Source organism: Tachypleus tridentatus, chromosome 6 (genome assembly GCF_004210375.1).
Source record: "Tachypleus tridentatus isolate NWPU-2018 chromosome 6, ASM421037v1, whole genome shotgun sequence".
In the NCBI taxonomy this organism is placed as follows: Eukaryota; Metazoa; Arthropoda; class Merostomata; order Xiphosura; family Limulidae; genus Tachypleus; species Tachypleus tridentatus.
Genome location: NC_134830.1, coordinates 6,387,173 through 6,491,785, shown reverse-complemented (window position 1 = coordinate 6,491,785; position 104,613 = coordinate 6,387,173). Strand labels below are relative to the sequence as shown.

The 104,613-nt window shown below is 35.2% G+C and overlaps 2 protein-coding genes and 1 long non-coding RNA gene across 5 annotated transcripts; 1 reads left to right on the top strand and 2 right to left on the bottom strand.

Annotated features, from left to right (window-relative positions):
* Positions 1 to 18,089: 18,089 nt before the first annotated feature.
* On the bottom strand, positions 18,090 to 20,147 carry LOC143251888 (uncharacterized). The gene is made up of 2 exons (XR_013028691.1): positions 19,928 to 20,147; positions 18,090 to 18,272 (listed from the first exon to the last, which is right to left on the bottom strand). It is a non-coding gene; the product is annotated as an uncharacterized LOC143251888 (long non-coding RNA).
* A 2,512-nt stretch (positions 20,148 to 22,659) lies between these two features.
* On the bottom strand, positions 22,660 to 68,252 carry LOC143251887 (transcription factor HES-4-A-like). Of its 3 annotated transcripts, none has more exons than XM_076503219.1 (3): positions 27,665 to 28,873; positions 27,331 to 27,426; positions 22,660 to 26,706 (listed from the first exon to the last, which is right to left on the bottom strand). In XM_076503219.1, the coding sequence occupies exons 1-3, from the start codon at positions 27,707 to 27,709 to the stop codon at positions 26,050 to 26,052; spliced, it is 798 nt and encodes a 265-aa protein (XP_076359334.1). In that variant the 5' UTR covers positions 27,710 to 28,873; the 3' UTR covers positions 22,660 to 26,049. The 3 variants fall into 3 exon arrangements, with proteins under 3 accessions (XP_076359334.1, XP_076359335.1, XP_076359336.1); XM_076503220.1 differs by lacking the exon at positions 27,665 to 28,873 and adding an exon at positions 67,235 to 67,380 and having other exon boundaries at positions 25,429 to 26,706; XM_076503221.1 differs by lacking the exon at positions 27,665 to 28,873 and adding an exon at positions 68,120 to 68,252 and having other exon boundaries at positions 25,430 to 26,706.
* Positions 68,253 to 68,337: 85 nt separating this feature from the next.
* Positions 68,338 to 76,960, top strand: LOC143251886 (uncharacterized). Its single transcript, XM_076503217.1, has 4 exons — positions 68,338 to 68,566; positions 69,083 to 69,178; positions 71,647 to 71,734; positions 73,855 to 76,960. The coding sequence occupies exons 1-4, from the start codon at positions 68,498 to 68,500 to the stop codon at positions 75,054 to 75,056; spliced, it is 1,455 nt and encodes a 484-aa protein (XP_076359332.1). The 5' UTR covers positions 68,338 to 68,497; the 3' UTR covers positions 75,057 to 76,960.
* The last annotated feature ends 27,653 nt before the right edge of the window (positions 76,961 to 104,613 follow it).

Genomic DNA, 104,613 nt, shown 5'->3' with positions numbered 1-104,613 from the left:
AAAACGGGAAGGGGGGGGATGGCGATCAGGCTGTTTGAGTATTTAGTAATTTAGAAGTAGAACGTGGATAACAACAACGACACTCGTGGGATAAGTTTACAGTTTGTATTAGTTCCGGATGTCTATTGCCCTTCCAGTTAACACACTGTCTTTGTTGGGAGCAGTGAAACTAATCGGCTTTTTTAAGTGACAGAACAGCATGTAAATATTTACAGAAACTGTAAACTAACGTTCGCATTAAATGATGTATCTTACAATAGCGTATGCTTTGTTTGTTTTTGAATTTCGCGCAAAGGGTCGCGGGTTCGAATCCCCGTCGCATCAAATATCTCGCCCTTTCAGCCGTGAGGGCGTTATAAATGTTACAGTCAATTCTACTATTCGTTGGTAAAAGAGTTGGCGCTGAGTGGTGATGACTAGCTGCCGTCCCTCTAGTCTTACAGTACTAAATTAGGGACGGCTAGCGCAAATAGCCCTCATGTAGCTTTGCACGAAATTCAAAAACAAACAAACAATCAAAATAATGCGTGTGTTTTCCTAGGGTTGATTTAATTTTTTTGTTTAGTTAGTATTTCATTTTAGTGATGTCGCTTTTTCTAATCCATACATGTTGTGTACGGTAAAATGAATCAAGACGATAGAATATAAATGTAATAAGAACTTTCCTTTCAAAGTTAAAACCCATCACATAGTATCATTGCTCTGCCACTAGGGGTTATTTGCTCTCTTCTTGTGGAATATAAGTATAAAAACCAACGAGAGTCAGATTTATTGGCCACTTCCTGAAAGGGTTTGTTGCCTAATGTTTGATTGTTTTTTAATTTCGCGCAAAGCTACACGAAGGCTATCTGCGCTAGCCGTCCCTAATTTAGCAGAGAAAGACCATAGGGATAGCATCTAGTCCTCACCGCCCACCTTCAACTCTTGAGCCACCTTTTTACCAACAGATTGGCTGTTACTTTGTAACGCCCCATGGCGGAAAGCACGAGCATGTTTGGTGTGACGGGGATTCAAACTCGACCCTCAGATTATGAGTAGAGCGCCCTAACCACCTGCACAGTTCATAATTTGCTCATAAAATAGTGATCGTACTAAATAAGTTGATTCCAAGGTCAAAGAGAAGTGAAGTTATCCAATAAAATAGCGTGTTTTAAAAAAATATAAACATAATAAACATAAAAATCAACATTTTTTGATATTCATAAACGGAAAATACGAAGCCCTAAATCTGTGAGAACTGTCATCACCTGAGTCAAGGAATTATATTACCAGAAGTTTTCCACACATTTATTGTAATTAAAGATTTAAATATCCGTCGGAATAATAAATTATTTATTTTTAGTTTTAGATTTTCCCAAAGAGAGGAATAAAGATTCTGCTGACAAAATTCATAGAAAATGGGTCACTGGGAGAGGAGTCCCCTTCGCTATGTTGATCCTGACTTATCTTTCTTACCCAGGAAATCAGAACAGGTTATCGCAGAATTTCTTTGATCAAAAGCTGTCGTTTCACAGTGTTTTGTGCTTTTTTCTTATAACAAAGCCACTTTGGGCTATCTGCTGAGCCCACCGAGAGGAATCAAACCCCTGATTTTAGCGTTGTAAATCCGTAGACTTACCGCTGTAGCAGCGGGAGGCAACGTTTCGCAACTAACGTTATTAAACACGAAGCTACACAATGGACTGTTTGAGTGGTGTCAAGAGTATCAAAACCCGGTTTTTACCGTTATAAGTCGTGAGACTTAGTGATGAATCACGGGGAAGAAGACAATAACGTGCGAGTAAAGCAAATCTGTCATCATTTGTTAACTGGTTCTGGTTACCTCACAACTTGTTCTGGTTAACTCATAACTGGTTATAATTAACTCATAACCGGCTCTGGCTAACTCGTAACTGGTTCTGGTTAAATCATAACCGGTTCTAATTAACTCGTAACTGGTTCTGGGGATAACTTATAATTGGTTCTGTTTTCTTCATAACTGGTTCTAATTATTAACTCGTAACTGGTTCTGGTTACCTCAAAACATGTTCTGGTTAACCCGTAACTGGTTCTGGTTAACTCATAACTGTTTCTATGGGGATTTTTCCCCATGTTTTATAACTTGCTCGAAGTAAGAAAAGTTCAAATGTTAATTTTGTGCATCAACGTACAAATACTATTTTTAGAATTCTGAGAAATTAAAACACGTTTGAACAATTCAGTATACTACCAATGTTTCTACTATAACAGTATCAAGTTAATAAACTAGGTTATTCTTTTTGAAGGTTAAACTTTCAAGTATGTTTGTTTGTTCTAGTTATGGCAAAAAAACTAGGCTATGGGCTGACTATGCATGCCCATGCTTAATTTTGAGCTAATAGGCTAGAATAGCATTTCTCAATATGTGGTTCATAAAACGGTTTCATAATAAGTGGAAAGAAAGCATAACACTATGTAACACAAATTTTCTTCCTGGATAGAATGTGTTATTTCTTAATTGCTTGTGTTGTAAAAGTACATTATACTCTTCAAACTTTGCTTTTGTGAGCTGGATAATGAAATTTAGAAATTAATCTATTTTCTAAGTAAAGCGGGCAAATTTGCACATTTTCATTTACATAAGGTCTGAATAAAACAACATATGAATCAAGATTTACAGGTATTTATACTAAAGTTATACAAAAATGTTTAGAATTGAGTAGTTTTTCGATATTTGCGACTCAGTGATGTCGAGAAACCCACTTGTAGAGAAATATATATGCAAAAACGGCTCGTTTGGGTTGAGAAAATATTTTGCATAGAAGAGCGAACAACGTTTCGACATCACTGTTATAGTACATCCACGGTCCTGAAATGTAGAGCGGAGTCTTTGCGGAAATGGACTGCAAACCATGAACCTTCGGATTTACGATAAGAGCATAGCATTGTTTGTAAGCAAGGGATTTTTGCTTTGACAGTATTTAAATCTCTGTGCATGCGTATTATCAGCCTGAAGTTTTCCAAGAAAGTGGCTGTATGAATTGTTTGTTTGTTTGTAACTAAGCACAAAGCTGCACAATGGGCTATTTGTACTCTGACCACAAAGGGCGGCTATAAAGAGAATAAATAAAGCTACTTACCAAGGTAAGAAACATGATGCTTTATCATTATCATTTCTCAAAGCGACTCCTCGTGCTGAGTTCTGGAACTTTGTTTGAGTTAACTTTCTTACACCACTAGTATTCGAATCTCCTTTTATAAAGGAAGACTTTAATATATTAACTATCTTATACAAAAGCATGAGATAATAGTTACATAATCTATTTATTTTATCCAGTTTAAGGTTTGTTCTTCAAAGGTGAAAAGTGAATGTAGCTGGCTGTCAAGGAAACCATTTCTAAGTGGTCTTATCGTGAAACGTTCTACATAAAATAACCTAATAGTGTATGGTTTCTATACTAACGTTTCATAAACAAAACCAAAAATAAAAACTCGTGATCTCAGCTCTGAAACTACTTGTGTTTAATAAGAATGATCGTCAAATCTCACTATTAGATGAACACCGAAAGAGAATGTTGTAAACGTTGTGGACTAGAAGCCTATATTCTTGTCTGAGTCCAAAATTAGTCGTGACTAACGATGATAGCCTCTGAATAGCTTTGCGCGAATATTTGAAACAAACAAACAAATCTTTATTTATGGACTTTGTGGATTTAGTTACTATACAGTAATTTTAATTTCTTTCTGTAAAAGGCTTAGATTAATAAGTCAAAGCTTATGAATTAAAACAAAAACACTTGTTGATAGTCGAGGTAAAATATTTAATACAAATATTAATACTCATGTTAAAATATTTAATACAAATATTAGTACTCATGTTAAAATATTTAATACAAATATTAATACTCATGTTAAAATATTTAATACAAATATTAGTACTCATGTTAAAATATTTAATACAAATATTAGTACTCATGTTAAAATATTTAATACAAATATTAGTACTCATGTTAAAATATTTAATACAAATATTAATACTCATGTTAAAATATTTAATACAAATATTAGTACTCATGTTAAAATATTTAATACAAATATTAGTACTCATGTTAATAAAATACTTAATACAAATATTTTTACTCATGTTAAAATATTTAATACAAATATTAGTAACTCATGTTAAAATATTTAATAGAAATATTAGTACTCATGTTAAAATATTTAATACAAATATTTGGTACTCATGTTAAAATATTTAATACAAATATTAGTACTCATGTTAAAATATTTAATACAAATATTTTACCTCATGTTAAAATATTTAATACAAATATTAGTACTCATGTTAAAATATTTAATACAAATATTAGTACTCATGTTAAAACATTTAATACAAATATTAGTACTCATGTTAAAATATTTAATACGAATATTAATATTCATGTTAAAATATTTAATACAAATATTAGTACTCATGTTAAAATATTTAATACAAATATTAGCACTCATGTTAAAATAGTTAATACAAATATTAGTACTCATGTTAAAGTATTTAATACAAATATTGGTACTCATGTTAAAATATTTAATACAAATATTAGTACTCATGTTAAAATATTTAATACAAATATTTTTACTCATGTTAAAATATTTAATACAAATATTAGTACTCATGTTAAAATATTTAATAAAAATATTAGTACTCATGTTAAAGTATTTAATACAAATATTTTTACTCATGTTAAAGTATTTAATACAAATATCGGTACTCATGTTAAAATATTTAATACAAATATTAGCACTCATGTTAAAATAGTTACTACAAATATTAGTACTCATGTTAAAGTATTTAATACAAATATTGGTACTCATGTTAAAATATTTAATACAAATATTAGTACTCATGTTAAAATATTTAATACAAATATTAGTACTCATGTTAAAATATTTAATAGAAATATTAGTACTCATGTTAAAGTATTTAATACAAATATTGGTACTCATGTTAAAATATTTAATACAAATATTAGTACTCATGTTAAAATACTTAATACAAATATTTTTACTCATGTTAAAATATTTAATACAAATATTAGTACTCATGTTAAAATATTTAATACAAATATTAGTACTCATGCTCCCTCAGTAAAAAGCAAATGATTTGATTTACAACATAAAGCAGACGATACAGAGAAACAATCTGTTTTACTTCAATTCACTTATTTAAGGCCTAAGGAAACGACATTCAATTTACATCTGTTTAAGGTCTGGTATGAGGCCTGATGTTTAAGATACTCGACTCGGAATCTGAGAGTCGCGAGTTCGAATTCCCGTCACTGAGACACCCTCATGTAGCTTTTCGCAAAGCTAAAAACAAACAAACAACACTCGAAAATCGAGGTCTAAATCCTGGCGGTTAACAGAATAGTTATTTTGTAGACATTAATTGGTCAGAAAGGGACGTTTAATCAGTTCTGAAAACGAAACTCCTCGAATTGATCTTTCTCAGCCAGGTGTAAGTTTACTCTGTAACATCATACATGAACAGTCAGCCAGGTGTAAGTTTACTCTGTAACATCATACATGAACAGTCAGCCAGGTGTATGTTTACTTTGTAACATCATACATGAACAGTCAGCCAGGTGTAAGTTTACTCTGTAACATCATACATGAACAGTCAGCCAGGTGTAAGTTTACTTTGTAACATCATACATGACCAGTCAGCCAGGTGTAAGTTTACTCTGTAACATCATACACGAACAAGATTTGATTGTTATCAAACTTTCAAACTGTGCAAACAGTATATAAATGGTTTGTTTTAAATTTTGCGCAAAGATACACAATGGTTGTTTACTATAGCTGTCCATAACTTAACAGTAATAGTCAACACCATCCAACATTCTTTTACTAACTTATTGTGGGATTAAACGTAACATTAGAAGGTTTGCACTGCTGAAAGGGCGAACATGTGTGTGTGTGTGTATTTTTTGTCTTATAGCAAAGCTACTCGAGGGCTATCTGCGCTAGCCGTCCCTAATTTTGCAGTGTAAGACTAGATGAAAGGCAGCTAGTCATCATCACCCACCGCCAACTTTTGAGCCACTCTTTTCCCAACGAATAGTGGGATTGGGCGTCACATATTCACGGCTGAAAAGGCGAACATGTTTGGTGTGACGGGGATTCGAACCTGCCACCCTCGGATTACGAGTCGAGTGTCTTAACATCATACATGAACAGAATCTAATTGTCATTAAACTCTAAACTAATTGTCATTAAGTGGCCATGCCGGGCCACTCGAGTGTTGTTACATCTCAGCTCATATCAGCTATACAACTATGTTTTAAAATAGAAAATGTCAGTTGTAGGGGTATTTCACGAGCAAGAGATTATTTAATCTGTTTTTTATGCTCGTAGTTAAACTCAAAGCTAAGCAATGGGCTATCTGTGCTTTGCCACCATGGGTATCGAACCCAGATTTCTAGCTTTATAAGTCCCGCTAACGTACCGTTCTTTTATTAGAGAGGGGGGTAAAAAGTTAGATATGTCAATGAAAAAAGTGAACTATGTGCTGACGTATAAATTGTGCAGAGTGAAAAGATACGGTCAATAGAGAGAGAAACATTTGAATAAACCCATAACGTGAAAACACGTGGTCTGTTTCCACCGCCCCTAGTGGCTCAGCGGTTAGGCTCTAGGCTTATAACGCTTAAAACTGGGTTTCCATACCCGTGGTAGGCATACCACAGATAGCCTTGGGCTTAATAGCAAACAAACAACAACTGTTCCTACTGTCCTTGGAGCGAGTGAAAACACGCTCAAACACAGATACAGAAATGATGTAGACATTTTGTGTAATACTTACGAGACAATCCGTAACTCAAAAGGCCCAATCACTGACTTATTCATTAACTGCTAGAGAGATAGGTACAGATGAGTGAACAGATAAACATACATATTTTTGGATATATTTGAATCATCGTCACATATACTATTTTTTGTTTCATGAAATCGCATGTTCCATTCCAACTACAGAGGTATCGCCCGCTAAACACACGAAACACGTTTTATCGATTTGTAATAAACACGTGTCGGCAAGCTAAAAAGGTGAACAAAAAAAAATAAACTGGGTTGACGATAGGCCCCAGACGTCGCTGTCGTCTGTCTTGCAAGGTCAAAAGTTGGCGGGTTTACCAAGGGATGTTTCAAGGGCGCGATAAGAGGTTTAGCTGACGTGGGACGGGTCGATTGAGAATAAATAACCAAGTCACGTCCAGGAAAAACTTTTCATATAGTCAGTAAATACAGATGAAGAAAAATCCACGAAGCTCACCATTGAAGCGAACAGACAGCGCATAGAATATAACATTCTTTCCAACCCACTCACGTCCAGCGGATTAAAGGGAACCTTTGAAATAAAGAAGTGAACAAAAGTATGGAATTTGAAAGTGGAGAAGAGGTTACCAGCATCTGCAGCTTATAGGAATGAGACAAGAAATTTCCACTACGATAGGACGTTTTCTGTTGAGTCGTATTAAAAAGAGTTCAAATTGACGCGTCCGTCTTTTTTTTACCGCGTTAGTGTTCTCGTGCTTTTCAACGCTAGGGGGAGTAGTTTGGACTGCAGATGTTCTTTTGTCTGTATGCTGGCCGTGGTTTCCAAAGTGAACTCTGACAACGCCACGAAGACTTCATGGACCTTTTACACCACGTAACTATAGAGTCTGATGGGCGTTTATCAAATGTTGTTTGAATCAAAACTTACGTACGGTTGTGCCCAAAATCTGAGAAGAAAGGCTTAAGCAGTGTTGCCCATCTATTCTGAAGAGGTTAAGGCATTATAAACAATAACATTGTACATAGGGACCTGAAGTGCCTAATAAACTTAAGAACTGTCGACAGGGGGAGACATACAATTTAATTTGTTTAAACTAAACGGTGGTTGTACTATGGTGTTAAATATGCTGTACTATGGTGTTAAGTTTGTTTGTTTGCTTTGAATTTCGTGCAAAACTACACGAGGGCTATCTGCGCTAGTCGTTCCTAATGTAGCAGTGTAAGACTAGAGGGAAAACAGCTAGTCGTCACCAACCACAACCAGCTATTGGGGTACTCTTTTACCAACGAATAGTGGGATTGACTGTCACATATAACTCCCTAACAGCTGAAACGTTGAGCATGTTTCATGTGACGGGAGGTGCTAAGGTAGAAACATACAATTTAATTTGTTTGAACTGAACTGTGGCTGTACTACGGTATTAAGTTAGTGAAATCAATCGACCAGAATCATGACTACAGTTACAGGAAAATAAATGTAGGGGGCAGTGTAAAACTAGAATGTAGAAATATGGATTTAAAATTTCCCCAAAGTGGAATGAATATAACTATGAACCAAATATAAATATTATTATATTAGTATTGATCAATATATGTATATTATGAACATTTTTAAGAATCACAGTATAGTTCTGTGAGTAGAATCACAAAGAAAGGTGAACAGTTTTTATGTCCACTTTCAGCTACAACAAGCAGGCATCATAACTTGTTTACCAAAACATGCGATAAACGCTCTCCATAAAACCCAAGGCTGAACCTCCCCTTGTCATCCCTTATGAATTTCTCACCTCCAATAGCCCGTGATGCGAAAGAGAAAAAAAGGTGTTCCTTAATGGGTCACTTACTACGAACAACGTACCAATGATTTAAGACGGTAGGTCCAGTGTTACAAGAAAAAGCAAACAGCTTGCAGCGACATCTCTTAGTAAAAAACATGTTCGAAATAAGCATTTCGTCCAATAAGTCTAGGTCACATTGTTACGCTTGTCGCGATCGATGAATGTTCTGTTTTAGTTTCGTAACTTGTTTCTCAGCAGGAAATAACCCCAAGAATACAAAACTTACTTGTATTATCTTATCGACTCCCTTCCATAAAGTGAATGTCCTTCTTGTAAGACGTACTGAAGAAAAACGTGACCTTTATATGCCTTTCAAAGTTTTTTTATAGACGAACTCAACAACTTCCATTTAAATATATAGTTTTATACATGACATAAAACAAGCATCGGCAGACCTCTGCATGACTGCAAATAAACAAACAAAATTAATTCCTCTTGTGGAATTATTAAGTGTCTAATTCTAGGTTTGATACCGCTACAGACAAAATTGTTTTCAGTACATAATTAAGGAACTTAGGCGTTTCTTTCTTGTTGCCTTTAATCTGCCAGGGCTACATCGAAGTACGGATTGTAATATCCCAGTTCCACTTATCTGCATATCCTATATCATAATGCCAGTTCTCGTGTTTCTTAGATGTGTCGAGGTACGGATTGTAATATCCCAGTTCCACTTATCTGTATATCCTATATCATAATGCCAGTTCTCGTGTTTCCTTGAAGTCTTATATCGTGTATTATATTCCACTGCTTATCTAACTTTTTATATTTCTTTGTTAAATTTCGCGCAAAGCTATTCGGGATCGAACTTCCCTAATTCAAAAGTCAACACCATCCACTGCCAACTGTTGGACTACTTTTTAGAAAGAAAAGTAGAAATTGACCGTCATCTTATAACACTCCCATGGCTGGAAGAGATTCAAAGCTGGGACCTTGAAATTGCGAAACGATGTCCTAACCATCATCTCATATGAAGGCTAAAAGCTAATTTCACTAACAAATTTATTCAAATTTGTTATCATCGAATAAACCAGGAAATTTGGTTTTATAAAATATCTATTTGCATACCCCACACCCCATAAAATTCCCCACAAAAATATGAATATGTGGTCTCATAAATGAATTCTTAAAACTCGGGAGAACTCATAAATCAATTTTTCTGTGTAGTCAGTTCAATATTTAGTTTCTTTTACAACAAAATTACAACAACGTTATTATTAAACTGATATAATTTCAGTTTCAGTTGATAAAATAATTATGTTCATTTATCTATGTATACTTTACTACTTTTTTCTTTTTAAATATAGTACATATGAGTTATTCTTAATGGTATATGTTATTATATTTCCTCACCCGTTTGTTTATCCGCCTGCTTTCTCCTATACGAAATCATAATTTAGATATCGAAGCGTGGTTGGTATGCTTGTTTATGAGAAGTATTTATTCTTGAATGAGTGAAAAAAAATTCTGTCTGGCTTCTTTGTACACTTTTCTCTTTTGTTAGTTTGCGGTGACGTTAAGACGCGTTCCCGTTATCCATTGTTGCATATTAACGCCACCTGTCTGTTCCACAAACTACTTGTTGTTTACTCGCATGGAAACACTTTTGTGCCTGGCTCCTGCAAACGACATAAAGAAAAGTGACGGTTGCCTCTTTTTTCTAGCGCCCCCTACCCTTTCATTTTAACATGAGATTTTGCTTAAATGAATAAACTCTTTTATCATTTTCTAAGAAAGCCGCATGTTTGACCTGGTGCTAAACTAGCGAATAGGGGGTGAAGGTCCGACCACACTCTCAGATATTTCCAGGGCAAGTTTGTTTATATGGGCATGTAACCCCTCAACTTCCATCTTATGTTGTTGTTATTCCTTTTTTATGTGATTCAACGACGTAATAAATATTGTAAAAAATCGTACAACAGTATTATATTTATGATTTCGCAATAAAACATTACCCCTGGGCTGAACACCGGGTGGGGTGACACTTTGTTTGTCACTCATTCGTTGATTTCATTTCAGAATAACATTTTCAATTTTTTATTTCGAGAATTGAAATAAGTTTACATATGAAATAAGTTAGCGAAGACAGAACAACCATTTTGTACTTACATAAACTAATGAGTTTGAATTTGATCATGGTTGTCACGGGACAATAAGTCTTACGTTATGCGAACAAGAAATGGATCCACTAATTAAAAAAGGACTAAGTTATCACGCCTAACGGTGGATCTAAAGGGCCATCTTTCGTGCCCCGTTACCACCAAAATAATAATAAATCGTAATCGATGTTGAGAAAACCCACTTGTAGAGAAACAAAGATAAACAAACTCAAACTTAAAGAAGTCTTACTTACACAACAACTCAAGCCCAAAATAAACCAATACAAAGGAACACCTTTATACCTATAATAAAAATAATATAATAAATAATAATAATAAAATAAATAATATAAAATTATATATTCAAACATCTAAGCACGCCCTCTAAATCCCGACATTCAGTTACACATCCCCTTTCAAACATGTGGTCAGCTTCCGATCAATTACCTCTTTCTTTCTTTGTGAACCTGACGATGACCGAAGAAGGTCGAAACGTTGTTTGCTCCTTTACGTAAAAAATTTTCTCAACCCAAACCAGCCGTTTCTACAAATATTATAATAATAAATTGTGTTCGGCGTTTTGAGGTCGTAGGTGAGGTTTGAGGGTGGTGGTAAAATGTCATTGTTTAGTTAGAATATAGCAACCTAAGAGTTCGCTGTCAGTACCTTTGGTCAACTGTCTTCCCTCAAGTCTATCAGTTCATAATTAGAGGCAACTAGCGCAGATAGCCCTCCTGTGGCTTTACGCAAAGTTTCAAATCAAACATACAATTCATTTGGCATCCTAGGCTTACTAGATAAAAAAGTAAAATCAGGTGCAACCATCAGTAATTAAAACTCACCTTTATCTTACCCTTACTTCCCCCAGTCTTCCCATGTAATAATGGTACACTGGAATAATAGTTGGAGGATTACGTACAAAAACAAACAAAAAGTATTCTTATTAGGCTTAACTATTTGTTTTATTTTGCATGTATGCTATTGTTTTGCTCTATTTCTCTCAAGGTAACGCTCTGATTATTATCATTTGTTTGTGTGAAAGCTCAATTCAGATAGATTTATAACTACAAATTGTTTATCCAGGCCTAAATCTAATAAAAGTGTTCGACAGCACTGTAAACACATAAATACAGAAAGAAAAATAACTCTAAACAACCTCAGGGACTCAAACGAAGAAAGCATATGAAAAAAGCCAATAATATTAATACAAATTCTACATAATAATATGTTGCTGATCTCGGGTTTTATAAATAAAATTAGGGCAAACAAAAACAAAATGTAAAATAGTATGATTATATCCTACTATTTGATTTTTCCAACACATCTACTAGCGCAGGGATGGGCAACTCCATGGTCACTGGTCACATGTGGCCAGTTCGAGTTTAGGAATCAACTTTTTCCATCGTTTATTTTTTAACGCAGATTTGGTAAAGAGATGTCAGTGACACTGCACAGTTGATACATTGGGTTTTATATGTAACGTCAGATCCTCAGGTGAGGGAATAATTGCTTGACCTTTATAGATTACAAGAGATCGAACGTATGGAAAAAAATAACATGTTTGAAAATTTTCTTGAAATGTCAAAAAAATCAATTTAGATTTTAAAAAAATTGGTTTTCGTTACAACAGATGGCGCTCCCGCGAAATTAGGAATTGTTTCTCTGTCGAAGCAGCTCTTAATTGAAAATAATGTGAAGTCCACGCTGCCATCTTTCTATTGTATTTTGCATCAGGAAAATTCATGTGTTCAGATGTCTAAAAATGATGAATTGAAAAATTTGATGGACATTGTTGTAAAAATTGTGAATTATATTAGAAGTGGAAACTCTCTCATCCATCGTCAGTTCGTTGAGTATTTGAATAAAAGCAGTGACTGTACTTTTTATGATCTTACTGATTTTGTAAATGTAAGATGGTTAAGTAGAGGAAAAGTCTTAGAACGATTCACTTTCTTATTTCCTCAAATAAAAAAAGTATTTTGTTGAAAAGATTGAAAATTTCCCTGAAATTGAAACTTTGTCATGACTGTGATTTGCACGTTCTGTGTGACATGATGGTTCACTTGAATAATTTGAATACGAAGCTTCAGTGAAGAGGTAAAATAATAAGCGAACAATCACAGTCTATTCATGAATTTCAGTTAAAGCTAAACCTCCTTGTGGAACAATTAGAGAAAAATAACTTGACACATTTTGCAAAGTTGAATAGTTTTCTAGAAAATAATAAGGACGATGATTTCTCTGATGCTAAAGATGATCTCTATGTAAACTGGATCAAAAATCTATTTCAAAAATTTGAATCACGTTTCTCCGTATTTAGAAATTTGAAATTGATATTTGATTTTTACATGATCCATTTCAATTTGACTTAGGAAGTTTCAGTAAGGAAATTATATTTTTATTGTCTTTGGATAAGTGTGGATTTAAAGACGAGATGCTTACCCTGCAGATTGTAGAACACATACAAGCTAAACAAACAAATATGTTCTATCAGAGAGATGTGGCTGACTATTCTGATAAATAAGAGTCTTCCAAATTTAAAAATAGCAATTTGAAAATTATCTTCCATGTTTGGATCCACATGAGTGTGTGAGTCAACATTTTCTTCGCTAGATTTTCTTAAGGCTAGATACAGATCTCTGCTTACCGACATAAATTTAGAGGCAGAGTTAAGATGTTCACTGAGCAAAGATATGAAGCCAAATTTCATGAAACTTGTTGATGAAAACCCACATCTATTTTTACATTGAAGATCAGTTGAAATACAATTGTTTTGATAAAACTAACATCTTTCCTTTTTTTGAATAGTGTGGCCAACGTTGTTTTCATTAGCTACAGTTGTAACGACTACGAAAAATAAGTTGCCCACCCCTGGTGTAAACTGTGAGAAGTGTTAGTTGGATCTATACAAAATAAAATATGTATAAAAAACAAAAGAAATGAAATATTGTATTTTTAAAACATGGAAACAAATTAGTTGTCACAACTCCTGACATTAAATGAAGACAGGGAGTTGAAAAGTAGCTGATACTAATTAGTGAATAATACACTTTTCTTAATATATGTCTGCTATAAACGTTTATTTAAGGCACATCCTGAGGCGATGTATATTATATTTCATTTCATTTGGTTTTAAACGCAAAATTACATAGTGATTTGAAATTTACCCATCGCAAGTATCGAAACCCCAATTTTTAAATAATAAGCCCTTTACTTTACAGTTAAACTATCGAGGGGCTAGTTGACTGGTGAAAAAGACATATATATGAAATAAATTAAAATATATGTGTAAATTATATACACAGTATGTGTGTGTGTGTGTTTTTGTTATATAGCAAAGCTACATCGGGCTATCTGCTGAGCCCACCGAAGGGAATCGAACCCCTGATTTTAGCATTGTAAATCCGTAGACTTACGGCTGTAATATCGAGGGGCTGTGTACACAGTAAGCTACAGATGTTTATTTCTCATGTAACACTCTATCTGTAATAGCGAGGTGCTGTATACACAGAAAGTTACAAAGATTTATTTCTTATGTAACACTCTATCTGTAATAGCGAGGGGCTGTATACACAGTAAATTACAGATGTTTATTTCTCATTTAACACTCTATCTGTAATAGCGAGGGGCTGTATACACAGTAAGCTACAGATGTTTATTTCTCATGTAACACTCTATCTGTAATAGCGAGGGGCTGTATACACAGTAAGCTACAGATGTTTATTTCTCATGTAACACTCTATCTGTAATAGCGAGGGGCTGTATAAACAGTAAGTTACAAAGGTTTATTTCTGATGTAACACTCTATCTGTAATAGCGAGGGGCTGTATAAACAGTAAGTTACAAAGGTTTATTTCTGATGTAACACTCTATCTGTAATATCTGTATACACAGTAAGTTACAGATGTTTATTTCTATTTGGAACTTTTTATTTGTACCACAGATAAGAACTCTTCCCTTGCTCAAAGTTATGGCCAGTTGGGTTAAGGCGTTCAACTCGTAATCTGAGGATCGCGGGTTCAAATCCCTATCGCATCAAAACATGCTCGCCCTTTCAGTCGTGAGGGCGTTATAACGTGATGGTCAATCCCACTATTCGTTGATAAAAAAGTAGCCCAAGAGTCGACGATGGGTGTTGATGATTAGCTGCCTTCCCTCTAGTCTTACATTGCTAAATTAAAGACAGCTAACGCAGATAGCCCTCGAGTAGCTTTGCGCGAAGTTAAAAACAAACAAACAAACTCTTGTTAAATTAATGTATAAACAAAGTAAACTTTAATACTGTTCCGAGTTCTGAAAATCTTATACTGTCGTCAGCAAAAGATTAGATTGTGGGATATAAAACGATTAACTAAAACCTTTACAGCAGGTTTTAATTAATTAATGAATTAAATTATTACAAAAACATTAGATAGTATTCTTTTTACCTGTGTCAAAGGACAGTTTATAATACAGTGGACAATGACAGTGTCACTGACTGCAACGAACCTCTTAATTTACAACGACCTAACTGCCTGACAATTTCGAAAATCTTATTTAAATTACAGTTTATGTAGATAATAAACACGTGTGCATTAATTAAATGTGTGTGGAGTGATTTTTATTCATATGACACAAAACATTCTTGATGAAAATGTAGCCCTTTACTGGCACAGAAGTGGAACGCCCAATGTTTAGTTTTACAACAGATAAAAAGTGAGTTTTAATCAGAGCTCATTCCAAACAAAGATTCGTAGTTCCAAAGAGTATTCGAACTTGATAGGCCTAACTCGTTTTGTTTCAAACATGCGCGATTTAACGCGTTCTAAAACAAAATTGAGTATTCTGGAAGCTCTGAGTCCTAAAGTACCTAGCAGTTTACTATAAAGTGTCAGTTACTGATGTAGAAGTTACCAATAGTTATAACTAGAATTATAACTAGGTTGCAGTTGTTAAGTAATGTATCAACACCTGTACTCACGAAAACTACGTTCTGTTATCGTATTTCCACGTGTCTCTCTTTACATAAATCAAAATGACAGAAAAGAAAAAGCAATTTGAAGCCTCGAATTTGAGCTGGCAGTAAGTGGGCGGACAGTCTAAAAAACTGATTAAGCTACTAGCATGTTGTAAGACTTAGACAATAAGGGGCGCTGCCGACTTGAATATAGAAATACTTAGCGTGTAGGAAAGAAACCATCAGCTTTTGTGTGTAAACTGATAGCATCTTGTTGTAAGATCACGAGTTTGCTCTGTCGTTTTAATGTGAGACTGCCCTCGTAAGAAATACACTCAAAACCAAAACCACGGGATGTGGCTCTTCCTAATTTGTCTGCTGTTGTTGTTACTGGGAGAATATTACTCAATGCACATTAAGACTGTGGCTGAGACATTCTGTACACGAAAAGTACAAGGTGTGGTTAACCATCAGCATCTTCGACATTTGACGGTGAATGTAGATTAGGTTTAGGTTTGGAAATCCTATGCTCTATTTCCAGTGAATGACCCTAAAGTCTTAAATGGTCATTTGTTTTCATGTTGTTGTTTTTTTAAGAAACATTCACATACACAACTGCAGTCTGCTACGTTGATGTACAAGTATATCTGCACAATATATCATTGTAATCCTATATTAATAATATCTAAGTATAAATGTCAACATTACCACAGCCACAGTTCTGACGTCACGATTACGTTTCGAATAAAACTAACCAGGTTCTGCGCATTCTCAGTTATCTTAATATCAATTGTTTGCTTTATGTTAAACGCGGAGCTACAAAATAGGGTGTCTGTTCTAAACCCAGCACGGATGTCGAACCCAATTTTTAACATTAAGTCCGCAAACACACCTTTGGGTCTGTTCTAATTTATCTTTTATCCTAGTAGGACAGCGGTGATTGAAGGACTTACAATGGTAAAATTCAGAGTTCGATTTCCCTCAGTAGACACGGCAGATAGCGTAATGTGGCTTTGTTCTAATTTATCTTAACGGGTATGTTTGAGTGAGGCTTTTGCAAAAGTAAATGTATAATAAAGTACAATAAAGTAAAAGGTTGTGGGGCATTCTCTCTCTCTCCCCTCCCCCGAAACTATTTTATTCGGTGAAGCTAAATGATGCAAGTTTATACATTTTCTGGAACAATATGATGCTGAATTTTAACTGGATCCAGTCAGTCAACCAACCATAGTGTGTCAATTTAACCAAAATGTGACTTGTTTTACGTAATGTGTGTGAGTGTGAGAATAGGGCCGGTTACGCGAGTGTTTGTATCGCTGTTTTTTAAACTGTGTTAATCTGATACTGTCTGTGATTCACTCTAGTTGGAATACGACAGTAGGTGACTGTTATTACAGAGTGTTTTGCCATTTCTATTTTATCGCCATATTCAAATTTTATGAGAATAATGTTCAAAGGTAACAACTTTATGAGAGATGAATACAAACACTCAATAACAACAAAATATTATCCTTAAATTATCAGAGATCATTTTTCAGCTAAACGAACCATTGGTGTGCGTAAATTTTACGTGTTATAAACTACATATTACAGACACAAATTCTGATAATAGCTACGTGTAATCTTACTTCTGTTTTGCGTATAGCGCCATCTAAGCAATCCGTACTACGAGCTTCGTCTGGCGTAAAATTGTTATTGGCGAGTATTGTTTGTTTGTTCGTTTTCGAATTTCGCGCAAAGCTACTCGAGGGCTATCTGTGCTAGCCGTCCCTAATTTAGCAGTGTAATACTAGACGGAAGGCAGCTAGTCATCACCACCCACCGCCAACTCTTGGGCTACTCTTTTACCAACGAATAGTGGGATTGACTGCCACATTATAACGCCCCCACGCCTAAAAGAGCGAGCGTGTTTGGTGCAACGGGGATTCGAACCCGTGATCCTCAGATTACAAGTCGAACACCTTAACCCACCTGACCATGCCGGACCTGCAAGTATTGTCTTCGTATGTGCATGTTTGTATAAGTCTACAACTTACATAAGAATTTACGCACCTTTTTTTAATACGTCGCGCCAAACATACTCGTCCTTTCAGCCGTGAGGACGTTATAATGTTACGGTTAATCCCACTATTCGTTGGTAAAAGAGTAGCCCAAGAGTTGGCGGTGGGTGGTGATGACTAGCTGCCTTCCCTCTAGTCTTACACTGCTAAATTAGGGACGGCTAGGACAGGTAGCCCTCGATTAGCGTTGTGCGAAATTCTAAAAACAAACAAACAAACCTTTTTTTAAATTATATTTTGATTTTTTTTATCAGATTGTCGACAATCTTTATTTGGCGTACATGATATAAATAAGAGAGTTTTATTGGTAACATTTGCACTTTCCAAATAATATTTATAAGTTAATAATTAAAAAAAAAAAAGAAAATTACGTAAAACACTTTATTCGTGACGTCATTACAATAATATGAATATAGAAACTTTCCGATATACAAGTCCTTACTTTCAGTTCCCGTCCTCCCCGATTTGTAAGCGGTGAGTTTATAAATTTAAAACGCTACAATCCAAGGGTTGGTTCCTTCCCTTGCCGGTAGACGGAGCGCAGGTGCATCTATGAAACAAAACAAACAAAATATTTATTTTATCATATTCACTGTTGTGAAAGTAAATTTCTTGAATGCCCTGAAAATATGGACCATAAGAGTCCAAAGTGAAATTTTCGTTATAAGGATTGTAGTTTATTTTGCTATTTTACACGGAATAAATCAAATTTCAGTTTGGCTTTCAAAAGATGAAACCAGGTTCATCTACTTTCAAATACGTCACACATTTCTTAATGGATATATTTTGTAGTACGGATCTTAAAATATCGGCCCGGCATGGCCAGGTGGTTAAAGCATTCGACTCGTAATCTGAGAGTCGCGGGTTCGAATCACCGTCACACCAAAGATGCTCGCCCTTTCAGCCGTGGGGGTGTTATAATGTGACAGTCATTTCCATTATTCGTTGGTAAAAAAAGTAGCTCAAGAGTTGGCGGTGGGTGGTGATTACTAGTTGCTTTACACTGCTAAATTAAGGATGGCTAGCGCAGATAGCCTTTGTGCAGCTTTGCGCAAAATTCAAAATAAGCAAAACCAAAACTAAAATGTCTATTTCGTGGTCCTATTTCTAACGTATATACTTCGTCATATAGTTCTCAAAACTTCCGTGATATAACATATTTTATACTAAATATGTTATTCTGTGGACGATTTTCAGTTAACCTATCATTGTTATTTCGTTGTGTTACGTATTCCTTACGTCAAACATTAAAAACTGTGTTATTAATTCAAGAATGAAAGCTTTAAGACGACTTAATGAATAGGCTTAATTTTTAAGCTATGTACTTATTTATTAAGGCAGAAAATATGTGTAGGTTATTTAGCGTCCCAAAGACATCAAGTCACATACTCTTCAGACGGCCAATGGGATCTCTCATAACAATGATGGTTCGCCTATCATATCACTTCTTATTTGATGGAGTTACGTAATTAGACAACTATGATTTGTTGGCAAACCTGAAAAATATTAAAAGATGTCTGTTTCATTTAGAACGAATTAAAACCATACCCGAATCAATTCTAGATTAGATTAGCCTTAAGGATTTCGCTAAAGTTCAAAATTGTGCACTTCTTGATTTTTTTCCAATAAAAGAAATAAATACGGTTGATTAGACAGTTCGAAGAGATGAAAATTCGGAAGACTTTAAACATTCAATCAATTTAGAGGTAGTCCATTAGAGATAGAATAACTTACTCCACATCGGGTAAAACACATTAATTGTGTGCTTACTGGAATATTGCGAACTTAGATCGGTTTCGTTGATTAAAACAAGCAATAATCATAACATTTGAAGGAGCTTAGAAAATAAATTATTCTCTTCTCTTCTCTTCCACGCTGTTCTGGTTTATTTAGACTTACCGTTAAAAAAAAAAAAAAGTAATTATTTCTTTTGCCTTTTTTCCTGTAACTCGATAACTTTAACCCTAAAAGACCGACGGGACTAGATCACATTTTTCACTATTTAAGCAGCCGATTTACTTGTGAGTCCCTCACACGTGAAAAGCATATAGAAACGTCGCAGCTAACCCTACTCACAGTGATTTGATGAAGTTTGTTACCGAGTCTTTTATTATGAGTTTTGTAAGAGATTAAAAAATCATCACATTACTAAATATAACGTAACATAGAAGTATGTAATATAAGGATATAAATAAAATATAGAACCTGTTTTAATGTAGTTCCATATCGTAGTAGCTCGAGAACATGAAGATATATATTATTCCCAGCGGTTCAGCGATAGGTTTGTTAGCTTATAACACTCAAAACTGGGTTTCGATGTCCGTGTTGGGCAGAGCACAGATAGCCTTTGTGTAGCTTTGTTCTGCGGCCACAGAGAGTTGGAACTTCTTTGTGAAAGTCAAATAATGTTGTAATTTGGACTTTAAATATTACTTAGTGTTTACAATACGCATATATTGTATATATATATTCTTCATGAGAGAAAAGAAAGATACCACTATTAATTCATATTGTTGTTATTAATAAGACATAGGTACAATTTTAATTATATAGTGTTGTTCTGATGAGAAATTAACACAAACCTAAACACATATTGTTGTTATTAATAAGAAATAGGTACAGTCTTAATCATATAGTGTTGTTCTGATAAGAAATTAACACAACCCTAAACACATATCGTTGTTATTAAAAAGAAATAGGTACAATTTTAATCATATAGTGTTGTTCTGATAAGAAATTAACACAACCCTAAACACATATTGTTGTTATTAAAAAGAAATAGGTACAATTTTAATCATATAGTGTTGTTCTGATAAGAAATTAACACAATCCTAAACACAAATTGTTGTTATTAATAAGAAATAGGTACAATTTTAATCATATAGTGTTGTTCTGATAAGAAATTAGCACAACCCTACACACAAATTGTTGTTATTAAAAAGAAATAGGTAAAATTTTAATCATATAGTGTTGTTCTGATAAGAAATTAACACAACCCTAAACACAAATTGTTGTTATTAATAAGAAAGAGGTACAATCTTAATCATATAGTGTTGTTCTGATAAGAAATTAACACAACCCTAAACACATATTGTTGTTATTAAAAAGGAATAGGTACAATCTTAATCATATACTGTTGTTCTGATGAGAAATTAACACAATCCTAAACACATATTGTTGTTATTAATAAGAAATAGGTACAATCTTAATCATATAGTATTGTTCTGATAAGAAATTAACACAACCCTAAACACAAATTGTTGTTATTAATAAGAAAGAGGTACAATCTTAATCATATAGTGTTGTTCTGATAAGAAATTAACACAACCCTAAACACATATTGTTGTTATTAAAAAGGAATAGGTACAATCTTAATCATATACTGTTGTTCTGATGAGAAATTAACACAATCCTAAACACAAATTGTTGTTATTAATAAGAAATAGGTACAATTTTAATCATATAGTGTTGTTCTGATAAGAAATTAACACAACCCTAAACACATATTGTTGTCATTAATAAGAAATAGGTACAATCTTAATCATATAATGTTGTTCTGATAAGAAATTAACACAACCCTAAACACAATTGTTGTTATTAATAAGAAATAGGTACAATTTTAATCATATAGTGTTGTTCTGATAAGAAATTAACACAACCCTAAACACATATTGTTGCTATTAATAAGATATAGGTACAATTTTAATCATATAGTGTTGTTCTGATAAGAAATTAACACAACCCTAAACACAAATTGTTGTTATTAATAAGAAATAGGTACAATTTTAATCATATAGTGTTGTTCTGATAAGAAATTAACACAACCCTAAACACAAATTGTTGTTATTAAAAAGAAATAGGTACAATTTTAATTATATAGTGATGTTCTGATAAGAAATTAACACAACCCTAAACACAATTGTTGTTATTAATAAGAAACACTAAACACATGTAACTGCTTTGATAAGAAACAGGTGCCACATTAAGCATACTCTGTTGCTCTGATAAGGAATAGATACAATCCTAACACGTTGTTTTTTCATGTGAAACAGGTACCTACCACACTAAACACATGTTGTTGCTCTTGATAAGAGATGGCTACCAGGCTAAACACATATTGTTGCTCTTGGTAAAAAGGAACTTCTACCCTAAATACATATCGTTGCTCGTGGTAAGAAAGAACAACCACCCTGAATACTTATCTTTGCACACGTTCACTACTAGTAGTTATAGAAAACACAGTTTATTTCATAGCCTGTTTCTACTTTTCAGTAATAGATACCAAAACAAATATTAAAGTAAAAATCTACGTTCTCTTTGAGTAATGCGAGTTTTGTGTACGTAAAAACATATGTAGCTTTTATTCTTGTAACTTTCAAGCAGTTATTTTATACACAGAGCATTGTTTACGTTCAGACTGTTATATTATACACAGAGCATTATTTTCGTGAAAATATTGAAGCCGAAACAAAGTGGTTTCCCTAGTTTCACTGTCAATAATTCGCTTTCACAAGAAAGTGAAGTTTGTTGTCTACCGCTGCAGTAAATTTTAAACATTTTGAAAAACACAGAGGGCGCACGTGAAAACGTATATTTTGCCATCTAACGAATAAGATCAGAATTACTTCATTTACTTATTTTTATTCTTCAAAATATTATACACTCTCCTCAGATGGACGGACGGACTAACTGTCAGAAAAGTAACCGCTATTGTTTGTTGTTAAACATAAAGCTACACACATGGCTCTTTGCAATCTACTCTTCACGGGTATCGAAACTCCATTTCTAGCTGTATGTATTAAACTATGTCGTTTAACTGTTAGAATTTTATTAACATCTATGCTGGTATTTTTTTAGAAATTACTTTAATGATATAACGTAAAAATTGAACATGATAGATTAAAAAATAGAAAATTTTGATTTCTTCAAACCTTATCTTTATATTCCATGACGTTTTTATTTTTTATTATACTAATTGTCTCCGTACAACCACTCTTGTCTTTGTATAAAATATCCTACATAAATATGCCAGTCATTCCATTATGAATAATCGATACAAATAATTATATTATCCATCTCACATTCTGTACTTATGGAGAAAAACACACACACACGCATGCACAAAGTGGTTTAATATTAAACAATTCAAGGAATGACATTCCTTTAAGAAAAATTTTTATTTTTGTATACTTATTTCTGAGCGTAGTCGATTATCATGACTGAAAAAAACATAAACTCATTAGTACGATAAATTATATTGTCGTTTGTTTACGATTAATATCAAAATAGCAAATACTAGTTAGATATGTTGTTAGCAGATGGCGCGACAGCAGCAATAGCGTCAGACTTGTGCTTTGGGTTCGTGCAAAGCAACCGGTTTGTAGTTTGGTGCAAAGCCACACGATTAGCTTATCTGTGCTCTGCCCTCCACGAGTATCGAAACCCGGTTTCTGGCGATGCGCAAAGCAATAAGAGACACCTGCGTAATTGCAGAAAGAAAGGATTTGATAAAAGTGAAAAATAAAAACCTTGAAAGAGAAATCAAAACCCTGATAGTAAATATATTAAACACCATAATAGTCATAACCATTCTCTAAAATTATATTTTGTTTTAATATAATGGCAATCAAAAGTATTTAAAACAGTAGGAAATATCTTCTTTGAAAGAAATCATGACAAACTATTTACATCCAACTAAATTATAACTTGTTTGAAATAGGTTTGCACTAACATAACCAGTTAATACTATACCCTTCAACAGGTGCATTCTAACCTGTGGCTCGCGGAATTTTCTGAAGGCTTATAACGCCAAAGTTCAATTTTCGACACCTACAGTGAACAGAGTTTTGTGCTTAAGAACCAAACTAAATAACCAAAGATCGTTCTTTAACGGTAACGAAAGTGAATAGGCTAACAATAGACTAAACTGAATGAAGAATGTGAACATGGTGAAACCAAACGTTCGTGCTTTCAAATGCTGACGTATTTTCTTTTTAATGATTGGTTAAAAACAGAAATAATGAACAGTGAACAGACACAGTAGTTTCAAGAAATAAATTATTCCAGTGTCAAAAAATCGACTGCGTGAATAATTAAATATTTTTAGTCTTTAATATATATTTTTTATCTCTAGGACTTTTGAAAGGTAACAACTACAGCTACGTACGACATTTTGTACCCTATCAGTGATTGCTACGTGGAGGAAGACGTGTGGATTGATTTTGGCCAATCCTAAATCGAGTACAACGACTAAAACACCAAAACAGACAGACAGTTACTCCTACGGATCATTTGATACTCTGGAAAGGATTGTGAACTTAGAACCTTTCTCAATTATCTTTTTCTCTTAAGCTGTTAAGTAATTACATATACGTTGTTGTAAGAACGCTTTATAACTTTTTAGTCAGTCTAAGAACATTAAACTGAAAATACAAATATTAAATAAAGACAAAAAAAGAGTGAAAACTCTCTAGTTAAATCAAATATCACAATATTTATAATAATAATCCACGAATTACTGGAAGAATTGCGTAAATGTACCTTATCACGGCCTTGTTGTTAGCGTGCCGGACCATGTATCTGAGGGTTTCAGGTTCGAGTACCGTCACCTCAAAATTATGCTTTATGTTTGGAGCTTTAGGTACCTTATAGTCAAATACCAATACTTGTCTAGTCGCCCAAGTGTTACTGCTATTTATCTTACCTTTAACCTATCAATTCATTATTAGGAACGGTCAGCACATATAACCCTCGAATGGCTTAGCCCTAATATGTGAAAGATGCAAAGTGTGACATCTGAATCTTCAAAACTTCTGACCTAACACTATCTTTCACACGACCTTAATGAAGACGTTAACTTAGGTAGTGGTTGACTTTCTCACAGTTTACTGACTTTGCTCTTACCGCTCGCGCTTTTTCAAGATGTTTATTTCATAAGAAGCCGTGTAGTGTTACAGAAAAAAAAACAAATCACATTACGAGAAATGTGTTAAATATACCAATGCTGTGTCTGTTTCGTTTAAATAAGCCTTGGTTTGCAGATACAGATTACCGAGAACAATCTCTTATGCCTCATCATTGGATTAAAGCGCCATCTACAAAGTGTATTTTGAATTATCAAATTTTATTTAGAAATTCCCTCCCAGTTTGAAATTTTCATTTAGGCTTAATTCTCAAAGTGAATCTCACTAATAACCATCAGTTGTTGGTAAAACTATCTTAAATTCTTAGGCGTTTATCCAAAGTCTTGTGTAGCAATTCATTGAAAAATTAAACAGATATGATTTTACAAAAAAACAAAGTTTTATAGATGTTTATCTTTAAATTTATTGTATATGTAAGAAAGACCAGTCTAGCACAGAACCAGTTGTGAAGAAAACTGTGTGGACGTCTTATAGACAATTATTTGAGCGATTATCCAAAAATGTAAGTTGTGTCTAGGCCTAATAATGCCTTTTAACTGTAACGAATTCAAAAGTATCCGACAAACAATGTCGGATGTTTTTGAATTCTATCTTACGTTTCGGATTATGTCTTTTTCAAGGGTCTCTGACTATCGCAAGTTACAAATCTGATTTTAAATCATAGTAATTAAAAACTCATTATTCCTCAGACTGTAATCTTTATAAACTGATAATAAAAAACAGAGATCCGTGTCATTGATACATGATACGAATGAGGGTCAAAATAAGTCACCAGAGAGACAGTTTCCATTTACCAGTGGCCATAACAACAGGCATAGTTGGGTATACTGAATGGACAACTACAATTATAAATAGTATTTTCCTGAAACGTTTTATACGTTCTTAACACCGTCTTCACGTAAGAGTGTGTATTGTCTTATAGCAAAGCCACATCCAGCTATCTGCTGAGTCCACCGAGAGGAATCAAACCCCTGATTCTAGTGTTGTAAACCTGTAGACTTACCGCTGTAATCAAAATTAAAAGATAATTCATGTGTTCTCGTATGGTTTCTCTGTCATATAGTTGTTGCTCAATGACTCAACAGACAAACAAATGCTTTTAATATTCAGTATATTCCAAGGCACTAACCTGAGATCCAAATGACAGTATTCAAAACATATGTACAATTAGAACAATTATTTTTGTGAAATAATAAGTTATATAGTCCTTGATGCCTTAAGTACAATACTATCTGTACAGTAATCACAGTCGTCAAAACTAACTTGTTAGCCAAGTCATAACAATAATTTGTTCATTGTTTTTATACACGATATAAGCACATTATATTACACGTCACTTTCTAAATAATTTGCTAATTTGCACTGAAAGTCCGTTAATGTCTCCACATAAAGATGGCGTCCATATTACCATGGTCTCCACACACAACCATTTTCCTGCTTTTCTAGCTGGTGGTAAGATGGGGTTGGAGAAATGGGCTCAAAAACCGGCTTAGAAGTGGTAAAATGAGTAGCAGTCAATAAGCTGTTTACTGGACTAGGACTTGATTCTGTCCTGTCGCTGGCAGCAGGACTCAGAATTCCAGACGATCCCAGAACATTAACTGGACTGGGTGGTAATAATGTCGAAAGAGGTGGATGGGTGGACACCATACTTAGATATTGATGACTGGTTTCGTTTTCTCCAGGAAGAATATAGGCTATTTCACCGCTGGGTAGTCGTGTTGGCAGAACATGGACGGCATTCAAGACCTTGTTGGTAGAGGCGTGGACACCAACAGGATGCGTGGACGGAAGACCATTACAGTGTTCAGTACTAAGACTGGACAAACAGTCGGCCAAATGACTGGCGAGGCGCTGACGGACGGAGAGGTCGACTCCATCTATTTTACTGAAGTAGCGCGTGACCTCCTTCGCACACTCGTTGAAACCAGCTCTGAACTTTGACATCACTAAAGGGTCGCCTACGGTACAAGTTGCCGTCTGTTGACGCTGTAAATTCTGGAGATGTTTTACAGTCATTTCTAGAATGTCAGCCTTCTCCAACTTGGAGTGACGAGCATTCTGAAAGAAAAGGAGAAACTCTATAAATGACAATGGAAAACACTGCATATATTTATCTCGCAAATGTACTTCTAAACTGTGTGGGTCCGTTTCATAAACCTTTATCATGCATTACTGTTAAATAGTCAAATTTTCTACCACCGTACAGTCTCCCACCTCCAAACCAAGACTTAATATACATTATCGTTACAAGTTAAATCGTCTCCCAAGCAAAGCCACCTCCCCTCCCTTCATCTTCAACCGACTAACAACACAATGGACATCCTTGACCAGAGAAACACCTGGTTTAAAATTTCACGAAACGTTTCTCAAACTCACACAGATCAGTTCCGCTAAAGCTGTTCACATCCTGCCTTCACACACACGCTCAAACTCCGCACGTGCACTTCGTGAACGCACATATAATACTTTCTTCCCTCATGAAAGAAACTTGTTACTTCAAACTTTTTTTTTTTATTTTAATATAAGTATAATGTTAAATCCTAAGCCTAAACTGACTGGTACGACTACTATGTATGGTGAAATTATTTTGGAAAATTAAAACAATTTATTTAGGCCTTGACAGTTTTGTTTACAGTTTGAATACTTGATATTATAATTTGTATGTTTGTAATTAACACTTACATCTTTTTTCAAAGCGTCAAGAATCAATTTCTTCAGTTCTCCCAGACTTTCATTTATACGAGCTCGACGTCTTCTCTCCATGATAGGTTTGGTACTCTGAAAGCAAATAACACGTTTATTAGAATTATGTTACTGAAAATTATGAGACCCTACAACTGTTAGGAAAGTCACAGTACAGAAACTATTTTGTCTGTCTGTTATTTAAGAAATAGAATTCGCAAGTCATTTACTAAATCGGTGTATTTCCGAGAGCGAATACCAATACACCACGATTAAAAAATACACAGCTGTAAATATTACAAGTTCTGACATTTTAATTTAAAATTGTTCTTACCCTTCGATTTTCAGTCGTTTTCATTGAAGGCTTATCGGAAGGCATTGTCTTCACAGAAATCCTTTCTTTGCTATGAGTTTGATCAACAGTATCAGAATTCGGAAAGATAATACACTAACTAGCACGCTGGCACTTGGCCAAAACAGAACAGACTCTGTGGTCACAGAGCTGAGGAACGTGACTGGCACAAACCGAACACAAGCACGTGGCACTTGAAACTGTGGGAAAGTACCGTGGAAGCTAGGTTTTATGGCTGCCCAGGGGTCAATAGAGCGTGTTGTAGCGGCTGGCATGAGATACGAAGGGGCGACACTTTCCCACGCTGATCTGCGCCAATCACAGTACAGGCACGCGGGTTTGTTGATAGGTGCGATTGCAATGGCTCGCGACACGTGATCGCTGACGAACATTCCGACACATTCCTCTAATCTTTTTCCCCCATCGTTCAATTTAGGCAAATCCCCCATCTCCCACCCCTTATACTTGTAAATTTGAGTGCCAAGCTAGACAGCTGCCAGGGCGGCTGCAGTGCACGTGCCACGGCTTTTTATCAGTAAGCAGTGGAACGCGCCTGAGTGTGGGAAAACTCCGCCTTCCGCTAGCTTGAAACAGACATTCTGTATGTAAACAGCATGCCGATATGGTAGAAGCAACCGGTTCTGACAAAAATTCAATACGCATGCCTTCCACGTGGGCTGTTGTCTGGAGGGCACACCCAAAACTATATCCATGCGTCACTTAGCAACGGTTTGGTGACTAATTTTCCCAAAGCAACTAAAATTTTTATTCTGATCAAATGTTCGAACGTAAACATATATGTAGCTTTATCTATAACAGATACCGACCATTAACTGTGGCAAATATATCGTATTCAGTTTGGACTGTTACTGTAACAATGATCGTCTCTTGTCTACAATTTCATTAGCAAACTGAGGTTCAAATAAAGAGTTTAAAACAAAAATATTGTGGCAATAAACACCAACCAACTAATATTCTTATATAAATACCAACTAACTACCTCTTTCTTATATAAACACCAACTAACTAACTACCTCTTTCTTATATAAACACCAACAACTAACTACCTCTTTCTTATATAAACACCAACTAACTACCTCTTTCTTATATAAACACCAACTAACTACCACTTTCTTATATAAACACCAACTAACTACCTCTTTCTTATATAAACACCAACTAACTACCACTTTCTTATATAAATAAATCTCTTATCCTATGATTACTGATATTTGGAAATAAGTAAAGCCGATAATGAGATTTATTTATTAACGAATTAGAAACATCAAATATCCAGTACATAAGTGTATTTATAAGCAGAAAAATTAACGTCTACCTTTTAATCTCCTATTATATATATATGAGTAATATTATTAAATAAACCTGGATTTGCAATTCGAAAAATAATGATGGTTCCGGGCGATTTTCTGGAAACCTGAAACTGGATGTATGCATGGTAATTCAAAGAAGTATCCCGTATATTCCGGTATAACAGCGTATCCTAGGTTTCACCTCCCCAAAACACTGCCAGCATTTAGACAGAAAAATGCAGAAAAAATTGCCATAAGTGATGAATCGAAGCTTTTAAATCGTTGTAAGTTTATCGTTTATGACTTTGCTTACACCAGTATATAAAACTAATTAAATGTTTATTTCTGATCTATGTAGGCAGCTTTCTTAAATTAATAGATATTATTCAATTGCCCCTCAAAAATGTGATATAAGTATAGTAATGCGGTATTTAAAAAGCCTATATATAAGTATGGGGGTCTGAAGGCATGCACCCTTCCCCCTAGGAAATTAATATGCTATTAGAACTTACAGTTACTATTTAAGTACAAAATGTAAAAGTTGGGGTACCATAGGTTTTGATGCCTCCCAGATGTCTAGAATTACAATTTTTCTCTCTATATATAAGTATGAACGTGTATGTGTATGTATGGAAAACCAATTAACAGTCGATAGCTAGGAAACCAACAGTCTTAAGTGGTGGGGAGGGTGGGGGGGGAAGAAGTTACTGACATTTCAGCCCCTGTTGTAACCGTGGGAACGTAGTGGCAGCCGTTGTGCGATGGTTGACCTCGTCTCGCCCTGCTGCACGCTAGTAATCGGCTGCGCTCGCGCGCACACGTGCCGTTATTGTCTGCGGCACACTTGGCGCGCGGCTGTGACCCGCATTCCACCACTGTATGACTTGATAGCTGTAATGACCCTATTCAAACCGGCAAAGACAAGGTGAACTTTCCCACGGTCCTCATTCCTTTAGTATTAAACGTTCAGCGCCATCTACTCTTTTCCGCTTACGTTCATCTCCCACACAGCACTCCCCGCCTACACCAGATATCCGCTAACTGATTAATGTTATTTGAATGAAAGAACTTAGATAATCATAATGTTCATTAATTCTATAGTTTTAACTGAAGCGTAATCTTTGCTGCGAACTACAACATGATTGATTATATAAACTATATAAAACTATCTAGCACGAAGGTAGTTTTGTTTTTCTATATATAACATTTTTATTACAAATATAATTTTAATCAGCTATGACGATATGTTCAAACATAAACAGCGTGTGAGTTTGTTTGTTTTTTAAATTTCACGCAAAGCTACACGTCTCCAATTTTGCAGTGTAAGACATGATAACGCCCCCACGGCTGAAAAGGCAAGCATGTTTGGTGCGACAGAGATTCGAACCTGCGCCCCTCAGATTACGAGTTGAACGCCTTAACCCATCTGGCCATGTCGAGCCTCAATGTACGAGTAAAACTTATTGCTGTTTGTAAATAGATTTGATTTGTTTTTTGTCAAACACAATGCCACACTGGTTATCTGTGTTCTGGTTACCACCCGATATTTCAGCATAGTAAGACTACGAACTTAACTGTTGAATCACAATAGAGTTCCAGGTAGGTATCGGATATTATTAATAAATAAAAACATTTAATATTTTGAGATACGGATTAACATCGTGTACTCACATGTGAATAATATTTTAACATATAATGTTAGTGTGTTTTTCATTTAACAAGGCCATCTCGGGCTATCTGCTGAGTCCATGGACGGGAATCGAACCCCTGATTTTAGCGTTGTAAGTCCGTAGACTTGCCGCTGTACTAGCGTGGGATTTTAACACGTGGAACGGTGTAAAATGACTAAGGCAGTTCAATGACAAAATGGGTACAGGATAACAGCTGCGAAAATGGCTCGTTATAAAACCTAAAACAGACTCAATCCAGGATTTTGCTGTTTTATCGAATCTGTCTATCTTGGTTTGCGACACAAGAAAATCGCACGTGCTTTATGAACTTCATTCAAGTCTACTTGAACGGAACCACAAACACACCAGCATCTGAATCAATTAGCATAATTCAACAGAATGATAGACTCCAATTACACAAATAGCCAAGGATGGCCAGGTGGTTAGGGCGCTCGACTCATAATCTGAGGTTTGCGGGTTGGAATCCCCGTCACAACAAACATGCTCGACCTTTCAGCCGTGGGGGCGTTATAATTTTACGATCAATCCCAGTATTCTTTGGTAAAAGAGTGGCCTAAGAGTTGGCGGTAGGTGGTGATGACTAGTTACCCTTGCTCTAGTCTTTCACTACTAAATTAGAGATAATTAGTGCAGTTAGCCCTCGTGTAGCTTTGTACGAAATTTAAAAAAACAAACGAATATGACACTAGCAGCTGACAGCACTAAAAATGCCCTCCAATAATTCAGCAGAAAATATGAAGACTTATAACCATAAAAAACCAGGTTTTAATACTCGTTGTGGGCATAGCACAGGTAGCCCACTGTGTTGCTTTGCAATTAACAACAAATAGTAAAACGTTTACGACGCCCTAAGTATTCCATGTTAACGTGGGCGTTATTGTACAAAACTCAGTGAAGGTAATTCTGTTAAAATTGGTTTGCACGTTGATTAAATCTCACTTGTAAACGAAGAAACTAGAGTAATAATATTAATAAAAACGTACGTGTGTATAAAGTGTACTCGTATTCCTAGCTTCACGAATTTCTAGTTTTACTACTGGAATATTTACAATAACACAATATCTACACCCAGATGGAACAACTAACGTCTCTTGTCAATTTCGCTTTGACCTTATTATAACGTGACCAAATCTATCCAATAGTCTTCTAACACGTCAGCTTAACCTGTCTATGCAAGTGACTTTACTATTAATAATTATATCAAACAGCATGAGTTTGTGCTAAAGAAACACTTAATAAAAAGCTATTAAGTGATTGCAAAATGTGTCTAACACTTCTTACCCACGCTATTAAAAATGGCGCCAACACTAGAACTGACAGATATGAACAATTAGTGAATAGTACTTGAAAATAAATAAACAAAAAGTTGGATGATGAAGAAGGAACTGAATCAGTTGATACTTTGACTGTCGCTCCACGTGTTATGAAGATCGTTAAAAGTTGGGAACGTTATTACAGGACGACATTAATAAAATACATCCAGAACTTGTAACCATTAGTTCGAAACTATTATCTAATTATGTGTTCGATTCTCGTGACTTCAACGAACAGCCTCAACACAGAAAGTTCATTCATGTACACTTTCTACATTGGGGGTTTATCTGAATAGTTATTATATGTATTAATTTTCAGCCCTATACTATATACATATATATAACCATGTACTGACTGGGTTTCAAGGAAGAGAACTCATGAATATACATATATATATATAATATATATATACACAGTAAAATAACACTGAGAATGTTACAGTTAGTATGTTACATTTAAAATAACACTGATAGTGCTATAGGTAGTGCTAATGTTCGTATCATATATGTAAAATAATACCGGTAGTGCTAAAGTTGATATGATAAATGTAAAATAACACTGATAGTACTAAAGTTCGTATGATACATGTAAAATAACACTCATAGTGTTACAGTCGGTATGTTACATCTAATATTACACTGATAGTTCTATTGGTGGCATTATAGTTTGTATGATACATGTAAAATAAACTTCAGATTACTGTCGGTAGTGTCCAAGTTGTTATCATATATCTAAACCAGCAACGGTAGTGTTACAGTTGGCATGCTGCATCTAAAATAACACAGATAGTGCTATAGGTAATATTAAAGTTGGTATCTTACATGTAAAATAACAATTACAGTGCTGTAGGTAGTGTTAACGTTGGTATCATATATCTAAAATAGCACCGGTAGTGCTAAAGTTGGTGTTATATATGTAAAATAGCAATGATAGTGTTGTAGGTTGTACTAAAATTGGTAACATACATGTAAAATAATGCTGATAGTGTTATAGGTAGTGATAAAGTTGGTATAATACATGTAAAAACACACTGATAGTGCTGTAGGCAGTCTTAAAGTGGGTATGATACATGTAAAATAACACTCATAGTGTTACAGTTTGTATGTTACTTTTAAAATAACACTGATAGTGTATAAGTAGTGCGAAAGATCGAAGTATACATTTAAAATAACACTGATAGTACGTAGTGCTAACGTTGGTATGATACATGTAAAATAACACTGATAGTGCTATAGGTAAGGCTAAAATGGTATGATACATGTAAATAACACCGGTAGTGCTAAAGTTGATATGATAAATGTAAATGAAAACTGATAGTTCTAACGTTCCTATCATACATGTAAAATAACACTTAGAGTACTGTACGTAGTGCTAAAGGTGGTATTTCCTCTAAAATAACATTGGAAGTGCTAAAGTTGATGTGATACATGTAAAATAACACTGATAGTACTAACGTTGGTATAATACATGTAAAATAACACTCAATAACATATAAACCAGAGATATAATATGACTAAACTAGTGAAGATAGACATATAAACCAGAGATATTATTTGACTAAACTAATGAAGGTAGACATGTAAACCAGAGATATTATATGACTAAACCAATTAAGGTCCATATTTAAACGAGAGATGTTAGATGAGTAAACTAACTAAGGTAGACATCTAAACCAGAGATGTTAGATGAGTAAACTAATTAAGGTAAACATTTAAACCAGAGATGTTAGATGAGTAAACTAATTAAGGTAGACATTTAAACCAGAGATGTTAGATGAGTAAACTAATTAAGGTAGACATTTCAACCAGAGATGTTAGATGAGTAAACTAACTAAGGTAGTCATTTAAACCAGAGATGTTTAATAAGTAAACTAACTAAGGTAGACATTTAAACCTGAGATGTTAGATGAGTAAACTAACTAAGGTAGACATTTAAACCAGAGATGTTAGATGAGTAAACTAATTAAGGTAGACATTTAAACGAGAGATGTTAGATGAGTAAACTAACTAAGGTAGACATTTAAACCTGATATGTTAGATGAGTAAACTAACTAAGGTAGACATTTAAACCAGAGATGTTAGACGAGTAAATTAACTAAGGTTGACATTTAATCCAGAGATGTTAGATGACTAAACTAACTAAGGTAGACATTTAAACCTGAGATGTTAGATGAGTAAACTAACTGAGGTAGACATGTAAACCAGAGATGTTAGATGAGTAAACTAATTAAGGTAGACATTTAAACCAGAGATGTTAGATGAGTAAACTAATTAAGGTAGACAGTTAAACCAGAGATGTTAGATGAGTAAACTAATTAAGGTAGACATTTAAACCAGAGATGTTAGATGAGTAAACTAACTAAGGTAGACATTTAAACCAGAGATGTTAGATGAGTAAACTAATTAAAGTAGACATTTAAACCAGAGATGTTAGATGAGTAAACTAATTAAGGTAGACATTTAAACCAGAGATGTTAGATGAGTAAACTAACTAAGGTAGACATTTAAACCAGAAATGTTAGATGAGTAAACTAATTAAGGTAGACATTTAAACGAGAGATGTTAGATGAGTAAACTAACTAAGGTAGACATTTAAACCTGAGATGTTAGATGAGTAAACTAACTAAGGTAGACATTTAAACCAGAGATGTTAGATGAGTAAACTAACTAAGGTAGACATTTAAACCAGAGATGTTAGATGAGTAAACTAACTAAGGTAGACATTTAAACCAGAGATGTTAGATGAGTAAACTAATTAAGGTAGACATTTAAACCAGAGATGTTAGATGACTAAACTAATTGAAGTATACATTTAAACTACAGATGTTAGATGACTAAACTAACTAAGGTATACATTTAAACCAGAGGTGTTAGATGACTAAACTAACTAAGGTATACATTTAAACCTGAGATGTTAGATGACGAAACTAATTGAAGTAGACATTTAAACTACAGATGTTAGATGACTAAACTAACTAAGGTAGACATTTAAACCAGAGGTGTTAGATGACTAAACTAACTAAGGTATACATTTAAACCAGAGGTGTTAGATGACTAAACTAACTAAGGTATACATTTAAACCTGAGATGTTAGATGACGAAACTAACTAAGGTAGACATTTAAACCTGAGATGTCAGATGACGAAACTAATTAAGGTAGACATTTAAACGAGAGATGTTAGATGACGAAACTAATTAAGGTAGACATTTAAACCTGAGATGTTAGATGACGAAACTAACTAAGGTAGACATTTAAACCTGAGATGTTAGATGACGAAACTAATTAAGGTAGACATTTAAACGAGAGATGTTAGATGACGAAACTAATTAAGGTAGACATTTAAACGAGAGATGTTAGATGACGAAACTAATTAAGGTAGACATTTAAACCTGAGATGTTAGATGACGAAACTAACTAAGGTAGACATTTAAACCTGAGATGTTAGATGACGAAACTAATTAAGGTAGACATTTAAACGAGAGATGTTAGATGACGAAACTAACTAAGGTAGACATTTAAACCTGAGATGTTAGATGACGAAACTAATTAAGGTAGACATTTAAACGAGAGATGTTAGATGACGAAACTAATTAAGGTAGATATCCATAACAGAGACGTTATGTTAGAAATGGTTGTTGATAAGTCTTGAGTGATGTTATCCTTAAATAATAAAACATGATAATTAAGAAATGGTTGTAGCAGAAAGAGAAAACAATAAGTCACTTTTTATTGTATCTAATGAATTTACTTTAATATTAATAACTTTATATAATTTATATTCAGTTCTTTAGACTATATTATTTATTCTACACTTAGGCCTATTTTAAATGAATTCAACAGTGAAGTATTTAATCACCGAACTTCGCCTGACCTTGTCTAGAACCTTCAACATGTCTAAACATGTTCTTTGTCAGGTGTCCCTAACGTGTCACGTGACAGGATAATATGTTTCTCCTTGTAACTTCCTCTATCTAGTGTAGGACTATTAATCATTTAGCCTTTTGCTATCCCATGAAACACCGCTTTATAAATCAAAACTGAAACCTTTCAATACTTTACAATAACATTTGTCTTTACTAATGTTTCCTCGAATAAAACAGACACGAACGATCGTTCAATAATCAAACTGTAATGGAAAGATTAAGTTCAGCAAGGGCCCGGCATGGGCAAGCGTGTAAACGGGTGCGACTCGTAGTCTGAGGGTCGCGGGTTCGTATCCCCGTCGCGCCAAACATGCTCGCCCTCCCAGCTGTGGGAGCGTTATAATGTGACGGTCAATCCCACTATTCGTTGGTAAAAGAGTAGCCCAAGAGTTGGCGGTGGTTGGTGATGACTAGCTGCCTTCCCTCTAGTCTTACACTGCTAAATTAGGGACGGCTAGCACAGATAGCCTCGAGTAGCTTTGTGCGAAATTCAACAACAATCGAACAATACGGCCTCCCGCTAGTACAGCGGTATGCCTAAGGATTTACAATGCTAAAATCAGCGGTTCGATTCACTCGGTGGGTTTAGCAGACGCCCAGTGTGGTTTTGCTATAAGAAAATACCACCACCATCGAACAATATGTGTTCGGTTTTGATCTCGCCAATCAGCCCCACTCACACACACGCGCTGTTTTAAAATAATTGAAGTAAAACCGAGCATGTCATCACGTCGATGTGTGACATCTAAAACACACAGAAACATGAATAAAATACCCCAAATATTTTAACAAAGAACTGTAGTAATACTGTTATGTTTAGTTGATGTCGAGTGTAAAACATCACAACGACCTACAGGTACCAAAATCCGAATTATTACGTCGTAAACTCGCACATTTACAACTAAATTCCTGTTGTGCGTTATGCAGCGGTTTGGTTTGGCTGTTGTTAAGCATAAAACTATACAATAGAATATCTGTGCCCTGCACATCACAGGTATCGAGACCCGAATTATAACGTCATAAACGTGCATACTTATCACTGAACCATTAGGGAAGAGAGGGACGTCATGCAGCAGCTTCCCCAAATCGAGCTTTACATTCTGTTTGCAGTTCTTTAAAAGTCGCTTTCGTTGTTTTCAGCATTGGTGGTTGTTTCACTCACATAACCTGTCTCTACTCCCATCGTGTATACTGGTGTTGTTTCACTCACATAACCTGTCCCTACTCCCTCCTGTATACTGGTGTTGTTTCACTCACATAACCTGTCCCTACTCCCTCCTGTATACTGGTGTTGTTTCACTCACATAGCCTGTCCCTACTCCCTCCTATATACTGGTGTTGTTTCACTCATATAACCTGTCCCTACTCCCTCCTGTATACTGGTGTTGTTTCACTCATATAACCTGTCCCTACTCCCTCCTGTATACTGGTGTTGTTTCACTCACATAACCTGTCCCTACTCCTGTATACTGGTATTGTTTCACTCACATAACCTGTCCCTACTCCCTCCTGTATACTGGTGTTGCTTTCACTCACATAACCTGTCCCTACTCCCTCCTATATACTGGTGTTGTTTCACTCACATAACCTGTTCCTACTCCCTCCTGTATACTGGTGTTGTTTCACTCACATAACCTGTCCCTACTCCTGTATACTGGTGTTGTTTCACTCACATAACCTGTCCCTACTCCCTCCTGTATACTGGTGTTGTTTCACTCACATAACCTGTCCCTACTCCCTCCTATATACTGGTGTTGTTTCACTCACATAACCTGTTCCTACTCCTCCTGTATACTGGTGTTGTTTCACTCACATAACCTGTCCCTACTCCTGTATACTGGTGTTGTTTCACTCACATAACCTGTCTCTACTCCCATCGTGTATACTGGTGTTGTTTCACTCACATAACCTGTCCCTACTCCTGTATACTGGTGTTGTTTCACTCACATAACCTGTCCCTACTCCCTCCTGTATACTGGTGTTGCTTTCACTCACATAACCTGTCCCTACTCCCTCCTATATACTGGTGTTGTTTCACTCACATAACCTGTTCCTACTCCCTCCTGTATACTGGTGTTGTTTCACTCACATAACCTGTCCCTACTCCTGTATACTGGTGTTGTTTCACTCACATAACCTGTCCCTACTCCCTCCTGTATACTGGTGTTGTTTCACTCACATAACCTGTCCTACTTCCTCCTGTATACTGGTGTTGTTTCACCACATAACCTGTCCCTACTCCTCCTCCTTTTACTGGTGTTGCTTTCACTCACATAACCTGTCCCCACTCCTCCTGTATACTGGTGTTGTTTCACTCACATAACCTGTCCCTACTCCCTCCTGTATACTGGTGTTGTTTCACTCACATAACCTGTCCCTACTCCTCCTATATACTGGTGTTGTTTCACCTCACATAACCTGTTCCTACTCCTCCCTGTATACTGGTGTTGTTTCACCCACATAACCTGTCCCTTTACTCCTGTATACTGGTGTTGTTTCACCCACATAACCTGTCTCTACTCCTCCTGTATATACTGGTGTTGTTTCACTCACATAACCTGTCCTACTCCTGTATACTGGTGTTGTTTCACTCACATAACCTGTCCCTACTCCCTCCTGTATACTGGTGTTGTTTCACTCACATAACCTGTCCCTACTCCTGTATACTGGTGTTGTTTCACTCACATAACCTGTCCCTACTCCCTCCTGTATACTGGTGTTGCTTTCACTCACATAACCTGTCCCTACTCCCTCCTATATACTGGTGTTGTTTCACTCACATAACCTGTCCCCACTCCCTCCTGTATACTGGTGTTGTTTCACTCACATAACCTGTCCCTACTCCTGTATACTGGTGTTGTTTCACTCACATAACCTGTCCCTACTCCCTCCTGTATACTGGTGTTGTTTCACTCACATAACCTGTCCCTACTTCCTCCTGTATACTGGTGTTGTTTCACTCACATAACCTGTCCCTACTCCCTCCTTTTTACTGGTGTTGCTTTCACTCACATAACCTGTCCCCACTCCCTCCTGTATACTGGTGTTGTTTCACTCACATAACCTGTCCCTACTTCCTCCTGTATACTGGTGTTGTTTCACTCACATAACTTGTCCCTACTCCCTCGTGTATACTGGTGAAATATTTTTCTCTTCTTTTTAAGTTTCGATGTTAATGTTATAATTTGTTTCTGAATTTGAACTCATGCAACTTTCATGTCTTCCTCTTCCATATTTTTATCTCATACTTTTGTATATTTGTAAGTCAGGTGATGTCCGAGGGCTAGTGTACCCGTGCTGTGAACCCAAAGAACGTTCGCCACTTTGTGGTGTTAGTTGCACGATAAGAATGATAATAAAATTCCAATGTTCGATCAGACAAGAGCAGACCAAGAGTTGGCGGTGAATGCTTTTGTGTAGTTGCTTTCCATCTTGTTCAAATTCAGGAACAGCTACGCGTAGATCTGCGCGAAATTCTGAAACAAATAAATAACTCATTTGTAACTTTCCACCGTCAACGATTTTGACTAGCTGGGGTACCCTTATGTTGGACGGAAGTTATCTAAATTCATGACTAATGAAACGTTGTTTCCTTTATGTACAATTGAAAAAAAAACACCCATAAAACAGGAAAACACAAACTGTGAAACCATAAATGTTAATCTAGCACCTCATGGACTTAAGGAAACTTGATAGCAAATATGGTGAGCATCCATCCACACCCTGTGCAGTATTTACATGGACATACAACAGACTCTACTATTATAATTGTATAGATGGCGTCAGTGGATTAGATCTACGTGTGGTGTATTCATGACGTCATATACGTACCCTGGAAATGGAGAAAAATAAGTTCTCCGTGAAGGAAACGGAGGCAAAACTTGAAAATCGTGACCCCTTTGCTAATCTACGTGCATACAGAATAAAAATGTTGCAAAGCTGGGGGTTGTACATCACGTAATAAAAATGTTTTTCCATTATCATTCAAGCAAATTTGCATTATAGTATGATTTTACGTTTCTTTCTGTCTTCAAAACGTTAAAAATTTGTGGGGAACCTCTTCAATTTATATATAATTTTAGCTGTTAATATTATCCCTAAAAATGAAAGTTATATAGCGAATTTCCAAAAGAGAAGAGATACGGCATTTCGACTTGTCCAGATATAAATTTGTGTTTTCTTTTATCAAAGTCACATTGGATTATCTGCTGAGTCTAGGTATAAAACGTAGTAGTTTATTGATATTCTTGATCAAACTACTATCTTTTTATGCAAAAGGAACCAACAAAAACGGACTCCACAGCGTGTTGAATTTGCAAGTCTACACGATATGTGGAACGTATACAAACAAGGGTTAAATTATAACCCTAACAGGATAGCTTCTAAACGTAAAGCACTAACTTTTCCAGGGTCCCCCATTAGAAGTTACTCTTTCTGGTGTAATTAAATTACACACACATGCTTCTTACCTTGCGGATAAGTCTAACTCTAAACCTAAAAGTAAAAGAAAACAAATTGTTCAAGGGTTAAGGTTTTATCCTAATTCAATTTAATTTAAAATTAATAATAACGCTTATTGTTTAAATTTGCAACACGTAAATTGCGAATCTAGTCATTACTGTGTTTTTGTTTTTCTTATAGCGAAGCCACATCGGGCTATCTGCTGAGCCCACAGAGGAGAATCGAACCGCTGATATTAGTGTTATAAATCCGTAGACTTACCGCTGTACTAGCGGAGAACTAGTCACTACTATTTATATAAACATTGATATATTATAATACTAATTATTATATAAGAACAATTCCAAAACGATGCATTTTGATGGGGTCAAAACGATATCATTATATAATAGACCATAAACAAAGCACAAAGTTCAGACAGTTGTAATATTGTTTGTTTTCGAAGTTCGCGCAAAGCTACACGAGCGCTACCTATGTTAACCGTCCCTAATTTAGCAGTGTAAGACTAGAGGGAAGGCACCTTGTCATCACCCACCGCCAACTCTTCGGCTACTCGGTTTACCACCACAATGAATAACCTGCATTCTGTTTACCACCACAATGGATAACCTGCATTCTGTTTACCACCACAATGGATAACCTGCATTCTGTTTACCAACACAATGGATTACCTGCATTCTGTTTACTACCACAATGGATAACCTGCATTCTGTTTACCACCACAATGGATTACCTGCATTCTGTTTACCAACACAATGGATTACCTGCATTCTGTTTACTACCACAATGGATAACCTGCATTCTGTTTACCACCACAATGGATAACCTGCATTCTGTTTACCACCACAATGGATAACCTGCATTCTGTTTACCACAGAGAATGAAATGCTTTTTTTTTTACCGTTTAAAGCTTGTAAACATACCATTGATGGGCTTTTTCTGTGTTTTGCTAACCGCAATTAACGAAACCCGAATTATAGCATTACAAGCCTTTAGCCTTACAGCTCGGCCACTTGAGGTTGATAATAGACGTAACTGCAGACACTGTTCCATCCAAGATGATTAATCTATAAATATTGATTTGAATGTTTAGCTCATTAAGAAATGGGGACATTGTTAATTACTTACAGAAGCACAAAGCAGTTAATTTAAAATTGAATTTTATTATACACCGCTCCCTGTAAACATTGTTAAGTAATAAATTTTAGCAGTAAAGCAGCGCCCCCTGACGAGTTAGTATAATATCTCATCTTTTCTTTTTTTTTGCTTATCTCTTGTAATTTGATTGTTCAGTGAACCTTGCAGTAAAGTTTTGAACGTCAACTTAGAGCCTTAGTTACATGAGTAGGACCAGTATGGCCAAATGATTAAGGCATTCGACTCACAATCTGATGGTCGTAGGCTCGAATCAACAACACATCAAACATGTTCGCCCTTTCATCTGTGGGGATGTTATAAAGTTACTGTCGATTCCACTGTTCCTTGTTAAAAGAGTAGCCCAAGAGTTGGCGGTGGGTGGTGATGACAAGCTGCCTTCCCTCTAGTCGTATACTGCTAAATTAAAACAAAAAATTTTGAGTACGCGAGTGTTAGTTTGCGCCACTTTTAAAATCATGTTGTTAGTGTTACAGGTTATACATGTACAGTACAAAATCAGACTAAGTTATTGTTATGACGGTACCATTAATTGTACTTAGTTTCTCATGTCCTTCACTTGTCACATGTAACTCATTGTAATATAAGTGTATGACGAAATAATCCTAAACTTTCAATTTTCTTAAACTGCAGTTTATCATTGCTTATCATTTGTGGTTTACCTTTGTATCTGAACTTGTTGAAGGAGAGTGAAGTTCATTAAGTCGATCTGTATGGGTGTCTGTTTGTTGCAAAGCCAAAGTAGGCCACCTGCTGTGTATACCGCTGGAACCGAACCCCGGATTTTAACGTTGTAAGTTCGTAAACTTTCTGCTTTCCCACCGCGGTTCGACTCAGTGTCATTTAGTAAATTCGCAAACAAAAAGGGCCTTCTATTTCTCCTTCATCCAAATAAATAATTATTAATAATTAATTAATTAATATTATACAAATTTTACATTCGAACACTAATATAACTGGACTGAACCCGGGAATTGTAGAGATTAAATAGAAACCAGACGGTCAAGACGTTCGACTCGTAACGTGAGGGTCGCGGGTTCGAATCCCCGTTGCACCAAACATGCTCGCCTTTTCAGCCATGGGGTGTTAGTATGTTACGGTCAATCCCACTATATGTCGATAAAAGATTAGCCCAAGAATTGGCGGTGGGAGGTAGTGACTAGCTTCTTTCCCTCTAGTCTTACACTGCTAAATTAGGGACGGCTAGCACAGATAGCCGTCGAAGAGCTTTGCGCGAAATTCAAAAACAAACAAAAAATTAAATATCTGAATTCGTCAATAATAACTCATTATTATAATATGCAGTATATTATAGTATCCATCACAGTAAAGGGTGTTACTTTACGATATTATAGTACCCATCATAGTAAAGGGTGTTACTTTACGATATTATAGTATCCATTACAGTAAAGGGTGTTACTTTACGATATTATAGTATCCACCACAGTAAAGGGTGTTACTTTACGATATTATAGTATCCACCACAGTAAAGGGTGTTACTTTACGATATTATAGTATCCACCACAGTAAAGGGTGTTACTTTACGATATTATAGTATCCACTACAGTAAAGGGTGTTACTTTACGATATTATAGTATCCACCACAGTAAAGGGTGTTACTTTACGATATTATAGTATCCACCACAGTAAAGGGTGTTACTTTACGCTATTATAGTATCCATCACAGTAAAGGGTGTTACTTTACGATATTATAGTATCCACCACAGTAAAGGGTGTTACTTTACGATATTATAGTATCCACCACAGTAAAGGGTGTTACTTTACGATATTATAGTATCCACCACAGTAAAGGGTGTTACTTTACGATATTATAGTATCCACTACAGTAAAGGGTGTTACTTTACGATATTATAGTACACACCACAGTAAAGGGTGTTACTTTAAGATATTATAGTATCCACCACAGTAAAGGGTTAAAGGATTAAAGTGTTAAAGTACATATTTTTTATGAAAGGATTAAGGTGTTATAATATATAAAACAAGACAAAAACATAAAAATTATAAAAGTAGATAAAGGTAACGCTATAGTCATAATGAACACGAATCAATACATCCAAAAAATGAAGAACATCCTATCAGACACGAACAAATTTAAACCAATACACACAAATCCAACAAAGACACACGAAACGCAACTAAACAAAATACTACTAAAAATGAAAAAAGCCAACACAATTTCACAAACACTTTATTCCTACCTACGCAAGACCGACTCACGCACACCAAAAATGTACGGCATCCCTAAACCTCATAAACCAGATTGTTCATTACGACCAATAATGTCCACATATGAATCGTTTAATTACAATCTTGGTAAATACATAGCATGGGCAATCTCCAAATATGTAACATCAGCCAGCTCATTCATCAAAGACAATTTAAATTTCAAATCTAACCTTAATTAACTTAATCATAAAGCCTTAATGGCCAGTTTCGATGTTATATCCCTCTTTACAGAAGTCCCAACCGCTGAAGCCTGCAAGATATAGAACTTAGAACTCTATATCCGAAACCCTAACCCAACTATAGACATTCCCAGGAACCAATTAGCAACCCTCATAGAATTCACCACGATAAAGACAAACTTCATGTTCAACAACCACAACTATATACAAACAAATGGCCTAAACATGGGCAACCCGGTATCACCAGTTCTAGCCAATATTTTTATGACACAAGTTGAAACACAAGCAAGTAACACAGCATTACATCCACCACTATACTGGTACAGCTATGTAGATGACACGGTTGCGGGATTCAAATCTACAGAACACATACTTAATTTTTTCAATTACATTAACTCTATACATCCCAACATTAACTTCACATGTGAACAGGAAGAAAGCAATCAAATATCATTTCTTAACCTCAAAATTACAAGAACCGACACACAATTCAAAACAGAAATCCACCGAAAAATCACCCATACTGGACTATACATTCCTTGGGACTCAGCACATGAAACAAAACAAAAACTCAACATACTAAGAAATCAAATAAACACAGCCATAAAACTATGCTCACCAGATAAAATTAACGATGAATTAGACAAAATAAAACAATGCTCCATCAACATCAATAAGTTTCCTCCACAAACCGTAGAAAACATTAAGGTGTTATAATGTCCCATCTTCCCTGTAAAATGATTAAGGTGTTATAATACCACATCCTCCATGTAAAATTATTAAGGTGTTATAATACCACATCCTCTATGTAAAAGGATTAAGGTGTTATAATGTTCCATTTTCCCTGTAAAATGATTAAGGTGTTATAATACCAAATCCTCTATGTAAAATGATTAAGGTGTTATAATAGCACATCCTTTTTGTAAAATGATTAAGGTGTTATAATACCACATCCTCTATGTAAAATTATTAAGGTGTTATAATACCACATCCTCTATGTAAAATTATTAAGGTGTTATAATACCACATCCTCTATGTAAAAGGATTACGGTGTTATAATGTTCCATCTTCCCTGTAAAATGATTAAGGTGCTATAATACCACATTCTCTCTGTAAAATGATTAAGGTGTTATAATACCACATCCTCTATGTAAAATTATTAAGGTGTTATAATACCACATCCTCTATGTAAAATTATTAAGGTGTTATAATACCACATCTTTTCTGTAAAATGATTAAGATGCTATAATACCACAACTTCTATGTAAAAGAATTAAGGTGTTATAATACCACATCCTCTATGTAAAATGATTAAGGTGTTATAATACCACATCCTTTTTGTAAAAGTCTTAAGGTTTTATAATACCACATCCTTTTTGTAAAATGATTAAGGTGTTATAATACCACATCCTCTGTGTAAAAGGATTAAGGTGTTATAATGTCCCATCTTCCCTGTAAAATGATTAAGGTGTTATAACTGTTTACAAATGGTGTTAGCTGTGAAAAATTCTACATATGATAAATTAAGTTTAGTCAGTTCACTTACAAGGCAGCGACGGTCATTCTATAACTCATGTGTCTAAGTGACATTAGGTCAAGAATTTAACGGCTAGTTACAGATTCATCAGTAAAGCCATGTTTGCCCCTTTCAATTCGTCTGCCAGTTAGAAGTGTTTGAATCCAAGAACAAATATATGGGCTTGTCTCAGACGCCCTCTTCCAACTTCCTTTACTTGTGCTAACCCATTCAAGTTTCATTTGTTCTTGATATAAAGGGACTGGTCGTTGTGTCCAGAAGTTGCATGGTTGACCAAACAAGGGGCCAAACGAGGGCGTGTAGAATCAAAGAGTGGAAAATAGAATTACAATAGCTTCTAAGGTCACAGAGCGTGTGGCCAAACTCTTTTGAGGACTGGTTCGTTGGATAAATAGGTTTAAAGAAAAGGTCGAAGTTAAACTCGACACGAGAATTCATCGTCATTGTTGATTTCGATCTTTCACACAACTTACTATACTGTATTGTATTTTGAATGCTTGCTGTGGAATCTTAAGGCAAGGGAAGATAAATTCCAAGCTTTGGGTTGTCTTAATATCTATTTATAGAAGGCAAGTGTCCATGCTGTATGTGAGACGGTCCTTTTCCACACGGTTATAAGTCGACACATTTTCAAGCCATTTCGTTTCATATCGTCGTTTTCCATTTAAGAAATCACAAAGAGCTATTCTGCTTATAGGAAGCCTTGTAATTTACGACCTAAAGTTACTTAAAAGAGAAACAGGTGGATGTAGTCGGACCTGGGAGACTGACGAGTTTTATTGATGTCGCTACTAGAGCTGGGTGCAGAAATACAGTAGTAAAAGGAAAAATTCCAAAGGAAATTCTGTTCCACTTACAGGTCCCAGTTATCTCTGATCAAACCAGTGAACTGTCACAAACCAGACCAGTTTACACTGTCGGTGTTGTCTTGTGTGTAAATATGTTTACCAGTGAACTGTCACAAACCAGACCAGTTTACACTGTCGGTGTTGTCTTGTGTGTAAATATGTTTACCTGTCATCGTCACGACTCTTTCTATCTTTATTTTCGGCTGGAAAAAAATAATTATACTTCTTACTACGAACACCTTTCTAAAATAATAAAATAGCATTTTACTTAAATTTCAATATTTTTTAGAAAATATGACCATAACTTTCACATTACACCTTCGACTGGCGGCTGGTATTATAATTACGTGACCAGTATTATACAACTGTCGTTATATGAGGAAGTTCGATCTTAACTTCATCTTTTTAATACTAAGTACCCCTAGCGGTTTAACTGTAAATCTGGATGCTTGTAAAGAATTTAGATACTCGTTGAGGTACAGCGCAGATAGTTTATTCTGTAGCTTTATGTCTAACAACAAACAAACCTAATACTGCAGTGCCGTCACACAACTAACATGAACCTATGTATATATACTGCTTTTCTCTCTAATCGTATAATTTTCTGTTTTTAATATGACGAAGTATCTTCTTCTAGAGCAATGTAATTGCTCTGGAGATCGAACCCTGAATCTAATTATTCAGTATTATTGCTGGCTCACCAGCAAACATTTTATGAGTCGTTTAGGCTATTGATAAAATCGTTATTTAAAAACGACATCTGACGTTTGTCATCAAAAAATAATATTTTACAAAAAGCATGCTGTGAGATTACAAATATTCATCTGAAAACTCTCTTTAGTTTAATTAGTGATGCTGTTTTCTTATGAAACACTTGAAAATCCTAAGCCTTAGCGATAGTCCATACTAAACTAGAGGTCTCTTTGTTTTACTTATTTTAGTTTGTTCTGTATGTTTAAGCCTTTTTTATCTGGTCAAGTACTTCCTAACCTAAATGGAAAAACGAATGTGTGTGGTTCTCTTATAGCAAAGCCACATCGGGCTATCTACCGAGTTCACCGAGGAGAATCGAACCCCCTGTTTTTAGCATTGTAAATCCGTAGACTTACCGCTGTATAAGCGATTGAAATAAAAAAAAACGAACCCAATGATGAACAGTAATGATTATTAGAAACTTTATCAGTACATCTCTACATGTAGAAGACAATCCGAACAGAAATAAATTAGATCTCCAGCACATCTTTCTAATTTATTCTTCAAGTAGCTTAGCGGTAACACTTGAGAACTTACCACACTAAAATCCGGAGGTCGAGTTCTTTCAGTTTACAGTTTAGCTCGTGCTAACAGGCAAACAAACTTCTTAAATTGAAAAACAAAATTCAGGAGGGCAATAAAATTACGTTCTATGTTTGAAGTTAAAAAACATTTTATTTTTACTGACATTAAAGAAATTTTTTTTATTATTCACTGACATTAAAGATCATTTGTTTTATTTTTTACTGACATTAAAGTAAGATATTTTATTAGAAATGTAATCAAATGAAATGAAAAGAAACTAAGTTAAAAGAGCTAGAAATGAATTTCATTGAAAGAGGTGTGAAAGCCAGAACCATGGTTACAAGGTCGTTGTTAATGCCAATGTTAGAATGTTCTAAATGTCCTGTTTTTAGTTGTTTTTTTTAAATATGTTTAAGCAAAGAGAAGTTCGAGATTTTACCATTTAAATACTAATGTGTCCACTTCTGTTTCAGTTGATATTAGTTAAGTTGCTAAGTTTTATTATTTTTCTATATTATTAGCGTACAGGACATTTCAGCAAATACCGATGCTGGTAGCAGTATTCTGTAAAGTATCCTGGGGATGTGTTATTCCCTCCTCCAGGAAATACCGATGCTGGTAGCAGTATTCTGTAAAGTATCCTGGGGATATGTTATTCCCTCCTCCAGGAAATACCGATGCTGGTAGCAGTATTCTGTAAAGTATCCTGGGGATGTGTTATTTCCTCCTCCAGGAAATACCGATGCTGGTAGCAGTATTCTGTAAAGTATCCTGGGGATATGTTATTCCCTCCTCCAAGAAATACCGATGCTGGTAGCAGTATTCTGTAAAGTATCCTGGGGATATGTTATTCCCTCCTCCAAGAAATACCGATGCTGGTAGCAGTATTCTGTAAAGTATCATAGAGATGTGTTATTCCCTGCTCCAGGAAATACCGATGCTGGTAGCAGTATTCCGTGAAGTATCCTGGGGATATGTTATTCCCTCCTCCATCTTTTATTTTTTGAAGACTCAAGCAGAAGTTTTATTTGTAAGAGGAGGCGGAGCGTCTTTTATGGGTACCTTTAATAGCGAAATAGCGCTATAATCAGCGAGATAAGCCAACATTAATTGTTTATATTTTGTTACATAAAGAACTTCCGTCAGCTTAAGGAATCATGGGAGGAGCCTAGTAGCGACATCTGTCGGGATGTTAGAAACGCCTGCTGGAAAAACTATTTTATTTAAGACCAACTACACTGTGAACATAATACAATTATTCAACTATCCCATAATTCTCTCTATAAAAAGAAACAACAAAAACATAGGAAGAACAATGGATGAAAATGTCAGTTAGGGATAAAACATTCTTAAAAGTGACACATATTTAAACCTTACCAAAAATCTCTTCCAGATACTTTTCCATGTTTAAATTGTTCAATGACCCCTTTTCATATTAGTAATCTAAACTTATGTATCCTCTACCGTAAATTACAGTGATCTCAAAACTTTGATGAATTATTATGATTACTGGTTAAAGTTGATAATTAATCTTAACAGTTTAACAACACACCGAAATTAGTTTTATTCCACTGAACAGATTTTCTGCTTCTGATATCTTCTTCTAGCTCAGATGTGTAACAAAAATAAGCAACAGTTCAACAAGCTGTTCCATTCTACCTCATTTTGTTTTTAAATAAGATTGTACGTCATTCTTATAAATGTTTTCGGTAACAAAGCATCCACCAGGGGACTTGTAAGGTTTTGGAAATGAATCTCTGAGTATGAATGGCTGGGTTTTTCCACCAGTCTAGTGGCATTAACTTGAAAACTATTTCCCAATTTGATACGACTTATTCAAGTTTGTGAGATATAATCTCTTGTTCAATTTCTTTTAGTTTTCTTTCGAATGACTAAATACGAAAAAAAGTCGCCTTCACACGTTTTCGAACACTGCAAATCAAATAAACACAACATAACCATAGAAAACACCCAAATACTAAATAAAGAAACAAACATAAAATTAATAAAGGCTTACTTATACAACAATTCAAGCCCGAAATAAACCAGTACAAAGAAACACCTTTATACCTATATTAATAAATATAATCAAACATCTAAGCACGCCCTCTACATTCCTACACTCAATTACACAACTTCCTTCAAATATGTGGTCAGCTATGGGTTACTTACCTCTTTCTTTCTTTGTGAACCTGATGATGACCGAAGAAGGTCGAAACGTTGCTCGCTCCTCTACATAGTGCTTTCTCTATCCATACCAGCCGTTTTTACATATATACGATTATTGGTTTGTTAATTCAAGTTTAATATAAAATCTAAAGCTATTTGTTCAGTGTTCTGATTATGAAATATTAAGATTAGTACTGCTGTCATTCACTGGGGACAACACGCTATATTTTATGATAAAATCTGTTAAATACGGGCTTGGATAAAAATGGAGAAATACTTGGTAATTTCTGCATTTTATGTATTAATACGGAATTGGTCACTATAAGTAGACAGAATTAACACGACCTGAAGTTGACCAAAGAAGAAGTATTTCTGCGGACTAACAACCCTAGAAACCGGGTTTCGATATCAGTGGTGGGCAGAACACAGATAACCAGCCCCTCTTGCAGCTGTGTGCTTAATGCTAAACAAACAAAAGTTTGTATTTGATAACAAACAATATAACTGTTGAAGTGACATTGGCGATCGAAATCTGGTTCAAAACTTAGTTTTACGAACTGACCACAGATGCTCAGTAACATGGTAACTGTGGTAGTCAAACAAGCTATTCTTTATGTTCTTGGAACCAATCTTTAACGATTCGGATAGCATGATGTAGCTTCCTGAAATATACAATCTATGATTCAAATAATCATTTGTTATCTTTCATTGAGGTTAAAGGTCCTAAACTATTACAACAAAGCGCAGCCTACATCAACACAAAACTTACACAAATATTAACTGATAGCACAAGACGTTAAGAGTTGTTATTACAGATCAAAACCTCAACCAATATTAACTGATAGACAAGACGTCAAGAGTTGTTATTACAGATCAAAACCTCAACCAATATTAACTGATGGCACAAAACGTTAAGAGTTGTTATTACAGATCAAAACCTCAACCAATATTAACTGATAGCACAAGACGTTAAGAGTTGTTATTACAGATCAAAGCCTCAACCAATATTAACTGACAACACAAGACGTTAAGGGTTGTTATTACAGATCAAAACCTCAACCAATATTAACTGATGGCACAAGACGTTAAGAGTTGTTATTACAGATCAAAGCCACAACCAATATTAACTGATAGCACAAGACGTTAAGAGTTGTTATTACAGATCAAGCCTCAACCAATATTAACTGACAACACAAGACATTAAGAGTTGTTATTACAGATCAAAGCCTCAACCAATATTAACTAATGACATAAGACATTCAGGGTTGTAATTTCCTATGAGTTGTCACCACTTAATTAAAACGTGTAAAAGATCTTTGATCTGATCAAGCCACATTGATCTTTGTTCCAATGTTTATCTACACATTGATGTTTGTTCCAATGTTTATATACACATTGATCTTTATTTCAATGCTTATCTACACATTGATGTTTGTTCCAATGTTTATATACACATTGATCTTTGTTCCAATGTTTATCTACACAATGAGCTTTGTTTCAATGTTTATCAACACAACGATCTTTGTTCCAATGTTTATCTACACATTGATCTTTGTTCCAATGTTTTTCTACACATTGATCTTTGTTTCAATGTTTATCTACACATTGATGTTTGTTCCAATGTTTATATACACATTGATCTTTGTTCCAATGTTTATCTACACAATGAGCTTTGTTTCAATGTTTATCAACACAATGATCTTTGTTCCAATGTTTATCTACACATTGATCTTTGTTCCAATGTTTATCTATACATTGATCTTTGTTTCAATGTTTATCTACACATTGATCTTTGTTTCAATGTTTATCTACACATTCATCTTTGTTTCAATGTTTATCTACACATTAATCTTTGTTCCAATGTTTATCTACACATTGATCTTTGTTCCAATGTTTAGCTACACATTGATCTTTGTTCCAATGTTTAGCTACACATTGATCTTTGTTCCAATGTTTATCTACACATTGATCTTTATTTCAATGCTTATCTACACATTGATCTTTGTTTCAATGTTTATCTACACATTGATCTTTGTTTCAATGTTTATCTACACAATGGTCTTTGTTCCAATGTTTATCTACACATTGATCTTTGTTTCAATGTTTATCTACACATTGGTCTTTGTTCCAATGTTTATCTACACATTGATCTTTGTTCTAATGTTTATCTACATTTCGCTCATTCTTTTCCCATACTCTTGATGTTGGTGTTACTAGAAGGATATGATGAGCAGACCTACTAGGGCTAGTTACTAGAAGGATATGATGAGCAGACCTACTAGGGCTAGTTACTTTTAGTGTTATTAGAAACCTATGACTTGAAAACCTACTTACAAATACACTCTTCAGTCTAACGTTAAGTTATACTATTCAATCAAGTGTTAAGTTATACTATTCAATCTAACGTTAACTTTTATAATTTTGACATTAGCCGAATATTATAAAGGTACAGACTCTCAATAGCTTTCTACAACCTGTTCTAAAACTTCTAAACACGTGATTTACGATACAGCCTTAAGTTTCTACAACATGTTCAAATCTTCTAACCACATGCTTTACTGATACAGCTTTAAGTTTCTACAACCTGTTCAAATATTCTAACCACATGATTTAGTGATACAGCTTTAAGTTTCTACAACATGTTCAAATCTTCTAACCACATAATTTAGTGATACAGCTTTAAGTTTCTACAACATGTCCAAATCTTGTAAACACGTGATTTACTGATACAGCTTTAAGTTTAATGAAATGATTTAACCATATGGTTACCTTTCCCATCAAATATCATGTGTATGTGACGTCGTTAGTTTCAGTGTCCTTAATCAAGTGTGAGTCACTCACAATACCTTCAGTATTGTAATTAGTAAATGTATTAACTACTGTCCGCCAGAGTGTATTTGAAATAAGGAATTAATGATTTCATTACTGTTTTGTAAAGTGGGTCATGCTTAACTGTGTTGTAGCGCAATCCATAAAACGTTAAACACGTGCACTACACCAGTTTATAACGACACCAGCCAGTAACTGAGTTGTAATCAGTGAATACGTTTAAGTACCAAAATGTATTAATCTCTAAAATACGAATTTCTCTTTGTCAACATAAAACATGTAAGTATATCCTCCTAGAATAAATGTGGAAATGAATATTTACATGTTATTTATTATTCTGACCACACGAAGACTTGAAATTTGATCTGACCGAAGAAGTTTGGGACAATCATTTGTCATTATGACACAACGTTCATTTATGCGTATATGTGTGTATGTTTTTCTCATTATTATTAAATTGTCTAGTCAAGAAAGAACGTTCAAAGGATATATCCAATGAATGAGCGTTCCTTAACGTCTTCGAATACGGCCGTTCTTCTTTTTATCGCTTTCACATCGTCATAAGCATTAGAAGCAAAGAGAACTGCACTAAATTTATGAGAGGGGAGGTTAAGAGAGTGACAACCACCACGTGCAATTCCGGTTCACGGTGTTATGGAATACATTTGATAGGAGGACACATTTGAAGGAATCCTCTGACCTCTCAATCTCCCCTAGCGAGACCACACAGTTTAGCTCAAGTTACGAGACATTTCTAGTAAAGCCGGTACACTTGTAACAAGTTCAGCTGAGTTTGTGCTAGACTTGGAAATATAGAATTGACACACACATACCCAAACATGATAAAGGATGAGGCCAATACTGCCATCCAAATTCACGTGTCCATTCTGTCATACATAGAGAGCAGAACTGCTTACCTGTGGTGATGTAGGTGGACAAGGAAAAATAATAGAAAAATACTGTTAACCTGCACGTTTTCCTGCATCAACACATGTCCAGAAAAGTCAGTTTCAAATAGGCATAAAACAAAGTAACATATTTATCTAACAAATAAACCCACTCTGTTTGATCATTACACGGAATATGGGTAAAAATATCAATAATAAAAGTGACTCCACACTGGTTGAGATTCCGGTCGTAATGGGACGGGAACTTAATAGTTATTAAGTTGACACTGTCTTCTGTGATCCAGTTTTAAAATAGACTGTACAATCTACTGTGATCCAGTTTTAGAATAGACTGTACTATCTACTGTGATCCAGTTTTAGAATAGACTGTACAATCTACTGTGATCCAGTTTTAGAATAGACTGTACAATCTACTGTCATCCAGTTTCAGAATAGACTGTACTACCTACTGTCATCCAGTTTCAGAATAGACTTACAATCTGTTGTGATCCAGTTTCAGAATAGGCTGTACTATTTACTGTCATCCAGTTTCAGAATAGGCTGTACAATATATTATGATCCACTTTCAGAATAGGCTGCGCTATGTATTATTACACAGTTTTGAAATAGACTGTACAATCTATTGTGATCCAGTTTCAGAATAGGCTGTACAATCTATTATGATCCAGTTTTAGAATAGGGTGTACTACCTATTGGAATCCAGTTTCAAAATAGGCTGTGCTGTGTATTATCACACAGTTTTAAAATAGACTGTACAATCTATTGTGATCCAGTTTCAGAATAAGCTGTACCCTCTATTGGGATCCAGTTTCAGAATAGGTTGTACTATTTATTGTGATCCAGTTTCAGAACAGGTTGTCGTACCTACTGTACCTATATTCAGTTTAATCAACGCTGCCCACGCACCTTTCGGTGCTGTGTTATTGTTTTCACACTTTAAGTTTTGTACACTTCCGTTAGATAAATTAAGGTTCAGCTTTGCCCCCCGCCTCGTGAGAATCTGATAAAATGGCGCTACTGACTTGGCTGTATTTCTACCAAATCATTTGAAAAAAATATTACCCAACGATGGAATACGTTACAACAGTATGTTATGTGTTGAATAAAACTATATGATTATTGCTTCTATTACACATTAAATATATAAAGTTTTAGAATTCATAATTCGTTATTAAATGTCCGTTATCGGATGTTAAGTTTTATTTTACTGGCCAAACTAAATAATATATAATAATAATAATAACACATAATAATAATGATACATAATAATTATAACACATAATAATAATAATAATACATAATAATAATAATAAAACATGAGAATAATACATAATAATAATGATACATAATAATTATAACACATAATAATACTAATAATACATAATAATAATAATAAAACATAAGAATAACACATAATAATAATAATAACACATAGTAATAATAATAACACATAATAATAATAATAATAATAATAATAATAATAATAATAATAATAATAATAATAATAATAATAATAATAATAATAACACATAATAATAATAATAATAATAATAATAATAATAATAATAATAACACATAATAATAATAATAATAACACATACTAATAATAATAATAATAATAATAATAATAATAATAACACATAATAATAATAATAATAATAACACATAATAATAATAAACTATAATGATAATATACATATTTTTTACTAATTATTCTTATATTTTCAAATAACCAAATCTCCTATCATGATCGATGAGTCTTATAAAACACCATCTGCTGGGAGTGTTTTACCGGCCTCAAAGAAACAGGAATACTTGTGGACAACTTCCGCTCTGATAGTTGAAGACCATAATATATATATATATTTCTTTTTGTTAACTGTTAGTGAACTAGAAGTTCAAAGATGGAATATAGTGTTTAAAATCATGAAATACAATAATGTCAATATTACATTCTGGTCACAGTAAGCAGTGATCATGAAAATTTTAATGGAATATTAGTTTCAGGATGAAATGTAACAATGACTGATCTCTTGCTATTATTTATCAAAGATTATACTTGTTTAACTTTAACTTTATTATATATTCATGCTGCAATTACAAAATTAGTGCCGTCTGGTGAAAGATTATATTTTTAATTACTTTAGCACAACTTGTATTTTAATCACAATTTGTGAGTTGATTTACGTGCCGATAACCGTACGCTTGTCACGGTAAGTCGAATGGTATACGAAACGCACTTGCAACTAAGCTAGTGAGTGGTACGGGGGATCTAGTTAAGGGGATGTTGATTTGTCGACTCCACGTGTGCACGAGAACTGAGCAAGTGACGTTTCTTGTGCCAAGTAAAACTTATGAGAGGAATCGACATACAAGGAAGTCTTTGTTGTAAAGAGAGTGGGAGAGAGTCTTATTGCAAATTCAGTGAGGACTCGAAGCCTGAAAAGACCTAACCTTGCATTAAACTAAACCAGTTATTAAAAAGAATTTGGATTATATGTTTTGTTAGGATAAAACGAAATAAATCGAGGTATCTGTTAGAAACGTGTCGTCCTCAAGATCTGTGCCAATTATCATTTCCTAAAGTGGAGTAGACAAGACGGATGACGTCAGTAAATGATACCGAATGACGTAATTATTGTTCCTAACCACCACGTCTTATTTATATACCTTCTTGATCAGGTACAGGACTGTTTTCTGTGTTTGCAAAATATGAAGCGACAATCGTACCAAGACATGATAGAAAGACGTGTTTAATACCACAGAAAACAATACGAGTAGGCTAACCCAAGTAAAAGTGGCACTGTTAATAATGCAAAGTAGGGGTAAAATGGCACTGCTAATAACACAAAGTAGGGGTAAAATGGCACTGCTAATAACATAAAGTAGGGGTAAAATGGCACTGCTAATAATACAAAGTAGGGGTAAAATGACACTGCTAATAACACAAAGTAGGGGTAAAATGGCACTGCTAATAACACAAAGTAGGGGTAAAATGGCACTGCTAATAATACAAAGTAGGGGTAAAATGGCACTGTTAATAATACAAAGTAGGGGTAAAATGGCACTGCTAATAACACAAAGTAGAGGTAAAATGGCACTGCTAATAACACAAAGTAAGGGTAAAATGGCACTGCTAATAATACAAAGTAGGGGTAAAATGACACTGCTAATAACACAAAGTAGGGGTAAAATGGCACTGCTAATAACACAAAGTAGGGGTAAAATGGCACTGCTAATAACACAAAGTAGGGGTAAAATGGCACTGTTAATAATACAAAGTAGGGGTAAAATGGCACTGCTAATAGCACAAAGTAGGGGTAAAATGGCACTGCTAATAATACAAAGTAAGGGTAAAATGGCACTGCTAATAACACAAAGTAGGGGTAAAATGGCACTGCTAATAATACAAAGTAGGGGTAAAATGACACTGCTAATAACACAAAGTAGGGGTAAAATGGCACTGCTAATAACACAAAGTAGGGGTAAAATGGCACTGCTAATAATACAAAGTAGAGGTAAAATGACACTGCTAATAATACAAAGTAGGGGTAAAATGGCACTGCTAATAATACAAAGTAGGGGTAAAATGACACTGCTAATAATACAAAGTAGGGGTAAAATGGCACTGCTAATAATACAAAGTAGGGGTAAAATGACACTGCTAATAACACAAAGTAGGGGTAAAATGGCACTGCTAATAACATAAAGTAGGGGTAAAGTGACACTGCTAATAACACAAAGTAGGGGTAAAATGGCACTGCTAATAACATAAAGTAGGGGTAAAATGGCACTGCTAATAATACAAAGTAGGGGTTAAAAAGTCATTGCTAATAACACAAAGTAGGGGTAAAATGGCACTGCTAATAACACAAAGTAGGGGTAAAATGGCACTGCTAATAACACAAAGTAGGGGTAAAATGGCACTGTTAATAATACAAAGTAGGGGTAAAATGGCACTGCTAATAGCACAAAGTAGGGGTAAAATGGCACTGCTAATAATACAAAGTAAGGGTAAAATGGCACTGCTAATAACACAAAGTAGGGGTAAAATGGCACTGCTAATAATACAAAGTAGGGGTAAAATGACACTGCTAATAACACAAAGTAGGGGTAAAATGGCACTGCTAATAACACAAAGTAGGGGTAAAATGGCACTGCTAATAATACAAAGTAGGGGTAAAATGACACTGCTAATAATACAAAGTAGGGGTAAAATGGCACTGCTAATAATACAAAGTAGGGGTAAAATGACACTGCTAATAACACAAAGTAGGGGCAAAATGACACTGCTAATAACACAATGTAGGGGTAAAATGGCACTGTTAATAATACAAAGTAGGGGTAAAATGGCACTGCTAATAATACAAAGTAGGGGTAAAATGGCACTGCTAATAATACAAAGTAGGGGTAAAATGACACTGCTAATAACACAAAGTAGGGGTAAAATGGCACTGTTAATAACACAAAGTAGGAGTAAAATGGCACTGCTAATAACACAAAGTAGGGGTAAAATGGCACTGCTAATAATACAAAGTAGGGTTAAAAATGGCACTGCTAATAATACAAAGTAGGGTTAAAAATGGCACTGCTACTAATACAAAGTAGGAGTAAAATGACACTTGTAATAACACAAAGTAGGGGTAAAATGGCACTGCTAATAACACAAAGTAGGGGTAAAATGGCACTGCTAATAATACAAAGTAGGAGTAAAAATGGCACTGTTAATAATACAAAGTAGGAGTAAAATGGCACTGTTAATAATACAAAGTAGGAGTAAAATGGCACTGCTAATAACACAAAGTAGAGGCAGAAGTGGCACTGGTAATAATACTAAGTAAGGGTAAAAGTGGCACTGGTAATAATGCTGAGTAAGGGTAAATATGGCACTGTTAATAATACTAAGTAGGAGTAAACATGACACTGTTATTAACACCAAATAGGGGTAAATATCATTCCCACTCTAAAGAATAAACAAACAGGTACATTTTATGTTTGTAATTTGTTTCACCTTGTGGCTGAATGTTACTCTTAGTTACTGAACTCGAACTCTAAATCTCAGTGTTAGCGAATGATTTTTCCCCCTTTTTTCAGCTGAAATTGGACATTTGCAAAAAAAAACAAAAAAAAAACATGTTGCCCTTACGTTCACCACTGGTAAATCTACACATTATTTGTCTATCTAGCTTGTAAACTATATCAAAAACAACACATCCAGTTCATAAGATGACAAGCATTAGTAACTTCCCAAAATATATATATATTCATTTCCAAGGATGATTAATATATATTTCAGTAAAAATTCTTACAACATTTACTTACTTTATTTTAAAAGTTATAAATCCAGTTTCCAGCATAACAAAAATTAATTAAAGATTACAAAACAAACGTTACTGATCCACTACCAAACCTGAAAAATGATTAGAGACTTGCCAAAACCAAGTTATAGACTCACTTCCAAATTTGAAAAAGGATTAGAGACTTGTCAAAACCAAGTTATAGAAGCACTTCCTAAGTCGATGAAAGATTAGGGACTTGCCAAAACCAAGTTATAGAAGCACTTCCTAAGTCGATGAAAGATTAGGGACTTGACAAAACCAAGTTATAGAAGCACTTCCTAAGTCGATGAAAGATTAGGGACTTGACAAAACCAAGTTATAGAAGCACTTCCTAAGTCGATGAAAGATTAGGGACTTGACAAAACCAAGTTATAGAAGCACTTCCTAAGTTGATGAAAGATTAGGGACTTGCAAAACCAAGTTATAGAAGCACTTCCTAAGTTGATGAAAGATTAGGGACTTGACAAAACCAAGTTATAGAAGCACTTCCTAAGTTGATGAAAGATTAGGGACTTGACAAAACCAAGTTATAGAAGCACTTCCTAAGTTGATGAAAGATTAGGGACTTGACAAAACCAAGTTATAGAAGCACTTCCTAAGTTGATGAAAGATTAGGGACTTGCCAAAACCAAGTTATAGAAGCACTTCCTAAGTTGATGAAAGATTAGGGACTTGACAAAACCAAGTTATAGAAGCACTTCCTAAGTTGATGAAAGATTAGGAACTTGACAAAACCAAGTTATAGAAGCACTTCCTAAGTTGATGAAAGATTAGGAACTTGACAAAACCAAGTTATAGAAGCACTTCCTAAGTTGAAGATTACTGTATTACTTGTTTATTATTCTTCACAAATCGTTACATAATTTAGGTTATATTTGCAATGCGTATAATAAACGTAGAACAAATCTTTTAAAAATAATCCTACAACAGTAAAATATATGAAAATTGTTTTAGCATATTCACTAAAATCTTGTCTTATAAAAAATGTTTAAACCTTCTAAAGACAAGAAGGTATCGATATATACAAAGCTAGCTAGCTGTGGTGACAAAGATAACTTTAACACTACGAAAAGTGTTGAGACAAGCAAGTCGAAACTGCAAAAACTAAATTACTTAAGAAACATTATCCTATTTTATCCAGGTAAGTTTCGCCTATATTGATTCTTACTTGTGTTTATAAAATTATTTTTTATTATACTTGTTTGTTTCCTCTTTCTTGGTTGTATTTTTGTGCGCCAGTAATACATAGTGTGGGATGCGCATATATGAAGTGGATTTTATTACTCATCAGCAGCGCCATATTAACATTAAGCACTAGTTATAGGACAATCACTGACCGTGGCCTAATAATTCTTCACGAGCTGCAAACTGGCAAAACAAGATCTCTATCAACCTACACTTATGTCTAATTATCTGCGCAAAGTATACACACAAGAGTTCTTCGAAAAATTTAGAACGATGAGGTTCGTCATTTTTTCTGTACACTTATCTGGAAAAGTCACTTACTTACTAACTTAAATGAAGATTCGTTGAAATACTGAAATTTTCATTCACTTCATAAACATATGCATAGCGATTTAGGCGGCTTTATCAGTACAATAAACTTTAGCTAATCCAATACTGTGAAATAGTAATTGTTAAAGTTGGTTTTAAACAGGTGATTTTATAGCCGCCATTTTGTTTCATCATGATCCCTATTGCTAAGTATTCATCATGATCCCTATTGCTAAGTATTCATCATGATCCCTATTGCTATGTATTCATCATGATACCTATTGCTAAGTATTCATCATGATCCCTATTGCTAAGTATTCATCATGATCCCTATTGCTAAGTATTCATCATGATCCCTATTGCTATGTATTCATCATGATCCCTATTGCTAAGTATTCATCATGATCCCTATTGCTAAGTATTCATCATGATCCCTATTGCTATGTATTCATCATGATCCCTATTGCTAAGTATTCATCATGATCCCTATTGCTAAGTGCTTAATGACAAAGTATCATGAAATTTGGCCCGGCATGGCCAAGCGTGTTAATGCGTTCGACTCGTAATACGAGGGTCGCGGGTTCGAATCTCGGTCGCACCAAACATGCTCGCCTTTTCAGACGTGGGGGCGTTATAATGCTACGATCAATCCCACTATTCGTTGGTAAAAGAGTAGCCCAAGAGTTGGCGGTGGGTGGTGATGACTAGCTGCCTTCCCTCTAGTTTTACACTGCTAAATTAGGGACGGCTAGCACAGATAGCCCTCGCGTAGCTTTGTGCGAAATTCAAAACAAACAAACAAACAATCATGAAAATTTTTCTTTTACAGTATCCAATCCTTAATGATGGTTCATGATAACCATGATAGATGATCAAACGTGGTTACATTTTCATAAGATTGCTTAGAATAAAGCTACACACACGTTTATTATTACTTCGAGCAATCGTAACCAAACTGACATGTTTACACTTTAACACAAGATTAGTTCGAACTTCTCCCAGATTTTTCCTAGAATAAGTCAAATAAATTAAATAATAACAATAAATATGATTGAGGTACAACAATGTATAATCTTATTTGAACTTCTCAACAGTGATCGTGAAACAATACTTTAGTGATATTTGAACTTGTCAACTATAGTCGTGAAACAATACTTTAGTGATATTTGAACTTGTCAACTATAGTCGTGAAACAATACCTTAGTGATATTTGAACTTCTCAACAATACCTTAATGATATTTGAACTTGTCAACTATAGTCGTGAAACAATACCTTAGTGATATTCGAACTTCTCAACAATACCTTAGTGATATTCGAACTTCTCAACTATAGTCGTGTAACAATACCTTAGTGATATTCGAAATTCTCAACAATACCTTAGTGATATTCGAACGTCTCAACAATACCTTAGTGATATTCGAACGTCTCAACAATACCTTAGTGATATTCGAACTTCTCAACAATACCTTACTGATATTCGAACGTCTCAACAATACCTTAGTGATATTCGAACTTCTCAACAATACCTTAGTGATATTCGAACTTCTCAACAATACTTTAGTGATATTCGAACTTCTCAACAATACCTTAGTGATATTCGAACTTCTCAACAATACTTTAGTGATATTCGAACTTCTCAACAATACTTTAGTGATATTCGAACGTCTCAACAATCCCTTAGTGATATTCGAACGTCTCAACAATACCTTAGTAATATTTGAACTTCTCAACAATACCTTAGTGATATTTGAACTTCTCAACTATAGTCGTGTAACAATACCTTAGTGATATTTGAACTTCTCAACAATACCTTAGTGATATTTGATTTTCTCAACAATGCCTTAGTGATATTTGAACTTCTCAACAATACCTTAGTGATGTTTGAACTTCTAAACAATACCTTAGTGATGTTTGAACTTCTAAACAATACCTTAGTGATATTCGAACTTCTCAACAATACCTTAGTGATATTCGAACTTCTCAACAATACTTTAGTGATATTCGAACGTCTCAACAATCCCTTAGTGATATTCGAACGTCTCAACAATACCTTAGTAATATTTGAACTTCTCAACAATACCTTAGTGATATTTGAACTTCTCAACTATAGTCGTGTAACAATACCTTAGTGATATTCGAACTTCTCAACAATACCTTAGTGATATTTGAACTTCTCAACTATAGTCGTGTAACAATACCTTAGTGATATTCGAACTTCTCAACAATACCTTAATGATATTTGAACTTCTCAACAACACCTTAGTGATATTCGAACTTCTAAACAATACCTTAGTGATATTCGAACTTCTCAACAATACCTTAGTGATATTTGAACTTCTGAACAATACCTTAGTGATATTCGAACTTCTCAACAATACCTTAGTGATATTTGAACTTCTCAACAATACCTTAGTGATATTCGAACTTCTCAACAATACCTTAGTGATATTTGAACTTCTCAACAATACCTTAGTGATATTCGAACTTCTCAACAATACTTTAGTGATATTCGAACTTCTCAACAATACTTTAGTGATATTCGAACGTCTCAACAATCCCTTAGTGATATTCGAACGTCTCAACAATACCTTAGTAATATTTGAACTTCTCAACAATACCTTAGTGATATTTGAACTTCTCAACAATACCTTAGTGATATTTGAACTTCTCAACAATACCTTAGTGATATTTGATTTTCTCAACAATGCCTTAGTGATATTTGAACTTCTCAACAATACCTTAGTGATGTTTGAACTTCTCAACAATACCTTAGTGATATTCCAACTTCTAAACAATACCTTAGTGATGTTTGAACTTCTCAACAATACCTTAGTGATATTCGAACTTCTCAACAATACCTTAGTGATATTCGAACTTCTCAACAATACTTTAGTAATATTCGAACGTCTCAACAATCCCTTAGTGATATTCGAACGTCTCAACAATACCTTAGTAATATTTGAACTTCTCAACAATACCTTAGTGATATTTGAACTTCTCAACTATAGTCGTGTAACAATACCTTAGTGATATTCGAACTTCTCAACAATACCTTAGTGATATTTGAACTTCTCAACTATAGTCGTGTAACAATACCTTAGTGATATTTGAACTTCTCAACAATACCTTAGTGATATTTGAACTTCTCAACAATACCTTAGTGATATTTGAACTTCTCAACAATACCTTAGTGATATTCGAACTTCTCAACAATACCTTAGTGATATTCGAACTTCTCAACAATACCTTAATGATATTTGAACTTCTCAACAACACCTTAGTGATATTCGAACTTCTAAACAATACCTTAGTGATATTCGAACTTCTCAACAATACCTTAGTGATATTTGAACTTCTCAACAATACCTTAGTGATATTCGAACTTCTCAACAATACCTTAGTGATATTCGAACTTCTCAACAATACCTTAGTGATATTCGAACTTCTCAACAATACCTTAGTGATATTCGAACTTCTCAACAATACCTTAGTGTTATTCGAACTTCTCAACGTAGCCACCTAGTTAACACCACCCGCCGCAAATTCTTAATTGGGTCAATAAAATGCGGGGAACGAACCAAGATCGTTAGATTCATAATCTGGTTTAACTAAGTACTTGATATTGGTTAGAACTTTTTTAAACCAGAACTTAATTTAGCGATAAGTTGATATTCTGGTTGCTTTCAACACTAGTTGGCTTTTAAATTTGACATATGGTTCATATCACTAAATACCGGGTGCCGACATCCGTTTTTATCACACTTTACAAAGTGTGATCATCAGACTGTACTTAGCGTTTGAGAAATGGTGTGATTGTCACACCGAATGTCAGTCCGGAGATGTTAGACTGGACAACCTAGATATTGGAAAAGACAACTTGAAGGTGTTTGACAGGACAACCTGTAGTTGTTGGACAGAACAACCTGTACGTGTTTGAAAGGCCAACCTAAAGTAAATGTATGTGATATTAACTCGCGCCACGGGTGAAATTTTAATCAGGACGTAACGAATACGCGCAAAATGTTAACATAGTATATCAAGAAATAGATTTGTCGGATTTCAAGAGTTTGAAGACATAATCTTACCGGAGTTAATTATGAAATTTTTGATTCTTTATCTAGAAACATCATAAATGATTAATTAATATCAATAAACGTAATTAATAATTATAATTAATAATATTCTAGTTGTTACAACATTTGGTAAGAATACGGTCTGTAAATGTTTGTTTGTTGTTAAATATAAATTTAAACAACAGGTTATCTGTTCTCTGTCGATCGCGGGTATCGAACTCAAATTTTTAGTGTTCTAAGCCCTCACACTTGCTGCTGAAGAGTTAACCTTGAAGTAAACATATGGCTGCTTGTTACATAGAGTTTAATAAAACTGTACTGTTCCCGAGAAAATATTAACATGCTACATACGTGGTCAATTTTTTTAGATGTAGAACAGTCACGTTCATCTTTCAAGTTAGAGACTAAAAAGTGCGGGTTGATTACCAACATCAAGTAACCATGTAATAATAGCTCGTGCCACGGGTGAAATTTTAGTTAGGGCGTAACGAAAACGCGTAAAACGTCATTATGGTATATTACGACATAAATTTGGCTGTTTACACGTAGATCACCCATATACTCTGGTCAGACTGGTTTAAGGTATGCGCCATCTAGCGGTAAAGAAACGAGATGCCTAACCAGTTTTACTTAAAGAAAGCACAAAAAGGACCATTGCATTCACAAATATACAATTAGCCAAAGATATAAATAAATATCAAAAACACAACAGTGTTAATAGTGTTATAAGAACTGTTATATATTATCACGAAACGACATTATAACTAAAGCATATATTTCTACGACTACAGTACCAACCTAGAATATACTCAGCAATTATTAGAGTCTAGTTCAAGTATTTTAACTAATTGTGTGGCAAACTTAATGACACATTTACTGTTTACAATGAAGGTAATTAAGTTAGAAACAGTAAATAGACAAAACGTATGAAATAAATGTGACAAAAACAATTATCTTATTTTACCATAAAATAAATGATATTATCCTTGAATACAAAATATTAATAAATCACACGAAAAGAAAGGTGCAGATCTGTAAAAAAGGAACCACATAACTAAATATTGTCAATAAATATATTAAATAGTAATGTGAAGACTATGTGGTGAGGAAATGGAAGTAGGAACATAGCGTTGGTTATTTAAATAGTAATGTGAAGAATATGTGGTGAGGAAATGGAAGTACAAACATAGCGTTGGTTATTTAAATAGTAATGTGAAGAATATGCGGTGAGGAAATGGAAGTACAAACATAGCGTTGGTTATTTAAATAGTAATGTGAAGACTATGTGGTGAGGAAATGGAAGTAGGAACATAGCGTTGGTTATTTAAATAGCAATGTGAAGACTATGTGGTGAGGAAATGGAAGTAGGAACATAGCGTTGGTTATTTAAATAGCAATGTGAAGAATATGTGGTGAGGAAATGGAAGTAGGAACACAGCGTTGGTTATTTAAATAGTAATGTGAAGAATATGTGGTGAGAAATGGAAGTAGGAACATAGCGTTGGTTATTTAAATAGTAATGTGAAGACTATGTGGTGAGGAAATGGAAGTAGGAACATAGCGTTGGTTATTTAAATAGTAATGTGAAGACTATGTGGTGAGGAAGTGGAAGTAGGAACATAGCGTTAGTTATTTAAATAGTAATGTGAAGACTATGTGGTGAGAAATGGAAGTAGGAACATAGCGTTGGTTATTTAAATATAATGTGAAGACTATGTGGTGAGAAATGGAAGTAGGAACATAGCGTTGGTTATTTAAATAGCAATGTGAAGAATATGTGGTGAGGAAATGGAAGTAGGAACACAGCGTTGGTTATTTAAATAGTAATGTGAAGAATATGTGGTGAGGAAATGGAAGTAGGAACATAGCGTTGGTTATTTAAATAGTAATGTGAAGACTATGTGGTGAGGAAATGGAAGTAGGAACATAGCGTTGGTTATTTAAATAGTAATGTGAAGACTATGTGGTGAGGAAGTGGAAGTAGGAACATAGCGTTGGTTATTTAAATAGTAATGTGAAGACTATGTGGTGAGGAAATGGAAGTAGGAACATAGCGTTGGTTATTTAAATTGTAATGTGAAGAATATGTGGTGAGGAAATGGAAGTACAAACATAGCGTTTGTTATTTAAATAGTAATGTGAAGACTATGTGGTGAGGAAATGGAAGTAGGAACATAGCGTTGGGTATTTGAATAGCAATGTGAAGACTATGTGGTGAGGAAATGGAAGTAGGAACATAGCGTTGGTTATTTAAATAGTAATGTGAAGACTATGTGGTGAGGAAATGGAAGTAGGAACATAGCGTTGGTTATTTAAATAGCAATGTGAAGACTATGTGGTGAGGAAATGGAAGTACAAACATAGCGTTGGTTATTTAAATAGTAATGTGAAGACTATGTGGTGAGGAAATGGAAGTACAAACATAGCGTTGGTTATTTAAATAGTAATGTGAAGAATATGTGGTGAGGAAATGAAAGTAGGAACATAGCGTTGGTTATTTAAATAGTAATGTGAAGACTATGTGGTGAGGAAATGGAAGTACAAACATAGCGTTGGTTATTTAAATAGTAATGTGAAGAATATGTGGTGAGGAAATGGAAGTAGGAACATAGCATTGGTTATTTAAATAGCAATGTGAAGACAATGTGGTGAGGAAATGGAAGTAGGAACATAGCGTTGGGTTATTCATTCATTTATTCCATATACAAAATACATTTAAGACTTAGTCAGATATCGAACACTAATCAAAATAGGCCAGAAAGAACAAAAACAAATTAAAGATTAAAAAACACTCACTACACTATCATAAGAGCTCGTGAACATCCATCTGTCCCCTACACCTACGAAGTCAGTTGCAATGTCTGCACTTCCTTACCCGGAGGCTTAAAACCGGTTTACCCGCGACGTGCGCTGGGAGGCGGAGTTTTCCCACACTCCGCACGAGCCAGGGTTATGGGTAGAAAGTGGTGGCACGTGCAGTTTTACCAGCAAATTCATGCTCAGATTATCCCCCATCTCCATCTTCCCGATTGATTTGCGGGTCATAACTATTAGACTCCGCCCACATGTAAACACCAGTGAGTGTACTAGTAATCAACATGCACATGTTTATTATATCTCGACTGCTGGAATTTATAACCAACAACCTTGCGTAGGAATTTTAGTAACAACGCCAGTTTAGTGTGGAATTTCAAAGCACAGATCTCTCTCGGTGATCTAGAAAACCCGTCAGTTCGTATATATATATTATAAAAAGTGGGGAAAAATAACTGTGCCAAAGTACATTTAAACCAATTTAATTATTGTCTGTTTCAGAATATAGTGGTTTGAAATTAAATTATGTTATAAATGTATGAACTATACGGCCATTCTGCCTCGCCCTTTCTGTCTGCCTTGTAGATATAAGTCAAAGTGTTGCCTCAAACTTTCTTCGAGTCTGTTACGTTTGAAATTAAGTTGAGCAAAACTGTTATCAGAAATATAAAATACACGTGTCATTTACTGAAAGTGAGAGAAATCCATTTATTGAAAAATGAAATAAATTCACGGTTTTGTCAATAGCTATATATAATATAATATAAATATATAAATATAATATAAATATATTTAATAAATAATAAATATATTTAATATTTAAATCAATCAGTAGTAACAGACTACTAAATAAAGGACAAAAATAACCGTGAATCCTAGTATTGTCCAACATCCCACCACGACACAAGCAAAGACCGTGAGGAACTGTCATAATCTGTACAGCGTTCGCCGTGCCTGAAACTCTCTGTGAGTGTGGGAACGAGCTGGCTTCGCCGTTCTCACACGTTCAGTCTACACGCTTGGTTGACCTCGTATAAATAACAACTCACGTCACGCGCGCACGTTCCCATACATGCACTTGTTGAACACTGCTCGGCAGCCCACACTGCAGGGGTTGGAGCTTGAGCTATGAAAACTTAGTTGCTTCGAACATTCCGTTATAGCTTGACGTAACGTTCACGTTGTCAAGTCGCTGTCGTGATTGAGCTGATGCACAGACAAAGATTTCTACCTGTTTAATAGTTTATGTCAGCATCACTAGAAAATAAAATGCCAGCAGAAAGACCCACTGCCAAAATTACCGATTATCGAAAGGTAATAGTGTTATGTACTCCCTAAAACTGGGCAAACTCGAGTCAAATAGTATTTATTACCTAATAACTAACAACAGTCGCTAAAGTAACTTTTACGAAAATATATATTATCGATTACATGAGAAAGTGTCTCAAAATATGTAATTTGTTTTGCACTATTAGTTTAAAATGTAATGTAAAAAATAATTAAAAATTAGATTAATACTGAAGTGAATATAATCAAAATATATTATGTTTTATCAGTAAATTTAATAAAAAATAATTATGTTTTTAAATATGAAATGGTGACTTGGGTTTTAAATATAACCACCAAGTGTTCGTATGTATATTTATCATTTCTCAAAACATACAAACGTAATATGAAAGTCTTTAGATAACACAAGGCAGATAATGAACACAAACACAGTTCATGTGTAGATATATTATGGTAACTCGAATTCTCATGATAAATATAAATATTCAGATTCAAATCTTTTGGTTTTGTTTCTAACTTCACAATTCTACTGCTGTTTTCTAGGCTACTAAACCCATCATGGAGAAGCGAAGAAGAGCTCGAATCAACCAATGTCTGGGAGAATTAAAAACCCTGATTTTAGATGCTTTGAATGAAGATGTAAGTATTATGTTTAGATACACTAAATACGTCACGAATCATCTGAAACTTAGCTGTATTAAATAGTATAACTTTGAATGAAGGTGTAAGTATTATGTTTAGATACACTAACTACGTCACGAATCATCTGAAACTTAGCTGTATTAAATAGTATAACTTTGAATGAAGGTGTAAGTATTATGTTTAGATACACTAACTACGTCACGAATCATCTGAAACTTAGCTGTATTAAATAGTATAACTTTGAATTTCATCAGAAATTCGTGTTCATGTACATTGTACTGCAGTTTGTATAAACTGAAGGAATCATAATGGACGTATTAAATAATTCATCTTAACTGTATTGGATGTAATAACGGATTCATCCATATTGTACCGTAACCTGAAAACTTTAATACTGGATGTATTAAATAAGGATTCATCCATATTGTACCGTAACCTGAAAACTTTAACACTGGATGTATTAAATAAGGATTCATCCATATTGTACCGTAACCTGAAAACTTTAATACTGGATGTATTAAATAAGGATTCATCCATATTGTACCGTAACCTGAAAACGTTAACACTGGGTGTATTAAATAAGGATTCATCCATATTGTACCGTAACCTGAAAACTTTAACACTGGATGTATTAAATAAGGATTCATCCATATTGTACCGTAACCTGAAAACTTTAACACTGGATGTATTAAATAAGGATTCGTCCATATTGTACCGTAACCTGAAAACTTTAATACTGGATGTATTAAATAAGGATTCATCCATATTGTACCGTAACCTGAAAACTTTAATACTGGATGTATTAAATAAGGATTCATCCATATTGTACCGTAACCTGAAAACTTTAACACTGGATGTATTAAATAAGGATTCATCCGTATTGTACCATAACCTGAAAACTTTAATATTGGATGTATTAAATAAGGATTCATCCGTATTGTACCGTAACCTGAAAACTTTAATACTGGATGTATTAAATAAGGATTCGTCCATATTGTACTGTAACCTGAAAACTTTAATATTGGATGTATTAAATAAGGATTCATCCGTATTGTACTGTAACTGAAAACTTTAATATTGGATGTATTAAATAAGGATTTATCCATATTGTACCGTAACCTGAAAAGTTTAACACTGGATGTATTAAATAAGGATTCATCCATATTGTACCGTAACCTGAAAACTTTAACACTGGATGTATTAAATAAGGATTCGTCCATATTGTACCGTAACCTGAAAACTTTAATACTGGATGTATTAAATAAGGATTCATCCGTATTGTACCGTAACCTGAAAACTTTAATACTGGATGTATTAAAGAATGCTTCATCCATATTTCACTGTCAAGTGAACAGATATAGTAACTGTGTCATACTGTGAATATTTACGTGACATCCATATTTCACTGTCAAGTGAACAGATATACTGTGTCATACTGTGAATTTTTACGTGACATCCATATTTCACTGTCAAGTGAACAGATATACTGTGTCATACTGTGAATTTTTACGTGACATCCATATTTCACTGTCAAGTGAACAGATATACTGTGTCATACTGTGAATTTTTACGTGACATCCATGTTTCACTGTCAAGTGAACAGATATACTGTCTGTGTCATACTGTGAATTTTTACGTGACAGTAAGGAGATCTTTGTTTTTTTCGCATATCACGTAAAGCTACACGAGTGCCATCTGTGGTAACCGTTCCAACTTTCGAGATGATAAGACCAAATAGAAGACAGCTTGTCAACGGCACTTACTATTTATTCCCGGTATACAATAATCGAACAGTTGGATTTTACTGCCTCTTTTATAACCAACCCGATATTCCAAAATACGAAGAACGCTATTCTGGTTACGCTAACCAGGAAGCCACGCCTTGACCATTATTATAGCAGGTTACTGATTTTTATGTTTTGTTAAAACTAATTTATAAAATAAAATACAAGAGTCTATTTCGTTATGGCTATATTATCAAGTCAGTAAACAATATTGTATTTCGTTATGGCCACATTATCAAGTCAGTAAACATTATTGTATTTCGTTATGGCCACATTATCAAGTCAGTAAACATTATTGTATTTCGTTATGGCCACATTATCAAGTCAGTAAACAATATTGTACTTTGTTATGGCCACATTATCAAGTCAGTAAACAATATTGTATTTCGTTATGGCTACATTATCAAGTCAGTAAACAATATTGTATTTCGTTATGGCTACATTATCAAGTCAGTAAACAATATTGTATTCCGTTATGGCCACATTATCAAGTCAGTAAACATTATTGTATTTCGATATGGCCACATTATCAAGTCAGTAAACAATATTGTATTTTGTTATGGCTACATTATCAAGTCAGTAAACAATATTGTATTTTGTTATGGCCACATTATCAAGTCAGTAAACAATATTGTATTTTGTTATGGCCACATTATCAAGTCAGTATGTTATTCTTCACAGCCATCCCGACATTCGAAACTGGAGAAGGCTGACATACTGGACATGACAGTGCGTCATCTTCAGAACATCCAGAGACAACAGGTAGCAGGTGAGCCTTATGGTCTTTTATTAAACAATACAATTAGTCCAGTAATTACGTTACAGCTTAGAGCTGAACTAGTCGTCACTTGCTTGTTTTAAGTTGAGCACAAAGCTACACAATGGGCTATTTGTGCTCTGTCAATCACAGGTATCGAAACTTGGTTTCTAGCGGCGTGAGTCCAGAGACCCACCGTTGTGTTACTAGGGGCCCATTTGTAGATAGAATCTGTATATTAATCATATTTAGAAATTGGTAAAAAACACGACAAATAGTTGACATTTTGCAGACATAAACGAAAATACTGTTATATATTCCAGTCACCACAAAGAAACTATTTAAGATGCTGTTATATATTCCAGTCACCTCAAAGAAACTATTTAAGATACTGTTATATATTCCAGTCACTACAAAGAAACCAGTTAAGATACCATTATTTGTTCTAGTGACCAAATAAAAACTATTTAAGATACTGTTACATCTTCCAGTCACCACCACCAGCTCGGGTTACTTATATTTTGTATCTCAGTCCACAGTTCTTTCGCTCTGCAATTTGTCTGTTTGTTTGTTTGTTTTTTAATTTCACACAAAGCTACTCGAGGGCTATCTGTGCTAGCCGTCCCTAATTTAGGAGTGTAAGACTAGAGGAAGGCAGCTAGTCGTCACCACCCATCGCCAACTCTTGGGCTACTCTTTTACCAACGAATAGTGGGATTAACCGTCACATTATAACGCTCCCACGGGTGAAAGGGCGAGCATGTTTGGCGCGACAGGAATGCGAACCCGCGACCCTCAGATTACGAGTCTCACGCCTTAACACGCTTGGCCATGCCGGGCCAGGCGATTTGTCACTAGAACTATTTTACTGATTAATGAAACGGTCTAAACGGATTTTGTAGTCTATAAATTTCCCTGATAGAATAACAAGAAACTTCAAGAGGTGAGTACGAACTCAGATATTTACAATTCGTTCTGAGGTGAATGTTGACATTCTTATTCAAACATGCATTTTCTGAATGTTTTAATCCGCCTTTATTGGTTATGCGATTCACGCCTTGGTTAGAGACCCCGAAGATCAGACTTAGCTGCCTGTACCTATTTCAGGACTGCTAACAGTCAACAGCATCCGCCGCTTACACGGTTGTGTCACCCCTAAAGCCCATAGTACAGGGAGCAGTATATTGTGGCCCAGGGGAGCTTTGCTCGTAATGGTACACACGTGCAAATCTTCGTCCCACCAAACATGTTCGCCCTTTCATCCGTGGGGGTGTTATAATGTGGCAGCCAATCCCACTATTCGTTCGTAAAAGAATAGCCCTTTGGGTACTGATGACTAGCTGCTTTCCCTGTAGTCATTCACTTGTGACTTAGGATTTGTTTATTTGTTCGGAGTTAAGCAGAAACCTTCACAACGGTCTGTTTGTATGTGCTTTGCCCACCAGTGGTATCGAAACCCGGTTTCTCGCGGTGTAAGTCCGCAAACATTTTGCTATGCCAAATTATAGACGGCTAGTAAAGACAGCCGTCGTTTAGTTCGTGTAGTTTTGCGTGAAGGTACCACCCAGTCCCTCTCCCCCGTCGTCGTTCCAAAGTAATTTTAGTAGTCATTGTTACGTAGATCTCATCTTTGAAAATGAAGAAAGTTAACGATTTTATTATTAATACAATTTTCGGACATTTTGTATGTTGGTAGATCAGATATTTGTTTTGGTAAAGAAAATAGAAAAAAAAAATGCATATTCCCAATATTTCAACCTCTCACGCTACCAATGTAAATTTGTTGTTGTTGTTTTCTTTACTAATTCGTAAAAGTGTCTTTATAAATGTTTTAATCGCAACATCTTACATCAGTGTACATTCAAATCAGTGTTATGTAAAATATGACACTTTTCTTTAGTGGATGATTGGATAAAATAATAACATGTAACATGTGATGTAGTTCAGTTAAACCAGTTTTCGATGAACATTTGTAAAACATGATGTAGTTCAGTTAAACCAATTTTCGATGAACATTTATAAAACATGTAGTTCAGTTAAACCAGTTTTCGATGAACATTTATAAAACATGATGTAGTTCAGTTAAACCAGTTTTTGATGAACATTTATAAAACATGTCTCTTTTCATGTAGCTGCCATTGCTGCGGATCCTTTGGTCCTAAATAAATTCAAGGCTGGGTTCAATGAATGCGCTGCAGAAGTGAGTAGGTACATTAACAGACTAGATGGAGTGGAAGACAGCATCCGTCACCGTTTACTGAATCATATGGCAAATTGTGTTTCCAGTCTTCAGAATATTACCCCATTCAATACTGCAGCAAATATGGCTTTTCCAGGGATGACCCGTTCTGTTCCAGACATTGTAAACCATTTACAACCATTAGGAGTTCAGATATCCACTGGAATGTTGGGTACTCTTTCTGTTAATGGTGTTCCCTCTAGACCCTTGCAGGGAGTAGATGTAAATAATAATGTTCCAAGGGCATCTGGTTCTGTTTCCAATTCTTCAATGACATCAGCCAATTTCGAGAAGCTATTAGGAGGACTTCATCTTATTCCAACTCGCCTTTCCAATGGAGACATCGCGTTTTTGCTCCCTAGCAGAGCCTTATCATCTGTTTCTAATCAACTTTTGAACAGTCTTGTACTAGATTCTAGATCTACGAAACCATTGTCTTTTACTTCAAGTAGCGCCAACTCGCGCTACCCTCTTTCTTCCTGGGACCAACCAGTGTCTCCATCAGGTCCACGAAGAACCGCGAGTGCCAGCAGTTCATTAAGCTGTGCTCTCAGCCCATCTGTCAGTGACTGCGGTTCTGACGTGTTCAACGACAACATAATGGCACCATCAAAAACATCTCCATCTTCCTTTATTGCGGGTTCCAGCGACCATTGTTCTCCATCTCCATCTTCCTTTATTGCAGGTACCAGCGACCATTGTTCTCCACAAGACTCAGCAGCTTCGATCCAAAAAGCAGTCACTACACAAAATATTTCAGCAACAACTTCAACTTCCACTACAGGAACAGATATCCAGTATCCATTTGACAAGAGACACTTTTCTTTGTCAATGGATCGTTCGTTTAGCAACAATTCGAGAACTTTATCATCAGACGCTTTATCTAATTTGTCTTCGCAAACTGTACTCAGAAGTAGAGATATTGTGAAAGAACATAGTGGACGAGTTCCCAGTGAACAAGACTGCATGAACTCAAACATTTACAGTTCAACAGTTTGTGTCAACAGAGGAATAAGGCACCTACTTCCAAACGTCCATCATCAACCTACCAACTCTATCGAAGAATCGGGTGAAGCTGTTTGGCGACCTTGGTGATCAGTGACTAGCCTTTGTCCACAGATTGACTTTAAACACAGGCCAGCTTGCGAAACTCAAGAAAATCTGGACGAGTAAGATCGTCACTTTAAGAACAAACTTTCGTCATTTTCGGGCTTCAACAGCACTGTATGGGTATGAGGCATGGACTTTCACAAACAGACTGGTAAACAAAATAGAAGTGCTCAAAATGTGATGTTTGAGAGTACACTTCTGCATTCTCCATACCGTTTACAGAACAAACATGGTAATTACAAAGAACAGTCCATAGAAAATAAAAAATTGTGAAACATTGATAGAAACTATGAAAAGAAATACACAATGATGATTTGATCTCGTGACGACAAACCTGGACACCCTTACCAATATTATATTTTGAAGGGAAAACCAAAGTCCTCAGCGGTAGATTAAGTCCTTAGACTAAGTTCTCAGCGGTAGATTAAGTCCTTAAACTAAGTCCTCAGCGGTAGATTAAGTCCTTAGACTAAGTCCTCAGCGAAAGATTAAGTTCTTAGACAAAGTCCTCAGCGGAAGATTAATTCCTTAGACTAAGTCCTTATCGGAAGATTAAGTCCTCAGTGGTAGACTGTGTGAGAATGACAGAGAACCGGGTAATCTGGAGGGATGTAGTGACTAAATCAAAGGTTATGACCCGACGATTGGAAAGGTCATGAGTTCGACTTGAATTTAATGGTCTTTTTATATAAACGTTTTTAGTCTAAAGGTATATAAAAGCAATAAAACCAGATATCTTTTAATTTTTTATGGTTCAAATTAAAAATGACCAATAAATACTTAAAGTGTTCTTAATAAAAACAAGGACACATTAATGAATTGAAAACTATGTGTTAAAATCTTTGTCTCTGTATGTTCTTATTCATTTGATATACGACCAGTAAAAAGATATACAATTTATTTGTAAATTTGTCAAAAGGAATGTTTACAGGTCCAACATGACCAGGTGGTTAAGGCATTCGACTCGTAATCCGAGGGTCGCGGGTTCGAATCCTCGTCACACTAAACATGCTCACCATTTCAACCGTGGGGGCGTTATAATGTTCGGTCAATCCCACTATTCGTTGGTAAAAGAGTAGCCCAAGAGTTGGCGGTGGGTGGTAATGACTATCTGCCTTCCCTCTAGTCTTACACTACTAAATCGTGGACGGCTAGAGCAGATAGCCTTTGTGCAGCTTTGCGCAAAATTCAAAACAATCCAATGTTCACACCTGGCCTTCAAAGCTGAGTTCGAGATTACGTGAATGTAACCTCCATCGATATTTTCGTCTTCATGTCCTATTACCCGAAAGGTTCTATATAAAATGTAGATTACGTGTAATATGACTGGATCTGGTATGTAGATACTTCTAAAGAAATTTCAAATGTTACTCCAGATCCGTTGTGTGAAGTATACATGACTGTTCGGTGAGAGTTTCATCGTTGTAGTGAAGCGAAACCGGAATATAGTGAAAGTGACACGTTACCATTTTAAAAATGGGTTCCTTACTCCAGTAAAAACTAATGCTGTTACTGAAATCTATACCCAATTTTGTAAGTGGAAGCCCCGTGTACTTAAAACTATATTTGTTTATCTTGTTTCACAACTCTCCGTGTCCATGTAAACAAAAGCTGTGTTTTATTGTTTTAATATTCATTCAGTGTTACAATCAAATGAATTATTGTTGGTATTTTTATGTGATGTTTTTACGTATAAACACCGGATACTTCTTTGTATTACAAGTGACCTTATTACATTCGCAGTTGATGATGCGTCAGTTAGACACGTGCTGCTTACTTGTCAAGTCGTCTCTTACTTTTTTCTGTGATAATATGTAATATCTAGATGTATTATAAATCATATTTTTGAATATATAAAAAAATAAATATATATTTTTCAATTTAACAAAGGTTGTCTTTCCTTTTTCTTGTTACTAAACGTTTTATCTTCTGATAATTTAGGCATGGCCTGGTCGCTAGGGCACTCGAATCAAAGTTGGAGAATACGATTCCTGAACATGAGCGACCTCTCACCAATGAGACATTACAGTGTCACCATCAATCCCACTATTCGTTGGTAAAAGAAGCCCAAGAGTTGGCGGTGGGTGGTGTTGACTAGCTTCCTTTTTTTTCTAGTTTATCACTACTAAATTTGGGACAACAAGAGCACATAGCCTATGAGTAACTTTGCGCCAAATTCAAAATAGTATTTGAATAGAATTCTCAACTGTTATTATTTTTCTATACAAATGGCGCTGTAGACGTCATAAAGTGTGTGCGTGTTTTCTGGTAGCAAAGCCACATCTTGGCTATCTGTTGGGACCACCGAGGGGAATTGAACCGCTGATTTTAGCGTTGTAAATTCGTAGTCTTACCGCTGTACCAGCGGGGATCGTGAACGTCATAACGATAATTCGGTATCTTTTCACACTGCTACCATCTTGGGCCGGCATGGTTAAGTCGTGCGACTCGTATTCTGAGGATCACGGGTTCACATCCCCGTCGCGCCGTGGGGGCGTTATAATGTGACCGTCAATCTCACTATTCGTTGGTAAAAGAGTAGCCCAAGAGTTGGCGGTGGGTGATGATGACTAGCTGTCTTTCCTCTAGTCTTACACTGCTAAATTAGGGACGGCTAGCACAGATAGCACTCGAGTAGCTTTGTGCAAAATTAAAAAAAAACAACAACAAAAAAGCTACCATCTTTCCAAGTCGTACCGAAACATTAAGTCGCTTTCTTGGTGTGAAATATGTAAGTAAAGGGTTATGTATAAATATTAATATTTAGATAATCGTGGTAAAATATATGTCACTTGAAGGAAAGCTGATGTTTCGTTCGTTCTGTTTATTTTCAAATGGAATATCACGTGATTTAACGGTGGTGTGGTTCCGACTATAAAGCTCACAATTATAGAGAACGTCATTTCCATGATGTATTTATGACGTCGGAGAAAAACTGTCAATGGAACATTAACATTCATCCACTCCCATGTTAAACTCCGCTTGTAATTTAAATAACTACTCAGTATTGTGAGTACTAATATTATTGAAAGTGCTATTAACGAGAAGTAAGAATTTTAATGGTAATTCATTACTTGTTTAGAAATAAACTCATAGCTACACAATGGATTGTCCATATATGGAAACCCGGTTTACAGCGTTTTTAGTCCGTATCATGCCGCTGTGCTACTAGAGGGCGCTGAATTATTAACACTATTTATTAATTAATTTAAGAAATAAATCTTAATGTTTCTCTCAAGTTAATGTTGACCGTTAACTCTTGTTTGATCGTACTGTAAAAAGTACACACCACTAAGAAACTGAGTTTGATTGACGGAGAACTTTTGTATTCGTTTGCTGTTAACAGACAAAAAACTGAGTTTAATACATATGTAAAACGAGTGGTTTGGGTTGAAAAAAAATTTTATGCAGAGGAGCGAACAACATTTCGACCTTCTTCGGTCATCGTCAGGTTCACAAAGAAAGAAACAGGTAACTGACCGATATTTGACAGTATATTTGAAGGGGGTTGTGTAACTGAGTGTAGGAATGTAGAGGGCCTGCTTAGATGTTTGATTATATTTGTTTATATAGGTATAAAGGTGTTCCTTTGTATTGGTTTATTTTAGGCTTGAGTTGTTGTATAAGTAAGGCTTCTTTAATTTTGCGTTTGTTTGTGTTTGTTTCTTTATTTAGTATTTAAGTGTTTTCTATGGTTATGTTGTGTTTATTTGATTTGCAGTGTTCGAAAACGTGTGAAGGTGACTTTTTATGTTCTTTGAATCTGGTTTCCATTTTTCTACTTGTTTCTCAATATAGAAGTTGTGGCAGTTATCACATTGTATTTTATAAATAATGTTGGTGTGGTGTTTGTCAGTATAGTTTTTACATAGTATAGACCTCAGTTTTGTGCCTGGTTTTTGAATAACTTTGGTATTAACTGGAATGTCATGTTTTATTATTAGTTTTTGCCAAATGTTGGTTATTTGTTTGCTGATGTCAGGAATATATGGTATACAGCAGTATATGGTTTCATAATTTTATGATTCGTGAGATATATTTACTTTTGTTGGTTGATTTTGCTTTCTGTCCAGGTGTGTGCGTATAATATTTTCTACGGTCTGTGGAGGAAATTTATTGATGTTGATGAAGTATTGTTTTATTTTGTCTAATACTTCGTTAAATTTATCTGGTGAGAATAGTTTTATGGCTGTGTTTATTTGGTTTCTTAGTATGTTGAGTTTTTGTTTTGTTTCATGTGCTGAGTCCCAAGGAATGTATAGTCCAGTATGGGTGATTTTTCGGTGGATTTCTGTTTTAAATTGTGTGTCGGTTCTTGTAATTTTGAGGTTAAGAAATAATATTTGATTGCTTTCTTCCTGTTCACATGTGAAGTTAATGTTGGGATGTACAGAGTTAATGTGATAAAAATTGGTTGCTGGGAACTTCGACAATTTTATTGACATCCAACAGCCAAACTTCCCAGGTAAAATTAAAAATTTATATTTTCCAGAAACACCTAAAAACAACATCTTAAACAATTTTTCTAAGAATTTTCTCACAAAACCATCAACATAATTTCACAAAACAGAAAATTAAAAACAATCTTACAAAAAGAGACATTAATTCCATTAAAACCTTAAATATGACAAAACATTAAAATACTAAAAGCAGATAAAGGTAACGCTATAGTCATAATGAACACGAATGAATACATCCAAAAAATGAAGAACATCCTATCAGACACACACAAATTTAAACCAATACTCACAAATCTAACAAAGACACACGAAACGCAACTAAACAAAATACTACTACAAATGAAAAAAGCCAACAGAATTTCACAAACACTTTATTCCTACCTACGTAAAACCGACTCACGCACACCGCAAATATACGGCATCCCTAAACCTCATAAACCAGATTGTCCATTACGACCAATAATGTCCTCATATGAATCGTTTAATTACAATCTTGGTAAATACATAGCATGGGCAATCTACAAATATGTAACATCAGCCAGCTCATTCATCAAAGACTTTTTTAATTTCAAATCTAACCTTAATTAACTTAATCATAAAGCCTTAATGGCCAGTTTCGATGTTATATCCCTCTTTACAGAAGTCCCAACCGCTGAAGTCTGCAAGATAGCCTTAGAACTCTATATCTGAGACGCTAACCCAACTATAGACATTCCCAGCAACCAATTAGCAACCCTCATAGAATTCACCACGATAAAGACAAACTTCATGTTCAACAACCACAACTACATACAAACAAATGGCCTAAGCATGGGCAACCCAGTATCACCAGTTCTAGCCAATATTTTTATGACACAAGTTGAAACACAAGCAACTAACACAGCATTACATCAATCACTATACTGGTACAGATATGTAGATGACACGGTTGCGGGATTCAAATCTACAGAACACACTTAATTTTTTCAATCACATTAACTCAATACATCCCGACATTAACTTCACATCTGAACGGGAAGAAAGCAATCAAATATCATTTCTTAACCTCAAAATTACAAGAACTGACACACAATTCAAAACAGAAATCCACCGAAAAATCACCCATACTGGACTATACATTTCTTGGGACTCAGCACATGAAACAAAACAAAAACTCAACATACTAAGAAACCAAATAAACACAGCCATGAAACTATGCTCACCAGATAAAATTAACGGTGAATTAGACAAAATAAAACAATACTTCATCAACATCAATAAGTTTCCTCCACAAACTGTAGAAAACATTATACGCATACACCTAGACAGAAAGGAAAATCAACCAACAAAAGTAAATATATCTCACGAATCAAAAAATTATGAAACCATATACTGCTGTATACCATATATTCCCGACATCAGCCAAAAAATAACCAACATTTGGCAAAAACTAGTAACAAAATATGACATTCCAGTTGACACCAAATTTATTCAAAAACCAGGCACAAAACTGAGATCTATACTATGTACAAACACCACACCAACATTATTTATAAAATACAATGTGATAACTGCAACAACTTCTATATTGGAGAAACAAGTAGAAAAATGGAAACCAGATTCAAAGAACACAAAAAGTCACGTTTTCGAACAGTGCAAATCAAATAAACACAACATAACCATAGAAAACACTCAAATACTAAATAAAGAAACGCAAAATTAAAGAAACCTTACTTATACAACAACGCAAGCTCAAAATAAACCAATACAAAGGAACACGTTTATACCTATATTAATAAATATAATCAAACATCTAAGCACGCCTTCTACATTTCTACACTCAGTTATACAACCCCTTCAAACATGTGGTCAGCTATCGGTCAGTTACCTCTTTCTTTCTTTGTGAACCTGACGATGTCCGAAGAAGGTCGAAACGTTGTTCGCTCCTCTGCATAAAACACTTTCTCAAACAAAACCAGTCGTTTTTACAGATAAATTTTTCTCTACAAGTGGGTTTTTCGTCATCACTGATAAATTCTCTCATCAAAAACAATAGTTTCTGATATTTTAAGATGATAAAAACGTTGACAAAGGATTTTTTACACACTCAGTGTTTTCTCCATTTTGTTTAAAATCACAACATTTAAATGTAGACTTACTGATATAAAATGTGTATGTGTGTGTGCTTTGCTACAGGAAAGATACATCGGGCTATTTGCTGTGTTCACCGAAGGGATCAAACCCCTGATTTTAACATTGTAAATCCGTAGACTCACCACTGTACCAGTTGGTAACTGCTGATATACAATCGTGAGTAAATGTATATTGAAATTATATGTGATGGTATTGTTTGAGAAACGTGATGAACAAGGAGACAGAAAACATAACAAGCCCTTTTATGCATATTAAATGTTGTGGTTCATGAGTTATTGTTATTACAAATACATGACCGCTGGACTGGTGAGGAACTATAATAAGGGCAAACTATATTTGTCTGATCTTTGCTGCAGAAGTGAACTTTCTAAATGAATGAGTAATCTAACTTGTAACTTCTGATAAACATTTGCAAGAAACCCTTTATTCTTTGTGGTTGGTGGTGGTTGTAGATCAGACACTTATCATGATGTAGTTTAAAACAGAATCAGTGTAATACTTCAGTATTGGTTAACTGTTCTTGTCTTCCTGGACTCGGGTTTTCAATAACACGAGGGGGCATAGCGTGACCACAACAACACAAACGTAATACTGTTAATAATACGAACGTAACCCAACACTGCTAACAAAATGTGAAATATCGTGGAATTCGAAACGTCATGTGGCAGTGTGAAACTCGCGAAACGTCAAGTTACAAACTGAAGCGTGTGAAATTAGATGAGACATCATGAAATGTAATACCTCACAGAAAAGTTTATAGTATTTAGTGACAGTCAGTGCCGATGACACAGCGTGAAAATAATGCAGTAAGAATGAATTAACTGATATCTGGTTTAGATTGATATCTCTCTGTAATGTATACCTTCAGATTACGAGTACACTCAGTTCGTCGGTTGATCGCATTTCGCTATATTGCACCATACAAAGCTGCAAGTTCTTTATCTGAAGTTCTTTGATCAAATCTTACGGATTTAATGAAAAGGAAGTGGATATAATATAATGTAATGTAATATCATAACCATTAAAACAAAAACACGGGTCTCTTAAGTAATCGGTTGTTTACTTTCAACACGAGATAAAAATCAAGATACGTCATTACACTAAATCCCCGAGAACTCTCACGAGAGTACACGTAACTTCTAGCTTTCACACCGTCCGTTTTCAACTTGACAGTTTCGACAACTTAACACAGGGGTAAAAAAAACCTAAATCAGGGTTTTAAAAGAAAGATATAGATACAACTTATCAGCAGAAAATAATTCCTGGAGTTAAAACCCGTATGCACTAATATTGTTCCTGTTGTTTAGTACACAGCTACATAATGGACTGTATGGACAAGAAATCGAACCCCGGATTTTACCTTTATAAACGAACTATGGAGAATAACAGTTATCTACATATTTTGGTTTTTATATTCTGTGGCGGAAGAACGAAAGTAAATCGTCTTTAATTGTATTTATTCACTAGTTTCATTTTTTAGAACGTACTGCGATATGTTGTTGCCCGTTTGGTGTATGCCAACCTTTAAATACGACGAATGTAGTATATAATTTTTCAAAATCAGTTCTAAAAAGTGTTGAAATTAACTTCAAAAAAGACTTTTGAATTCCAGATATTTGAATATTATAATACATAATTAGTGTGTTATTCATATACCATCAAAATATCATTGACAGTGAAGTGGATAAAAGTAGCAGAGAGAGACACTTCTCTAATTAAAAAACTTTGCATGAACTTAATGTTGTAGCTGTGTTTTAATAGTTCATTATTGATGCTTTGTGCTGTTTGCTGGAGGGAGTATTGGCATGACGTAGTGATGACGTGTGACGCCTAGAAAATTACTGAAAAACTGTTAACTAGGCTGTTTCTTGATATGTCACAGTATTGTAATAGTGTCGCTCCTTGATTTCCTTATGCTTGAATGTTCAAATGCAAAAGGCATCTAAACATTTAAGTTAACAAACAGGTGACACACAGTGGGCTAATGGTAAGTCTGAAGGCTTATTAAAACTAAAACCGTATTTCGAACAGAACTTCAAACGTAATGTATTTTTGTTGTTTCGACTGTGGGACTGTCGATGAAGCTTCTTCGCTCTTACAAAATTTACACTCTGAGTGGTCACTATGGGTGATCTTTAGAAAATATTTCATAGGACTTCCAAGTATCTGGAAGTTGAAGAAGAATATTGTAAGAACATCATCTGAAGATTAGATGTTCAACTTGAAGCAAAATGAGAAAACTTCTGACGGGCAACACCTGAGAGAATAGTACACGGTACTGATGTCACATGCTCAGAACCTCACTCCAGGAATGTTTCCTGCAAATGGGATCCGTATTTGAAAAGTCGTAATAACTGGAAAAGATCGTTACTGGTTAATTTTTGATGATGTTTTGGCTTTGATGCTCTGTGCTCTAAGAGTAGGATTTTCTTAAAGCTTCTTGCCGTTCGTTCATGATGACCACTAATTCTCTAACTTCTCTAGATACGGAGACAATCGTTCATGATGATCACTAATTGTCTAACATCTCTAGATACAGAGACAATCGTTCATGTTGACCACTAATTGTCTAACATCTCTAGATACAGAGACAATCGTTCATGATGACCACTAATTGTCTAACATCTCTAGATACAGAGACAATGGTTCATGATGACCACTAATTGTCTAACGTCTCTAGATACGGAGACAATCGTTCATGATGACCACTAATTGTCTAACATCTCTAGATACAGAGACAATCGTTCATGATGACCACTAATTGTCTAACATCTCTAGATACAGAGACAATGGTTCATGATGACCACTAATTGTCTAACATCTCTAGATACAGAGACAATCGTTCATGATGACCACTAATTGTCTAACATCTCTAGATACAGAGACAATCGTTCATGATGACCACTAATTGTCTAACATCTCTAGATACAGAGACAATCGTTCATGATGACCACTAATTGTCTAACATCTCTAGATACAGAGACAATCGTTCATGATGACCACTAATTGTCTAACGTCTCTAGATACAGAGACAATCGTTCATGATGACCACTAATTGTCTAACATCTCTAGATACAGAGACAATCGTTCATGATGACCACTAATTGTCTAACATCTCTAGATACAGAGACAATCGTTCATGATTGACCACTAATTGTCTAACATCTCTAGATACAGAGACAATCGTTCATGATGACCACTAATTGTCTAACATCTCTAGATACAGAGACAATGGTTCATGATGACCACTAATTGTCTAACATCTCTAGATACGGAGACAATCGTTCATGATGACCACTAATTGTCTAACATCTCTAGATACAGAGACAATCGTTCATGATGACCACTAATTGTCTAACGTCTCTAGATACGGAGACAATCGTTCATGATGACCACTAATTGTCTAACATCTCTAGATACAGAGACAATCGTTCATGATGACCACTAATTGTCTAACATCTCTGGATACAGAGACAATGGTTCATGATGACCACTAATTGTCTAACATCTCTAGATACAGAGACAATCGTTCATGATGACCACTAATTGTCTAACATCTCTAGATACAGAGACAATCGTTCATGATGACCACTAATTGTCTAACATCTCTAGATACAGAGACAATCGTTCATGATGACCACTAATTGTCTAACATCTCTGGATACAGAGACAATCGTTCATGATGACCACTAATTGTCTAACATCTCTAGATACAGAGACAATGGTTCATGATGACCACTAATTGTCTAACATCTCTAGATACAGAGACAATCGTTCATGATGACCACTAATTGTCTAACATCTCTAGATACAGAGACAATCGTTCATGATGACCACTAATTGTCTAACGTCTCTAGATACAGAGACAATCGTTCATGATGACCACTAATTGTCTAACGTCTCTAGATACAGAGACAATCGTTCATGATGACCACTAATTGTCTAACATCTCTAGATACAGAGACAATCGTTCATGATGACCACTAATTGTCTAACATCTCTAGATACAGAGACAATCGTTCATGATGACCACTAATTGTCTAACATCTCTAGATACAGAGACAATGGTTCATGATGACCACTAATTGTCTAATGTCTCTAGATACGGAGACAATCGTTCATGATGACCACTAATTGTCTAACATCTCTAGATACAGAGACAATCATTCATGATGACCACTAATTGTCTAACATCTCTAGATACAGAGACAATCGTTCATGATGACCACTAATTGTCTAACATCTCTAGATACAGAGACAATCGTTCATGATGACCACTAATTGTCTAACATCTCTAGATACGGAGACAATCGTTCATGATGACCACTAATTGTCTAACATCTCTAGATACAGAGACAATCGTTCATGATGACCACTAATTGTCTAACATCTCTAGATACAGAGACAATCGTTCATGATGACCACTAATTGTCTAACATCTCTAGATACAGAGACAATCGTTCATGATGACCACTAATTGTCTAACATCTCTAGATACAGAGACAATCGTTCATGATGACCACTAATTGTCTAACATCTCTAGATACAGAGACAATCGTTCATGATGATCACTAATTGTCTAACATCTCTAGATACAGAGACAATGGTTCATGATGACCACTAATTGTCTAACATCTCTGAATACAGAGACAATCGTTCATGATGACTGCTCATTGTCTAACATCTCTAGATACAGAGACAATCGTTCATGATGACCACTAATTGTCTAACATCTCTGGATACAGAGACAATTGTTCATGATGACCACTAATTGTTTGACATCTCTAGATACAGAGACAATCGTTCATGATGACCGCTAATTGTCTAACATCTCTAGATACAGAGACAATCGTTCATGATGACCACTAATTGTCTTACATCTCTGGATACAGAGAAATTCTGCGTGTTACAAGTGTGGCTGCTTTTTTATGTGGAGGACATCAGCTATGAACTTCTGGTTTCAAATCAGATGCAAAGAAAAAAACTCATGTTGCAAACCTTGGCTTCCCTCTGTGTAGACGAAATCAGCTATGAACTGCTGTTTATGTTGTTGTTTCACTTGCAAAAGTCGTTCATCGTCTTGATGAAGATAAGAAGTTTGATGAAAATAGCTCATCATTCAATCTTAGTTAGATGTAAACTCGGCTAAGTGTAAGTTGTTATCGTCATATACCATTTCGATGTTTACCTTTGACGTCAGAGATGAAACCAGCCTATAGATTGGAACAAAACTTAATGTGGTTAGATATGGTTCTGGGTTAACCTTTGGCTTCAGCCACAACATTAACTCACATAATGTTTGTTCCATCAGTTACAGTAATCTTCTAGCATCTCAAACTGAACACAGTTTATTGGACTTCCTTGCAGACGATAGAGAAGGGGCAGGGTGATAGATATATATTCAGAGTTGAACTTTGTTTATAACTTTATTCTAAACTCTGCCTGTCGCAACCTTGTTCTTGCGAGTAGATGGCGTTATTGGTTAAACAAAAATGAATGAATACAGAGTGGTCATGGCGTACGTTGAACGCGTCTTTAATATATATATTGTGCCACGTTTCCTATGTCCATGTATAGGTAAGTGGTTAGGACGCTTGACACAATCTGAAGGTCACATGTTCGAATTCCTGTCACACCAAACATGCTAGTTCTTTCAGACGTGAGGACGTTATAATATTACGGTCAATCCCACTATTTGTCGATAATAGCCCTAGAGATGAGTAGCCCTAGAGTTGGCTGTGGGTGTTAATGTTTAGCTGCCTTCCCTGTTGTCTTTCACTGATAAATTAAGAACGACAAACGCAGATAGCCCTGGTATAGCTTTGTGCGAAGTTTTAAAAAACTGAGCCTTTTCTAAACACACGTACATTCATCAACGATATTCTGAACTCTGGTGATGCCTACACGAACTACTGTAACTCTGGTGATGCCTACACTTACTACTGTAACTCTGGTGATGCCTACACGAACTACTGTAACTCTGGTGATGCCTACACGAACTACTGTAACTCTGGTGATGCCTACACGAACTACTGTTACTTCATAGAAAATACAAGCTATACATGTATAATTGTATGTAACCTAGAGAATACCAGCACGTGTTATACATGTATAGTTGTATGTAACCTAGGAAATACCAGCACGTGCTATACATGTATAGTTGTATGTAACCTAGAGAATACCAGCACGTGCTATACGTCTATAATTGTATATAACCTATGAAATACACGCTCGAATCTTGGTGTATCAGTAACAGTAACTAATGTTATTAGGCCTTGTTCACCAACCAATGTAATATTAAAACTGTCTTTAATAGAAATAAGACTGGTGTTGTTATTATTGAACTCCAATAGCACAATCCTATACATGAAATCACTAGTCTTACGTTATTGAAAGAGAAAGGAGAACATTAAAAATACTAGAGAAACGGTTTACGTACGAAGTGAAATAAAGTGTATTTGCAGACAGTTCCATATCGTTTGGTTCTCTTCTTTACAGGTAATCGCTGTGAAAATCAGTAACAACCTTCACTGGGAAGGTCACTATGTAACGGATGTCTCACCATCATGATCGCTTACTTACGATTTAAAACACTAACTTTTGATGTTGCATTCAAATTCATAAATAGAGTTTTCTAAAATTTGGTTTTACTTTGATTAAACATAAGATGCACACATTATAAAGATTATAATAATAAGACTTCATTGTGGTAATTAAATGAAGTTACCAACAAAACTTCTCTAACTTTGATAAATGTTCAAGTTTTTTAAACGACGTTTGAATTGTAGACAATTTCTCTAAGTTTTTCTTTGCATAAATTGAATCGTCATATTTTTGTTTTGTGTTCACACAATTTTTTTCCGTATAATTGTGTTTTGTATTTTAAAATAATTAAAAAAAACTTTTAGTCTCTTGTATTCGACTGAAAAACGTGTTTGACACTTGATTTATTACCCTTTCTTTCTAATGCAAGCTATAATTACCAAATTACCTACCTAATTAGATTCCCACTTTGCAACAAGCAAACCTTCAAAATATCTTAAAATTAATAAAATATAAATAAAAAGGTGGACTATATAAAGTTTATTTTAGTAAGACATTGTATTTTTTCCTCAAAACCTTGTGAGACGTTTTGAGGTGAGACTTAGTCCGTATACCCAAAATAACAGCTCTTGTAATCCATTTTAATGTTTTAAGAATAAAATTATTTCACATAAGAAATTAGCATAAAGAAACTCCCAACACTTGTCACATTGTTCTTCATCTGATGTTATAGGTATTATTTTTGGCAATGGCGTTTCTTGTAAATATATATATGTATATACTAACGGTGTACAAGTACCTATTCTAAACATATTTTTATATATGCTCGAGCGTTCCTATTTCAATAAATTTTGGGTTCGTGAAAGTGTCGTTTTTTAATCACAAAGTCACAGAATGGATTAACTTTGTCCTTCTCACCAATAGTTGTAAACCTGTACACTTACCACTGAGCCTCAGTTTAAAACTTAACGTTGTAAACCTGTACACTTACCACTGAACCTCAGTTTAAAACTTAACGTTGTAACCTGTACACTTACCACTGAGCCTCAGTTTAAAACTTAACTTTTAAACTAAATCTGCATTAATTTTTCTTTCGTTTTATGAATTTGTATTTTTTCGTTACAAACCTTATGAATCAAAGAGCTAAGCTTTTTTTAAAAAAAATCAGTTTTGACGCTTTTCGGTTTGATAGACTGTTAATTTTTTATTTAAATCAACATTATTCTAATAAAATAAATAATTAAATAAATCAACTTTATTCTAATAAAATAAATAATTAAATAAATCAACTTTATTCTAATAAAATAAATAATAAAATCAACTTTATTCTAATAAAAGAATTAAATAAATCAGCATTATCCTAATAAAATAATTGAATAGATCAACATTATTCTCATAAAATAATTAAATAAATCAACTTTATTCTAATAAAAGAATTAAATAAATTAACATTATTCTAATAAAATAATTAAATACATCAACATTATTCTCATAAAATAATTAAATAAATCAACTTTATTCTAATAAAAGAATTAAATAAATCAACTTTATTCTAATAAAAGAATTAAATAAATCAACTTTATTCTAATAAAAGAATTAAATAAATCAACATTATTCTAATAAAAGAAATAAATAAATCAACATTATTCTGATGAAATAATTAAAGAAATCAACATTATTCTAATAAAAGAATTAAATAAATCAACTTTATTCTAATAAAAGAATTAAATAAATCAACATTATTCTAATAAAATAATTAAGTAAATGAACATTATTCTGATAAAAGAATTAAATAAATTAACATTATTCTCATAAAATAATTAAATAAATCAACTTTATTCTAATAAAAGAATTAAAGAAATCAACTTTATTCTAATAAAAGAATTAAAGAAATGAACTTTATTCTAATAAAAGAAATTAATCAACTAAATAAGATAATTAAATAAATCAACATTATTAATAAAATAATTAAATAAATCAACTTTATTCTAATAAAAGAATTAAATTCAAATTAAATAAAAAAAATTAAATAAATCAACATTATAATAAAATAAATAAATAAATCAACATTATTCTGATAAAAATTAAAGAAATCAACATTATTCTAATAAAATCAACATTATTCTAATAAAAGAATTAAATAAATCAAAATTACTCTAATAAAATAATTAAATAAATCAACTTTATTCTAATAAAAGAATTAAATAAATCAACTTTATTCTAATAAAAGAAATAAATAAATCAACATTATTTTGATGAAATAATTAAAGAAATCAACATTATTCTAATAAAATAATTAAATAAATCAACATTATTCTAATAAAATAATTAAATAAATCAACATTATTCTAATAAAAGAATTAAATAAATCAATATTATTCCAATAAAAGAATTAAATAAATCAATTTTATTATAATACAGTTTCATGCACTAAAGTGAAATATGTATAAACTTCTTTGGAGTTGATATCTTTTTATTTTCGGGAATCATTTCCAAGATTTCCAAAACATACACTACTTTTATTCAGACTGTAAGTTTACCCATAATCATTGTAAATTCATTTCCATTTTTGTCTGTAAAACCTGTAAAGAACAGTAATCAGTTCACATGTGCTTTTCACTACTTTCTTATTATTAATTTTTCGCCCCTAGTGGCTCAGCGGTATGTCTGTGGACTTACAACGCTACAATCCGGGTTTCGATACCCGTGTTGGGCAAGCCACAGATAAACCAAGCGTTGTGTTTAACTCAAAATAATAAGTTATTATTATTTTTCAAAGAATTACACATATTTGTGAATTCAGTGCGTGAAACTGTATTATAATAACGTTTATTCATATAAAAATGTAACCGTTCTTCAAACCGAATAGTACATCTGTTTGTTTAATGGCAAAGCCACACTGGGTCGTCTAGTCTGGCATACAGAGGTGGTTAAGGTGCTCGATTCGCAATCTGAAGGTCGTGGGTTCGAATCCCTGTAACACCAAACTATGCTCGACCTTGAAGCCGTGAGGAGGTTATAATGTGCGGTTAATCGCACTGTTCGTTGGTAAAAGAGTAGCTCAAGAGCTGGCGGTGGGTGGTGATGACTAGTTGCCTTCCCTCTAGTCTTACACTATAAATTGGGAATGACTAGCGTAGGTAGCCCTCGTGTAGCTTTGCACGATATTAAAAAAAATAAACAAATTAACTGAGCCTTGTGACATATCCTTGGCAGGAATCGAATCCCATATTTTAGCGTTTTTAGCCCCTGGACATACTGCGTGGGGTGGTTAAGTCTGGCTACAGTAATTCATTGTCTCCACTTAGACTTATCTCTTTTATAATTAGATACATACACTTAACACACAAACATCAACTTCGTGTTCCCCAACTGATTTATAATTACTCAAAGTAAAACAATGGAATCCTTGCGACATCTGCTGGATGCGTTTGGTACTTTCGTGGCAGCTGCTAGAGAAATAAGTTGTTCTTCCATGGTAGACGGATGCACGTGGGAAAATTCTCTGAAACCACGACTCTTGCGACAGGTGTGCGCGGGAACGGACCGTGGGAACGTATGTTTAGCCTGTCAACGCATTCCTTTTGCCAGCGAAGAAAGACTTGCTAATGTTTTACAGGGGTGGTTCAACTTAAAAGTTTGTCAGTATCTGAGAGTTTCACTTTTGTGTCCTAAATATCCCCTCACCCCATTCCCGCCTTCTCCCTCCCACTCTATCCTTCCCCCGCATGAGACCGCTGGTAACGGATTTTTATCGGGTCCGGTGGTTTCAGTTCTTTCTTAACGACAAAGAACGCATCATTTTTTTTGTGGAGGTGTTGGAAAGATGAGGGTGGTTACATACATGGTCGTCATATGCTACTTGATTTCGGAACCTGACCACTTTCCCGCCATATTTTCTCGGTGTTGCTCGATACGCATTTCAGGACGTAAAACGTAAACAAACATTCGAGTGATTTTTTCTTATTGTTGCTTGCGTAGCAGCAACAAAACCCATTTTTCTTCCACTGCATATATGATAATGTTTATAACAGCAGTGACTGTGAACCCGTGTTCGAACCTGGGTGAAGCGGGTTTTGTTAATCTAGTACATTTTTAGCATGGGCATTTCTATATATTAATTACTTCGATGGTTAAATACGGGTACAAATGCATGTCGATATAAAACTACTCCGCAGGTGACTGGACAACTAGACACCTAAAAACTGAGGAAGTTAGACATTGAGCGAGGCCTGGCATGGCCTAGCGCGTTAAGGCGTGCGCTTCGTAATCTGAGGGTCGCGGGTTTGCGCCCGAGTCGCGCCAAACATGCTCGCCCTCCCAGCCGTGGGGGCGTTATAATGTTACGGTCAATCCCACTATTCGTTGGTAAAAGAGTAGCCCAAGAGTTGGCGGTGGGTGGTGATGACTAGCTGCCTTCCCTTCTTACACTATTAAATTAGGGACGGCTAGCACAGATAGCCCTCGAGTAGCTTTGTGCGAAATTCCAAAAAGCAAACAACAAAAGACATTGAGCACCTAATAATTTTAGAGGGCTTTAAAGCTTTTGAAACATACTTAAGGTACATATAATGGAGGTAATATATATAATAAACTTGTAATATACTAGGCCTAGATATACATAGGTCCATATAATATAGTAGGCCTAGATTTGTGGAGTTCATATACATGTAATAACGAACAGGCTTGAATTCACGCAATCAGTTTTTTAAATATTTGCTTATAGGATAGCATGAAAACTGGACCATTTCCTCCTTAATGACGTCATTTATGACTAGACAAATGGGATTTCCGCTGGTTCCAACGAAATCCAACAGTTTCATTCATGAAGTATATTCTAAGGGTAATGTATTAGGCTTGTGTATATATGCTTATATAGTGTTGTATACAGAACGTATCTGTTGTAATTATTGTTTATATTATAATAAACAAGTGTGTCCATTTGGAATGTCCTACTTCATCAATTTTTTAAGTGTTTAGTTTGTCCAGTATCAAATTGTTCGTTGTCTAGTTGTCCTGGATTCACTACAACATATTCATGTGTTTTAGGCTTAACATTAGGCTTATATATATATGCTTATATAGTGTTTTATACAGAATGTATCTGTTGTAATTATTGTTTATATTATAATAAACAAGTGTGTCCATTTAGAATGTCCTACTTTGTCAAAGTTTTTAAGTGTTTAGTTTGTCCAGTATCAAATTGTTCCTTGTCTAGTTGTCCTGCATTCACTACAACATATTCATGTGTTTTAGGCTTAAAAAATTATTATAGCATTTTTTTTTCTGAGATGTACAATATGTTATGTCTCTTGTTTTCGTTTTCTGTAGTTAAGTAATAAGCTACGAAAATGGCTATCTGTGCTCAGCCCATGAATGGTATCGAAACCCGGTTTCTAGCGTTGTAAGTTCGAAGACGTACCACTGTGCCACTAGGGAGCTATACGGCTATATTAATCTGTTGTTATAATTATAATTTTATATAAAATTGATACGAGACGTGCGTTCAGTAAAATGTGCATCAGTATCTTGAAAACGGAACAAAAATCACGTGGATATCTTGATTTTTATTCTTCAGGAGGAAACGATATAATGTTTTGCGTTGTTTGACATTACATTATTAATGATGGTATTCGCATGACAGCCACACACAGATTTTGACCTTACAGAGTAGACGGATGACATATAGCAAAAAATACCATTTGCCATCTCTTGCCATAAAACATAGTTTTGGGGCGATGGAACTCGAACTGTGGACCTAAGATTCACAGTCCGGCATGCTGACCATTCGAGCATTTTAAATTAGTTGAGACTTTCTTTTAACGGGAATGTATGCGTGTATGTTTTTTTTTCTGGGACTTGTGCTATATTTGTACACATGTTTTTATGTTTTCGAATAATTTGTTTGTTGTTAAGTGCAAAGATACGAACATGTGCTGTGTCCAGGGGCGTAGATCCTGGGGGGATACATCCCCCTTCATTTTAGGTGGGGGTATGGTGCATACAATCATTCCCCCTACAGTTTGGTCTGTTGAATTGTTTTATTGCATCACAGGTCTACAAATTGTGTGTTTGTTCTTGTGATTCTCGTGTTCTTACCAATCGAATTACATAATTAGGCCTAGATGTAGGCTTTTTCAGTTGCTGAAATGTACATATCTAATATAGGCGTGCTTATAAGCTTTTCGATCTAAGCGATAGTTCGTAAGTATCAGTTAGTAGGCCTAAGTATACATGCATGTATCGTGGCAACAAGATTACTCTGTGACTGCATGTTTATAGCTTTCAGGTTCACGTAATCAGAGATTACCAATTTGCAAATTGAACAGTCCACATAAATGGTTGCAAAAATCACACCCCCCCCCATCGGGTGTAAAAAATCTATGCCCCTGGCTGTGTCCCTATCACGGGCATCGAAACCTGAGTTTTTAGTTATAAGCTTCATGTTTAGTTCTGAACCACTAGGGACTCTAGTCTGAAATTAAATGACAAAAAGCGAATATTTTGTAGTTTCGTTTGACTGTTATAATTAAGTGACGTTTGTGATTAATTGAAGCCATTCTATTGTTGAGCCACACAGATGTGTTTTGTTATTGTTTGACTGTTATAATTAAGTGACGTTTGTGATTAATTGAAGCCATTTTATTGTTGAGCCACACAGATGTGTTTTGTTATTGTTTGACTGTTATAATTAAGTGACGTTTGTGATTAATGAAGCCATTCTATTGTTGAGCCACACAGATGTGTTTTGTTATTGTTTGACTGTTATAATTAAGTGACGTTTGTGATTAATTGAAGCCATTCTATTGTTGAGCCACACAGATGTGTTTTGTTATTGTTTGACTGTTATAATTAAGTGACGTTTGTGATTAATTGAAGCCGTTCTATTGTTGAGCCACACAGATGTGTTTTGTTATTGTTTGACTGTTATAATTAAGTGACGTTTGTGATTAATTGAAGCCATTTTATTGTTGAGCCACACAGATGTGTTTGTTATTGTTTGACTGTTATAATTAAGTGACGTTTGTGATTAATTGAAGCCGTTCTATTGTTGAGCCACACAGATGTGTTTTGTTATTGTTTGACTGTTATAATTAAGTGACGTTTGTGATTAATTGAAGCCGTTCTATTGTTGAGCCACACAGATGTGTTTTGTTATTGTTTGACTGTTTTAATTAAGTGACGTTTGTGATTAATTGAGCCATTCTATTGTTGAGCCACAAAGATGTGTTTTGTTATTGTTTGACTGTTATACTTAAGTGACGTTTGTGATTAATTGAAGCCATTCTATTGTTGTGCCACACAGATGTGTTTTCTTATTGTTTGACTGTTATAATTAAGTGACGTTTGTGATTAATTGAAGCCATTCTATTGTTGTGTGCACACAGATGTGTTTTGTTATTGTTACAGTTTCGTTAATGTTATTCCTTGTGGTGTGTCACTTTTGTGGCCTATTAAAGTTCAGCACAATGTTGTAGTTAAGGTGCTTGATTCACAATCTGAGTGTTGCAAGTTCGAATCTCGTAACCGAAAAACTTGCCCTTTCAGCTGTGGAGACGTTAAAATGTGATGGTCAGTCTTATTATTCTTTGGTAAAGAATAGCCTAAGAGTTAGCGGGTGATAAGTCGTCTGTCACATCTAAATTAGGGACGACGCCTAGCGCAGATAACATTGTAGAAGCTTTTGCCAAAGTAAACAAACAATAGACGTTTTAGGATTCCTATGTAGATTTTGTTTGAATGCGTTCTGGATTGTCTGTTGTGGTGGATCACAGAGGATCGTTTTCTACTACATCCACAGCAACGACAACAAGAAATCCACGCCACCCTAATCTCATACTTTGTAATATACATGGTACACTGGAATTATATAGTCTTACACACCTTGTTGGTATTTCTACTGAAACTATTGGAGTAACATCTTATTCCAAAGGTACAATCACTTGCTGTTCCTCTTTCTATTACAACAGTGTCAAACATTCTAACTTCAACCACACTATCTACTGTATCCCTACTGTCATCTCACTGTAGATACTGGTGCTGTATCTCTGCTGTCATCCAACTATAGATACTGGTGCTGTATTCATTCTGCTGTCATACAACTATAGATACTGGTTCTGTATCCCTACTGTCATCCAACTATAGATACTGGTTCTGTATTTCTGCTGTCATCCAACTATAGATACTGGTTCTGTATTTCTGCTGTCATCCAACTATAGATGCTGGTTTCTGCTGTATCCAACTGCTGTCATCTCTCACTGTAGATACTGGTGCTGTATCTCTGCTGTCATCTCACTGTAGATACTGGTGCTGTATCTCTGCTGTCATCCAACTATAGATACTATAGATACTGGTGCTGTATCTCTGCTGTCATCCAACTATAGATACTGGTTCTGTATCTCCTGCTGTCATCCAACTATAGATACTGGTGCTGTATCTCTGCTGTCATTCAACTATAGATACTGGTTCTGTATCTCTGCTGTCATCCAACTATAGATGCTGGTTCTGTATTCCTGGTGTCATCCAACTGTAGATATGCATGGTTATGCACCCTGCTGTCATCTTTCTATAGATACTGGTTCTGTATTCTGCTGTCATCGTTACTATAGATACTGGTTCTGTATTTCTGCTGTCATCCACTATAGATACTGGTTCTGTATTCCTTCTGTCATCCAACTATAGATACTGGTTCTGTTTCCCTACTGTCATCTCAGTACTCTGTAGATACTGGTTCTGTATCTCTGCTGTCATCCAACTATAGATACTGGTTCTGTACCCCTGCTGTCATCCAACTATAGACTGGTTTTTTCAGTTCTGTAGCCCTGCTGTCATCCAACTATAGATATACTGGTGTGCTGCTATCTCTGCTGTCATCCAACTATAGATACTGGTGCTGTATCTCCTGCTGTCATCCAACTATAGATACTGGTTCTGTATCTGCTGCTGTCATCCAACTATAGATACTGGTGCTGTATCTCTGCTGTCATCCAACTATAGATACTAGTTTTGTATCTACTTTTCTGTTTCTAAATTCTACACAACTTGTACATTCTGTTTAAAGATCTCGTTTACTGATTGTATTACATTGACTCCTGATGGTACCAGTGATTCTCTTACTGTAACTCCTGATGGTACCAGTGATTCTCTCACTGTAACTCCTGATGGTACCAGTGATTCTCTTACTGTAACTTCTGTTTACACTGACTGATTCTGTTTCTCAGATTTATTACTATTACTCTACAAAATATTCGTCCTTTCAGTGACTCTTAGCCCTGGTCAACACTGGTTATGCAGCTAAGCCTGTCTTTAAACTATGCATATTCTGTTACTATATGCTTTAATTCCAGCATATCCCTGCCTCATGTCTTCTTCTCAGAAAGAAATGTTTGAACCTATCTTGTTTGGCATCAACTATCACAGCAGAACTTCTGTGTTGAAGCTACTTTGTGGATTATCACTGGATCTTTGTTTTCCAGGAGATAAGCAGAACATCTTCAGGCTTACGACACTACAAATCGGATTTTAATACCTTTGGTGGGCAAAGCAAAGATAGCTCATTGTGTAGTTTTGTGCTCAGTAACAATCAAAACTAAAGCCTTCTTCTCCAGGCTGTCCAAAACAATATTCTTCAACAGATGTCGTTCTAGCTTCTGTCCTCTCTCTCAGCTTTTGTGTTCTGGTATTTAGTGATCCCAGATTAAACTACTGACCAATGTGACCTATGGGAATGACATAAATAGGATTCTTTTATAAACTAACTGTAAATACTGATTGACCACCTTTAGGATTCGTGGTGAAATAGATAAATCCAACGTTGTCACGAATATTTCTTCTTTTAATAAATTTAATTCATTGGTAACTATTCTTACAAATGTTCTCACCTCTGCTAGTTTTTTATCACTGTTCATCACGCAAACCAACTTCATCTCGATAGTAGATCTTTTGTGAATATGCTGGTTATTTCTTCGGGGCTGTTGTCACTGTCATGACCATCCTTGTTTATTTAAAGATTTTTGTGCATTGCCTGTAATTTTGTTGAAGCAGTAAAGGGGACGATGACATCGGGTTTGCAACCAAATTCAACGTTATTCGAATCCTTCCCATTACTGGAACAGGGTTAAAACCCTGACTAGACAAAACTCTTCCCATGGATATTCAATTTTTGCTGATACTATCTACCTAAATCGTTCAGCTCCAGAAGAGCATTATCGCGATTTCGAAAATGCAACACATGCTTTACAATTTACTGATCTGTCACCTTCTGAACTTTACCCCAGTGGAGCACACGTTCTGGATGATACTTTGTAAATGCACCTATCAGAATCCAGAATACCCAGACCACACCTGTTCCCAAACATGATTTACCCGAGTTTCTTCCTCTACTTGCAACATTTTTTTATCATTTCTTTCTCGGCACCGAACCTGTAAAACATCTCTTATTGTTGTTTCCTAAATCCTAATAAATGCCCAATACGTGATGGTTTTATTGTTCTACCAATCTTACGAGTACTTACAGTAAAACTCTCGAACGGATTTTAGATCGTCAACTCTATAGATGTAATCCAAGCTAATCCAAGCTGAACGTAGTCCACCGCTGTCAACACTGGATCAACTTCTCAAATTATTAATCCTCTCAAATCTGTATGCTGTACCACTTCCAACTGATGTCCCGAGTCACGTGGATCTTCCAAAGTTATATATCAATCTGTATGGTTTAATTATTCTTTTTGTTTCTACGTTTTTGTGTCCATTACACACAGATAAACATCAGTTCCAAATTATAATGTCACCCACAGAGTGTCTTAATGTGTTAACTGGTACGTCCATTATTCACTACCAATCATCAGTCTATTGGTTGAAGAGAAGGCACAACTTTTTTTGATGGCTAGGTAGCTCTTGGAACTAAATAATAAAAGACTTTATTGTCCAGCCTCAAAAAAACGATTTCCTGTAGTAAACGAAAACCTTATCGGACAGTAAGTGACTTGTGGGAAAGAAAAGACAGATCTGACTTGTGAAAGACAAACGACAAATACGATTTGTGGAAGTCGAAAGACAGATCTGACTTGTGAAAGGCATAAGACAGATACGAGATTCTATTTCTTACAAACCTCTGACTTCTAGCCACAATGGATATATTAAAATGAATGTGAAAAAATATCTGAATTTGATTTGCTTTTATAAAAATTTTAGGTCTATTGGTGTGTGTTTTTTTAATATTTCGGGGTTTAAACGGTCGGTAACTTTAATGTCTGGTATATTAATGAATATTTATTTTCCAAGTTACTTGCTGAATGTTCTCTTTGTTTTGACATACGAAAATAGTTCATTTTTAAGCAAGGAAGCGAAAGAAAAGGTAGGTGTTGTGAAGCTAAATTACTGAAGGGAGGAAAGGTTTGTTCTCTTTATGATTGTTTGTTTGTTTTTGAATTTCGCGCAAAGTTACACGAGGGTTATCTGCTCTAGCCGTCTCTAATCTAGCACTATAAGACTAGATGGAAGGCAGCTAGTCATCAACACCCACCGCCAAATCTTGGGCTACTCTTTTACCAACGAATAGTGGGATGGACCGTCACGTTATAACGCCCCCATGGCTGAAACGGTGAGTATATTTGGTGCGACGTGGATTCGAACCCGCGAGCCTCAGTTTACGAGTCGAAAGCCTTAGCCCACCTGGTCATGCCGGGTCCTATATTTACGAAGACTGAAATAATGATTGAAGAAACGTGCAATGTGTTTTTAAATGCTACATTTTTATATCAGTTTTGTCACTTCATCAACTAAACTTCACAAGTAACATTCCGTGATTAGCAGCGCAGATAGTCCTCGTGTAACTCTGCGCGAAATTCAAATTCAAAACAAAACAAACCAAACCGTGAGCAGCAGATGTTTTTTTTTTTTTCCAAACAGAGATGTTCTTTAACTTTAAAGAGTTCCACCAGGACGCTCTAATTAATGAGCCATCAAATTAAACGGAGTGACTCATGAGTAGAGCAAAAGGCCTAGCTCTTATGATTTAACATTTCGATTTCCCCTACGGTCAATACATTTAATAACTCAGCAGGTACCATCTTAAACATCCACCCCCCGTGGCACAACGGTATGTCTGAGGGCTCATACTGCTGGAAACAGGGTTTCGATATCCTCGGTGAGCAGACATAGCATACCCTAACACCAAAAAAAACAACTTTAAATCGACAGAAAATACCAAACTATATCTATATATAACTCATAAACGATGCGGAAGTAGTTTGGTCGATGTTTTGTATATAAATTTTTATTTGTATTCATTTCTTTTCTTTCTTTTTTTACACACAACGTGTCGTCGATAAGCTGGTACGGAAATTCTTGTCTATATCACCGGAAATGACTAAACATTTCGTCACATGCTACGTCAACTACTTAAGTGATAACAGGCCTAGGGGATAAAGAATTAGTTTTTCGCTGCATGTGACAACAGTTATCGAAAAGAACTTTGTTTTACTTTTGCTGTGCGTAAAAATGTTATTGTGAGAAATATACTGCACAAATACTTCTTTCGTTGACAGAAAAATGCATTCGATTCGAAATAAATAAAATGGAATCTCTGAAAATGTGCCAATAAATTCATGCGTGCGTTATTAATTTCACGTGAAATCAGATAGTAAACATCACGTGCTGAGAAACTGCTGTTTGCTGATTTTATTGGCTGGAACCTTTTCTGTATATTCTCTTCCAAATGTACCGGTAGAGCAGGGGTTCTTAACCAGGGGTGCGAAGATGATTCCCAAGGGGTGCGAGGATGCCCATGAATAATTAAAGCAAATCTATATTTTTACATAAGAGTATGCGTTATATTTTTAGCTTTTTTTATATTTAAGTTTCCAGGGGGTGCGAGAAATGATTACTGATTTGAAAGGGGTGCAAACACTGAAAAAGGTTAAGAACCACTGCGGTAGAGGAAGTTAGCATTTCCAATATGGCAGAGAACGTATTCACTCGTCTTGCGTTGTTTTGTTTTTGTTTGTTTGTTGTTCGAAGACGAGTTTGACGGCAATGCTGAAAAAAGATATTATGAAATAATCCAATGTTTATTTCCAGATGTAAGTCTATCGTTGTGATTGGCTATAATACATATCACGCGATCAGTGATTATTGTAAACAAAAGCGAAAACGTCTCATTTGCAAAACAAGATGTTTAAAACACGAGCAGCACTGGTACATTGCCTGTGTCACCTTGATAATGTCACTTCCTTTTTACTAAAGTCGGAATAAACACTCAGCACTGTTCGAGACATTCTGTCTGTTGGTGAATAAAAAGTTGTTACACAATCGTTACGAGTCAGTTTCATGAGTTTTTTAAAAATTTTGCACAAAGCTATCTGCGCTAACAATCCCTAATTTAGCAGTGTAAGACAAGAGGGAAGGCACCTAGTTATCACCACCCACCGCCAACTCTTGGGCTACTTTTTTATCAACGAATACTTGGATTGATCGAAATCGTTATAACGTCCTTACAGCTGAAAGGTCGAACAGGTTTGATGTGACGGGAATTCGAACCCGCGACCCTAAGATTACCAGTCGAGAGCCCTAAGCACTTGGCCATGCCATGCAGTTGGGCCCCTGGAGAGACGGAGCAGATGAGATATATAATTTTTCGAGTAAAATCTAATGAAGACTACGACGGAAAAAAACACAAAATACATCAACAATAATTTCGTGGAAATACAATGGACATTAATGGTGATATGACATCAGTTTATCTTTACTAGACGTATTTCGACGCGGTTCCCGAAAGTTTATTTTCAAGAATAAATAAATTGTTGTTGTTTTGAATTAAGCACAAAGTTACACAATGGGCTATCTGTGCTCTGCCCACCACGAGTATCGAAACCCGGATTTTAGTGTTGTAAGCGTTAAATTAACAGAAAAAATATTTTGATTCCTCGCTTTTGAAGTTCATCTGTCACACTACGTTGTAACTTACAGGGTGAATAATTATTCTCGTGATTCATGGCATGCGCACATTTTACTGACAACAGTAAATATTGTAATCTTAAGCATTCTTTGTGTGATGTTTATTTTAGTGTCTACTGACTGACTGACAACACAGACAATGCACTACTGTATAGTAGTTGAAACAGGTGAAAAGTAAGCAAAGCTTATATGATTTTAAGTTAAGTAAAAATTAGTCGTTGTATCGCTAAAATTACGTTAGAGCTACAAAGTTGAATTTGGTATTACCCTATTACCCTTACATCGCCGGGAAAGAAAATCTAAACGTATCTATGGTAATACACAAACATTAAAACTTAAAAATGACCCTGGCTAAACAAGATAAACTAAATGTCATTGTATTTTGTTTCCGTTTAACCAGTGGCGTATTTAGGCAGGAGCTAGAGGGGGGGGGGTTCAGCTCCAGGGTCTATGGTCTTAATAGGGCCCCATTGATAAATTTATCCTATATAAAATTACATGGGGTGTAGGGCCCACACAATCTTAAATCCGCCGCTGCGTTTGACTTCGTTGTAATGGGTAATAAACATAGCGTGAGTGTATGAAACAACAACAACCGGAAATAAGGCTATAATCCAGACCCCATCCCCTCCCCATGTTGTGGTATGTATGGTATACCACTTGGAAACTTTCTTATAAACAATCAATGGCGTAATAATTACCATAAATAAATAACAAAAACCTTCCACGAACACTGGCTATCGGACACGCTTTTGTGGCACGGTGGCAAGCCCACGAGGCAATTCCCACGCTCGTGCTTCGTGCATACCGATATCGCTAGTAGCACGTGCCATGACAGTATCACATGGAACCAGTTTCATAACAATGAATGTTCAATGCATTATTTTCGCCAGTTACTCAGAACGAGCATAAGCGGATGTTGATACATATGACGTCATGCTAAAGTTCTTTCACCCCGATGTTGAGATCATTACGTTCCAAATACAGAACTAGAATAGTCTTACTGTCATTGTTTCGTGGATTTCTAACCAGGTCACGATAACCGTGAACCGCTGGACAACAAAACGAAACAAAACAAAAACTCAGCAACAGAACTAATCATGTCAAGAACTCAGTAACTATCGTAACTGTGAAATTTAACACATTTAGGGTTAGCGATATCTCTTGTTTAGACTGAAAAAAGCGAAGTTTACAGAAACTCTGCCGTAAAAACTGTCCCTGGCTAAACGTTATAAATTATACTACAATTAGTGAACGCGTCATTCAGTCGAAATCTTTGCTAAATAAACTCTCCAAAAAAGAAACGCAAGAGGCAAAATTTGAAACAAATTATTAACAAGTTTATTCCGGGTAGTTCTGTATGACATGTGTGAAACTTTGTACATTCACTGCTGAACATCCAAAGTCTGTAAAGGCGAAGTCCACGCTCACAAGTTGACGTTTAACGTCACTCAACGTCAATAACGAGTATGCCCCCCGTGAGCATCAATAACTGCTTGGCATCTCCTGCCCATGGAAGCGATGAGATGACGAATCACATCCTGTGGAATGGCTGACCACTCAGCCTGCAAAGCTGCTGCAAGCTGAGGTAGGTAGAGTTGCGGTTGAGGTTGTCGCCGTCGCAGACGTCGGTCCAACTCGTCCCAAAGATGTTCGATGGGGTTTTAAATCTGGTGATCTGGAGGGCCAGGGAAGAACGTTGATATTGTGGTGTCTCAAGAAGACAGTGGTGAGTCGGGCTGTGTGAGAACGAGCGTTGTCATGTTGAAAAACGTTGTTGACGTTCACCATAATGGGTTGCACATGGGGCCTAAGAATCTCGTCGACGTATCGTTGAGTCGTAAGATTCCCTCGATGTGCAAAAGGTCTGTTCTGGTATTGTAGGCGATGGCAGCCCACATCATGATGCTGCCACCACCAAACCGTCTGTCAACTTCCTGCACACAGTTTGCTGCAAAATGTTCACCTCGGTGACGGTAAACACGGGTCCTTCCATCCTGCCTACGAAGCATGAAACGTGATTCATCGCTGAACCAAACATGCCTCCATCGTCGATGAGGCCATACCCGATGTGCCCCGAGTCCATTGCAGCCGTGCTTGACGATGTTGATGGTGAGGATGACGCCTCTGACCGGTCGTCGAGGTCGGATTCCTGCATCTCGTAGACGGTTGCGTACGGTCTGATCGGAAATCCTACGCAGCCCTGGTATGGTTAGACGTCGGGAGTGGTGGTCCCATCCCGAAGGTGACGTAACCGGATGTAGCGATCTTATGCGGGCGTGGTCACACGAGGTCTGCCAGATCGTGGACGGTCACGAGTTGATCCATGTTGTTATTGGTGACGATGCTATAGCCTTGTGATGGTGCTTGGGTGGACATTCGCACAGCTCTGGGCAACATCTGATTGAGAATTCGCCTGTTTAAACGCAGACCAATGGCGTTGTTGCGCT

Bases quoted from the DNA above. Each gene is read 5' to 3' on its own strand.
- LOC143251886 (XM_076503217.1), top strand. From the start codon at position 68,498: ATGTCAGCATCACTAGAAAATAAAATGCCAGCAGAAAGACCCACTGCC. The intron at 68,567-69,082 runs GTAATAGTGTTA...GCTGTTTTCTAG, and splicing joins AAATTACCGATTATCGAAAG to GCTACTAAACCCATCATGGA. The intron at 69,179-71,646 runs GTAAGTATTATG...TATTCTTCACAG, and splicing joins TAGATGCTTTGAATGAAGAT to CCATCCCGACATTCGAAACT.
- LOC143251887 (XM_076503219.1), bottom strand. From the start codon at position 27,709: ATGCCTTCCGATAAGCCTTCAATGAAAACGACTGAAAATCGAAGG. The intron at 27,427-27,664 runs GTAAGAACAATT...ATTTGCTTTCAG, and splicing joins AAACGACTGAAAATCGAAGG to AGTACCAAACCTATCATGGA. The intron at 26,707-27,330 runs GTAAGTGTTAAT...CTTTTCTTTCAG, and splicing joins TTGACGCTTTGAAAAAAGAT to AATGCTCGTCACTCCAAGTT.